The 144,179-nt window shown below is 36.2% G+C and overlaps 1 protein-coding gene across 2 annotated transcripts; it reads left to right on the forward strand.

The window, feature by feature from the left end:
- Positions 1 to 8,220: 8,220 nt before the first annotated feature.
- SNX7 (sorting nexin 7) lies at positions 8,221 to 109,834 on the forward strand. Of its 2 annotated transcripts, none has more exons than XM_059900353.1 (9): positions 8,221 to 8,445; positions 36,734 to 36,916; positions 50,038 to 50,148; positions 50,492 to 50,656; positions 52,725 to 52,923; positions 57,421 to 57,620; positions 60,411 to 60,497; positions 89,556 to 89,708; positions 109,456 to 109,834. In XM_059900353.1, the coding sequence occupies exons 1-9, from the start codon at positions 8,266 to 8,268 to the stop codon at positions 109,531 to 109,533; spliced, it is 1,356 nt and encodes a 451-aa protein (XP_059756336.1). In that variant the 5' UTR covers positions 8,221 to 8,265; the 3' UTR covers positions 109,534 to 109,834. The 2 variants fall into 2 exon arrangements, with proteins under 2 accessions (XP_059756336.1, XP_059756345.1); XM_059900362.1 differs by lacking the exon at positions 8,221 to 8,445 and adding an exon at positions 8,890 to 8,942.
- Positions 109,835 to 144,179: the final 34,345 nt, after the last annotated feature.

A 144,179-nucleotide genomic window follows, 5' to 3' on the forward strand; every position in this document is an offset into this window, starting at 1 on the left:
TCACAGACTTAGAGAACAAACTTATGGTTACCAGGGGGGAAGGGTGCAGGGGAGGTATAGATTGGGAGTTTGGGATTGACATGTACAAACTGCTATATCTAAAATACATAACCAACAAGGACCTACTGTATAGCACAGGGAACTCTGCTCAATACTCTGTAATAAACTAAATGGGAAAAGAATTTGAAAAAGAATAGATACTTGTATATGTATAACTGAATCACTTTGCTGTACACCTGAAACTAACACAACATTGTTAATCAACTACACTCCAATATAAAATAAAAATTTAAAAATAAATAAATTTAAAAAATAAATTAAAAAAATAAGAAACACAGTAGAATAACTGTGAGGTGAGGACCAAGTTGAGGTGAGTGATTATGAAGTTACTGAGAACAATTTGTCATGCTCAGTAATTCTGTCTTCCAACAGCAATCAGGTGTGAATACTGAGAAAATAAACAGTTGTAATTGTCCACATTGAGGGCATTAGAGGCACATGCAAAAGAAGAAAAAAGGGGCGAGAGGACTGATTACTAGAATGACTGAAATGAAGGACCAGGAAATCTAAGCTGAATGGTGCTGTATTAGAGAGAAGTAAAGAGAGCACTAACCTGATGGCTGAGTGAGACACAAGAATGGTCATGGAATAGTTGAAAGAATAAGCTAGAATAATAGAAGATTGTGCTCAGGAAGCACAATGTTTTAACTAGTGTTTTGGTGGCAGAGCAGCTTTTTAAAAAATTAATTCTTTAAGGGGAAAGTGGGGGAGTGAAAATTAGGAGTTTGGGATTAACAGATACACACTACTATATACAAAATAGATAACCAACAAGGACCTACTGTATAGCACAGGGAGCTACAGTCAATATCTTGTAATAACCTATAATGGAAAAGAATCTGAAAAAGAATATGTGTGTTTGTGTGTATATATATATATATATATATATATATATATATATATATATATACACACATACACACACATATATATACATACACACATATATATACATACACACATATATATGTATAACCAAATCACTTTGCTGTATACCTGAAACTAACACAACATTGTAAATCAAACATACTTCAATAAAATGTTTTGTTTTGAAAAAAATTAATTCCTTATAAAGCATGAAAACATGAATGCATTCTCCTTTAAATTTTAGAGAAAAGCCAAAATTCTTAGATGCACTTGAGTAAAAGCTAAAGTTGCTTTTGGCCACCCATATTCTCTCTCCCTCTCTGCAAAGGTAAACCATGATAATAGTTTGATGTCTATTTCATGTACAAACATATGTACCACAGAAAACACATTATTGGTTTGTGTACGTGTATATAGATATAGGTATACATTTGTTGTTTACCCATAGTCTGCTACTTTCTTTTTTCATTTGATACGTTATCTAACAATCATATTTGACTTTGTTGATACATGGAGCCGTTGTTCATTCCTTTAACTAGCACACATCATTTCATTTCATGAATATATCATACTTAATTTTGTCATTTCCTTTTTCAATGTATGGATTTGGGGGGACACAATTCAGCCCATATTAAGTATGAAAAATTTTTATTTGCTAATTACTTATGAATTGCTTTTTTCTAATTACTATCAAATTGAACTAAATATATCAAATTCTCTAAGAAACAAAATTTGAAAAATTTTAAAAACTGAGATCTTAGACAATTACATAGATAGAAATTGGAACTTGAGAATTTTATCTATATTTTTTATTATTGTGTTTGAGTGTTTTTTATATTCTTAAAATCCATTTATATAAATTTTTTTCTGACAGAAATGAGTGACTGAGTTGAAATGGCCAAGAAAACCTTCAGTGTTGAAGAAGATAAAGAACTTGGGAGTCATTATGAAGAACAGATTCAATCAGGATGACTATAGGATTTTGAATATAAGGAAAGACTGTGGACCTAAAGCCAAAAAGGTTATGTATTTAGGGGAGTGATAGAGAAGTAAGTAGATGGCATTACCAAGAATGGGAGGAGTATGCTACTATCCCAGTGCCATATGCATCAATGGCATTTGATATGCAAGTTCAACATTTTAACAGCTAACAATACTAAAAATAGTAACAATAGTAACAATACTAACAATACTAATAGTACAATACTAATACTAACAATACTAATAGTAACAATACAACAATACTAACAATAGTTCAACAGCTAACAAATACTCTCTAGATTCTTATGAAAGACGATATGCCAAGGTTTCTACCTTCAAAGAGTGATATAACCATTCAAAAGAGAGAGAAACGTTTTTATCTGAGACTTCTACATATTAAAGTCTTCTTATCTTTAAAAAAAAAAAAAGTTCTACTGTATAAGATCAAACATTTACATAACATGTTTGGAGCAATATTCAGTCTCATAATAATAACTGCAATTTTTTCAAAAGGATAAGGTCAAGGTTAAAATTGCTGTTTAATACTTATAAATATTCAACACTGTTGCCTCTGTTCTCAAAGTATATTAATAATTCACTACAAATTTTTCTCTTTTTCCTAAAGATATTAAATGTGGGAGTTTTAATGCACTTATTTATTTATCCCTCTTCTATATATTTATTTGGCATCATTGTTATTTATAGCCGGGGTATTTTAAAGAGTTAATTTTTTAAACAAGAACTGTTTAATTTCTGTAAACTGTATCTAACATAGATCATTTAAAATATTTCTCCAGGCCAAAGTGTTGATACTAAGTTCCAGTCCTAAGGAAATTGTGTGACAAGTTTCTTTTTGAAACAAAAATGCAATTTTAATTAAGAAAAATTAAAGAAATAAAAGTTTTCCCTGGGATCACACTGCATTACAAAAATCGTATCTTCCAAATTCTGCATCATAATGAAAAGGAGTAAAAGCTACTCTAGCTCTGAGCAATTTTCTAGATGTTTTGTTATTTATAGAAAGTGAGCATTAGAGACAACTTCCAGAATGGTTGTATGAGGAGCTCCATAGAACTGCTTCCTAGTGAAACGACTGAGCCCATGTATGGATTCCATCTCTGCTACCATAGTCACTTAGTTTATGGGCCCATTAAGCAAGGAATGTGATGGCTAGGAAGAAAGGATGACTGACAGCTCCAGAGTTGGTAATTTTATTTACCTGATCATTACGAACCTCCTCTGCAGTAATGGTCCTCTGGTAGGCATTTAGCATTCACTAATATCTCCACAGTCTGTGCCCATTCTGAAAAGTCCATCCACATACTTCTTCTTCCTTAAGCTCCCTTTTCATCAATTTTTGAATATGGTTCCTTTCAAATCCTTCACTATTCCAACCAAACCATTTGCAGCTACCCATAAATTAATATAGACCTATATTTTTGGACATTTCTCACTCCAGAGATAGTAGATGACTAAATGTCACACTTGAAGTTCTGATCACTAGGAGGATTTTCTTTTACCACTGTCCTCAGGTTTACCCTTGAGTGAGGGGGGCTATAGTGCTGCAGCTGTTACTTTCAAGCAATACTAACATATCATGAAGACCACTCGGTAAACCAGGCTCAGGAGTTTTCTTCCTCAGTCAACTGGTTCTAAGGACAGTTCCAGAATGCCATTTTTGCACGTTTTTTTTCCTGGGACCATTCCTGGTACCAATTCTGTATTGTTTGGTCAGGAGATAGGACCACATAGTCATTTGAATAGGGAAAGTTTAATATAAAGCTTTATTAACAGGGGCTTGGAGTAAGGAGGAATTGGCTAGTGAGAGTTAAAAAGAATTCTAAAGAATCCAGGAATAGCAGATATAAGATATGGTCACTACCCCTAGGGCTGAGATAAGTACCCAAGGAAAAGCCTTCCTTCTATGGCTGAGATGCAGATGCCATTGGAAAGAATACCACCTTGGCTTCCTGAATGTTGGAGAAGTCAATGAAGTAGCTCAGTAGTGGGACCTGCTGGAAATCTACCCTCTGGGAAGTGCTGAGCCTCAGAACTTGTTAGGTACCAGGAGAATCTACTGGACACTGTTGGAACCAGGAGCTTGAGAGGCCCCCCTCTCCAGGAGGTTAGTGCACTTCCATGAACAGCTCAGATTGGGTCAGCTCTGGGCTGGCTGTTCAGGACAAAGGTTAGGGGATGGCTGACCTCCAGTGTCCCTGGTGTGTGTCCATGTCCTGGACTGAGGAGAGGATATGGGGTGCAGCAACCTGGACAGGGGACAGGCCCACAATATCTGGGTCTCTAGACTATGCCTCCGTAGCTGCATGAGTTTGCTCAAACATCATAAAAAGTTGTGCCCTGCGGGAACCTTACACTAGAGAAACTATGCAAGGGCTGAACAAAGGAGAAAAAAAGAGCTTTCTGCAGGACACTAGTAAGAGAGCACACCTGAAACAGGAAAACAGGCCCTTCCTCCTCCAGTGTTCTTCCAGGCCTTCTACTGACAAGGCTTAACATCATGCTGGGTAGCAAAGGAGAAATATTTATAAGACCCAGCACAATTATTACACAGCAGGTAACAAGAGCCAATTTGAAGTGAAAAGGCAAAATAATCAACCATCAGCACAATGATTGTGTTTTTTCATTTTTGGATTTTTGGTTCTTTTTTTTTTTTTTTTGTAACATCTTGTTATTTTTATTCTTTTTATTAAATAATTTATATTTTTGGCATATTGTTTAAAGTTCTTTGAGGCTCTAATCCTTTTAATAGTTTTGTATAGTAATTCTGGCACATGGTAGACCATTTCCTTCAATGTTTTTCATTTGGATTGTGATCTAATCTGCAGTATAGCTTTATCCGTAGTGGCTCTGCCAGAAGTGGGTTGAAGAGATTTTGTATTTACTTGTGCCAGATATCCCAGGGATATATCGTTCAACCAGGGTCACTTGTAGTTTTTTGAATTGTGACTTCCTGAACCATGGTTAGGATTTTGAGGGGAGAGATCTCTCCCACTTTGAGCCTAGGCTGATCCAGAAGAGTTTTATTATTAACTGAATATTTTACAAATTTCCATTTCCATTATTCTTTCATGATAATTCAAACTCACACTTTTAGATTATTTAGGCCAATCCTACCATCCCACCCTGGGGGCCGGCAGAGTATCAGCTCAAATGTTTAGTGTCATTCTCTCACTTAAGCTTACTTTGTTTCTTGCCCCTGGAAGTCAATTAACTTCCTTGAAAGCTCATCCATGCATTTAAAAGATTCTAGTTATAGTTTGTCAGTATGTTTAGTGGCAGGATTGTAGAATTATCTATTCTGCTAAATTCTAAGAACCAAGAATACCCAAGTATCCTTATAAATCCTCTCTTCTATTTTTTTAAGGCAACATCTATAACACTTCCTTTCAGGGAGCCTTAAATTACTTACCCCTTATTACTTACCTTGGGTAAGTTATTAAACCTCAACTTGCCACAACTACTCCTGGTCCTCTTGCAGCCACATAATCTGGAGGATGTCATGATTTGTCCTTAATGGAAAAGATACACTTGGTTTGCTTTTCCTGCTCAACAAATTTCTGCCAACACGATCATCCATGAACTTACTGACTGGTTTATTTCCCATCAGATTTCGCACATAACATTTTTTTTTTCTTATCAATTAAATCACCTCCAGCAAAGGAAATAAAGCCATTGGGCAATGCCCATGGGGTGACTTGTCTTATCATGAGTCCCATTACCAGAAACAGCTGACTTTATGGATGGTTGACTGGCATATTAAACACTCAGTTATGGTCTCAGGAGATCCTATCTGGAAAGTGTGGGAGAGAGGGAGCTTTTTGACAAGATGTGTATGCTCAGAACCCAAAATTAATATATGATATTAATCAGAATAAGAGTCCAAAAACCAAGGGACAGGACTGGGTAGGGCTTCTCTTAATATTATACCTGTACTTGAAGTTTTGGACTACGACGATTGAGAGAATTTAGCACCCAAATAAGAACTCTTCCATTAAAGAAGCCAGTGATGATCCCATTTAATGGGAATCTGGGACTGTTATGTGGCAATTTAGTATTTTTTCATACGACTGAATAAGTAGGCATGGCAAGTTGGATGTCAAATTCAAAAATTTAGTCCATCGATTATAAAATATCAACAGAATTACAGCAGAACTACAGGAGGAATAGACATATTAGACTTGGAGCTGCACAAATAATGATTACGTTTGGATTTTCTTCCTTTGGGGAGCTGAGAACTATATTCCCAGGTGTTTGAGGCATAGCTGAACTATATTTAGCAGGAATGGAAAAAAAAAAAAAGTATGTGAACAAATGTGATTTTAATGTTGGGCGGCCAAAGGAATGAATAATAGTAAGGGTTTTTTTTCCTTTTTTTTTGGCTGACCGGTATCAATATGGCCTTTCTATTCTTAGAAATCTAATTTGCCTTCGAAATCTCTGTGGGACCTAGCCAGGTGGGTCAAGCAGATCTACCCTTCAGGGTTTTGAAACTAGAATAATTAAAACAGAGAAACAGGACTGTGGGTACTTTTGTGGTAGTGATAGCAAAGGCAGTTCTCAGAGGCAGCTGTGGTACTGATGTTGGTGTCAGCACCTGGAGTCCAGTGACATCACTGTCAATGGCAGTACGTGGAAGGGGTGTGGCATCTGGTGCTCAGTAATGGTGGCAGCAATGTCTGCGCTATTAGTTCTGTGGCATGGGTGTGGCTGTGATACAAGCTCTATAGTCTTGGTTTGTTCTGCCCATTTTCTGAGCCTGTCTCTACGCTTTCTGGCAATTCTGTGAGTCACAGTATCCTTAAGAATTTCCTGGTTCAGGCTGCAATTCGAAAAACTTGAATCTTCCTCACTAGGCAGAATGAGCTTAGAGAGAAAAAAATAGCCTTTTAATAACTTGTATTTTTTGTATACCCTAGCAGAGAGCCTTTTTAAGTGAGTACATCTACTACTGTGGTTTATTAATAAATAATGTGATCCCTAAGCTTAAAATGTTATAATTTACTAAGGAATGTAAGGCATTTACATGAAATAAATACAATCTATAGCATGAAATAAAATTAAATGCTAAATTGGGAACAGACTGTGTCAATCAGAAAGTCTTCCTGAAAGACATGGGATTATAGTTAATTCCTGAAGGACAGGCACGAGATGGCATTTTGGGTACAGGAACTATAAAGCATAGGAAGGAGCCTGGATATTCACCCCGCAGAGAGACCAGCTTGACTGAATAAGTGCGTTCAGGAACTGAAACCAGTATGAACGGTTAAGAGGGAACATATTATTAAGGCCTTGTTCTCTAATTGGAAAGAGAAATTCTCTTACATACGTCTTTTTTTCCCAAAGGTAATAGCTTTAAACATCAGGCTAAACATTTTGCCAGAAGAGGTTTTGGAAATTAAGTCTGAATTAGCCTCTTCTCTATGTGCAAAGTTCTTAGATGTTCTTTCCTGGCTGATGGGAGAAAAGAGCTGGGGCTGAGACGAGTAAGTAATAAAACCTGAAGATAGTTCCAAATATATCAATTTGCATTCAATTATCCATTATTTTTGGAATTTAGTTTTTTTTAAAAAATAATAAGCAGTGAACAACTAAATAATTAGTTTTGCATTGGCAGCGTAAGGACTGAAGATTATTTCTTGGTGTCAATGTCCAGTCCTGCTCGCTGTCCTCGACTCTTAGTAACATTCTTGCTCATTAACTTCAGGATGACCTCCAGGAATAAAGATACATTTGAAAGTGTCTGAAAATAGTTTTTAAATCCAACTTCCCTGGCTTGACAGTGAAATGACCACACAGTCCGGTCACTGGGTCAAAAATCAATTACAAAACAGAGGAGGTTTTGCATTGGCCTTAGTAAAAGACGGACTCGAAATCCACAACCAAGAAAAAAAGGCAACCATTAAAATACAGGAAATACAGTATTGGCTTTTTCTCTTGGCGAGATGGGTCGGCTGCTTTCCAGCCCCGCTGTGGATGCTCTGAAGTTCATGGTTCGCTCCGTCGCTTCTGCCCAGACCCCCGCCCCCGTGGAAGCGCTCGCAGGGTAGCCCCGCTGCCAGGTGCGCACGAGGACGCCCCCTTCCTACCTTCAGGGGACAGCGTCCCTGGCCCCACCCTAGCCAGAGTCCGAGAGTCCCACCCCTCCGCCTCCGGCAGGCCCCAAGCCAAGTGGGGATGAGCCCGGGCCCCGCGTTCGCCCTGGCAGTTCCGCGTCTGCGCAGCGGACGTGGGGCTGGAGCGGGGCTGGCCGGGGAGGCGCAGGATGCGCGGGAGCCAATGGGCACGCTCGGGGGAGCCGGGCTGGCTGCGGCGGCCGGCGGGGCGCGCACTCTCGGGATGGAGGGCGAGTGCCGGGCACCTCAGGCGCGCTCCTCGGGCCTCCCGGCTGGGGGCGCCGGCGGGGAGAGTCCGGGGGGCGACGCCCCCCTCTCCGGCAGCAGCGGCTCCTCCGCCCTCCTGCAGGCCGAGGTGCTGGATCTGGACGAAGACGAGGACGACCTGGAGGTGTTCAGTAAGGTGAGGGCGGCGCGGCGGCGCGTCCCGGGAAAGTTCCAAGTCAACTCCCGGAGATGGCCCCGCCGTGCGGCGGCCGCCCCAGCGCGCTCGCTCGGCCCCGCTGGAGATTCGGAGCCGGGGCAGGGTGGGTCTCCCCCAGCTGCCCGACCCCGCCTGGCGGCTCGCCGGCTCCGGGGCTGCGTCCCGGCGGGTCCAGAATAGCAGCCGCTCCCTCGTCTGCACTTTGACCTTATGTTTGGCAGGGCCGTGGCTTCGTGGAGTCCGCAAAGTTGTGCTATTTCCCCCTTTTCTCCTCTTCCCTTCTTGGACGCGGAAATTTCCAGTGACAGTGCCCGAACCCGGGAGGCAGTGGCCCAAAAGTGCCCCCGCCCCTGGCAGCTTCTTTTCAGGCGCAGCCAGCCCTGAACTCTGGAAGCGAAATTACCCGAGTCTAGAGAAATTATTCTTGATTTAGTGTTGTTGCTGGTTGTGGATTGGAGACTTGGGTGGCGCCGGAGGTGAGTCTCAAAGTCTAGTGGGAAGAGGCGTGAGGGAATCCCTCTTCAGGAGAAAACGGTTCGTGTGTCCAACGGGGAAGCTCCTGCGCTGCGGAGCTCAGGGTTTTTCAGATAGTCAGCTCCTGCTACCCAACCCACAGACAGCGCTTTCGTTTTTAAACGTTACCTGGGGAAATCGAGGACCAAAGGGCCCTCTGAACTTGTAGGATAGTTGGAGAGAAATTGACAAGTGTTACTGGCAGACTTGTGCGTGTAGGCTGGTGGTTGTAATTTTTTTTTTTTTTTTTTTTTGGAAAAGAAAAATACCATTCTTGCGGGGCCGTTCAATGCCACTGCATTTTCTCTCGTTGCTGTTGGCAGAAGACTTGAGTTGAGATGGGAACATTGTATTAATTACTAAGAAGGCTGTACAGTAGGTAAATGTTATCTCGAGCTGTTAAGTAAAGCCAACAAACTTCACCACTGCTTTATTCTGGGAAAGAAGTTGGAAAGTGAACAAGCATACTCTGACCCCAAAGAGGAATATGTAAAACTCCCCCTTTTTTTTCCTTCAGGATTAAATGAAATGGTAGGAACAGTTGTATTTGGGAGGTTCAGAGAGAGTATCAGTTTTGTACCCTTGATGAAGTCACTTGACCTTTCAATGTGTTTAAATTGTAAAACAATGGAATTATTTTATGTTCACTTGTAAAAAGTTTACACTTTTATGTTCCACACATATTTTATGTTCAGATCAAGGACAATTGGCCAGTTCTTGTTTATATTGCCTTCTAAGATACCATTAGGCTATGGTATTAGTGTATGGGACCCTGCACTGTGAATCTTCTGGCCGGGGGGTACGGGGAGAATGTAGGGAGTGGCAATTGCATATCAGAATCATCTGGGATGGTTTAAATTTGTCATGTGGTTTCTCTTTCCCCAGATTCTCAGTGTCCTAGCCTCTACTGAGAATCACTGTTTTAATGAGCCTCTGTAGTCAGAGGTGGATTTTAGGTGAAGTTAATGAAATTTAAGCTTGGGCTGTTTGTTGGCTTAGGCCTCTGTAAAATGTTGTAAGTTACTGGGAGTTGTACAGGTTCTAGGTGGAAAGGGAGTGACAGGTTGTAGCCAGAAGCATTTCTAAGTAGGCGTTTCTGGTGAATTGCCTAAAGCTATCTCAGAAGAAAGGAATCTAGAACTCTATGGCTCCAATCAGTTGTTGAGATTTCTTTTCCCATTCTAAATAAAAAAATTGTTTTTCCACCTAATTTTGTGTTTGTAATTTTGTGTCCTGTTTTAAAAGGATGTAAGCTGTAGCACCATACTTAACCTCTGCTTTATTAAGCAGGGCATATAATAATGTGCAATATTGTATCTTTACCTTAATCTGTATGGCTGGTTTCTATAGAAGAGGGTCTTAACTTTTTCTAAGTGTCCAACACATGTAGTTATACAGCACTAGCAAGCAGGGTGGATCCAAGTGTATGGGCCCTGCCTGCTTCTATTTCAGTAAGTTGAATTTTTCAACCATTAACCACAGGTAGACAAGCAAATTTAAGAAAGTTGTCTTCATTTGGCCTACTCTCTCTACTACTCCCTTTTTAGTCTGCTCCTCTGTAGAACCCTGCCACTGTCCAGCCTACCCTAAGATGGTATCAACCATTACTACCAAAGTGTACTAACTTTACCCTTTAGTACTTTGAGATTGACCATTTTCATATTCAGTTTATATTTACAATTGTAGTTTCTTATTTCCTTAGATTATTTATGAATATATATATACCGTGCCCCCGTCCAGAAGCTCTTTCTTTTTCTCTTTTCTTGATGGAAATATAGTTGATATACAATATTATATTAGTTTCAGGTGTATGGCATAGTGATTTGACATTTATATACATTATGAATTGATCACCATGATAAGTCTAGTAACCATCTGTCACCATTATAAAGTTACTGCAATATTATTGACTATATTCTCTACACTGTACATTACATACCTGTGACTTAGTTGTTTTATAACTGGAAGTTTGCACTTCTTAATCCCCCCAACCTATTTCCTCCTCCCTCCCCCAAACTACCAGTTTGTATCTTTGAGTTTTGCTTCTGTTTTGTTTTGTTTGTTCATTTGTTCTGTTTTTTTAGATTCTACATATAAATGAAATCATAAAGTATTTGTCTTTTTCTGTCTGACTTATTTCACTTAGCATAATATCCTTTGGGTCCATCCATGTTGTTGCAGGTGGCAAGATTTTATTCTTTTTTATGGCCGAGTAATACTCAATTGTGTACATATACACAACATCTCTTTGTCTATTCATCTATCAATGGACACTTAGGTTGCTTCCATATTTTGGCTGTTGTAAATAATGCTGCAGTGAACATAGGGTGCATACATCTTTTCAAATTAGTGTTTTCACTTCTTCAGATAAATACTCAGAAGAGGGATTGCTGGATCATATGGCAGTTCTATTCTTAATTTTTTGAGAAACTTTCATACTGTTTTCCATAGTGACTGCACCAATTTACATTCCCATCAGCAGTGCACAAGGGTTCCCTTTTCTCCACATTTTCACCAACACTTGTTTTTTGTTGTTCATTTGATAATAGCCATTTGGATAGGTTTGAGGTGATATCATATTATGGTTTTGATTTGCATTTCCCTAGTGATTAGTGATGTTGAGCATTCTTTTCATTTGTCTTCTGGCCATCTGTATGTCTTCCTTGGAAAATTGTCTATTCAGTTCTTCTACCCATTTTTTAATTGGATTGTTTGTTCTTTTTTGTTTTGTTTATTTTCTTTTCTGTGATTGTTAATTTTTTATTGAGTTGTATGAGTTCTTTATATATATTTTTTGATATTAACACCCTTATCAGATGTGTCACTTGCAAATAACTTGTCCCATTCAGTAGGTTGCCTTTTCATTTTGTTGATGGCTTTCTTTGCTGTGCAGAAGCTTCTTAGTTTGATGTAGTCCCATTTGTTTAGTTTTGCTTTTGTTGCCCTTGTCTGAGGAGACGGATCCCCCAAAATATTAATAAGACCGATGTCAAAGAGCAACTGCTTTTGTTTTCTTTTAGGAGTTTATGGTTTCAGGTCTTACATTTAAGTCTTTAATCCATTTTGAGTTTACTTCTTTTTTTGGTATAAGAAAGTGGTCCAGTTTCATTCTTTTGCATGTAGCTGTCCAGTTTTCCCATCACCATCTATTGAACAGACTCTCTTTTCCCCACTATATATTCTTGGCCCCCTTTTCATAAATTAATTGACCATATAAGCATGGATTTATTCCTGGGCTTTCTGTTCTTTTCCATTGATATATATGTCTGTTTTTGTGCCAGTACCATACTATTTTGATTACTGTAGCTTTGTAGCATAGTTTGAAACCATGGAGCATGATACCTCCAGCTTTCTTCTTCTTTCTTAAGATTGAATTGCCTATTCAAGGTCTTTTGTGGTTCCATACAAATTTTAGGATTATTTGTTCCAGTTCTGTGGAGAATGCCATTGGTATTTTGATAGGGCTTGCCCTGAACCTGTAGATTGCTTTGGATAGTATGGAAATTTTAACAATATTAATTCTTCCAACCCATGAGCATGGTATTGTCTTCAATTTCTTTAATCAGTGTCATATACTTTTCAAAGTATAGTTCTTTCATCTCTTTGGTTAAATTTATTCCTAGGTATTTTTTTTGTAGTAATTGTAAGTGGAATTATCTTCTTAATTTCTCTGATAGTTCATTATTAGTGTATAGAAACACAACAGATTTCTGTATGTTGATTTTTGTATCCTGCAACTTTAATGAGTTCATTTATTAGTTCTAATAGTTTTTTTGGGGGGGCATCTTTAGGGTTCTCTATATATAGTATCCTGTCATCTGCAAACAGTGATAGTTTTACTTCTTCCTTTTCAATTTGGATGACTTTTACCTCTTTTTGTCTGATTGCTATGGCTAAGACTCTCAATACTGTGTTGAATAAGGGCAACCTTGTGTTGTTCTTGATTTTAGAGGAAAAGCTTTCAGTTTTTCACCACTGTATATGTTAGCTATGGCTTTGTTATGGCCTTTATTATGTTGAGGTATGTTCCCTCTATGTTCTACCCACTTTGTTGAGAGTTTTTATCATAAATGGATGTTAAATTTTATCACATGCTTTTTCTGTATCTTTTGAGATGATCATATGATCTTTATCCTTCATTTTGTTAATGTGGTTTATCAGTATACATTTGCAGGTCAGAAGCTTTTTAAAGAGTAGGCTCTTTGGCTTATAATTATTCCTTTTTTTCTCACAGTACTTTACAAGTACCTGGTAAATACATGTTAAGTATTTTTGTGTAAGATTCTGTGCTAAGGATTCTTTGGAAAAAAGAAATGCAAGATTCAGTTGTTGTTATCACAGTCTTGGAGTCCGGTTGGAAGATGTGACAGAAACTCTAAATGACAGTATAAATCAAGAGAGATGTAAACAAAGTAAAACAAAGTATTGTTCTGAGTTTTCAGATAATCCAGTTAAGAGAAAATGATGCCAACTCTCAATAGAGCACAGGGAATGCAGAGGATATTGACTTAAAAGAACAAGAACAGATGTGGAAGGTAGGAGAACATAAGTGATAATTTGAAAAAAGGAAAAGAAAAAGGATAAAAAGTGTAACAATAGTGTAATAATTGTTTTAGAACTGGGCCAAAATGAGATGAGGCTTGCAAAAATTTACCTAGAGAAAAGGAGCAAACTTGTCTACATTTAAAAGAAAAAGTTCTTCCTTTTGGGGAAAAATAATATATTAAAATAAATTGCCTTTTTAAAAATTAAATACTGTAATGTGTAGAAGAAACAGCTGTTGAAACAGAGCGTAGGTAAACAGGTCATAGTGAAACACTGAGATACTTATTTGTTACTCAGTAAAGTATAGCTCTTATTATTGGTCTTTTAAATGGTATTCAGGACCATAAAGTGAGATCTATATCATTTAGGATAATCAGGGAATTTACAGATGTAATTATCCTCATCACCACTAGTCGACTTTGAGAAATCATGGTATGCAGGCTTGGTGCTCAAAAGCTAGAAATAGGTAAAAATTCTTTTCAAAAATAATGGGGAAGAAAGGAAGTTCTGGAAGGGATAGACAAGTAGGCTTAATTTCAAGCTCTGGTAAAGCTATCAAAGCAACAGAACTACTTAGTATATTTAGTATAAACACTTTGAAAAGAAGGAGGTGATCATTTTTAATAAGAATGGTGGAAAACTAAGATTGTTTTTATGGTAAATCAGAAATATAACAATGTATATGTTTATTTGAACAAGCTTTTGAAGGAATCACTTATATTTTTGTGGAAAAGGATATTTTTGAAAGAATAATGAGCTATGGTTGTGGAGACAACCAGCTCATATATATATCAATATGTAGATATATATATATATATATATATATATATATATGATCTCTATCAATCTGGCAATTCAGTGTAGTGATGGAGGGACAATTATACTATTCAACAATTCTCTCAAATACTTAGAAGAAGATATTGGAAGTCTGGTTATTAATTTTTCACATTTGTTGTCTGAACCATCTTTATTTAGTTCCTATTGTTTGCATCTATTATTCATGGCCATGATAAGAATCAGAATTCTCTTCCATGATTTAAATGAAGAGAGTTTAATGCAAGGACTATTTATTTATAGCATTTTGGGCAAGTTTCAGGAACAAAGACAGGATACTGAAGCACTTAGAGACTTGCAGTAGCAAAAAGCCTTTAGCACCCCTAGTTCTAAAGGGAAGAGAGATGGAAATAGTGTTGCTGGAACCCAGTGAGAGTTGGAGCTGTGGAGAAGGGGCCATTTCCACATGAGCTGTGTTTACACAGAGATGTAGCTAGAAATGTGCCACTGCCTGAAGTGTGGCGCCAAAGCAGGGAGGAAATGGGGGTATATTCCCTGAGCTCGTCTTCTCCTGTTCTTGGATCTCTGCTTCTGGCCCCCACTAAGCAAGCTGCTCAGGTGATGGCATCCATAGGGGTCAGTCTCATAAGGGACAGAGAATAGATGGATGAGAGCTGGAAGGGTGGGGGTGAAAAGAGAGAATAACCAGCATAATACATAATACTACAAAAGTGTGGAGAATAACTAGTTAAAGACAGCCACATCACCACCTCCCATCCTATATGCTCTTCTATAATGTGACCTGCCACCTTCCTATCAAGAGGTGGGATCTATGCCCCACTCATTGAATCTGGCTAGGATTGTGACTGCTTTGACCAGTAGGGTATGGTAGAAATGGTGCTGTGCAACTTCCAGTGCCAAATCATAAAAGGAAATTCAGGCTCTGATTTTTTTCAGTGGGACAGTGCGCTTTTTGCCATGTAAGACATGCAACCTAAGGCCTCCATATTGTGAGGAAGCCCAGGCTACATTGAGAGACTACACGTAAATATTCCAATCAGCAGCCTCAGCTGAAGTCTCAGGCACCACCAGCATTAAATGACTAACTTGTGAGTGAAGATGTCTAACATGATGTCAGCCCCCAGCATTGAGGCATCAGATCTCAGCTGAGGCCACACATATAATGGAGGAGAAACAACCCATTTCTGCTGTATCCTGTCAGAATTCTTGACCCAGTAAACCAATGTTCATAATAAAATATAAAAACAAATTGTCCTGGGATGGTTTGTTATACAACAGTGGAAACTGTACCAAAAGCTACTAGTCTGTATAACATAATCAGTCTTCCAGAGTTTTGATAAATTGGAATACTGGGTTTAAAAGCAGACTATGAAATTTAATTGGGATAAATGTAAAGTCTTGAGGGAAGCTCTACTCATTACTGTAAATTAAAATATAGCAAGACATAAGCTTAGTATTTAGGAGCAGAGACTCTGTAGCTACACTGCCTGTGTGTGAAATCCTGTCTCCACTGCTTACTAGCTTTATTTCCTTTGGCAAGTTACTTAACCTCTCAATGCCTCAGACTTTTCATCCATAAAATGAGGGCAAATAATAAATATGAGGATTAAATGACTTACTAAATGTAAAGAGCTTATAAATAGTGCCTGGCCCTTAGTAAACCCTCTTGAATGTTGATCAGTTATGCACAGCCCTTGTAGGATCCTGCTGTACAAAAAGAACGACAGTGATGGACATATTCCAGCTCTGTCTGTTTAATGTGGCAGCCACTGGCCACATGTGCCGTTTGCGCGCTTGAATTGTAAACTAGTACATCTGAGGAACTGAACATTTAATTGTATTTAATTTGAATTAATTTACATTTAAATTTAAGTAGCCACCTGTGGCTAGTAGCTACCAGTTTGAGGAGTACAATTCTAACCAAATTAATATTTTATTACTAGCTTGGATTATGATTACTCAAGAAATATCCTTGAATCAATGAGTGGTTTCCTACCTTGGTAATCTGTACAGAAATATATAAAACACACACACAGTATTTACATATGTACGCATGTGTGTAGTGTGGGCATATATGAATGTGTATGTATACACACACATATGTATGTGTGTGCATGTAGAGTGTGTAAGCATAGTGAATGTTTCTGTGTATGTATATATGTAGTGTATGTGTGTATGCATTCTCAGTTGTCTCACTTAAAACCTAGAATACAAGATTAAAGCAGGCAAGTCATGTGTTCCCCTTTCTCTGACCTTCATACTGATCCTACCTCAGTGGGTTTTACCATTTCGATGGTTAAAAAAAAGAGGAACCGATAAAGTAAAGGAAAATAGGGCTGATCCAGGATTCCTCCCACTAGAAGCTCCACTACCATCACAGCCCTCTTAGATGTTAAGTATTCTTATATTCCTCCCAGAGGAGGAAGAGTAGGTGAGTGAAGTAGAAAGAAGATGAAAAATCCTCAAGTTCTCCTGATGAATGAGCATATATGGTCAACAATAGAATTAAAACCAACAAGGAGGGACTTCCCTGGTGGCGCATTGGTTGGGAATCTGCCTGCCAGTGCAGGGGACGCGGGTTCGGGTTCGGGACCTGGCCCTGGAGGATCCCACATGCTGCGGAGCGGCTGAGCCCCTGCGCCACAACTGCTGAGCAACCCCCGGTCGCTACAACTAGAGAAAGCCCGCACACAACAACGAAGACCCAGTGCAGCCAAAAATAAATAAAAATAAATTTATAAAAAAACAAAAAACCAACAAGGAACTTGCAGGATAAGTTTGGAGAGACCTTGTATAAGACCATTTTATGTACAAACATTCCTAGTGATTTTCAGTGACTGAATGAGCAATATACCCAAATGACAAGGTACCTATTGAATCTGAACAAACAACATATTTTCAAGGTCATATGGAGTATTAATTGTACTATAATTTGAACTGTTCGTGCAACTTAAGTTCCATTCCACCCTCTGTATTTTAAAGGGGGAGTTGATAGTCTGTGTCAGAAAATGGCAAAGGGATATTATATCATCTATGGATACCAGTGCCCTGATCCTTGGAATGCTGTTTTGAGATAGAGCCTTAGATCTAGTCTGGGCTTAGCAGAAAGAGGGCTTGGATCCATCAGCACTGTCTTCCATTGGCACAAGGAGTGGGGAGGGCTGCAATAGTAACAGTCTTGCCATGCATTTGCTATCATGAAGGAGAATAAACTAAGGGATTCACTGATGATATGTCCTGGCAACTGTGAAGGAAGGCTGGGAAGAACAAAATGTAGTTTAGCTTGGAAAAGACTTGGGCTGATTCTTTTAACAACCTTTATGAAGAGTTGTTATGATCTAGGTGGATTAAATGTTTATAGTTTTGAAGGGCAAAAGTAGAACCACTAGGTTAAGAGTATGTGGAGATCAGTTTTAGGTCAATTTATGGAATAGTTTTCTAATTGAAGGTTCCAAAATGAAAGGGATTACTCAGCTAGGCCATAAATTTTGTCACTAAAAATGCTCTGGCACAAGCTGGATGACTAACTGTCCCAGAGGAGAAGAGGGTGTGACAGTTGCACTGTCCCTTCCCGCTATTAAGAGGGAAATGAAATTTTAGCATGCTAAACTTAACCACAGGAGCAATGGAAAGCCTTAATTAGGTGGTCCTACTCATCCCCTCACCTCATCCCTACAGTTTCATTCCCAAACTGAACTATGTTTCTCCATTCCCTAATTCTTATATTTCTCTTCCCACACCTGTTATCTTTTCCATCTGATTCTCTGCTAATGATGTGACGATTTCTTAGATATCTAGGATAAAATACTAGGTCTTACCTTCTGTTTATCCCTTTCACTCACTTTCCCTGCCCCCTGCATATCTGAAATGTCCCAGTTGTTTTTATCTTCTTGGTATCTCTAGAATTAGTACCTTCTTCTCGTTCCCACTGCTCCAACCCCAAACCCCAAATGTGTTTACATTTGAGAACCATTAAAATAGCCACACAAGGTCTTCTTTCTTGTGATGTTTTGCCTGTAGTCTGTCCTGTGTGCTCACAGAAAACTGATGTTTCCAGAGCACCCAGCTCTGAACATAAAGAACATACTGTCACATTGTGTCATTGAAGGATCTTGGTGATTAGGCTACACCGTGGCTCCTCTCACCTCTCTCTGGCGCGCGTGCCTTAGTACTCAAAGTATGTTCCATGAATCTATTGGATCACCTGGGAGCTTGTTAAAAATGCAGTTTCAGAATCCACTCCAGAACCAATGAATCAGAATCTGTATTTTAACAGGATTCCTCAATGATTTATTTGCACCTTACAATATACTGTTGGGTCAACAAAACAAAATCCTTTCTGTTATTTACGGCCCGTTGTAAAGCGACTTCTCCCCTAAGAGCTTCTTCATTCTCCAGCTAGAATTAATTTCTTCCCACTCTGTGCTCCCCATAATACTGTTTTGAATCTCAGAATACTTAATACAATTTGCCTTATAAAGAGGTATTTGTTTCTCGTCTCTAAAATCTTAATTGCTTGTTTATCTCCAATAAATTAAACTCCTTGAAGGTAGAAGAGTAGGAACTCTAAATGTTAATGGAATAGAAACATTAATGAATGATATGGCCTGTGCCTTTTTTCATATATATGGACACAGTTATTGCAGTAATTTTCCAATCATCTGTTTTCAGTAAATTCAGTTTGTATTGTATTGGTCTTTCCAATCAGGTTACTAGACCAAATAGAATTTAAAACAAATTTGTCTTGACAAATGGTGAGTAAATATTATTGATGGATGACACAGAGCTATGTTAAGCGTCAATTCTGGACAAAAGCTCCTATTTAGATTTCATTAGAAGAAATAAACACAAAGCATAAGAAAACCCAAGGGAATCATTTAGAAACCTTCTTACTTGGGAAAAATAAATCCTTTGAAGCCAATAGCACCTGTCTCAATCAGGGGGCTTGGTTACAAGCAATGGAAATCAACTCTGGCAGGAAAGGAGCGAAATAGTAGCTCACAAAGTAGATTTGAAGGCTGGAAATGCAGATGCAGAAAGGGGCAGGCACTAGCAGAAACTATACCCAGTGTTATGGTTGGAAACAAGATTGGATGTTGTATAGCCAAAAGAAGAAAAAATCCATGAGAACCTATAGGAAGAAGAACTATAGAGTTCTTTTGTGCAGATGGCAGTGTTTTATTTATTTGTTGGTCAGTGGCAATGGGGAAAATTATTACAAGTATTTAGGGAAAATAATGTTAAAAGACTTCAGATTTGAACTTAATAAAATATATTCTATTGGGTTTTGAAGGTGGAGTTTTATTTTCGCATTTTGGGGGTTCTGATAGGATGCTCTAGTATAACTCTGAGAGCCTGCTAGTTTTTCAAGTGGCTAGTGTGATCAAAAGGAAACACAGATTCAACAGTTATGCAGTTGTAGTGTTCAAATTTATTTTATTCATGTATTTTTTAATTGTATCCCACACTTTTCAAAGAGGATATTAGACTAAAAGTTAAAATAAACATTTTTACTCACTTTAAGAATATACTTTAAAGTTGTCTCAATAAACAAATGAAGAGTTATGTGCTTGAAAGTTTTGTCTATTTTAAACAGAATATTTGATTAACTCTGACACTTCATATATCCAATCACGCTGGATAATGCAGTGCTACTTATAGTATTAATAAAAAAGGATGTAGTTAGACAATCAAAATTATTAGCAAATACTGATATAAAAATCAGTAAAACACATCTGTGATAAAACAGAACAGAAGGTTAAATCATTAGTTTCTAAAATTGAAACTGAAATAATTTTTTTTGACCTTGAGAAATGCTTTGGTATAACATACCCCTTTTTAACTGTTTGTAACTAACTTTATTGAGGTGTAATTATATACCACAAAATTCACCCATTTTGGGTAGATGATTTTTTGTAAGTAAATTTACTGAGTTGTACAACCATCACTGTTAACCAGTTTTAGAACATTTTCATCTTCCACCCCAAATCCATCATGCCATTTCCAGTTAATATCCATTTTTACTCCCAGCCTTAGACAACTACTAATCTACTATTTTCTGTCTTTATAAATTTGCCTTTTTAGGACACTTCATATAAATGGAATCGCACTTTTTGTGTGTCTAGCTTCTTTCATTTAGCATAATATTTTATTTTTTTAAATCATTGTTTAAAAATTTTTGATATAAGAAATAAAAATTTCATTTTAAAATGAAAAACAGAGATTACTCATTTACAATGAAACATTAGGAATAGAAATTCTGTTTACAGTTAAAATGGAAACCTTATTATGTGTGACCAAAAACAAAAGGCAAACTCTTGGTTTGTGAGTTTTCAGAATTGGGGGGAAAAAATTCCTATTTTATTCTTTTGTATTAACTCTGAGAAGGTTATGTGTGTGTATCTGGGTGCATGCATACATAATACATATGTACATATATACTTATATGTATTTAACCTGGTTGAAAGTTGAATGGTATTTTTTTGTTAGGTTTCACTAGATAATGCGGTAGTACAAACAGCCTCAAGATCTTAGTGGCTTACCTGCAATAAAGACTTCTTTCTCAGGTATGTACCTGTCAACTGTGACTGAACTGAGAGTCTGGTCCAGGCTTTGAGTCTGCTTCTTGGGTTTTCTTCATTTTGGGATCAAGATTAAAGGCGTGATGCTAATTGGGACATGTCATTCCTGTGGCAGAGGGAAAAGAATATGAACACTGGTGGAAACAGGCAATGGCTTCCAAATCTTCTGCCCAGACACATGACACCATCCAAAGCAAGTCACTGGTCAAATTAACTGGGGTGGGAAACTTATTTTCCTTCCATAAGGAGGCACTGAAAGTTACCTGGTAACTGACCAGGAGGTGTATTCCTTTCATAGAAAGACAAGGGGTCATTGGGAACAATCATACCGGCTCCCACAGTGGTTTTGTGGCAAAATCATATGCAAATGGCATGTTGAACCTTTCTGAATAAGGAAAACTAATTTTTTTTTCTATACAGTGTTAAATACAAAAAAGAAAAATTTCCACCAGATAAGAAATTACCCAAGCATAATTGAGATAAATGGAAAGGCATTAGTCATGATTAATAACCTCTTATTGGTTAATGCTCGTGAATAGTCTGAGTAGGATCATACAGATCCTTAAAAACCTCTAGCTGTGCAGCAGATATCTTACTTCGGATTTCAGGTGCAACGTTCATTTATCGTGGAGTTCTCCCTTCCCTTTTTTCAAGACCTATAAGGTAAAAATGTGAATACTTAAAATTCTGCCACAGTAAACGTCAAAATGAGTTTCATTGGTTATATCTTCATCAAAGCCTGTGTTCTACCCATTTGCCTCCTTTCTGGTCTCCCAACATCCTAAGTCCTTTCCTGCCTTAGGCATTATTGGTTCCCCTGACTGGAATGCTCTTCCATCAGTGTTTTTCATGGCTGGCTCCTTCCCACATCATCTCCTTAAAGACACCTTCCCTGACAGCTCTCTCAAAAGCATTCCTCTCACTTCCTGCCTTAACCACTTACTCCAGCAATTCACTCCACTTTATCTGGAATTTACTCCCCTGTTTATCAACACTCATTTATATCTGGACTTACCTTGTTTTTCTATACTTTTATCTGTTTATCATCTGTTACCCTCCCCCCTAACTATTGCGTAAGCTTCATGAGAGAAGGCACCATGCCAGCCAGTCTTGGCCACTGTTGTATCCCAGCCTAGTGCTTGATACATAGTTGACATTCAATGAACTTTTGTTAAATGAAATAAAGGTGCTATACTAGGTGCTTTCTGTGTGTGTGCATGGGTGGTGGTGATGGTAGTGGTGGCTGAGTCTTGGCTCTTCCAATTAAGAAATAAGTGATTTGGGGAGAATTATTATTATCCCTATGGTACAAGCTTATTTATCTGTAAAATTCAGGTGATGATCATTGAGCTTTCTTTCATCAGATTGTTGAGAGGATTAAATGAAATAATGCAAGTGTATGGTGCTAAGGTGCAGTCCCTGGCACTTAGAAATGTTGGTGGCTGTTAACTGATCAGGGGGGTGGTTGCTTTGCCGAAGGTTGGAGCGGCTGTGGCAGTTTCTTAAAATAAGGCAACAAAATGAGGTTTTCTTCATCAGTTGACTCTTCCTTTCACAAATGATTTCTCTGTAGCGTGTAATGCTGTTTGATAGCATTTTACCCACAGTAGAACTTCTTTCAAAGTTGGAGTGAGTCCTTTCAAACCCTCCCGCTGGTTCATCAACTAAGTGTATCAGTTTATGTAATATTCTAAATCCTTTGTTGTCATTTCAACAATCTTCACAGCATTTTCACCAGGAGTAGATTCCATCTCAGGAAACCACTTCTTTGCTTCTCATCCATTCAAGTTTTATCATGAGATTGCAGCAATTCACTTCATCTTCACACTTCTAATTCCAGTTTTCTTGCTATTTCCACCACATTTGCATTTACTTCCTCCACTGAAGTCTTGAACCCCTCAAAGTCATCCATGAGGGTTGGAATCAGCTTCTTCCAAATTCCTGTGAATGTTGATATTTTCACCTCTTCCCATGAATCACAGATGTTCTTAGTGACATCTAGACTGGTGAAGTCCTTCCAGAAGATTTTCAATTTCCTTTGCCCGGATCCATCAGAGAAATCACTGTCTATGGCAGCCATAGCCTTGTGAAATGTCTTTCTTCAATAATAAGTCTTGAAAGTCCTTAATCCATGGGCTTCAGAATGGATGTTGTATTAGTAAGCATGAAAACATCAATCTCACTTTATATCTCCATCAGAGCTCTTGGGTGACCAGGTGCATTGTCAAAGAGCAGTAGTATTTAGAAAGGAATTTTTTTTTCTGAGCAGTAGGTCTCAACAGTGGGTTTAAAATATTCAGTAAACCATGTTGTAGACAGATGTGCTGTCATCCAGGCTTTGTGGTTCCATTTATAGAGCACAGGCAGAGTCAATTTAGCATAATTCTTAAGGGCCCTAAGATTTTCAGAATAGTGAATGAGCATTGACCTCAAAGTCACCAGCAGCATTAGCCACTAAGAAGAGCTTTTTTTTTTTTTTTTTTTTTTTTTTTAATTTATTTATTTATTTATTTTTTTTGTTGGTTTTTTTTTTTTTAATTTTAGAATTTTATTTATTTTTTTATACAGCAGGTTCTTTTTTTTTTTTTTTTTTTTTTTTTATTTTTTTATTTTTTTAAACATCTTTATTGAAGTATAATTGCCTTACAATAGTGTGTTAGCTTCTGCTTTATAACAAAGTGAATCAGTTATACATATACAATATGTTCCCATTTCTCTTCCCTCTTGCATCTCCCTCCCTCCCACCCTCCCCATCCCACCCCTCTAGGTGGTCACAAAGCACCGAGCTGATCTCCCTGTGCTATGCGGCTGCTTCCCACTAGCTATCTATTTTACATTTGGTAGTGTATATATGTCCATGACACTCTCTTACCCTGTCACATCTCCCCCCACCCCCTCCCCATATCCTCAAGTCCATTCTCTAGTAGGTCTGTGTCTTTATTCCCGTCTTGCCACTAGGTTCTTCATGGCCTTTTTTTTTTTTTTTTTTCCTTAGATTCCGTATATATGTGTTAGCATACTGTATTTGTTTTTCTCTTTCTGACTTACTTCACTCTGTATGACAGACTCTAACTCCATCCACCTCATTACAAATACCTCCATTTCATTTCTTTTTACGGCTGAGTAATATTCCATTGTATATATGTGCCACATCTTCTTTATCCATTCATCTGTCGATGGACATTTAGGTTGCTTCCATGACCTGGCTATTGTAAATAGAGCTGCAATGAACATTGTGGTACATGACACTTTTTGACCTATGGTTTTCTCAGGGTATATGCCCAGTAGTGGGATTGCTGGGTCGTATGGTAGTTCTATTTGTAGTTTTTTAAGGAACCTCCATACTGTTCTCCATAGTGGCTGTATCAATTTACATTCCCACCAACAGTGCAAGAGTGTTCCCTTTCCTCCACACCCTCTCCAGCATTTATTGTTTCTAGATTTTTTGATGATGGCCATTCTGACCGGTGTGAGATGATATCTCATTGTAGTTTTGATTTGCATTTCTCTAATGATTAATGATGTTGAGCATTCTTTCATGTGTCTGTAGGCCATCTGTATATCTTCTTTGGAGAAATGTCTATTTAGGTCTTCTGCCCATTTTTGGATTGGGTTGTTCGTTTTTTTGTTATTGAGCTGCATGAGCTGCTTGTAAATCTTGGAGATTAATCCTTTGTCAGTTGCTTCATTTGCAAATATTTTCTCCCATTCTAAGGGTTGTCTTTTGGTCTTGTTTATGGTTTCCTTTGCTGTGCAAAAGCTTTTAAGTTTCATTAGGTCCCATTTGTTTATTTGTGTTCTTATTTCCATTTCTCTGGGAGCTGGGTCAAAAAGAATCTTGCTGTGATGTATGTCATAGAGTGTTCTGCCTATGTTTTCCTCTAAGAGTTTGATAGTGTCTGGCCTTACACTTAGGTCTTTAATCCATTTGGAGTTTATTTTTGTGCATGGTGTCAGGGAGTGTTCTAATTTCATACTTTTACATGTACCTGTCCAATTTTCCCAGCACCACTTATTGAAGAGGCTGTCTTTTCTCCACTGTATATGCTTGCCTCCTTTATCAAAGATAAGGTGACCATATGTGTGTGGGTTTATCTCTGGGCTTTCTATCCTGTTCCATTGATCTATATTTCTGTTTTTGTGCCAGTACCAAACTGTCTTGATTACTGAAGCTTTGTAATATAGTCTGAAGTCAGGGAGCCTGATTCCCCCAGCTCCATTTTTCGTTCTCAAGATTGCTTTGGCTATTCGGGGTCTTTTGTGTTTCCATACAAATTGTGAAATTTTTTGTTCTAGTTCTGTGAAAAATGCCAGTGGTAGTTTGATAGGGATTGCATTGAATCTGTAGATTGCTTTGGGTAGTAGAGTCATTTTCACAATGTTGATTCTTCCAATCCAGGAACATGGTATATCTCTCCATCTATTTGTATCATCTTTAATTTCTTTCATCAGTGTCTTATAATTTTCTGCATACAGGTCTTTTGTCTCCTTAGGTAGGTTTATTCCTAGATATCTTATTCTTTTTGTTGCAATGGTAAACGGGAGTGTTTTCTTAATTTCACTTTCAGATTTTTCGTCATTAGTGTATAGAAATGCAAGAGATTTCTGTGCATTAATTTTGTATCCTGCTACTTTACCAAATTCATTGATTAGCTCTAGGAGTTTTCTGGTAGCCTCTTTAGGATTCTCTATGTATAGTATCATGTCATCTGCAAATAGTGACAGCTTTACTTCTTCTTTTCCGATTTGGATTCCTTTTATTTCTTTGTCTTCTCTGATTGCTGTGGCTAACACTTCCAAAACTATGTTGAATAATAGTGGTGAGAGTGGGCAACCTTGTCTTGTTCCTGATCTTAGTGGAAATGGTTTCAGTTTTTCACCATTGAGGACAATGTTGGCTGTGGGTTTGTCATATATGGCCTTTATTATGTTGAGGAAAGTTCCCTCTATGCCTACTTTCTGCAGGGCTTTTATCATAAATGGGTGTTGAATTTTGTCGAAAGCTTTCTCTGCATCTATTGAGATGATCATATGGTTTTTCTCCTTCAATTTGTTAATATGGTGTATCACATTGATTGATTTGCGTATATTGAAGAATCCTTGCATTCCTGGGATAAACCCCACTTGATCATGGTGTATGATCCTTTTAATGTGCTGTTGGATTCTGTTTGCTAGTATTTTGTTGAGGATTTTTGCATCTATGTTCATCAGTGATATTGGCCTGTAGTTTTCTTTCTTTGTGACATCTTTGTCTGGTTTTGGTATCAGGGTGATGGTGGCCTCGTAGAATGAGTTTGGGAGTGTTCCTCCCTCTGCAATATTTTGGAAGAGTTTGAGAAGGATAGGTGTTAGCTCTTCTCTAAATGTTTGATAGAATTCACCTGTGAAGCCATCTGGTCCTGGGCTTTTGTTTGTTGGAAGGTTTTTAATCACAGTTTCAATTTCAGTGCTTGTGATTGGTCTGTTCATATTTTCTATTTCTTCCTGGTTCAGTCTCGGCAGTTTGTGCATTTCTAAGAATCTGTCCATTTCTTCCAGGTTGTCCATTTTATTGGCATAGAGTTGCTTGTAGTAATCTCTCATGATCTTTTGTATTTCTGCAGTGTCAGTGGTTATTTCTCCTTTTTCATTTCTAATTCTATTGATCTGAGTCTTCTCCCTTTTTCTCTTGATGAGTCTGGCTAATGGTTTATCAATTTTGTTTATCTTCTCAAAGAACCAGCTTTTAGTTTCATTGATTTTTGCTATTGTTTCCTTCATTTCTTTTTCATTTATTTCTGACCTGATCTTTATAATTTCTTTCCTTCTGCTGGCTTTGGGGTTTTTTTGTTCTTCTTTCTCTAATTGCTTTAGGTGCAAGGTTAGGTTGTTTATTCGAGATGTTTCCTGTTTCTTGAGGTAAGCTTGTATTGCTATAAACTTCCCTCTTAGCACTGCTTTTGCTGCGTCCCATAGGTTTTGGGTCGTCGTATCTCCATTGTCATTTATTTCTAGGTATTTTTTGATTTCCCCTTTGATTTCTTCAGTAATCACTTCATTATTAAGTAATGTATTGTGTAGCCTCCATGTGTTTGTATTTTTTACAGATCTTTTCCTGTAATTGATATCTAGTCTCATAGCGTTGTGGTCGGAAAAGATACTTGATACGATTTCAATTTTCTTAAATTTACCAAGGTTTGATTTGTGACCCAAGATATGATCTATCCTGGAGAATGTTCCATGAGCACTTGAGAAAAATGTGTATTCTGTTGTTTTTGGGTGGAATGTCCTATAAATATCAATTAAGTCCATCTTGTTTAATGTATCATTTAAAGCTTGTGTTTCCTTATTTATTTTCATTTTGGATGATCTGTCCATTGCTATTTCATCTTCATTGAGAATCTGTTGTTTAGTGTAGCAACCGTCATTAATGATCTTAGCTGGAGCTTCTGGATAGTTTGCTGCGGCCTCTACATGAGCAGTTGCTGCTTCACCTTGTACTTTTATGTTATAGATATGGCTTTTTCCTTAAATCTCGTAAACCAGCCTCTGCTACCTTCAGACTTTTCTTCTACAGCTTCCTCACCTCTCTCAGACTTCATAGAATTGAAGAGAGTTAGAGCCTTGCTCTGCATTAGTTTTTGGCTTAAGGGAATGTTGTGACTGGTTTGATCTTCTATCCAGACCACTAACACTTTCTCCATATCAGCAATAAGGCTGTTTCACATTCCTATCATTTGTGTGTTCACTGGAGTAGCACTTTAAATTCCCTTCAAGAGCTTTTCGTTTGCATTCACAGCTTGGCTAACTGTTTGGCACACAAGACCTAGCTTTCAGCCTATCTTGACTTTTAGCATGCCTTCCTCATTAAGCTTAATCATTCCTAGCTTTTGATTTAAAGTGAGAGTCTTGAGATTCTTCCTTTCACTTGAACACTTAGTGGCCATGGTAGGGTTATTACTTGGCCTAATTTCAGTATTGTTGTATCTCAGGGAATAGCGAGGCGCAAGAAGAGGGAGAGAGATGGGGGAACAACCAGTGGGTGGAGCAGTCAGAGCACAAACATTTATCAAGTTCACCATCTTCTCTGGGCGTGGTTCGTGACGTCCCAAAACAATCACAGTGTAACATCAAAGATCACTGATCACAGATCACCATAACAAATATAGTAATAATGAAAAAGTTTGAAGTCATATTGCAGAAATTACCAAAATGTGACACAGAGACATGAAGTGAGTAAATGCTGTTGGAAAAATGGCACCTATAGACTTGTTCGATGCCAAGTTGCCACAAACCTTGTAAAAAACATGGTATCTGTGAAGTGCAATAAAGTGAAGCATGATAAAATGAGGTATGCCTGCATTCCCTGTGTGGCCCTCTCCCAGATTCTCTCTCTCTCCTGCTTAAAAGAAGATAATAATTTGAATTTTGTTTTTATCATTCATTTGGTTTTCATAAAAGAGATGGTCCTGAACTTAAAATGGTTTGACTTATGACATTTAGACTTTATGGTGCAAAAGTGATACACATTCAGTAGAAACCATACTTTGAATTGTGAATTTTGATCTGTTCTCGAGCAGTGGTAGATAAGCTTTCCTGGTGCTGGGCAGCAGCAGTGAGCCACAGCTCCCAGTCAGCCACGCGATCACGAGGGGAAGCAACCGATACGCTTGCCACCGTTCTGTACCCATACAACCATTTGTTTCTCACTTTCAGACAACATTCAATAAAGTACATGAGATATTCAACACTATATTGTAAAATTGGCTTTGTGTTAGATAATTTTGTCCAACTGTAGGCTAATGTAAGTGTTCTGATCACATTTAAGATAGTCTAGACTAAGCTATGATGTTTGGTAGGTTAGGTGTATTAAATAAATTTTTGACTTACGATAGTTTCAATTTACAATGGGTTTATTGGGATGTAAACCCATTGTTAAGTCAAGGGAGATCTGTGTATGTATCTTGAAGCACTATTTGTTAAGGATTTATGTGAATTTGGACCTTGTATGTTTTAGGACTTTAAAAAATGATGTTGTCCTTTGTGAATTCTTCTCTGATTTGATCTTTTTTCTTCTAATATTTAGTTTGTGATATTTATCAATGGCCTTACATGAAGTTGTAATTGATTTTCATTGCTGTGTTTTATATATATATATATATATATATATAAAGCCTTGTATGCATATACCACAATTTATCTATCCATTCTTATGGGCTGCCTTCAATGCTTTTGTACTTCCTTAGGTTTTGTCCACTACATGACTATATTTTAACCATAGAAATTGATTTATTCTTGCTTTAGATTTCTATTGAATTTTGTGGGAAACTGAAAATTGAATTCAGTGACAACTCCTAATACGTTTGACTTACTGGCAGTTATATGGTGGTCAAATGCTGGTTCCTCTACTTAATAGCAGTTAAGACTTTGAACAAGTGATTTAACCTATTTCCTCATTTGAAAACAAGAGGTAAAAGAGTACCTACTCAATAGTATTGCTAGCTGGTTTAAAAAAGGAAAAGAAATAGAACATACTCTATGGGGTTGTGGTAAGGTTTATATAATTCACATGAAGGTTTCAAGGAGACAATGTATACCCCACATTTATTCATCTCTTTTTATCCTCTGTGATCCAAGGTGAGCTACGACCTCTCTGATGTTACTGAATCTCAGAAAAGTAACGTGACTTGACCAGGTTCACACAGCTGTATATATATGTAAACTTGAATTAAGTTTAGCTCTGCCTAACTACAGAGACTTTTTCTTCTAATATACCAGGTTTTTTTTTTTTTTTTTTTCGGTCAGAGTGGAAAATTATGTCAAATAAAATTATGTGAAACATTTCTGTGGTCAGTATATAACTTCATAGTGCACAAAACCTGAACAAGTCCAAGTATATTCAAAGCAACACTGTTAGAAAATAGAAACAGAAAAATGAATAAATAGATTATGATATATGCATACAAGGGTATATATACTACATAGCACTGGAAATTATGTCAAACAAGATTACTGAGTGTTGTATGCCCCTTGATAGAACACGACATAGGCTGGCTTTTCCCCCAATCACATTTTCAACAGTGTTCCACAGAAGGCCTTTCTAATTTTTTATTATTATTATAAGCAGGCAGATTGGAAGGAGTTGTAAACCAAAACACAGCTGGTAAGTCTAAATTTAGGCCCATCAAGATGAGTGTCCCTCATAACAACATGGTTTCTCAAACTCCTTCCACTTTAAGTTGCTTTTTACCAGATGTCTCTTGGTGTACGTGTTTCTTGTACATCAGCAATTTTATTTGCATGGCCTTTTCATGCCAGTATTCTGATTTATCACACTTCTCACATTGATTTTTTCCCCTCTACTTGTAAAAAGAAAATAGCTGTTTGTGCACAGATGGTGGTTGCAATTTAGTATTATCAGAGTAATTCATGTTATATTCATGAGATGTTCCCGAGTAGCATCTTAGTGCTTCCTATGTTAAGGAAGGACACCTCTTAGAGAGGTCATATCTCACCTTTTAACCTGTTTCTTTTGGAGTTTATCTCCTGAGCACTCAAATATTGGCAAGTCATTGTTTGTTTTAAATTTCAGCTCTGTATTTTATTTATTTCAATAGTAGAACTTTGGAACCATCTAATAGCATTAAAAGTGGGAGGCAAAAAACATTTCTTAGAAATTACTGAAGTTGACTGTTAACCTGTCAAAAAATTTATGGAGCAAGGATGAAATATTTTAATTATAATTCCTTCCTTCCTTTCTCTCCTTGTTTCCTTCCTTAAATATTTATTGTGTACCACTCTATACACAGAAATGCTGTTCATTGCTAGGGCTACCGTAGCGAAGTACCACAGACTAGGTGTCTCAAACAGCCAGAAATTTATTTTCTCACAGTTCTGGAAGCTAGAATCTGAAATTAAGGTGTCAGCAAGATTGGTTCCTTCTGAGGGCAGTGAGGGAAGGATCTGTTCCCAGTCTCTCCACTTGGCTTGTAGATGGCTGTCTTCTCCCTATGTCTCATGTTTTCCCTCTGTGAACGTCTATGTCCAAATTTCCCCTTTTTTATACAGATGCCAGTATATTGCATCAGGACCCACTCCAGTGACCTCATTTGAACTTGGTTACCTCTGTAAAGACCCTGTCACCAAATAAGGTCGCATTCTGAGGTACTGGGGTTGGGACCTCAGCATATGACTTTTGGGAGGACATGGTTCAACCCACAACAGATGCTTATAATAAACCAAAAATAAGAACAAGGAAAACTTACCCTTAATTTGTAAGTGACTTTGTCAATAAATTTCAGTATTATGCTAGCACAGTGCTAATGTCCATTCATTTCAGGAGAGTCACTTAAATGGTTTCTCTTACAGTGAATGTGTTGGTTTGGAGTAAGGATAAAAGACAATGACTTCCTGCAACAATTTCGCTTACTTCTCTATTATACATATTCAAATCTCAGCCTGAAACCATCCCAAGATTTTTTGGTGCGTGCCTGTGTGAGTGTGTGTTTTCACTATGCTAGCTATAAGAGAGGTATTCAATGTTATTTAAGAAGTGGAGATTTACCATGCAAATAATTTCCCTTCTGCTTTAATCTCTTGAAGAAAAAAATATGAAAAGATGTATTTCCATTGTGTGAAATATCATAGGATAATGGATGTATATCCAAATGCTAAGAATGAATGAATGTAAAAATAAGGTTGAGGATGGGGAGAAAGACAGAGAGAACTAGCAGGAGAAAGAGGCATGCGTTATTGTGGAGGTAAGACTTTGTTTGGAAAGAACAAATTTTAACGATCCATTTCTCCTGAAAAGTATCAACCACAAAAAGTTAAATGAAGTTCTTTTTGGTCAGTTACTTCTTTGGATCTTCTCAAACACTTATTTTCTTTACTTATTCGTGTCCAAATGTAAATCTTTTAAGAATTGTCAGTATATTTTCTTTCCTTTTTTTGAAGCGAATATAAAACTCTTTGGATAGTCACTTTTATTGAGGTTTTAAGAATGTTTTTGAGTGATTCATAGTAATTTACATCCTTCTACTGAAATCTTGGATGTTGCTAAATTTCAGCCTGTAATTTTCTTCCTTTGCTAGATATTGAAGCATATTTTTATGACACCACACTACACTCATTGGAATTGTGAGCCTTTATAAATTCAGGCAGATCTTTTCCACTCTACAAAAGGATGCATTTTAAGCAGAAGAAATAGAATGCTAAATTATGTAGTAGGTAAAGGAAGTGGGTTGTGGTGGGTTAAGAGGGTGACTACAAAGAACGCCAAAGCACATGGCTGTATGCACTGTCAGTGAAATTTAAAGCACATTTGCCCATCAACTTAAAAAACTACTGTTTATATGAAACGATAATTGAGAGAGATTTTTGTACATGCTGATTGCACATTTATTTGAAACCTCTAAATTCTGTTTTTAATGGCTGCTTAGTATTCCATTGTGTTAGCATCCCATAATTTATTTTGACAATCCCATTTTCATGTGATTCCGGACATATTTTTAAATTTCCTATTTAACTATACAACTTTGAATTAAGAAAAAAAAAACAAATAATCAAATATGTAATCCAAGGTCTTCTGCCAAAATGGCCCTAGACAGCTCTTTTAACTTACTGGTTTTTTGGTTTTTTTTAAATTTATTTATTTATTTTATTTATTTATGGCTGTGTTGGGTCTTCGTTTCTGTGCGAGGGCTTTCTCTAGTTGCGGCAAGTGGGGGCCACTCTTCATCACGATGTGCGGGCCTCTCACCATCGCGGCCTCTCCTGTTGCGGAGCACAGGCTCCAGATGCGCAGGCTCAGTAGTTGTGGCTCACGGGCCCAGTTGCTCCGCGGCATGTGGGATCTTCCCAGACCAGGGCTCGAACCCGTGTCCCCTGCATTGGCAGGCAGATTCTCAACCACTGCGCCACCAGGGAAGCCCTGGTTTTTTTTTACAGTAGTTTTTTCAGTAGTTTTTACTGTTTTTTTTTTTTTTTACAGTAGTTCTTACTGTTTCTGAACACGTTAGATACAGTGTTGACTCTAAACAATTAAAAATCTTTTTTCAAAATGATACACGTTTATTTTAGAATATTTGGAAATACAGCAACTCAGATAGGAAAATATTAAACTCAACAGCAATCCCAACACCTGGAATAACTTCTGTTAACTGTTTGGTATAGCTTCTAAGTTCATGAGTGCACACATATCGTGAGTGCGCTATTTCTTACTTTTTCTCTCCTACCCTCTGGCCCCCCTCTGTCATACACACACATAAATACATGTACATGCATTAGAATCTAGTTGAATACAAATTTTATAAGCTAATATTTTCTCTTAATACCATACTGTGAATCTTTTTCCAAGTTACTGTATATTCTTCTAATATATTAATCACTTTATTGTATTCTAGTATATGGATAGACTTTATTGTATCCTATTGTAGGTATATACCATAATTTGTTTCACTAAACTTTTGTTGCAAGACATTTATTGTCTCCATGTTTTTGTGTGTCTGATCAACTCAACTGTAATTTGTCCTCTATTCCTTGGTCTAAATCATGCCTAATATACATATATTTTCTAGCATTTATATCTTGTTTTCTAAATACCAGTCTCCTCTAAAAGAAACCAGAGCTCCTTGAAGAAATGTCTGATTCCATAACTGGGGCAGGGAAAATATAACGTAAATCTGAAACATCTTGCTATGCCAGAAAATAAAGTGCTCAAGGAATAATGAAGACATATCAAAAACACACAGATGCCAGCTTTAAGGAGCTCCTACTAGGCAAATTTTGGACACTTAGAACGTCAAAATAAATTATATTAATGGATTATAACCCATTGAGTAAAATAGGACTCTGAGTCTATACTCATATAATTAATTGGCTTAAATAAATGCTCTTCATCCTCCTTAGTAGGAAACCTACTGATAATATGAAAATTGAAAAATTAAAAAAAAAAGAATATATATATTATTTTGAAATAAGGAAGGTAACAAGGAAAAAAAAATAGCTAATAGAGTCCTGAATTTGCTTCTGAGGAGCATGAACTGGTAATAGCAATAGTGGAGCACGTGATGCTGCTTTTTTATTTTTAATTTGTTTCATTTTATTTTAAGCCTTGTTGGATGATTTGACTTTTGAAAACTATAAATATACTTTTTATTTTGAAATAATTGCAAACTTGGAGAAGAGTTGCAAGAATACCACAAAGAATCTAGATTTCCCAGTTATTACCATTTCACAACATTTGTTTTCTCTGTGTGTGTGCAAGTTGAGTAAATTAGAGACATGTTTTATTACTCCTAATTAAATCTGTGTATATTTTTTGAAAACAAGGACACTGTCCTACATAATCACAGTATAAGTATGCAAATCAGGAAATTAACATTGACATAATACTATATTCTTTCTAATCCACAGACCCTTTCAAAATTTTCAGTTATCCCAATAATATCATTTAGAGAGAAAAAACAAAGGTTCTTCTCCTTTGGAACAGAATTCAGTGCAAGATCATATGTTGCTTTGGCTCTTCTGTCTCTTTGGTCTTCATCAGTCTGGAACAGTTCCTTATCTTCCTTTTCCATCATGGTATTGGCATTTTTGAAACTGTTTTATAGGCAATGTCTCCTCCCCTCAAACATATACATATGTTTTTCCCCCCATTATCTTAAATATAACTATATCACCCTTTTTAATTAAATTCAGTATTAAGAACAATTTATTTTTATTCACAGTCAAGCCATGTAATGAACTACATTTTTCATTCATGTACCTTTTGTTTTCTTTAGAGTTCATCATTCATTCATTCCTTTATTTTAGGCCCTCCCTTTCTCCCTCTCTTGTTTTCTCTGCCTCTTGGCTTTTTTGCACCAATTCATCTACCAAATCTAACATAGCATGCTTCCTTTCATTATGCTTAAATGTATCAGGTATTCTGTCAGCCTCCCTCCCTCCCCACTTCCCTCCTCCCTTCCTTCCTTTCTCCCTCCCTCCCTCCTTCCCTCATTCTCTTTCCCTTTTTCCTTTGCTCTTTCTCTTTCCTTCCTCCCTCTCTTCCTTTATTCTTTCCTTCTTCATCTCCTTGCCCCCCCGGAGTCTTTCTGCTCTAGTCTGTATAGGTTGTTCTCTAAGTCTGTTGCAAAGCTGTCAACCTGGAACATTCTTCCACTGTCATCCAAGGAATTTCCTTTAGTTCTCTGCTATGTTGAATCTCTTACTTTCAGATCATATTTCTTCTTTCTTGGTATATGCCCTTATTTTGGAAAAATGAAGCGTCTTCCAAAGAATGTGTAAGAATGGGTACATGGAAAGTCAGTTTTTGAAATCTTTCCTATCTGAAATGGCTTCATTCTACCTGTATACTTGAATGACAGTTTGGCTATGTATAATTCTAGGTAGGAAATATTTTCCTCTAAAAATTTTGAAGATAATATTTTATTATCATCTAGTTTCCAGTGTTACCACTGAGAAATCTGAAGCCATTCCTATTGTGTTTTACCTGTTTATAGTCTCTCTGGAAGCTTTTACGATTTTAAAATCCCTACTGTTATGAAATGGCACGGTGATAGATGCTTGTAGGGGTACTACCCACCCCACTACTGTCCTGTTCATTTTGAGGAGGCCTGCTAGGCCCTGTCAACCTGGAAATACTTCAATTCAGAGGACATTTCCCTTCTTCATTTTCTGGAATTCTGTTCATTCAGGTACTATCTACCTGGATCCTTAAATTTTTAAAAATACTTCTCTCTCCTTTTCCATCCCATGTTCTTTTGGTTCAGCTTAGTTCTCAAGTTAAATCTTTTGAACTTCCTGTTGAGTTTTTATCCTTCCATCATACTTCAACTTTCATGAGCCTCCTTTTTCATTGGTTTTCCTGTTGTTCTCTGAATTTTTTTGAAAAATAACACCTGTTTTATTCATGAATTTGATATCATTCTTATCACTAATGATTTCATCTATTTTTAAAGCATTATATTCTCTATTCTGTCTGCTTCCTGTATTCTCTTTGTTTGTTTATTTGTGAATCTTTCACATCAGAGGCTTTCCACATGTTGAGATGTTCAGTAGTTCCGGCACCAGGTACTGACAAGCTGAGTAGACATTCAACATCTTGCTGCCCACATTCTTGGGGCCAAATGAGGGGAAAGGGCTGGATATCTTTTCATCTAGTATGTAGGACTTTCCCTTGATAACTGTATTTTCATAGGGCCTCTCTCTCCCTCCATCCTGCCTGGTGCCCTTGAGTTCAGAGACACTCCAGAAAGCAAATTTCCAGGTTTTTTGCAAAATTGAGGAAGAAAAGTCACCTGAGTGCATGGGGTAGGTGAGGGAATCTGAGGTACTAACTCCTTTTTTGTTTTATGAGCTTTTTAACCAGTCCTCCGGTTTAACTCTTCCAGCATTCTATGTCCACAGGTTTCTGACACCTCTAACTCTTGAGTGTCTCTGTGATCCTGTGTCATAAATGTGCCTTCTTTTTCCTGGTCTACCATTCTCTCCTATGTTTACTTTAGCTCTTTCTGCACTGCTTTTCAGTTACCACTCAACCATCAGATTTCCAGTTTCCAAAAAAGTAGTTAACTTTGTTTGCTTTAGTATCTTCTTTTTACCTTGAGGGTTTATGGCTTTTTATGACTTTTTGTCTTGTTTTGTCTTTGTTTCTTTACTGTCATTTTTAAAGTGGGATTTTGAGATGAAGCAGAGATAAAAATACATGTTCCACATACCTTATTTAAGCAGGAGTCCAGTTATCCTTTTTGTTCTTGACATATTTGATTAGTATTTGTCATGCCTAAGAAAAAGAGGATTTTAACTTTTTTTTCCCTATAGATATTAATTTTTGATTGTTTTATTCCTAGGATGCCTCATTGATGGACATGAATTCCTTCAGCCCTATGATGCCAACATCTCCTTTATCAATGATAAACCAAGTCAAGTTTGAAGATGAGCCAGATTTGAAAGATCTTTTCATTACAGTTGATGAACCTGAAAGCCATGTTACTACAATTGAAACATTCATTACTTATAGGATTATTACTAAGGTAAGTATTCAGTGAACATTTTCTTGAATATAGTTGCTTCTTTGAACTTTTGGAACTGCTTCTTGTTCACTTTGACACTCAACTTAGAGAATCTTAACTGAATTGTTCACTTTGACACTCAACTTAGAGAATCTTAACTGAATTGACTTCTAGTTTTTCAGCCATTTTGAGTAAGACATTGCATCTTATCTATCCTTCACTTGTTCTGTATGAATTCAATTTAACCTGAGTACCAGTCACTTGTATTTTAGCAGTTGTGCTTCTTAAAATAGGAATATTTTAGGTTTCTAGTTTAAAAATTATAAAGAAATATATTTGGAAAAGAAGAGCCTCAGTTTGCTAATAAAGAAAACAACTAATTAAAAACATGATACAGTAATTTGTGTTCACATTTCTTCTGAAGATTCCAAAAAAATAATTTCATTTGTTTTCCAAATAAGAGCAAATGGCCACTTTATCTTATATCAATATATGAGATACTGTTAGTTGTTTAATGATGCAAGGACAGATCTAGAATCCGAGTCTCCTGACTCCTAGGACAAGGCTCTGCAAAAAGACAGTTTACTCTGAAAAAGTAAAAAAACCAAATAGTATAATCTTGTTTTAAAGTCCTTTGTGTAATAGCAGCCTTCAAGAATTCTATTTATAAGTTATAATATTTTGTTTATGAAGCCTCACTCTACATCTCTTGTAGTGCATCTCTTTTGTAGCTGCAAAGTTTTTGGACCCTGTGCATATAATCACTTCTTCCAGTGCAGCCTCCACACTGCTGCTATTTATGTGGCATAAAGATGTATATATCTGATCTCTTTACTCAAATTCTTAAGATCCTTCCTTGGCTCCTCACTTCCTACAGAACAAAGTGCAGACTCCTTTGTATGATATATAGACAACTTCTCAGTCTGGGGCCAGCATACCATATATGACTCACCTCTTACTCCCGACTTTTAATAGCCCTGCTCTCCACTTGCATAGAACTACCTCTTTTATCTGAATATTCTAGGCTATTTCTTGCTCTCATGACTTTGCATATGCTTTTTCTTCTGTGTGGTATGCCCTTCCCGCTTTCAGACAGAAGAGTTACTGTTTGTTTTTCAAGATACCATTCAAAATGATGCCCACCACCTCTGCCCCACAAGCTGAGTCCTCTTTCTTCTGTTTGCTCACAGTGTTCTAACTGAACTCTTAAAGAATATAAGATACCACAGTCAGTGTAGCAAAGAAATCAAAAGCCTATATTTAGTCCTTCTAAGCCTCAGGGTTTTTTTGTTTTTTAATTTATAAGACTGAAATGATAATAGAACCTGGTTCTGTAGAGTTGCTGTAAGAATTAAGTTAGGGTAACTAATCAATGTAAAACACTTAGCAAAGTGCCTAACATATAATAAGTATTCAGTAATTGTCACCTACCTGTGTGTAGGTCATTAGCTGTGTGTTTATTTGTATTTATTCCCAATGAGTCTGTGAGCTTCTCAAGGAAGGTAATTGTATCTTAAGTTATCCATAATTCTAAACAAAATCCTTGGGATATAGCAAGTTAGCAATTTAACCTTTTCGGTGAGTCAGTGAGTAAAGAAATTTATAGTATCATAGTCATATCAAGAGGCTGTAGAGCAAGAGAGCATGGAGTTGAATCTTGATCGCCCCCCTTCCTTGCTATTTAATTAACCTCTCTATGCTTAGTTTCCTCATTTGTAAATAAGATAACAGTACTAACCTCGTACGGTCTTTGTGAATATTTAGTGTGTTAATACAGACACACTGCTAAGAATAGAGCCAGATTTCTCCTGTTACTACTGTTATTGTTATAATCATTCATTTTCATTACCCTTTCTAGCAAAGATTTTGTGAAACTGAATTATTTTCCCCTCATTGGTTTCTTTCAGAAAGACACTTTATAAGCCACCCTATGGACTTCATTCTAATCATAGACATACAGTTCTTATGAGTTATCCATATTACATCATATTTTAAATGTACTGCTCTTGTAGTAGTAGTAGTAATAGTGATAGTGATAATATTATAGTGTGTTAAACTAACTTTTATTGTGGGACTAATTTGTGCCAGGCAATGTTCTAACCACTTTATATGTTTTAACTCATCTGAAGCTCACAACAATCCTGGATCTTATGATTTACCCTCATTTTGTGAATGAGCCCACTGAAACTCAAAACTTGCCAAAGGTTATAAAACACAGTCATTAGCTGAGCTAAGATTTAAATCTAGACAGTTTGCTTTACTTCCTTACTATATAGATTTTCATTATACTTTTGTGCATCTGTATATGATTATGGCAAACTATCTTTTGGCTTAACTTTTATAAACTAAGTCCCTTTATTCTACATCTGATTACTTTTACTCCATCCTAGTATATAGACTATACCTATGTATACTAAAATATGCATTGCAGAACAAATTTATAAACATTTAGTAGATGTATATTGTGTTATCAAACATAATATTTTCTTTGTTATTCACTTATTATCACTTATTCATTTACTCAAATATTCAATAAATTTCTGTTGAGTGCCACTTATGTCCCAAGCACCAGACTGGTATGTTGAGACTACACCAGCAATCAAGACAGACATACCCCCTGCCTTCCTGGAGTTTTCAGTATAGGGGGGTGATGGATCTTAAATAATTATATATTTAATTAATTAATTATAGTTATAAATACTGTGACAGAAAAATACAGAATTTTATGAGTGTGGGTACTCCATCAAATTAGGGGGTTCAAAGATGGCTACCCTGGGAAAGTTTTAGTTTTATAAAAATTTATGGACTTCCCTTGTGGTGCAGTGGTTAAGAATCTGCCTGTCAATACAGGGGACATGGGTTCGAGCCCTGGTCCAGGAAGATCCCACATGCTGCAGAGCAGCTAAGTCCGTGAGCCACAACTACTAAGCCTGTGCTCTAGAGCCCGCGGGCCACAACTGCGGAGCCCGTGTGCCATGAGTACTGAGGCCCGTGCACCTAGAGGCCATGCTCCACAAGAGAAGCCACGGCAATGAGAAACCTGCGCACTGCAGCAAACAGTAGCCCCCGCTCGCCGCAACTAGAGAAAGCCCGTGCGCAACAATGAAGATCCAATGCAGCCAAACATAAATAAATAAATAAATAAATATTTTTTAAAAAATTTACATTCATGGACACCAAGATTATAAGGATAAATGCAGGAGGAGCTTCAAGATGGCGGAGGAGTAAAACGTGCAGATCACCTTCCTCCCCACAAATACATCAGAAATACATCTACATGTGGAACAACTCCTACAGAACACCTACTGAACGCTGGCAGAAGACCTCAGACCTCCCAAAAGGCAAGAAACTCCCCACGTACCTGGGTAGGGCAAAAGTAAAAAGAAAAAACAGAGACAAAAGAATAGGGACAGGACCAGCACCAGTGGGAGGGAGCTGTGAAGGAGGAAAGCTTTCCACACACTAGGAAGGCCCTTCGTGGGCAGAGACGGGGGGTGGCAGAGGGGGGAAGCTTCGGAGCCACGGAGGACAGCGCAGCAGCAGGGAGGCAGAGGGCAAAGCGGAGAGATTCCCACACAGAGGATCGGTGCTAACCAGCACTCACTAGCCTCAGAGGCTTGTCTGCTCACCCGCCGGGACAGATGGGGGCTGGGAGCTGAGGCTTGGGCTTCTGAAGTCAGATCCCAGGGAGAGGACTGGGGTTGGCTGCGTGAACACAGCCTGAAGGGAGCTACTGCGCCACAACTAGCTGGGAGGGAGTCCGGGAAAAAGTCTGGAGCTGCTGAAGAGGCAAGAGACTTTTTCTTGCCTCTTTGTTTCCTGGTGCGCGAGGAGAGGGAATTAAGAGCACCGCCTAAACGAGCCCCAGAGACGGGCGCGAGCTGCGGCTATCAGCGCGGACCTCAGAGACAGGCAAGAGACGCTAAGGCTGCTGCTGCAGCCACCAAGAAGCCTGTGTGCAAGCACAGGTCACTATCCACAACTCCCCTCCCGGGAGCCTGTGCAGCCCGCCATTGCCAGGGTCCCATGACCCAGGGACAACTTCCCCGGGAGAACACATGGCACCTCAGGCTGTTGTAATGTCACACTGGCCTCTGCCACTGCAGGCTCGCCCCGCACTCCGTACCCCTCCCTCCCCCTGGCCTGAGTGAGCCAGGGCCCCCGAATCAGCTGCTCCTTTAACCCTGTCCTGTCTGAGCGGAGAACAGATGCCCTCAGGCGACCTACACACAGAGGCGGGGCCAAATCCAAAGCTGAACCCCAGGAGTTGTGCGAACAAAGAAGAGAAAGGGAAATCTCTCCCAGCAGCCTCAGGAGCAGTGGATTAAATCTCCACAATCAACTTGATGTACCCTGCATCTGTGGAATACCTGAATAGACAATGAATCATCCCAAATTGAGGAGGTGGACTTTGGGATCAATGATATATATATATTTTTTTACCTTCTTCTCTTTTTGTGAGTGTGTATGTACATGTTTTTGTATGTGATTTTGTCTGTATAGCTTTGCTTTTACCATTTGTCCTAGGATTCTGTCTGTCCGTTTTTTGTTTGTTTGTTTGTTTTAGTATAGCTTTTAGCGCCTGTTATCATTGGTAGGTTTTTTTTTTTTTTTTTGGTTTGGTTGCTCTCGTCTTTCTTTTTTTTATTAAAAAATTTTTTTTAATTATTCTTTATTTTAATAACTTTATTTTATTTTATTTTATTTCATTTTATCTTCTTTTTTCTTTCTTTCTTTTTTTTCTCCCTTTTATTCTGAGCCGTGTGGATGACAGGCTCTTGGTGCTCCAGCCAGGCATCAGGGCTGTGACTCTGAGGTGGGAGAGACAAGTTCAGGACGTTGGTCCACAAGAGACCTCCCAGCTCCACGTAATATCAAACGGTGAAAATCTCCCAGAGATCTCCATCTCAACATCAAGACCCAGCTCCACTCAACGACCAGCAGGCTACAGTGCTGGGCACCCAATGCCAAACAACTAGCAAGACAGGAACACAACCCCACCCATTAGCAGAGAGGCTGCCTAAAATCATAAGGCCACAGACACCCCAAAACACACCATCAGACGTGGACCTGCCCACCAGAAAGACAAGATCCAGCCTCATCCACCAGAATACAGGCACTAGTTCCCACCACCAGGAAGCCTACACAACCCACTGAACCAACCTTAGCCACTAGGGGCAGACACCAAAAACAACGGGAACTGCGAACCTGCAGCCTGTGAAAAGGAGACCCCAAACACAGTAAGTTAAGCAAAATGAGAAGACAGAGAAACACACAGCAGATGAAGGAGCAAGGCAAAAACGCAGCAGACCTAACAAATGAACCGGAAATAGGCAGTTTACCTGAAAAAGAATTCAGAATAATGATAGTAAAGATGATCCAAAATCTTGGAAATAGAATGGAGAAAATACAAGAAACGTTTAACAAGGACCTAGAAGAACTAAAGAGCAAACAAACAGTATGAACAACACAATAAATGAAATTAAAAATTCTCTAGAAGGGATCAATAGCAGAATAACTGAGGCAGAGGAAAGGATAAGTGACCTGGAAGATAAAATAGTGGAAATAACTACTGCAGAGCAGAATAAAGAAAAAAGAATGAAAAGAATTGAGGACAGTCTCAGAGACCTCTGGGACAACATTAAACACACCAACATTTGAATTATAGGGGTCCCAGAATAAGAAGAGAAAAAGAAGGGGACTGAGAAAATATTTGAAGAGATTATAGTTGAAAACTTCCCTAATATGGTAAAGGAAATAGTTAAGTCCAGGAAGCACAGAAAATCCCATAGAGGATAAATCCAAGGAGAAACACGCCAAGACACATATTAATCAAACTATCAAAATTTAAATACAAAGAAAAAATATTAAAAGCAGCAAGGGAAAAACAACAGATAACACACAAGGGAATCCCCTTAAGGTTAACAGCTGATCTTTCAGCAGAAACTCTGCAAGCCAGAAGGGAGAGGCAGGACATATTTAAAGTGATGAAAGGGAAAAACCTACAACCAAGATTACTCTACCCAGCAAGGATCTCATTCAGATTTGATGGAAAAATTAAAACCTTTACAGTGAAGCAAAAGTTAAGAGAGTTCAGCACCACCAAACCAGCTTTACAACAAATGCTAAAGAAACTTCTCTAGGCAGGAAACACAAGAGAAGGAAAAGACCTACAATAACAAACCCAAAACAATTAAGAAAATGCTAATAGGAACATACATATCAATAACTACCTTAGATGTCAATGGATTAAATTCTCCAACCAAAATGCATAGACTGGCTGAATGGATGCAAAAACAAGACCCATATATACGCTGTCTACAAGAGACCCACTTCAGGCCTAGGGACACATACAGACTGAAAGTGAGGGGATGAAAAAAGATATTCCATGCAAATGGAAATCAGAAGAAATCTGGAGTAGCAACTCTCATATCAGACAAAATAGACTTTAAAACAAAGACTATTACAAGAGACAAAGAAGGACACTACATAATGATCAAGGGATCAATCCAAGAAGAAATAACAGTTGTAAATATTTATGCACCCAACATAGGAGCACCTCAATACATAAGGCAAATACTAACAGCCATAAAAGGGGAAATTGACAGTAACACAATCATAGTAGGAGACTTTAACACCCCACTTTCACCAATGGACAGATCATCCAAAATGAAAATAAATAAGGAAACACAAGCTTTAAATGATACATTAAACAAGATGGACTTAATTGATATTTATAGGACATTCCATCCAAACACAACAGAATATTTCTTCTCGAGTGCTCATGGAACATTCTCCAGGATAGATCATATCTTGTATCACAAATAAAGCCTTGGTAAATTTAAGACAATTGAAATCATATCAAGTATCTTTTCTGACCACAATGCTATGAGACTAGATATCAATTACAGGAAAAAATCTGTAAAAAATACAAACACATGGAGGCTACACAATACACTACTTAATAACGAAGTGATCACTGAAGAAATCAAAGAGGAAATCAAAAGATACCTAGAAACAAATGACAATGAAAACACGATGACCCAAAACCTATGGGATGCAGCAAAAGCAGTTCTAAGAGGGATGTTTATAGCAATAATATCCTACCTTAAGAAACAAGAAACATCTCAAATAAATAACCTAACCTTACACCTAAAGCAATTAGAAAAGAAGAATAAAAAAACCCCAACGTTACCAGAAGGAAAGAAATCATAAAGATCAGATCAGAAATAAATGAAAAAGAAATGAAAGAATTGATAGCAAAGATCAATAAAACTAAAAACTGGTTCTTTGAGAAGATAAACAAAATTGATAAACCATTAGCCAGACTCATTAAGAAAAAAAAGGAGAAGACTCAAATCAATAGAATTAGAAATGAAAAAGGAGAAGTAACAACTGACACTGCAGAAATACAAAGGATCATGAGAGATTACTACAAGCAACTGTATGCCAGTAAAATGGACAACCTGGAAGAAATGGAAAAATTCTTAGAAATGCACAGCCTTCTGAGTCTGAACTAGGAAGAAATAGAAAATATGAACAGACCAATCACAAGCACTGAAATAGAAACTGTGATTTAAAACCTTCCAACAAACAAAAGCCCAGGACCAGATGGCTTCACAGGTGAATTCTATCAGACATTTAGAGAAGAGCTAACACCTATCCTTCTCAAACTCTTCCAAAATATAGCAGAGGTAGGAACACTCCCAAACTCATTCTACGAGGCCACCATCACCCTGATACCAAAACCAGACAAAGATGTCACAAAGAAAGAAAACTATAGGCTAATATCACTGATGAACGTAGATGCAAAAATCCTCAACAAAATACTAGCAAACAGAATCCAACAGCACATTAAAAGGATCCTACACCATGATCAAGTGGGGTTTATCCCAGGAATGCAAGGATTCTTCAGTATACGCAAATCAATCAATGTGATACACCATATTAACAAATTGAAGGAGAAAAACCATATGATCATCTCAATAGATGCAGAGAAAGCTTTTGACAAAATTCAACACCCATTTATGATAAAAACTCTCCAGAAAGTAGGCATAGAAGGAACTTACCTTAACATAATAAAGGCCATATATGACAAACCCACAGCCAACATCATCCTCAGTGGTGAAAACCTGAAACCATTTCCACTGTCAGGAACAAGACAAGGTTGCCCGCTCTCACCATTATTATTCAACATAGTTTTGGAAATCTTAGCCACAGCAATCGGAGAAGAAAAAGAAAGAAAAGGAATCCAAATTGGAAAAGAAGTAAAGCTGTCACTGTTTGCAGATGACATGGTACTATACATAGAGATTCCTAAAGATGCTACCAGAAAACTACTAGAGCTAATCAATGAATTTGGTAAAGTAGCAGGATACAAAATTAATGCACAGAAATCTCTTCCTTTCCTATACACTAATGATGAAAAATCTGAAAGTGAAATTACAAAAACACTCCCATTTACCATTACAATGAAAAGAATAAAATACCTAGGAATAAACCTACCTAAGGAGACAAAAGACCTATATGTAGAAAAGTAAAAGACACTGATGGAAGAAATTAAAGATGATACAAACAGATGGAGAGATATACCATGTTCTTGGATTGGAAGAATCAACATTGTGAAAATGACTGTACTACCCAAAGCAATCTACAGATTCAATGCAATCCCTATCAAACTACCACTGGCATTTTTCACAGAACTAGAACAAAAAATTTCGCAATTTGTATGGAAACACAAAAGACCCCAAATAGCCAAAGCAATCTTGAGAAAGAAAAACGGAGCTGGAGGAATCAGGCTCCCTGACTTCAGACTATACTACAAAGCTACAGTAATCAAGACATTATGGTACTGGCACAAAAACAGAAATATAGATCGATGGAACAGGATAGAAAGCCCAGAGATAAACCCATGCACGTATGGTCACCTTATCTTTGATAAAGGAGGCAAGAATATACAGTGGAGAAAAGACAGCCTCTTCAATAAGTGGTGCTGGGAAAACTGGACAGCTACATGTAAAAGAATGAAATTAGAACACTCCCTAACACCATACACAAAAATAAACTCAAAATGGATTAAAGACCTAAATGTAAGGCCAGACACTATAAAACTCTGAGAGGAAAACATAGGCAGAACACTCTATGACATAAATCACAGCAAGATCCTTTTTGACCCACCTCCTAGAGAAATGGAAATAAAAACAAATATAAACAAATGGAACCTAATGAAACTTAAAAGGTTTTCACAGCAAAGTAAACCATAAACAAGACGAAAAGACAGCCCTCAGAATGGAAGAAAATATTTGCAAATGAAGCATCTGACAAAGGATTAATCTCCAAAATTTACAAGCAACTCATGCAGCTCAATATCAGAAAAACAAACAACCCAATCCAAAAATGGGCAGAACAGCTAAATAGACATTTCTCCAAAGAAGATATACAGATTGCCAACAAACACATGAAAGAATGCTCAACATCATTAATCATTAGAGAAATGCAAATCAAAACTACAATGTGATATCATCTCACACCGGTCAGAATGGCCATCATCAAAAAATCTAGAAACAGGGCTTCCCTGGTGGTGCAGTGGTTGAGAATCTGCCTGCCAATGCAGGGGACACGGGTTTGAGCCCTGGTCTGGGAATATCCCACATGCCGCGGAGCAACTAGGCCCATGAGCCACAATTACTGAGCCTGCACATCTGGAGCCTGTGCTCTGCAACAAGAGAGGCCGCGATAGTGAGAGGCCCACGCACCGCAATGAAGCGTGGCACCCGATTGCCACAACTAGAGAGAAAGCCCTCGCACAGAAACGAAGACCCAACACAGCCATAAATAAAAAACAAAACAAAACAAAAAATAGAAACAATGAATGCTGGAGAGGGTGTGGAGAAAAGGGAACCCTCTTGCACTGTTGGTGGGAATGTAAATTGATACAGCCACTATGGAGAACAGTATGGAGATTCCTTCAAAAACTAAAAATAGAACTACCATACGACCCAGCAATCACACTACTGGGCACATACCCTGAGAAAACCATAATTCAAAAAGAGTCGTGTACCACAATGTTCATTGCAGCTCTATTTACAGTAGCCAGGACATGGAAGCAACCTAAGTGTCCATCGACAGATGAATGGATAAAGAAGAGGTGGCACATATATACAGTGGAATATTACTCAGCCATAAAAAGAAACGAATTTGAGTTATTTGTAGTGAGGTGGACGGACCTAGACTCTGTCATACAGAGTGAAGTAAGTCAGAAAGAGAAAAACAATTACCATATGCTAACACATATATATGGAATCTAAAAAACAAACAAAAAAAATGGTCATGAAGAACCTAGGGGCAAGACGTGAATAAAGACGCAGACCTACTAGAGAATGAACTTGAGGATATGGGGAGGGGGAAGGGTAAGCTGCCACAAAGTGAGAGAGTGGCGTGGACATATATACACTACGAAATGTAAAGTAGATAGCTAGTGGGAAGCAGCCGCATAGCACAGGGAGATCAGCTAGGTGCTTTGTGACCACCTAGAGGGGTGGGTTAGGGAGGGTGAGAGGGAGGGAGATGCAAGAGGGAAGAGATATGAGGATATATGATTCACTTTGTTATAAAGCAGAAACTAACACACCATTGTAAAGCAATTATACTCCAATAAAGATGTTAAAAATAATAAGAATAAAATAAAAAATAAAGATACACATTCATAAAAAGAAAAAAAAAGGATAAATGCACATGCTCATATACCTACATGTACACTGGCAATCTCCTACTTAGAAATACTTAAGGGTGACCTGATTGTAAATAATTATATCAGGAAGCCCACATTCCTGGCATCTGTTCCCCTTATGGGAAATTACCCTTTATTCTCCAGGTTAGAATATCTGAGGTGACTGATCTAAAGAAGTACTTTCTGTTTCAGAGATTAGAGATGTGCCTTGACTTAGGACATGTAGGAGTAAGAACTCAGAGGTTTAATAAGGGTCTGTCCTCTTACATCCTCATCATGAAGACAAACTCATAAATGCCTGCCTGTATGTAGTTGGGGGTTAAAGTATATTCTTGATTCTGAGATTCATTTTCCCTCAAAAACAGTTTTCTAAATCCTCCAATTTATAGTAACTGTTTGCCCTTGACCAAAGGTCAGTATTTGTTAAATAAATGCATTTTGAGGTATAGATCACATGAGTCCATTAGTCCTAAACTTCAAGTATGCAAGCTCTTATGGTCAGACATGAAACACCATTCACAATTTACTTTCCATGGGAAACTGTATTCTAGATTAGAAGATAGACATAAAGCTTCCAAACAGTAGGAATAACAGGGTTTGATGACAAATTTCCAACTTAGAAAGAACTTGTGTTCTAAAAAGTTATTTTGGAGCACAGATAATATATAACTCATAACCCTTTAGAAGTCCAATGAAGTCTTAGAGTAGGAAGAAAGAATGCATTATCCTTAAGGTTTGTACTTATCCTCTGTTTTCTTCTGTTATTGTAGTATGTTAGGGAACTCTTCTAAGTCAGTGGCAGAGTGATGAGGACAGAATCAACCAATTATTTGACTTGATTTTATATCTTTCTGTTGCTGGAATTTATACAGGTTTCTTTTGTGTTTACTTGAAGTTTTGGGAATTCTTGAAGACATGTAAAGCTCAATCTTACTTTAACTTCCCAGTGTTTGAGTGTTTTTATTGTTAGTTATGCCATTTTATTTTCTTGGAAATGGGTAGTGAACCTATACGTATGTGCCAGGTATGAGGAGGTGTCAGTAAGTGTTGTTTAATGAGTGACTCTAAACATGTTTTGTGTGCATATTTATGTATGCATGTTTATGTATTTGCATATATATATATATACATATACCAACTTGTATATATATTTGTTAAACTGTGTTTCTACTAGATTTAGTTTGCCTATTTTTACCATTTCCACAACTTGTACCATTTGGCATAATAGTTAGATTTTGTAGTGTTTTTTGAACATGTAGTTCCTTAGACTTCTGCATCTCATTTACCTCCACTTTTTCCCGCTAAAAAGGGAATGTTTTGCTAAGATATATTTTATGGTATTCTAAACATTCATTTTTAAAAGAATAAACTTTGTCAAGTATAGCTTTTGTGAGCCTTATTTTATGACAATTAAGATTGCATCTTATTTTGACTTGAACTGCTTAATTTTACAATTGTGTTCGTCTGTGTGGGTGATTGATATTTCTGGTGAATGTGAAATATGTAATGTGTTATTTATTCCATGTTTACTTCTCCAGGAAAATCTCAAACTTAATATTACTGTGTATAATTTTTTTAAAAAAATTATATAAATGACTTTTCATCTTATGATAGGTGAGGGCGCATTATCTAAGCTATTTTTGTATCTGGCTTGGGATTCAGGTAATAGAAGTGAGGTTGATATTTTACCCATGTTCTTCTTGTCATGTGTGTTGGAATAGATTTTTAGTTTGTTAAGAACAGATATTTTAATATATTTGCTTAGTTTTTAGGAGTTTAGGCATATAGCTCAGAATTCCTTGAGAAATGATAGGAAGATTTTCTTTTCACATTAAATTTCCATTAATGACATTTTTAAAAAGCGGTAAAATCACTCTGTATAATGTTACAATTTTCAAATACTAAAAGCAAATTTTAGCAAAGCAATTCATTTGAGCAAATTCCAGGAAAACATTTTTTTCTCAGTTATGTCAGGTTATTTTCCAAGTTGCAAAAATAGGACTTTCCTGAAATTCTGAATTCTGATCATCTTGAAAAATGAAATATATTTGAAACCTAAATTCAGAACACACTTTCTTGTTAGCAAGAAAGTCATGCCAAAGATAATAGTAGTTAAAATCTTGTGGAAGACAGATGGTTGCTCTAAGACAGATTTTTTCAGTTTGGATTTTAAATTTGAGCATGATGTTTGCTTTCTTTCTGGGAATACTGGAAAGTTTGCTTTGTTTCATCTGCTACATGAATTGATGTCTGCAAAAAAAAAAAAAAAAAAGACAGGCTGACAAACACTGAATAATTAGAATTTGTTAGTTTTTCGTAGAGACCCATTTATTTCAGAATGTCTAAAATAACATTAGGCAAATGTCTTCTGTCTTATATTGCATGTGCTGTTATTTTCTCCTACTTTCTTCAGACGTCTCGTGGGGAATTTGACTCCAGTGAATTTGAAGTTAGGAGACGTTATCAAGATTTCCTTTGGTTGAAAGAAAGACTTGAAGAAGCACACCCCACTCTGATTATTCCAGTAAGTTTACATTTTTTTTTTTCACAGAATAACTGCCATTTTGTCTTGTGAATCGTTAGAATGCCTAACACCCAATTTCAGACCTTTTAATTCAGTATAATTCATTTATCTTAGGAACATTTGTTTTTAAACTTTTCAGTCTATGTACAGATTTGTTTTTTTAAACTATTGTAATGTGTTAAGATTTTACAGTGTTTGGCTCTAGCGTTGTGAATTTTGAAAAATTATTTTTATAAGAAATGATCACACGTTCAAATAATCTTCCAAAAAGAAAAAGTGTAGAATTCCTTATAATCCTGTGCCACATAATGCTCAGATACCTTTTTAAATTTTTTTGCCCTAGCCGTTGCCAGAAAAGTTTATAGTGAAAGGAATGGTGGAACGCTTTAACGATGACTTCATTGAGACACGCAGGAAGGCATTGCATAAATTTTTGAACCGAATTGCTGATCATCCAACTCTAACATTTAATGAAGACTTTAAAGTTTTTCTTACTGCACAAGCTTGGGTAAAGGATTTTAATTTATACTCATATAATCCTTTAGTATCTATACGTGTAGTAGGTTGTATGCTTCCTCTTATTTACCTTTATAAATCAGGTAGCAGTGGCCTTGAATTAATATGTGTTTTTAAACATTGGAGAGAGATCCTTCAGATACAACCCTGTGTCAGGTCTACGTATAAACATTATGAAAATCTTGTACCTTTCTCACATATACATCCTCATATTTCTCTTGGTAGCTGATTTTTTATTTTTTTTAATGCCTGGGTACTCCTTGCATATATTACCAATACCGAAAATATATAAACATTTAAAAATTGACACTGTTTTGAGTAGTAATTGGTCAGGGCTTTTCAAGTTAGGATAAAAGATTTTATTAAATAGATGGATGGATGGATGGAGAGATAGGTAAATAATACAATTTCCTTACTTTCCCTTCAATTACCTAATTGAAGGGGGTCTAATTTCTAATACAGAAACCTTATATGTTCCTTTTCTTTTCTTCTATGAAGATATAACTCACCAAGAAAGATGATAGGTAGAACAATGGTCAGTATTAAATACTTACTGACCAGTGCTGAGTTTTCTATCTCTCGGTTGTTGCTAAAGTGATCGAAGCTAAAAAGTGATTCATCTCAATCTTGACGGTACTTGCTGTCTGGAAGCCCTATGTGACTTATGTGAGATGAATTTGTGGCCTGACTCCAGACCCTTAGAAGCTGTTAGAAACATTATCTGCAGTCAGCAGTTGCAGTAACAGCTTGCCAGTTGTGACTTGTGCCGTTTCTGATCATGTTTTTACTCTATCGAATGATGTGGTAGCACTCCTCGATAGACGTGTTGCCTGGTCAAGAATAGCATCTGTTATTATTTGCACACAAAATCATATTGACATGGAAATAAACAAGTTTATATATTATTTTGTGTAAGACCTTTAGGAAAGAAGATCTGGAGAAAGATAATATGTTATTTAATATTTGGGTAAATAATACATAATAATATTTTTATCTGTGGATTTGGTAGTCAGCATTGTTATAGATTTTTGTGTGTGTGTATGCTACTCTTCATCTTTTATTTGATCTCAAACCTATGTTTCAGTAAGTGCTACAACCATCCTCAGAATCCCTTGTCCTCCTTCTTGGTGTTCTTTTTTAGTATGCCATACTTCTGAAGGAATACTTTAGTGTATCCTTTTATAGCATTTCTACTTTGCAAGTCTGTAGCTGACCCTCCTAAGTTAACTAGAACTAGAAACAGCTAGTTATATATTTTATTAAAAATCTTTCTCCAAAGACAGTCAGCCAGTGGAGATAGTGTCACAGTTTATCCAGTTAAGTTAGTTGCAGAGCTATGGTCAGGGAGTATCTGTTTACCAATTATTCTAGTGACTTTAAGTAGACAAAGCAGGTTAGTGCTTAGCAGTGAAGCCCCTAAGGATTCCAGTCCTTATCCACTAATTCATTGCTCTTGGAACTTGAGCACACCTTCCTTTGCTTCTATTTTCTTCTGTACAGTGAGGATAATAATAGAACCTACTTCATAGTGTTATTGTGAGTTATGTATATAAGAATGCAAGTATAGTGCCTGCAACATTAAGCTCTTAATAAATGCTAGCTATTATTATAACTAAAAAATTAATGAAGTTTTCCAGTTTTTTTTCCAGGGAGTAGTTATACTTAGACCCTAAGAAATCTTTTTCTCAATCATTTTTCTATTAAATTCCTGTTATAAAATATGGATTTCATCTCATATCATCCTTCTTATCTTCTCCAGTAATCTCCTTAAGTGTGATTCCCTCTGTTAAACCTTGTTCTTTGAAAGATCCATGCTCTGAGGAAACATGTTTTACATGAGCACTTTGAAAAGGAATGTTATCAAGGAGACTGAGATTTAGAGAAAGAACTGTACCCTAAACTCATCTGCTTCAAATTAACATTGAAAAAAAAAAAAAAGACGTATATGAAACATTTTTATTATCTTTATTTTATTCTTCTAATTAGATTTCTTTTTTGTTGTTGGGGCTTGGAATATCATTGTCTGCTTCATCACGAATATTTTATTTTTTTGTTTGTAGGAACTCTCTTCTCACAAGAAGCAAGGGCCTGGATTACTCAGCAGGATGGGGCAGACGGTCAGAGCGGTTGCATTATCAATGAGAGGAGTTAAAAGCCGCCCCGAGGAGTTCATGGAAATGAATAACTTTATTGAAACATTTAGCCAGAAAATAAATTTGATAGATAAAATATCTCAGAGAATTTACAAGGAGGAAAGGGGTATGTAGAATCACTGAAATGTGATTTCGAAGTTGTTTGATTTCTGATGGATCTTTACATTTGCTGGTGTGGTAAGGCAACGTCAACTTAGCATTTCTTTTTGGTCATTCTTAGGATTTCTGTCTCTGCTTACCGTGTCTGTCTGTTATTGCATGCTGTTTACTTTATCTATTAGAGCCCTTAGCATATTAATCAGAGTTGTTTTAAAATACTGGTCTGATAATTCCAACATCTCTACCACATCTGTTTCTGATGCTTGCTCTCTCTTCAAATTGTGTTTTTTTGCCTTTTAGTAAGTTTTGTAACTTTTTTCTTGGTAGCCGGACATGATGTACTCATAAAAGTAAACAGGCCTTTAGTAATGTGGTGGTGAGGTGTTGGGGAGAGGAAGTGTTCTAGAGGCCTGTGATTAGGGCTCAGTCCTTTAGTGAGTCTGTGCCTCTGGACCGTGAGCTTCACAAAAGTTCAGTTTTTTTTCCTCCCCGCTCTTAGTTGGGTCAGGATGGCCAGAGTGGGCTCAAGTTGGGTCTTTCCCTTCCAGGTCAGTTAGGCTCTGACAATACCCCAGCAGGTTATGCTCTGGTTAACTAGTTTCCCATGAGGGCAGGCCTTGTTAAGAAGGCTATTTCAAAATGGTTCATTTTCCCACCCCCTGCAGGAAGCAGAAGTAGTTTTTATCTGATATTTACTGTGTAAGCTTTTGGGGGTAAATCTCACAGTATTGTGGGGTCCCCTGGTGACTGGGTTCCTCTGGAGTTTTTAACTCTTTGAATTGTCCACACTGAGCCTCCAGCAATGCATCATTGACAGTTTCAGTCTCCCTACCGCCCGGCACTGGTTGCAGAAGTGATTTCCCCTCTTGAGTCTCTGCTCCAGGAAGCCAAGATTCCTTGTGTCTTTCTTTCCAGTCTTGCAGGCAGTGGTTTGTCCTGTGTCCTCCCCTCTCTCACAGATCCAAAAAAAAGTTGGCTTTTCAATCTGCTTGGCATTTTTCTTGTTAAGACCAAGTGGCGACTTCCAAGCTCCTTACAGAGGAATCACACAACATTAAGTTAGAATTTCACCTTCAAAGTGTGGTTTCTTCCCAGATCTATTGTGAAAATTTCTGATTCGTAAATGATTTTGAATGTAGTCATGGCCGGTTTCCATTTGCTTTAATTAATCACTAGCTGTCTTGTTCCCATTTATAGATAATAGTGATAAAGAGCTTAATATTTTGGATATAGTTGGTCTCAAATGTTCAACATGGGCTATAGTTTTAATCAAAGAAGTGATGTTTCAGGAAATAGGGTTTTCACAGTTTCTAGTGATTTTTATATGGGGGGACAAGTACTCATTAGGCCTGTCCAAGCAATGTCAGAGATTTATAAATGGGAAAATAGGTCCTGTTTCCTATTTTCAAGTTAGAATTTATTCCATGATGGGACTTCCCTGGTAGTCTAGTGGCTAAGACTCCACGCTCCCAATGCAGGGGTCCTGGTTCAATCCCTGGTCAGGGAATCAGATCCCACATGCCACAACTCAAGATTCCGCAACTAAAGATCCCGCATGCCGCAACTAAGACCCAATGCAGCCAAACAAATAAATAAATAAATAAATATTTAAAAAAAAGAATTTATTCCATGATGATTTTTTCTAATTCCATGGTGAGTTTTTGCTAATTTTCTGATTGCATTTACCTACATTAAAAATAGATGACTAATTCAGAAAATATATTTCCTAATATAAATCGGTTTTAGAGATGAACTACTTAAAGTCCCTACATTGATGGTTTATTTCTTTATTGTCCATGTCCCGCATTAAACTGTAAGTTCCATCAGGACAAAAAGGGAAAAGGATTGATTTATTTCTGGTATCTAGATAGCACCTAACACATTGTAGATGCTCAATTAAAATCTGTTCAATGATTGAAAAAATAAATGAATAAACATAAGATTTGGTAGTAGGAAAATCTGCTTTATCAAGAATTGCTTGGTTATTAAAAGAGATATAGAAAAAATTGTTATATCTGAGTGTGTATTGCCCTTTCTCTAACTTCCTTTCCTATGTATTGACTTGGTGAGGTCATTGTGGTGACTAAATATAGTTTAATAATTTGTTTTATGCCTTCTTGGTCTGCCTTTGTATTTACCATTTGTCATTTTTTCTTTTAATGTCAAGAAGCCAGTTGTTTTAACTAGGTTCTGTGATTCCAAGTCTATTAAGTAGATTCTTGATGCATAATTAAGTGGCATAGCAATTCATAGAGGCCCCTGGAAACTCTTGACACTTAAGATTTCTGTAGACTATCAATATGCTTTATATTTGCCAGCACAAGGGACTAGTTTTAAAATATTTGATATACTCTAATATTTGTGAAATGCTCAAAATGAAAAGTGGGTTTTGTGGTAGACTTTATAAATTTGAGCTCTCATTTTCAAGGAGTGAATATATAGGGCTATATCGGGCATTTCATTCATATTTAAATCATAAAGAATTTGATGATCATAACGAGTCATTTCTCTTTTGATTTACTTTTATTCAGTTTTTTTCTGTGATTTTGATTTGTGTTCCCCAATTTATTAGGCAAATTTGTATTGACCACATGTTGTGCTACTGCTTTGTGCTAAAGATTGAAGGAGGGTTAAGATAGTACCTGTCCTTGAGCTCACAGTTTAGTTGGGGAAACAGATATATTAACGGACAAATTACAGTGCAGCCCATTAAGTGTTTGCATACAGATGTGATTTGAGTGCTGTATAAGCACAGTTTTAGAATTTCAGGGAAGCTCTATATATAAAAATAAATACTACACAGGGTTAATGACACACTTTGATATATACACAAATTGAGAAAAGAAATAAAGGAGAATATTTTCTAGAAATATTAGTTTAGTATGGCGATTATTTAAAATAAAAGATAGGCCTAGATCAGGAGGATGCAATTTGGAAGGGCTCTAGTGGTCATTAAACGGAATAGCTTCCTTAGGTGACAACTAATATTTCTGTTTTTTCAAATTTTTAAAGTCTTTTTTAGTTTACTTGATCATATAAACTTTTGAAATTGTAACAGTTTAGTAAAAAGTTTAATTTAGAGCAATATGACATATTTCAGCTAACCCCAGTGACTAGTAAGATGATTAAATATAGAGAATTTAATTGTATTTATATGGATATTAGACCAAAAACACTCACTACTCATGCATTCTCTACCATAAAAAGCCATCTGTCATTAAAAGTTGATAGTGTGAAAGCAAACATATAAAAATATTCAGATTTTAAAATGAAATCCAAATTTTTGGATAAATTTTTGGCTTATCAAGCATTGAATAGTCTTTTGTTATTCATTCTTTCATTGATATGAAAATATTTATTGAATACATTATGTATTAGGCTTTGAGATTAAAAAAATAATAAGACTGCCCAGTTGAGTCTTGGAGCATATGGCCTAGGAGTGTGTGAGTTATGCAAGCAGTTATAATAAAGTGGGGTAATAGAAGTATTAAATTATGATAGGCTTTAATAGAAGTATAAAATTATAATAGACTCATTGAGGACAAAGCATCTAAGAAGCCTTTGGAACAGAAACAGAAGAGATTTGTTTGTGTTAGGACTTAAAAGATTAGAAGTAGTTTGTCAGAGGGCAAGACTAAAAGATACATGCAGTGTTTAAGTTAGGAGAAATCATGAGATATTCATGAATGAGCAGTTATTTTGGCTTGAATTAAAATATCTTTGGGGGAGAATCTGAGGAGTTAGACCTGGAGAGGCAAGGTAGGGACTGATCATAAAGGACTTTCTAATTCAGCTAAGAAACTTCAATGTTCACATACTGTGACAAAAATTGAAAGAGGGAGAATTGTTAGAAGTCCCTTACAGTAGTGCAGGTTAGAGATGCTGATGACAGTGGAAGTGAGGAGAGGTGGGTGGATGGGTAGGCAGGTGGGTTGATGGGTGGGTGGGTAAATGGATGGATAGTTAGATAGATGATAGATAGATAGATAGATAGATGATAGATAGATAGATAGATAGATAGAGATTTAGAAATATTGGAATTGCTGACTGGCTCTGTGCAGGTATGAGTCTAGGGTCTAGGATGACCCCACATTTTTTGCTTAGATCTCTGGAAGCAATTACTATTAAGAGGATATGTAAACAGGATAAGAGGAAAAAGAAGACAAGTTTGGTTGAGGTCATGTTGCCTATGAGATATTCAGATATAGTTTGTTTGGTAGGCAGAAGTCTGTGATAGATACAGTGATTGTATAATTTATCTCCCAAGCCAGGGTACTTTTGAGAATGAAAAAGCATGTTATTATTGATGACACTTGGAAACTTTTCATTCGAGGACCAGTTAAGCAGTTAGGGATGACAGGTCAATTTAATGAAAAATGATATCCATATTCTTATGTTCATGTACAGAACATGTGCACAATGAGAAAATAAGGTCCTTTCTTATTGTCTGTAATACAGGGATTTTGAAAACTCCTGTAAATTGAAGAACTTATTATTTTTTTAGAATATTTTGATGAAATGAAAGAATATGGCCCAATTCATATTCTGTGGTCAGCATCAGAAGAAGATCTGGCTGATACTCTAAAAGGTGTTGCCAGCTGCATTGACAAATGCTGTAAGGCCACTGAAAAACGGATGTCTGGACTCTCAGAGGCCCTGCTTCCTGTCGTACATGAGTATGTGCTTTATAGTGAAATGTTAATGGTAAGAACACCTAATTTTACTTCTGCCTTAGTTCCTGACCTGATTATACGCTTTATAAAGGCAGTTTCTATTTCTTTTTGTTCACCACTATCTTCCCATCCTAGAGGGATGCTTTGCGTGTAGATGCTCATAAATATTTGTTCACTGCTTGAAAGAATTGATGAGTGGAAGAATATGTTAATAAAAGGCAGGAATTTTCAACAGTAGCAACAACAGTTTATAAGATAGATTTGAAGCATCCTCAGTCAAGATTTACATAGGGAGTATGATTACTTTTCCAGCCTTTTAAAATTTTACTTTAAAATTTTTCAGCACTTTAGAAATTTCTTTTCATGAAAGAGTTGCTTTCTTGCTTCTAGGTACATTTGATTTAGCAATATATTTAGTATCATTATGTAGAAAGTACTTGAGTAGGATCTTGATGTTTGTTCTGTCTTCTGAGTGCTTCTGAAAAGAAATCCTTCAAATTAACATGTTTCTTTCACTATTTGAAAAGGCTTTTATTCCTCTTATATCAGAATTTTGCATTTAACCTCCTCAGTTCAAGTTACGGTTTCCAGATATTTGGGATTTAGCAATGCTATCTGCAAAGCTAATGTTTTTCATCCAGTATTATTCTCTGCTCACAATACCTTGCGCAGTTGAACTGATACCCTCAGCTTTCCGGTGTTGTAGGGTGACAGTAGGGAAAGGAGTCAGCTTGCATTCAATTATAGTCCATTTTTTCTCCCATTTAGACTTGAATCCATGTCTGGTTTCTGTTTTCATGTACTCTTGATTTGGGAGGATTTAAAATTTTTTTTTACTTTGTCTTGTTAAGAAAAGCTCCCTTAGCCTTTCAGCATGATGTCTGCCTCTTTCATGTTTATCATGTTTAGGTTTTCCTTTCACAGAATCATTAAATATTTTGTAGGTATTTCAGATTTCTGCTGTTACTTGACTTTGTTGTGATCCTCCCATAAACACACCCTCCCTGCTTCCCAAAGTCCTCTAATGTTTCACTGCTGAGGTGCTTCCTCCTTGCCTCCATCAATTTCCTTGGCTACATTCCATTGGTTTACTTCATTATTGATCTCTCTCTTGTGTGGCTGTTCAAAGAGATCTGATTTTTATCATTAAAAATATTATATTCTTTTTCCCTTAATTAGATGTTTTGATCTTTATGTCAAGATGGAAATTATGCAATTTAAATCATATATTATTAAAGGTGTGGAAAAATTATAATAGCAACCGGAATTGAATTATTTTATAGGTCCTCATTTGATTGTATTATTTTGTAGGTTTCTAGGGTATAATCAATAGCACTTATATTGAAGTTGTGCTTCTGTTTTATATTGGAATATTTTCTTCAATGTGAGCTAAAATAATGAAAAATACATGCCTTGGCAAAATGATGAAATTTGTGCAGTTTTTACTAGTTGTCTTCAGAAGCCACCTCTTACTTAAAATATTTCTACCTATATGAAGCACAATATTTCATATTTATGGAAACATACCTAAAATTAATGGGACTAAATTATAGTATGTGTCATTTGAGTTACAGAAAGGAAGGGGTTCCTGACATTAATGGCCATTAAACATTGAAGTAAATATAAAAGAATTTGTGATAATTAGTTGAATTTTCTATTCATTTCTTTGAAAACAAAAGAAATGTTAATCTCTTCTGAACGTTTTAAGAGTGATTCCACCAGGCACAAAACCAGGGTGAGTCATTTTCAGGATGATTTTTATCCTTAATGCCTCTCAATACTCTCTCAAATACTATAGAGCCAGCTTACCTGGTTCCATTTAACTGATTTGTGATTAAGGTTCTTCCCTTCCTCTGAAAACACCCAAAAGACCTGTACCTCACTAAGGCCCTTCTCTTCTATGTCCTGCAACTCTGCTCTCCCTGGTTGAACTGTTTGCTTACCCAGAGTTAGTTTTATTTTTGCCTTGAACTGTTTAGTCCACTTGTGTTCATTTTTACAATCTCATTGTTTAATTAATACTATGGAAACCAGTGAAAGATGAGTACAAATAAAAAGAATCTTGGTGTCTACAAAGACTGTCTTGGAAGAAAAGTGAGTCACCAAGGGAAAGACATTGAAAAAGACTAGAAAACATTATAAAAGATGTAGATGAATTCTGCACTCAAATTCCTTCACCAGGGTGTTTTAACTAAACATGAAATCATGGTTATTCAAGAAAACAAGATGGAACTCCTCTCAGTCAGAGCAGAGGCCACGCTTTCTCCTCAGAGTCTTGGCTAATTGGTTAATACTTACATATTTTAAGCTAAAGTAAAATCTTAAGATGTGAATGCACACTTCAGTATTGATTCCCCACTGTAATTGACTTTGATTAACTATGCCTTTGGAGTCCAATAAGAGGGCTGATTGTAGATACTTTCAGATGTGTAGCCCATGTGCCCTCCCAACTGCAGCCAGTTTATACCATAGCACATATTTTCAGTGCTCCTATTGACCTTTTTTATTCCTTTGTTTTGTTCTTTGCTCTTTTTGAAGAACTGTACATGCCTAGAGTGCACCATCAAAACATATGTATTTTGTACATAAAGTACTTAAACCAGTAAGATGTACATTGGGAAAACTAATAAAAGATTATGAAAAAGTTTCTTTTAAATACTTGCTATCAGTTTAGCTTTCAGAGATTAAAAAAATTTTTTAAGTCATTACACCCCTAGATGACTGATGGCTTGGGGAAGAGATTCTCAAATGTATATTTTTGTTATACAAAGATTATTAAAACTAAGTACAACCTGTTTCATTCCTGTGTTTTAATATGAAGGGTGTCATGAAAAGAAGAGATCAAATACAGGCAGAACTGGATTCCAAAGTTGAAGCTTTGACCTCTAAAAAGGCAGATACTGATCTGGTAAGTTTTTAAATTTCTTGTTATAATCACGTAGAATTGATTGTCTAAAATTTGTATTAGCTCCATTACATGCTTGTTTTTAAGCATTCAATAAATGATACTAGAATTTCTTCCAAAAATCGAGTATACATTGAGTACCAGCTGAGTCTGTAAGCTTACGATGATTTTCTGCCTTTCTGTCTTATATTTTTTCTTACAATGAGTAAAGTATGAAGTTAATTTTTTTAAATTAGAGTGCTTGAATTCAGAAAGTATGGAAAAAAGTACCTAACATTGTTCCAGAAGGTTAGTAAGTACTCAGTAAATAAATATACTTTTTACTAGTTTTATAAGAAATTTGTACAAGGTAAGTTGGTGTTCCTATACATTTTTTTCTAGTTATTGGAAAAATCTTTACAAAGGAAGTATCTTTGTTTTCAGCTTTAATCCTTTTCTTAAAATACTTTTTTCATGGAAATTTTCAAACATAAAAAAAGATCTAATAATATAATGAACTCATTTACCCACCACTGGGCTTCATTAATTCCCAGCATTTTGCCCAGTTTTTTTCACCTGGCTATTTCTCACTTTTTTTTTTCTGAAGTATTCTAAAGCAATTTTCAGACATTATATTTTCACCCACAGTAGTTTAGCATTTACATTTTATTGTCTTTGCATGTTGACATGATATTATCAGATCAGAATTGTTATCATTTTAAAACTGAAGAAGAGGCTTGAAAGGTAGAGTAACTTGCCCAAATTTATATAGTTCTTGAAACAGAAGTAGGACTGGAGGTAATAGTATCACTTGGCTTCCTCAGACCATGCTGCCTCTCAGAGAGCAAGTATAAAAGTTGGAGAAATCACTCATTACTTTGTTAACTTTTATTACATTTTCTATGAAAGAGACTTTCCTAATTTTATTTTTAATTTAAGGGTTTAGAGTACACTTATGTCATGTGAATGGGGGAGTCCTTGAAACACCCCCTCTCCCGGCCCCCACCCTGTTAATCCATAGTATTATTGCTGCCCATCCCAACTTGGCTTGGGAGCTAACCTCCCTCCTCCCTTCTTTAATTTTCTCTCTAGCTTTAATAATTTTCTAACACAAAAGATGATATTCTTACTGGTTTTCTTTGTATTATCTTTCTTTCTCTTTCTCTCCCTGTCGCTAATCTAAACACCTTGAGGGTAGGAATTTTTTAATTGTTTCCTGAATGTTCTCAGCCCAGAGAACAGCACCTGGTACATGGTGGTCACTCAATAAATATTGTGAATGAATGAAACTTGCAGTGATTGCTTGGCTTCATAAAAACATATTGAACGTTTGAAGCAATAAGTCTCTACAAAATCAGACTTTGTGTAAAATGTTGAGATTTCACTAAAAAGTGATTGTGAATTATCCTCACCTTTCTTAACTATGCTTATTTTTCAAAGTCAAATTTATTCTGCTTGGAGTGTGAGTGGGGAGTGGTGGGCTGCTGTGGACAGAGTAGGAGAATGGAATCTGTGAGAGAGACTAACAGAAAATGTAGAACAAATGGAACTAGTGGTCGAGAGGGAGCTCTTGCTTTTACCTCAAAATGAGGAGAAAAAAGAGGAAATCCAAGATTAACCTTCTCAATACAGTAAGGGATAAATATATATATACATTTATATATATTATATTTATATATTATATATTTATATAATATATATACACACACATATATGTATGTATATATATTTTTTCAATTTAAAAAGTCAACTGGAATGAATAGAGATGGGTGAGCACATGTACAACAATTATAATTGTATCATTGGAACTGTAGCATATTTTTATTTGTTAAATAATTTCTAAAGATATTTAAATTTGTGGGATATTGAAATTTGTGATTAGATAAAATATTGCCCTTGACTAAATACTAGGAAAAGTACAGTATTTTAAAGTTTCAGGAGAATAGTAAAATGGCTTAAAAACCAAGCATCTGTTCAGAATGGCTTATATTCATATTTTAAATTGAAAGGAAGAGTAGTTGGGATTGTTCCAACCACAAAAACACAGGAAAAAATAGCTTAGGCCCAAATATGGCTAGGCTTTCCCAACTCAACTAAAAAACACATTTTTTCTTTTCATTTGACTTGCAAATATTTTGTCTTTTGCTCTGTAAAAATTTCCTTGATATCTCATTATAACCTGATGATCCATCTGTATTTTGGATTTCATTTTGTGTCTGTCTGTCTGTGTGTGTGTGTGTGTGTGTGTGTGTGTGTGTGTGTGTGAGAGACATGTCCACTATAAAGTATTTTTTACCTAGTTAGCTGCTATGTTGTAAGATTGGAGAAATTTGAAACTTTAATTATCTGCACTATATTCTGCAAGATAATTTTTATTAAGGTTTGAAACAGAGACAAGTATTTTTTTGTTACCCATCAAAAACAGATCCTAAAATGCATAGGAACTAATTTAATGATTTGTGAATGGTACCATTTACATTTTCAAGCAGTTTGTTTACAGACCTCACTTCCAAATACCTGTGTGTTACAATGATATCTTTGGGAGCAACCTTCCAGGGTTACTCTCAAAATGAACCTGCTCTGATTGGTTGCAGAACAACCGAAGGGAAGTTGCTTAGAAATATGCAGGATAGGGTCACCATGGAAACGTGCCCTTGTGAGGTCCTTCTAAGGAGCCCTCCTTTGCAGTCACCATGGAGACCCTGGCAGAGAACTGAATAGAGCAATCTAGGCTGGTTGTTTACCATGGCAACTCAAGCAGGGCACTTTGGAGACAACCCTGGGGCCATTTCTATGGAGACCTGCTGGGGCTGCCTTCAGAAGCTCCATCAAAGGCACCTTTGGGTGGGAAGTTATATGCAAACTGGGCAAAGCAACTCATAATGCAAAGGTCAGTGAAATGAAGCTCTACCAAGAAGGGCAAACACTAGTGTAGTTATAATTATTGGGTAGAAGTAGAGCACTGATGTAACATTCCGGAGGTCATGTTAGACATATCAGGTGATCTTTATCAGATGGGCTACGTGGCATGCAAATACAAGGCTCTTGTCTTTTACCGTGCCTGCGTGCCTGTAACTTTGTATATGCTGTAAATTGGCAATTATGACATTATTATTACTTTTTTCTTATCACACAAATATGCCCACAAAAATTATGTGTTTTCCTGCAAACTAAAATAATGTTTTATAGCGAATTCCTTGATTTATTATCTGGGTAGCTGTAAAGTGCCTGCTTCTTAGAGTTTGTGGTTTGTACTTCTTATCTCACAACAATAAAATCAGTTGCTTCGAAGTGACCTAAACTCAGTAAAGACTTGTAGAATACTCATTTGAAGGTCAGTTCAGCTGTTCATTTAGGGTTTTGTCATTTAGGCTTTGGAATTAGATAGACCTAGGATCAAATCTTAGCTTATCTGTTTATTAAGTCTTAAGACACATTTCCTAACATTTTTAAGCCTCATTTTATCATGTATATATAAAGGGGGACATTGTTAGTACCTTTCTAATAGGCTTATTTAAGGATCAAATGATAAATGCAAGTCAATTATTTGGATCATAGAAAGCACTCAGTGGTTGTTAGCTGCTGTTATTTTGATGGCTTCACAGAAGTAATACTTGAGATGAGTCCTGTAAAGTGAGTAAGGAATTGTTCCTTGAAGACTAGTGAGTGGATATTATGAAAAATAGTAAAGGCTCAAAAAAGTGTGCTAAACTGAGGAGCCCTGGTTGATGTGTAGAGAGCAGGGTGCAGGAGAACTGAGGGACGTGGCTCTAAAGGTGGGCCGCAGTCAGATGGGAAAGGAGCCTTATTTGTCAGGATGAGGAATATGGGCTTTTTCCTTTGGACTGTGTGGATTCAGCGAGAGCCTGAACTGAAGAGGTGGTAGTGGAGTTGCAGAGAAGAGAAATTTGAGAGAGACGTAGGTGGAAGATAGAATCTGAAGCACTTAAAGAATGAGGGTGGCCCTTGTTTCAAGTTCTTAGTGACCCCTGACATTTCTAGATTGTAAGGAAAGCAGATTGTGGCTTTACAAATTGAACTATAGCATATAAGAGGAAGAAGAAAATTGGAGATGTGTGACTTTATGTCGTGATGAGATGGCATTTAAGGTAGAAGTATTCAACGAAAACCTTTTAACAAATGTTTTTAGGTACCTAACATATAAAAGACGCTATTCTAAGCACTAGGGAGGCAGTGGTCAAGAAAGGCCCTCATGAGTCTTATATTCTAGTGATAGAGACAATAAGCAGCAACTGAAATTTATAGTGTATTGTCATATAGTGATAAGTGTGGAGAAGAGGTAGTGTTGGGGAGCAGTGCAATTTAAAATTAGGGGTTAGGAAAGGTCTTACCGAGAAGGTGATTATGTAAAACCCAAAAGAGGTGAGGTCTTGAGCCACATGAATACCCGGCAGAAGGAATTTCAGGCAGTGGGGACAGTAATTGCAAAGTGGAAGTATGCCTGCATGTTTCATGAAAAGCAAGGAGACCAGTGTTGCTGGAATGGAATGAGGAAGCAGAAGAGTTGTGGGAAATGAGGTCGGAGAGGTCGCCAGGGGTCAGATCATGTAGAGCCTTATAAGATTTGGTCTCAGCGAGATAGGAAGACAACAGTTGAACAGAGGAGTGACATGTTCAGAATTGTTCTAAATCGATGACTCTGCTTGGGAAGGACAAAAGATAATGTCTATGTGGAGTGTGTATGGACTGGGAGAAGGCCAGAGCTGGAGACTAGCTCTTCCAATCCCAGTGAGACATCATAGTTTGGACCAGGGCAGAAGTGGTGTGGAGTGGTCAGATTCTGAGGATATTTTGAAGACAGAGAGCTGTTTGCTATTTGGTAGACTATGAATTGTGAGTGAACAAGGATTATACCAAGGTTTTTGAACTGAGCAACTGGAAGTTAAGTGTTGGCATTGAGATGGCAAAGACTTTGGGAAGAACAGGTTTGGGAAGAACATGGAGAAGATGAAGAAATCAGATTTGAATGTGTAAAGTTGCTGTGCCTATCAGATACCCACGTGAGGTGTTGAGTAGGGAGTCACATATGAAAATGACTATAAAAATCCAGAGGTCAGGGGAGGGATCCAGCCGGAGATATATATGGGGGAGTTGTTAGCAGATAGGTTGTATTTAAAGCCATGACATTTGTTGAGGTCACTAAAGGATGATAAAAAGAGGTCCCAGGACTTAATAGGACTGAGCCTTGGCATATTCCAACAATAGAAATCAAAGAAGGGATGGCTAGTGGGGAGAAGGAAAGAGAATTTATATAGCTTCGGCTGGTGGTAAATAATTGGACCAATAAGATGAACTAAACTGATTTATTTAGGGTCATTCAACTTTTTTAACCACTTCTCCATTTATGAGGTATTTATAAAAACAGCTTGATACAGAATAATTAAGGTAACTATAGATAATAAAAGATTTTAAGAGAGATTGAGTGTTAGATGCTCTGATAAAGAAGAGATTCAATAAAGTAGATATTCAATCAAACTAAGGAAATTTCTGTCTGTGGAGATGAAGGTATAACAATAACTGAGATTTTGAGGAAAACTCAGATACTTGGAGGAACTTGTGGTTTTTGCAGTTTAGTTATAAGTTTTCAGAGTCAGAGCTTCTGTTTGAAAATGCTTATTCACTTCACTGTTTAACTGTAAGATAAATAAAGTTCATCTGTGGTGCTAAATAATGCTGCATATCCATTTTATTTGTATTTTTATTTTTGAATGGATGATTTATAGTTTGCCACTCAAAGCAGCATTCAAATATAAATGAATATGAATACATTTGACATTTAGCAATATGTGCATGGAATCTGAGAGTTGGATCTGGATATAATGCCATAGCTGTTTAACAGTATATTTATGTGAACAAAAATAAAAAATGCATTTTCATAAGATCATTATAGTCTGGATTTGCATATAGCCACATTCAGAAGATACAAACAGATACCAAATTTATTTAATCTGGTCCTTGCTCTGTGTGAGTTGCTATTTTCGAACCAGTTTTTTACTCCCATCCTCAAATTGTGGTTATTAATCTTCAAGTGTTCTTGATAGTGTACTAAATGATGTATAGAGCAAGAGTGCCTTCTCTTTAAGCTTTAAAGAAATGATAATATTGACATAGCTTTTTTTTTGTGGTGGCAGCAGAGGTTGGCTCTACCTTTTCTCAGATATTTGTTGTCTCACCTCTCCCCTGACTTTTTAACAAATTTATTCCTTTCTATGTGCCTCATTTTCTAGTATCTGTTTTTATTTCTCTCCTTCTTTTTTGCCTGTTTGCATCTATATGTGTTTCTCACACACACAGATACATACATGCACATATACACACACTCACACAGCAGTGAAGGACATGCTGCTATCCAGTGGAAGGAGAAAGGACTTTCTTCTTGTATGTTTCCTTTTATCAGTTTATCTTAGAAGGTATCAGCAGACTTTTCCTCACATCTCATTGGCCAGAGTCCTGAAAAGTCCATGATCAAGCCAGTTGCTTGGAGTGGGAATGTGACCATAAGAATTGACTTGGACCAGCTACAAACTGCCTTCTGATGCAAATACCTAAAAAAACTGGAGCTCTTTCATGTAGTAAGAAGGAGAGTGGGGAATGGATTTTGGGTAAACAGCTAATAAATATGTGCCTCACATACACAGTGTACCTGTGTATTGGAGTTGTAGATGCACCACTGGGTGGGGATCTGTGTGAATGAGTGACGCTTAATCAAGAAAGCCCTCAGCAGCCTCTCGTTCCAGAACAAAGATCCAGGCAGTGCCTAGAATTCCTCTCCCTCCCTACCGTCAGTTAGGCCTCTCATTCAGGGCATCATTCATTCAAGTGGTTGGAAAAAAATCCATGTGCTGCTATTTATATAAACTTGTAAAGGATAATAATTTTTGATTAAATAGCAAAAAATCATGTCTACCTTATGAATAAGTCTGTTGAGCCTGGGGTGTTTATTTTTATTTATTTTTTTTGAGGGGGAGGTCTTTATTTGGGATTTTACCAGGTTACTTTTTCCCTCTGTTATTTGTCTCATGGCATTGCAAGTAGAGCAGTATCTGAAAAGTATTTAATATAAGGTCTTAAACCCAATTGCAGAGTTGCGTGTAATTTCAACCACAGTATTTTGTGCCTTTGTAGTTTGGGACAAGTTACTTACATTCTCCTTGCTTTAATTTCCTCAACTATAATATTTGTGGGTAATATCTTCCTTAGAGTGTTGTTAAATCAGCCTATGAAAACTCTTAGTGTAGTACCTAACCAGTGTTAGATTGTAAATATTTTGTATTTGAAGTATATATTGGATGACTCATTTTTCTAGATTAAGGTTTGGAAAATGGTAACTGTAATCCTGCTTGTTAGACTTTCACATTGTTAAAAGAAAAAAAAAAGGCATCGATTATCTTGAGTTGACTAGTGACCACTCCCACTTGCCCCACCTGATCACTTTAGGCAATTGAATAGATAATTTAAAATGTATATGAATTTATACTGACTGTTAAAAAGTTATGTTTTGGACTCTAAACAATTATTTTAACTAAACAACACTTGGTATTGTACCATTGATTTATAATAAGGGACATTTTAAGGAAGAGAACCATAAATCCCCTTATGATAAGCATCAATAGCACAGACTACATTCTGGTTTTCCTTTATGAGGACCCCTGAGAAAAGTTTCATTTATGTCTCAGCACCAACAATGGGATTTAATTTCTCCTGAGCCGTTAGCTTGTTTCCACCGTGTACACATCTTGGGTTTTATACCTGTTCCTATCCCACTGTTTATACCACTCTTTACATTAGTTTCTAGACTGTTGAGAACCCCAATTCTGATCCACTTCTATCTGGCAAATGTCTTTTATGTGTCAAACTCACCCCTGGCTTTACCTTGTTATTCCCCTATTCTTATTTTCCTTTGTGCTAATGTCTTTATCCATTTAATACCTTTAAACTAGTTGTAGAGTATAAGTTTGGAAGCCATCTTAAATCTAATATGAAACAAGGAAGAAATTAATAAATAAGGACTAGAGGTAAAATATTCCAAATAATTTCAAACATCAACACATTTTTTTATAATGTATTTTTGACCCAAAAAATGTGTTTTTAGTTATTTCTTTTGGAATCCTCCAAGGCCAGCATATCTGATGTGAGCACAAACTTGAACACCAAATTACTCGTGTTAACTGTTACCCAGAAAATTAGTCAGGAGATGTTTGTGGGTGAGGTGAAAAAAATTGTACTACTTCCAAAATTTTTACCCATGAAATTTGCTTAGGGAAATTACTGCATATTAAGGCTTACTGATTTGAAAAAGGAACACATAAACTTACAGTCTTGATGAATAAGGCCTGTGTACGTTTGTGGTGGGTGAGGGTGGACGGGGCAGGGGGGAGACAATGAAATACTGAAGAGGAGAGGCAGTGTAACATCGGTGTAGGTGATTTTCTAAGGGAAGATTGTAAGCTCTGTGTCTTTCTCGAGGAACATTTTTCCCCACTGTCTTGACTGCAACAGAAAAAGTAACAGATGGATAAGTAAAAGGGGTAGTTTAAAATTCCAGTCATTTCTTCTCAGGATTTAAGAAATTCTACTTATAGTGTCCTTGTGGATTTGTGGTTTGGTTTGTGGAGTTCTGCCTACCATAGATATAATAGTTTAAACAGCTTTCCCGTATAGAAACTCAAAACAGATTCAATTTCCTTTTAATTTAGACTTTTCGTTAATAAGAAATGTGTCCTAAGGGTCTGTCTTACATATCTCTTTCACTGCCGGCCCTGCCTGGGCACTCAATAAATATATGATTATGCTTAGAGCAGGAACACGCTGGGAGTCTGAAGCCTGGAGAGGGCTTTGATTCACTTTTACTTAACCTGTGGCCTTAATCAGACATTAAGTATTCTTTATCCACGAACAGGCAGAAATAATGCTTACTTTGAAGAAACTTTTTTTGAAGATGAATTAATGTTTATAAATCTAGAGCTTGTGCCAGTAAAAATTTTGGTAAGTTAGAAGAAGAAAGTATAAAAGACTAATATATTAGAAAACATGTAATGGTATCATAAAACATTAAAGTATGAATCATTTTTAAATAGTATTTCTAAAAATAAAAAATTATATTTCTACAAAGAACAGAACCAGTAGTTTTTCTTCTAGTATAGTGCCATATCACCAAATTAACTGCATTTTGATTTATTATATTTCTGGGTTTTGGAGAGTAAACTTTTTCTCTCTACTAAAGCTTAGTCAATAGCGGAGCAGACTTAAGGGGAAATGCCCCAATCAAAGCTCCGTTCAACTTTCAAAGAGGTTCTAGACCCAACTAGTGCTTTCCTTTCTGAAGCATAGTTAGTATCTGTATAGTACCTGTTGTATGCCAGGCACTGTTTTAATAATTTACATATACTATCCAATGAATAATACAACACAGTAGGCATACTTTATTCCCACTTTTGTAGATGAGAAAACTGAGGCCTAGCTTGTCAGTCAGCCAAGAGTTATGAGTTCCCTCCCCGTCTAAGCACTTCATGGTGGGGACACTACAGTGACCAAGACTGACATAGCCCATCTCCCCAAGGAAATTATGGTCTAGTGTGTGTGTGTGGGGGGGTGATACTGAAAATAAAGGAAAAAATAATAAATGACTCTGATAATTTTAGATAGTGCTTAGTGCTATGAAGAAAATAAAACAGGGTAATGTGATGGAGAACACCAGGAGGGGAAGAGAAGGCCTTTCTGAGGAGGTGACATTGAGAGGAGAGCTGAGTGCTGATAAGGAGCAGTGATTCCAAAATCTGGCACAAGTGTTCTAAGAAGAATCCATGCAAAGCTCTGAAATGGGAATTAGCTTCCTGTGTTCCAGGAGCTTTAGTTATATCTGGTGTAGCTAGAGTATAGGGAATGAAGTACCCCTTCATTAGCAGCTGGGGCACGAGGACTGAGCAAGCAGATGAGAACATGTAGGCCATGGGTTCCATCCTAGTTACTATGGGGAGCTACTGAAGAGTTCAAGCAGGGAAGAATTCTGATTTGGTATATTATAGGCTTAAAAAAATTTTTTTTTAATCTTGAAGTGACAAAGCTATAGAAAAGTTGCAAGTACAGCTCAAAAATCTTTTTTTTTTTCCTTGAATCATTGGAAAGTAAACTGCAAACCTTATACTCATGACCCCTTAAAGGTGTATGTTTCCTATGAACAAGGACATTCTCCCATATAACCATAATACAACTATCAGTATCAATCAGTTATCATTGAAACAATACTATTATCTGACACACAGACCCCTGAATGATTTTGCCAGTGTTCTGTAATGTTCTTGACAATGGTTAGTTAGAGTTCTCCTTCAGTCTAGAATAGTTTTTCATCTTCCCTTGACTTTTATGACCATTACACTGAAGATTGCAGGCCAGGTATTGTGTAGAATACCTCCAATATTAACTAGTTTGATACTTCCTTATGATTAGATTTAAACTGTCAATCTTTGACAGGAATATTACTCAAGTGATGCTGCAATCTACCTGTTAGGTAGCACATGATTTTTATTTGTCCCATTAGCGATAGACTCTTTGATCTCACTCGATTGAGGTGATGTCTGCCAAGCTTCTCCACTGTAAAATCACTCCTTTCCCTTTGTAATTAAAAAGCATTTTGTGGGGAGCTACTTTGAGACTGTATAATTATATCATTCCTTACCTTACTTTAAACTTTAAATTGATTTGTGTGTGTGTGTGTGTGTGTGTGTGTGCGCTTTTCTATTTTATAGTCAGTTCGTTTTAGTCCATTACTATCACTATGTATTTTGATATATAAATTGCCTCCAATTTGGCTAGTAGGACCATCTTCAAGCTGTCTTTTTTTCCCTCCTTTTAACGTGTTCCCATCATTCTTTACTTCTTTCTGGTACAACAAGACTTTCTAGGCTCTTCTTATACTTTTCTTGCTCCAGCCCTGGAATCAGCCATTTTCCTAACAAGCCCTGGTTAGTTTTAGTGGAAAAAATTATGTTTAGAATATAGTATCTTGGCATTAGATATGTTCATTGCTATTTAGGTATCATTATTCCAAGATCTGAGTGGACATAGATAGGAAACATATCTATGGATATATAGATAGGAATATAATGTATAACCACACATTTTTGTATCTATATTGATTTGTCTGTTTATATATATTAAAAATAACAATTTCATACCAACGCCTCCAACTTAAATCCAATATCATCAGGGTTCTTTCTAGTTTTCTTTCTTTCAATATTTGTGGTTCTCTTTCTGACAATGAGAAACAGGCTCCCATTATCCTTTACATATCTATTTATTTGATTGATTCCCTGTTTGCAAACAATCTTGCATAGCTCATGTCATCTTCTTTCCTAAGTGGAGGTACTCCTCACCCCACTCAAGTTTCCACACCCTGTGCTGGACCACACCCATGCAAGAGCACCCTCTTTACCACTCTAGGAGTCTGTTTTCCATGCTAGTCTCAGCTCCCCCCATGCTGCCCACACGCAATACACACCCTTCTCACCCTGCTTGTGCTGTTACTTCCCATTCTGGACCACTCTTTGCAGGGAAGACCTCATCATCTTGCTAATGCCTTCATATCCTGCTCTGGGCCACCATGACTTTGCCTTCCTTCCTCCACCAGAATGGACACCAGCCTTGCTCTGCATTACCAAATATGCTTTAGGACTGAATTGTTCAAGAAGAGAAAGGGAAAAGGAAGAACGGACAGTTGCTTTCAAGTGCTCACTCTGTTTCCTGCATGGGAAACAAAAAGACTGTTGAGTCCAGTGCAGTAAGGTGGTAGTAGTGGAGATTTTGATAAGAAAGGTTAAGTGATTTGTCCACAGTTATACAGTTAGTTAAATAGTAGAACCAGAACTCTAACCTGGCATTATACTCCCAGGTCTCTTATACTTTTTTTTTTTCCTGATAGGTGGGTTTGAAGTCTAGAAGGGTGTGAGACTTCGAAGATAGATAACAATTATATTCTACTAAGATCAAAACAAAAAAGGAATTTTTAGAATTCAGTGCTTTTTTTTTTCAATCGCTTCCAAAAATATATATATTTAGAATTCACTGGAATTTGGGAATTGCAACTTGGAAACACTTTAGAACATGTAGAGTTGTGATCTGGGAAAGTTGAAATTCTTTTTGCCTTCTTTCAAGGAATTACTATATAGAATTTTATTTTAACCAGATCAGTATGTTATGCTAAAACTAACTGGTGATGATGATAATAATAACAGCTAACATTCTTTAAGAACTTACCATGTGCCAGGCAGAGTACTAAATGCTCTACATGTATTGTCTCATTTAAGTGTCACACAATACAGTGAGGTAGGTACTATAATTTTCTTCATTTTACGAATGTGAAAACTTAGGTACAGAGAAATAAAAGTTACTGGCTCAATATTGCACATGTAGAGGTTTTCGAAGCAGGACTCCAGAAATTGTGCCAGTAACTTAAAAACTGTATTCTAGGGTAACATCTGAAAAGATACATATCAACATGCTTCATATGACTGATACCGATCAGTTAGAGTTGGCATGCATGATAAAATCTTTTTGCCATTCCTGCCACAGAACATTATTGGTGATTTGAAATATTCTGTGACAGTGAACTGGCAGTTTTAATAGTATGAATTTTAGAGTAAATTGACCTGCCTTGCTTATCTCTCAGTAAAAAAGAAAATGTGAAATGAATTAAGGAGGCATGATGTATGTCAGTAGTTCTCAGTAGCTGTGTGGCTGGGGAAGAGGGGAAGAATTTTTTGAAAATGCACCTGGCGATCCAAAACCTGGTGATCACCAGGTGCATTTTCAAAATAAACTACAAACTTGCAGAGGTTCTGTGCTTCCCAGGAGGCAGGTTCTGTTGCTGCTGGCACCCTCTGATATAGAAGCTTTTAATCTAAAATGAATAAGAGAAAGGACAAAGAAATGCATTCAGAACAAATATTTAATGCATTAAAAGATCTATCACAGACCCTCACAGCAGGAAAATGCTGGACACATTCTGCATTAACGAGGATATGAAACGCGCATGCACATATGCCAGATGTGGTCATCACTGTCACATGTAGAAATGCAAATGTAAGGACACCCTGACACAAGTTTCCCAAAGAAGATTCCACACCAAAAAACAAGGTTTTTGTCCAGCGTCAAATTTTTAGTTATGATATTTAGATTAACTTACTCATGCACATTTAAGATCACACACATATATGAATGTGTGATTCTTTAATATACACATTAAATAACATATTAATGTAGAAATATCACCTTTTGCACTCCCACATGCATCTTCAGCACTTCTTTTGAGTCATCTGATTCTCTTTTCATTGGAAGAGGTTATATACTCATACAGTTCAGCAACCAGGAAAAAGGAGCTCAGAGTCTCTGTGTCTGTGCCTCATTTTTAGTCCCTATATGATATGTCCCTTCAAATGTTATCTCCAACCACCAGTGCTCATGTATAGAACATTAGGAATGTCAACATTTCATTTGTCCCCAAAAATATATTTCTTGATCTCTAACGTAAGCAATTAACATGTTGGTTAAAAAAAAAAACCAACCAAAATGATTTATTTAAATATGTAATTTATTCACATGATTCAAAATTCATAAATTTTAAAACACACATTTAATGAAAAGTCTCCTTCCTATCCCCATATCCTATCTTCCCAATTCCCACCACCCACTTTACAAGTACGTACTGTTGTTAGTTACTTTTGTAGCCTTCCAGGTTTCTTTATGGATGTACCACAAATTCAAATATACATTCTGATTTTACTTTTTTATGAATGTAGTAATATGCTATAAAGTTTTCTATAGTTTGCTTTATTAATATAATAACATATCTTGGCTATCCTTCCAGTTATTGGTCTTTTACAGCTACATGGTCTTCTGATGTATGGATGTACCAGAATTTATTTAATCTGACTTCAACTGGTGAACAGTTATTTCTAACCTTTTGCTACTATAAACAATGCTTCAGTGGATAACCTTGTATATGTATTATTTTGTGAATGTACCAGTAGATCTGTAGAATAAATAACTAGAACTGAAATTGCTGAACCAGAGACTATTCAGTTTTGATAGCTCATTATTAATTGTTCAACCTTGGACAAGTTACCAACTTCTCGTCAACTTTGTTTCACAGTTTGTAGAATAGAAGAAATACAGTACCTAGCTCATAGGGCTAAATGTGTAACGCACATAAGTGCTTAGAATAGTGCCTGGTACAAAGGAAAAGCTAAAAGAATTAGCTGATGTTATTGTTGATGTTATTAGAACTACCACCAAATTACTTTACGCTGGGAGAGCTATTTACAGCCTCACCAACATGTTTGATTGCTTGTTTACTCCTGTACCCTCCACCCCAGCCTTGTCAGTGTTATCAAACTGTAGAATAGTTGCCATCTGTTAAGTGAAGATAGTATCCCTTCGTAGTTTTAATTTGTATTTTTCTTATGATGAACAAGGTTATGCATTTTTTAAGTAAAATTTGTCTTTCTTTTTTTATAATTGTCTGTTTTTTGCTCATTAGATTTTACCTATTCTTGATCTTTCCTGATTTTTAAGAAATTCTTGTTAGAGAAATGAGTCCTTTTTGTCATTTGTACTGTATTTTAATTTTCTTTATAGTGATTCTTCCTGTACAGAAAAGTTTAGTTTTTATAAAGTCAGATTTATCTATCTTTTTCTAAAGGATTTTACTTTTAAGTACAAGTTAAGATGACAAAAGAATTGTATCACACTTCTTTTATTAACTTTTGGGGTTTTCTTTTTCACATTTGAATCTTTGAGCCATTTGGAATTAATTCTATTTATAAATGTGAGGTGTGGATTCAACTATATATTTTTTCAGGTAACTATCCTGCTGTGCCAAAGCTATCTATTGAGTAGTCATGTTTTCCCCATACTTTGCAACACTACCTTTGAAGTATACTCAGTTTTTGTTGTCACATGCAACTGTTTTAAGGCTTTCTATATGTTCCCTTGATTGGCCTGTTAATTAAGCACCAGAACTGTACTGTTTCAGTAATGGATGTTTTAAAATATGTTTTAAATGTGGTGGAACTTGTCTACCCCCACTTGTCCTTCTTATTTGTCGATTTGCAGTGCTTTTAAAAGTAAACTTTAAAATACTTATTTGTAATGATAATAAACACTTGAATTATGAAGTTATTTCCTAAAAATAATTAGTGTGCTGTCTCCCTTAAAAAAAAATACTAAACTAAACTAATTCTATTAGTAAACTACTATATATATCCAAAAGTACCAAAAATTGAATTTGTTTCAAGCTAATATTCTAAAATACCGTCATGTCTTTAGAATGAAGTAATTGAGAAAATATTCATTAATATTAGAGGATTTCTGGGAAACCATGTAAAAGCAGGTTTACTAAAGGATTTTTTTTGGGGGGGAGCCCCTAAAATTTATATACTTGAGTACATATGCTATTCCAGTTATATTGATCACAGCTCTCTAGAACTTTGCTATGCAGTATTGTACCCACTAACCACATGGGGATATTTACATTTAAATATGAATTAATTTAAATTAAATACAAGTAAAACTTCAGTTCTTCAGTTGGACTAGCACATTTCAAAGGCACATGTGGCTATTGCTACTATTTTGGGCACTCCAAAGTTGAACATTTCTCTCATTCCAGAAAGTTCTATTGGCTAGCTCTGTTTTAGAATATGCTGCAACTTTAAGAGCTGTATTTTTTATGTATGGTAGTTTGGTTGATTGAGTCAAAGAGGAAAGACCATATCTAATGAAGGTTTTAGCTTTGGTAGGGATTCAGATAGAAAAGAGATGAATGTCTGAAAAAAACATCAAGAGAAATCACTTGATTAAAAGTCTAATGTACACAGTACTTCAGCAAAGATAACATTTCAGTCACCAGACTTTTTGATAACGTACTCTATCACCTAAATATTTTTGAGCACACCTCCCAGTATGTGTACATTTTAAATTTACAAATTATCTACTTGTACTACTTTACTCATATATTTTATCTGTATTATAAACTATGCATGTAAAACATTACATGAGGGTTAAATATAAGGTGATCAAAGGGTACAAACTTTCAGTTATTAAATAAGTGACGGGATTGTAATGTCTAGGGTGGTGACTGTAGTTCATAACACTGTATTGTATACTTGAGACTTGCTAAGAGAGTAGATCTGAAAAGTTTGATAGTTCTCATCACAAGAAAAAAAAATTTGTAACTATGTGTGGTGATGGCTGTTAACTAGACATATTGTGGTGATCACTTCTCCATATATACATATATCAAATAACTTTGTTGTACACTTGAAACTAGTATAATGTTTTATGTCAATTAAAAAGAGTTAAATATAAATGGGAGTTCCTTCATGCAGCCTGTGAGCTGTCTTATATATGTCTTGAGGTTCATGGGCCGCATTATGGAATTGTGTAATATGGTGGGGTTGGATCACAAATTAGAGAACCTGGATTCTGGAAAAAAGTTACAAAAAAGTAACTTAAACCTCAATAAGCATTCCTTTTTCTTGTTAGTAAAACAATATTTACGTTATAGGGGTATAGTGAGAATTAAATGAGATAATACGTGAGGTATTGTTTGGTTAAATAGTGAATAAAAATATTTAATGGCAGAAAATTGTATGGCCTGTGAAGGTCTGTAAAATAAATGTTTAGATTTGGCTTTGAAATAATTTTTATAACTTTATTAAAACCTAATGATAGTATAGCATATAGCTTTTCTAGGCTTGGATTATGTTCTTCAGAAACAAATATAGGAAATTACATCAAAAGAGTTAAAAGACCTTGATTAAAAATTTTTTTTTCTTAGGAGCCACATCATTCCTTTTTAAAAGGTTTATATTAATTGGACTCATGGAAGCACCTGGAAAAAATGAATCCTCTTCTGTCCTACATATTTTTACTGTGCCTCTGTTGTACAGAGGATGCAAAAGAGATCACTACATTTCCTAAAATGGGGCTGTTTAAATAATTGGCTTTCTGTTGCTTCCAGTGTCACAGGAAATTATGATTATTCCTTATTCAAAGGACGTTAATGGTGTTGGAGGTACTGACTTGAAAGGTGATGCATCAGCTATATTTGTGGGTGTTTTATGACTTAATTTGTCATTTTAAGAAAATACATTGTGCTTTACTGAACAAGCTACATTTGGATAACAAAATTGGCAGTGAATTTCAGGAAGAGAGGTTTCTACTTTTTAAGAAAAGTGTGTATTGTAAAGTATATAAAAAAGGCACTCACATGTAGTAATCACATGGATGCCTGAGCAGCATTGTATAATCAAGCATCTAATTTTTCAGACACATCTTACCCCTCTCACAAATCAGAAAATAATATAATTTTATTGTTAAGAGCCCTCTTCTCTCTCCCCTGCAATTTAATTAATACTTGTTAAGAAGAAGTAGCTGTCAGATTAGAACTGAATTTTTGAATTTTCTATTGTCTTATGATGGAGTGGCAATCTAAATCTTTTTATTTAGGTATATTATTTTCAAGAACTTTCAAAATGATAATTTCTCAGCTTTTCTGATTATGAGGAGAAAGTTTTAGCACTTGAATAAATAGATTGAATGGTTAATTATTTCCATAAAAGGCAATAATAGAGAGGCCATTTTAAAAAGAAAACAATGAAGATATTTTTAAGTAAGAATAGCTGTTATCCTCAAATTGTATTGTTTTGCTCAAAAATTTTGGTGATATATACCTTTAGGTTTAGGTACAGGCAGCTTGTAAGTTTCTGTGGTATTTCAAAGTGTGGTAAAACAATCCTTGGAAAGGCAATAGTAAAACAAGCCTAGATTCATTACTAATATTTTACTTTTCTGAAATCATTCATTTATTCTACAAATATTTATCACATTTCTACATAGTAAGTACTGAGGATATAATGACCAAAAGGTAGACACATGGCCCATGTTAGAACTTATATTCTAACAGGAAAGTACATACACTTACAAAAAATAATTGTTCTAATGAATGTTAAGGAGGTGAACAGTGGACTGAGATGGAGAGAGTAGTGAAAAAGTACCTACTTTGAACATAAATGCTGTTCTGAAAAGGACTAACTGAGGAACTGGTACTTAAACTGAAATTAAAAGAAAGAGAACTAGCTAGAAGATTTAAAATGGAATAATTTTTAGAAACCTCACCATTTATTTGTCTTCTTTGATATCTCTCAATAAGTTTTAAAATGTTTTTTTCCAAAACGGTCTTCTATATCTTTTCATAAATTTATTCCTAAGTACCTTATGTTTTGTTTGTATTTATCATAAATTATATATTTAAAATTTTTTATTTTATAACTTTTTTTGGGCCAGAGTATAGAAATGTAATTCACTTTTGCATATTTATCTTATATCCAGCAATCTTCTAAATTATTTTTAGTTTTAATAATTTCTTTGTACACTCTTTGGGATTTTCTATGTAGAAAACCTTATGGGTATATATTGATAGTTTTGTCTCATTTATTCAATCTTTATACCTTGTATTTATTCTTTCATTTCTTATTGAGCTGGCTAAAAAATGCATTGTAAAGTTATTAGTGATGGGTCATCCTTGTATTATCCTTGACGCTAAAGTAAATGCTTTCAGGATTTTTTCCATTAGTATTGATGTTTGCTAAACATTTTAAAGTATATATATTTTAATCAAGTTAAGGCAGTTTTTATTTACTCCTGTGTGATGAGAAGTTGATTCATAAGTGGGTGTTGAAATTTATTGTGTGGTTTCCTGTACCGACTCATGTAAGTGTATGATTTTTCTTCGTCATTCACTTAATGTGGTGATTTACACTAAGAGATTTTCTCATTTTAGCCATCCTTGGATCCCTGGGATAAATTCAACTTGGCCCTTGCTGGATTTGGCTACCTCAACTTTTAGGACGTTTGTGTTTATATTTCTGAATAAGAATGATTTGTCATCGTGTTGTATATTTCAAACATAAACAATTTTTTTTTTTTTTGGTCAATTATACCTCGATAAAGCTGGGGGCAGGGGGAGAATGATTTGTAATTACCATTGCTTGTACCAGAAATGTCAGTTTTTGTATCCAGGTCATGCTATCCTTATAAATTCTACATGCTAGACTAATTTGTGTGAGATTGCTATCATTCATTAGGAAAATAACTCTTCCAATAATGTGTTAGGAGCAGACCCTTGTAAGTTGTTCCGATGTTAGGAGCTCAGTCATGATATCGGAGAGACTCTAAATTTTAATCGTGCTGCCCACATGAACTTACTGCTGTACTTGTAAATAGAGACAGTCATAGGGTGAGGAAAAGGGGTGCTTACTTGCCACTAGTTCTAGATTATAATGTCAGGGATAAGCGATGAAGGATGGGATGATTAAATAGTCAGAGACAGTGGTTCTTTCTTAGAGAGGTAAGTGAAATTTTCCCTAGACTGCTGTTTAGCAGTGATAGATCAAAGTGGTTGAAAAAAGTTTGACTTTCCTTCTATCATCCTGGCAGCTATTCCTGGAGAAATAGACTATGGGGAAGCTGTTTTCTCAATCTGTAATTTTTATAAATGATACTTTGATAAAACCTGGTAATCATGGCAATTAACTCACCTAGAATTATCATGCCAAAGTGTATTAATTCTTTATTAAATATGTAGTTCAGCAGTCAAGCAGATTTCCTTCTAACACATTGTAATGCAGTGTGTAGTTCAAACATTTTTATGAAGAGTTTACTTTCTTTGGTATAAGAAAGTTGGAATGTATACCTCAGTAGTCTGAGAGACCCATTCGTGGCCAGTGCAAGATCAAAATTTCATTAAGGTCTCCTGTTTTAAAGTTTCATATGAATATCACTACTCCATAATATATTTATGTTTATGTTAATTTAAAAATATTTTTCTCTGATCTCCATAAAATATCTATGATAAGATTATGCCACATTTATTTATGACATTGGCAATCCTCTATGTTATCACTGAGTATTGATGTGGATATAGAAATCCCAATTTAAGAAACGCACATTAAGTCATTCTATACTGGTCTCATCATGAAACTGTATCAGAATTAGGAGGACATTTTGATTTAAGTAAAGATGTACCTCTGTGACATCAGTATGCCAAAAATTGAGTGAGAAAAGAAGGAAAATATTTCACATAGGGGCACTGTGTCTAGCGTGGTACTCTTGGCACATAGTAGGTGCTCAACATATAGTTCTTGAATGAACTAATATGTTTTCTAAAAACTAATCTGGTAAATAAGAAAAACTAAAGGCGTAAGAGAATGTTTGGAAGTATAGGGGTCTTCTTAAGTTGCTGGACAGGTTTTTTTTAGTTACTAGGAAGTATATTTTAAGGAACTTTCAGAATCAGTGGGGGAAGATCCATCTGCATTGTTTGTCTTAGGATTTTATCATTCCATAATTTAGCAAGATACTAATATTTCTTGTATTAGAGTGGAATAATTTATTGACATAATGTGGTAACCTAGTTCCTCAAAATGGAGGTAATTTCTGGACTTCTTGGCCTTGCTCATCTGATTTGGAGGAGGGCCTGATGGAATGGCCTTACATAGACCTTTTGGCATGGCCACATTGTCCATTCAGCCACCAATACTCTCAGGCACATTGGAGCATTTGGGGAGCTTTCTGAGCTATTAAGGTCTCTTTGTTTCCCCTATGGCTGTTCCTTTTATATGCACGTCCTCAGTAAGTATTCCCTAACATAGTAGAAGTGAGTGAGCTGGCAGATTCAGTCAGGACATTTCTGAGACCCTAACAATTGTTCTTTCATAATCACTTTGGAGTGCCACTCTAACCCTAACATATATTAAATGCTTAAGTCCCAGGCACTTTGCTAACATGTTATTCAAAAACAATCCTATGAAGTAGGTACTTTCTTTTCCCTCATTTTACAGATGAGGAAACTGCAACCTATCACGGAACTGAATTTAGTTAGCTAAGGTCACACGGTCAGGATTCTCACCCGTGGACTTCAGAGCACAGGCTCTAGATCACTGACCTACCTATAAATGTGTGTGATTATGAAATTTTTAAAATTCAGGGAAAAAAGAGAGGAGGAGCCAAATACAACTTATTAATACCATAAGGCAACTGAGAAAGATGCAGTAAGGATATTTATTAGATATAAAGATACATTTCCTTTTTTAGGGAAATTTTTGAATCTAGATGTTCTGGATTTCTTAAAATTTAGTTTGGGAGGTACTTCCTTTTTTTATGAAAAAAGAACAAGCTCATTGATAGACTCTAAGGTAGTTGGTAAGGTTACATAAAGGGAATGCCCAATGCAGTGTGGATCTGAAACCCCTACTAGGTTGTAAGCTCCCAGCAACAGGGACCTTCCCTCTCGTATTCACCTCTGTGCTCTTGGTCATGTTCCTGGGCCAATGCCTGGGACATAGTAAGCACTTAAAGATTTGTTGAATGAATGTTTACTTTTATTCTCAATTTATTCTTTCATCTTCTTGAAGGTAATAAGGAACTGTATTTTGGAGGAGAATAGAGGTTTAAGGAGCACAAATAAATAAAATTAAAGTGGGGGGCAGGAAATATTTTTTTAAAAAAATCAACTTAGATTGAGTTTGCCAAATAATTCTGGAGAAGAAAAGCATAATTGAGAGCTGGTGGAAGGATGTTGAAAGTGCACTGTTACATGGACCCACATTCATCATGTGCAAAGTCTACTTTGTAAGACTTGGACCAGCTAGACTGGGGGGAAGAAAACTACCTCTAAGAGTTATAGAGAAAGTTAAATGAGATGCCACATGTGACATGCAGCTCAGGACCTGATCATAGTAGGGACTCAGCATTGTTAAATGAGCAGGCAGATGTTAAGAATGTGCAACATACATGCACAGACACAGCTCCTTTTCCTAACTCTATCCCTCACCATAGCTTCAAGACACTTCTTGTAAATTCCTCTTTTTCTTACTATCAGACCATTCTTGATAACGTTAGAGACAAAGAAAACAAAGATAATCAGAAGGCTATCCAGCAAGAATGTGAAGGACATCAGGGCTGTTTGTCATCTCCTCCTAAGTAGTAAAGGTGATTTCACTCATCTGACTGGATAGGTAGTTACCCATATCTTGTGCTATCCCTCCAACAGTTAATTGCTCTCTTTCATGGTCCTTGCCAAATCTAAAGCTATTCTAAAGTAATTCCTAAATACCTGCACTTCTCTGCCAGAAAGTCCAGATAAGCTCTCAGAGTCCATTTGCAGAAGGACATAGTATAGCCAAGCAAATCCAGTGGAATAATTCTTGTCTCTATTAGTAAATGTAAAAGTTCTTGATTCTTTATTGAAAATATATTGAGAGAAATAGCATCAAAAGATCAACCTTAAATCTTAAGAGCAAAAGGCCTACCTGATCATCTTTAAGCACACTTTAATCTCTAAGAAGAAAGACCCAATTATTTTTTAATGTTTAGTATTAGATCAAATATACGTACTCTAGATACATTGTATTTACCTCTTACATAGTTTGTGAGTATACAGGTAATCCCATTTTTGTCTCCAAACTTTATTTATTATAAAATATTTTTAGAGATGTATATTTGTGGAGTATGTTCTTTTCAAAAATATTTTTCATATTTTATTCGCTACCCTATTTTATTTGCTACCCTAACTTTGTGATTATACAGTTCACATCTGTAATATTTTATTTATAAATGAATAGATGTTTCTGATATAATTTCCAGGACAACATTTTGTCACAAAGGAAAAAACTTGTCTTTTATTATGGGATTCTAAAATGTTCTATCACATATATCTTTTTTATTGTTAATAAAATACAAATTTTCTGTGAGAAAAAATTTTATATTTTAGTTAATCATTTGCTTAAAGAAAGGTAGCAAATAAACTGTATTTGCATGGATTTATCTAACTTTTCTATAAAAATCCATCTCTTTCTGATGGTTGTACTTATGGGAAGATATGTTCTTACAAATTTAAATGTATAAAAGTCATAGAAAATTAAAATCTATAAAAGGCCTGTTTTAATAAAAATTATTAAAATGTTATAGGGTTTTTGGATTGGTTTTGCTTTCTAAAGTCAGCTTTGAGGGAATAAGGAGGAAAACCTCCAAGGTGATTAAATGGGTTTGAGGGATTCAGTGCACCTGTGGTTGTCTTAGCAGACATGTGCTTCAAAAATTGAGTAACTGTTAAAAATAGTGTAATGGTGTATAATCGTAGAAATGGTCCACAGGGCTATTCCATTAGAATGTAGGCTTTATTTCGTAGCAGTAACGAATGATCTGTGTGGATTCATCCAAATTATTTTACCCACCTTCCCACATGACCTGTGACAAACATTCATAACATGATATAACCAGGGTTCAGAGCTACAACTGACGTGGATGGAGCCAGTATGTCAGTTCTTGGCCCTTTAGCCATCAGGCCATTCTCTAGATAAACTTGAACTGAATCAAAGAAACAAAACAAGCTCAATCTAACAAGGAAAGGAAAGGGCACCCTTCAGCTGAATCTAGGATACATCCAAGTTGATGGGATATGACATGAACCTCATGCATCTTTTATTCTTTGATCTGACACCCACCTCCTAGACTGTACTTTTAATGGATGAGAAATAATGAAGCATAGTAATTAAATATTACTTTAACATTTAATATGTTGTTGTTAGTGGTGGACTGTTTTTAGCATGATCATATTTTTCTTTTTTTCTCATTGTTATTTCCTTTATTTTTTTTCTCCGTGACCCTGTTCCTTCTCAGGGATGAGTACTTTTTTTTTTTCACTTTGTAAGAATTATAGTAAGAATTTTTAGTGAAACATGTCCCAAGGTTGACCTCCAAAAGTTGTTTGATGTATACCTCACCCTGCAAGACTATTACTGTTGCCTTTAGGCCTTCATTTCCTATCTCCCCCTACCCAACCTGTTCTTCCAGTGAATGCTATCCAGTTAAAAATATCAGATAATCTTATCTTTTCTTCCAGTGCCCACCCACACTTAGTCAGTTGCCAGCCCCTACTGATTCTGTGTCTCAGGATCTCCTCCTCTCAGTACCCCCTGTATCAGAAATCTCATTGTTACTGTTGCCTTCCTGGTCCTCTTCCCTGAACGCCCTCAGTGATTCCACTTGATTTTTATTGAAAATCCAAACACCCCCCAGGGAAATCCCTTTAGTACCTGGCAGCTGCTTCTCTTTCCTCTTTTTCTATTCCCCTACTCACACTCTAGGTACCAACCTTGACAAACCACCTGCAATTTTTAGAAACTTCAAAGTAAACATGCTTCTAGGACTGTACACCTTATTTGCTTCACATGAACTGCATTTCACATTTTCTGTATCCAGTTTTTTCTTTTTTTTATTTCTCCCCTTAGGCATGAGTCCTTGAGGGCAAGGTCTGTTTTTTCACCCTTCATCTTAGTTTCTAACAGAGACTAGATGGATGCTGAGTGAATGCTGCAGGATGAGTGAGTGGGAATGAACCAAATCCTCAGCATTTTTATTGCTGTCTCCATAGTCCCAGTGCAGGTTAATTGGTTTCCTTTCTTCCCCGCCTCCTCCCTTTCTCTTTTAAGCATCCTTGCATATCTCTGACTCAGGAATCTATCTGAAGTATACTTCAGCCCTGGTCAAAAACTTTCCGTAGCTTACCTTTTCCTACAGAATCCATTTCATGCTCAATACCATTTACACCCTCTAGTGGTCAATCTTCAATCAGCCTGTCCAGCTGCCTTTCCCATGTTTCTCCTTGCCCACCTCCAGCCTCCAAACCTATCTCTTATCCATTCTTTTGTCACACTCTATAGCATAACATCCCTGTGGTTTTATTTATGCCATACGCTCATCCAGGTGTTTTCTTCCCAACTCACTGCCTAGCAAATTAACACTTGGAATGTCCCCTACCCAAGTTGGAATTAATCCTCCATGCTGTATCTTTCTATATACTACTTTAATTTTTTTCCTCCGTTATGATATATATCACATTCTGCTTTGTATTATAGCCTTTGGTTTTTGTTTTATTTTTGCATATCTGCATTCTAATAGATAACAAGCTCCTTAAGGTAAGAGCTGAATCAGTTTAACCTTGAAAGCCACACGCAAGCTAGCTTGGGGCTATTCACTCACTATGGAAAGAGCATGTATTTTCACTTGAATCTCCATGATGCCACAAAAAGCTGTGTGATCTCTTTTATTTCTTTCTCCCAGTTTCCCAGCTTATAAAAGGAAGATAATATTACCAAATTTGCAATATTATTATGCAGGTTAAATGAAATAGTGTATGTAAAGTATATAGCTTAATACAGTGGCCCATGGCAGAAATACAATAAGTGGTCATTATTATTGCTGCTGTTCCTGGTGCTATAGTAGGTACTCGCTATTGAAGAAGGATATTTTTTTGTTTGCCTGAGCTCTTAGTATTAATGGTTTTCATTTAATTGTGTGACTCACTTCTAGCTGAATATAACTGAAGCTAGAGATTACCCATTAGCCTTGCGGTTAAATCTAAATCTTTATTTTTCACTATATTACAATCTTTTATTACTTATTCTGATATTACAACATTTTCCTGGCAAAAAGGATTGCTTCCTTCTTCAGTTTTTCCACCAACAGAGGGCCAAGTCGTTTCCAGTATTTGTGAAATGAATGATTCAAGATTTAATCCTTTTAAACTCAGTCTTTTGTATGCTGTTTTCCGGTAGAAACTATAATTCCCTACTTTTAGAGTAATTGAAACCTGCTCTGTGGTTAGAGGGGTGCTGAAGCACTAGAGGGGCTTCTTTGGCCCGCCAGGTGCCTAACACGTTACTCTCCCACTTCGGTGAAATTTTGTTCAGTGTTTATGTTCAGAGCCTGGACTGCACCATCTAAATGCACAGCTCCTTGTACCAAAGAACTTGCTAAAAGTGCAGTCAACTAAGGGAAGGGAAATCTAATAATATGCCTTTGTAAATTGGTAGGAAAGATATAGTCCAGATCATTCCTAATTTGAATTAAGTGTTTTGTGCTTATTATCAATTACAGTTTCTTCAAGTCAAAATTAGGGGAAGATGATTCAGTGTGAGGAAATACCTAATGTCTCTCTTTTCCTTTTTAACTAAAATAATGATGGAATCATCAAAGAAATAAAAAGTGGTCAGTATATACATATATGTGTGTGTGTGTGTATATATATATATATATATATATATATATATATATATATATATAGCCTCCAAACAAATGACAAGAATTGATCATGTATATTTAGAACATATGTATCCTCTTCTACACGGGTGAGAATAAATCAAGAAATAGCACTAGAAATTAAGACCTAGACCCTGGCAAAGGAATGGTATATTTCCAGAGACCAAAATACTGGAAGAGGAGAGGGAATCAGTTTCCATTTCACCAACTGATGATAATGGTGGTGATACTGGTGGTAATGGTGGTGGTAATGATGATAGTAATAGATATCGTTTAGTAGAAAAATTGTCAGGCACTGTGCACATCAGTGAATGTGTTCATTATCTCAGGCAATTTTTAATAAAAATCCCTTCGAGATAGGTACTGTCATTTTTATATTCATTTTACAGATGAAGAAACTAGGGCTTCAAAAAGTACTCTTACCCAGTGTCACGCAGCTTGTGAAAGACAGACGTGGGGTCTGCGATCAGTCTAACCTATCATTAGCCGTCTTCATCCCAGTGCCATGCTGATCAGGCTACAGAGCTTCTTTCTGTAGGTGGGCGTGAAGTCAGAGAACAGGGCAGGACTTCTTTAGGAATGCAGTAGCTCTGGGCCAGAGCAGAGGCACCAACCAGCCTGACTACCACTAACAAGGGCTTTTAGGAGAGGGAGTTGCAGATTGAAAAGGGGAAGACTTTGTTTCAATCCCTTACGGCAGTGACACCATTTTAAGCTCCATCAGGAGGGGAAGGAAGATAAAATATATGATTTAGATACTGTGTTTCCTGAAGCCACTTTCAGTAAAGAACTTTGCCAGTAATCCCACTCCACTCCAGTGCATGGCAGTTTCAGACTGCAAAACCTAAGCAGAGGAGAAAAACAGTGCAGTTACAGTTGGTGTAGGTACCTCTTGATCCTAGATATAAAAAAAAGACACTTTTCTAATCATCTCCATCTGGCTGTGAAAATGGCAAGATTCCATCCAACAACCCAGAGGAGTGAGGTTTTGTAACCAGCCCCTGAGCTTTCTCCGGATCCTGTTTGAGTTTGGCCTGTCAGTAAAATTTTACCTTAGCTTATTCCCCAACATCCACAGCCCACCATGAGAAATCCAATTAACATCCTTTTAGACAAATTCTCTGTGATTAAGCAAAATAATTACCCCAAAGAGTCATACATACCCATAAAGTAATAAATGGCCTCACTGAGATCGTTTACAAACAAAATAAGAAAGTGAAAAAAGAAAGCACATCTTCCCGCCACACACAAAACATGAAAACCAACCTTACTACTGAAATAGATCTCCCATAGGTAATAAAAGATTTATATAATTCCAAGTGTCTATTCTTAGGGAAACAAAAGCAAATATGGCTGCAATGAAATAAAGTCAGCAGTGAAATTTCGCAGCAAAATATTGACAAATGAATAAAAAAGAATATTTCAAACAAGCATTGGAAGTAAAATAACATTTTTTTGATTCTAAGACATACATTTTCACATTTTAGCATGTCTGTAATGGGGACCTTCTTAAATGATAGCCTCCTTCAAATACTCGGAGCCAAGGAATAGTGGTGACGCATAATGCCCCTTTTAAAACATGGGAGAGGTGGTGTCATTTCTGCTTGACTTTCCCTGGCTTTGGGTCTCACTCAATAAAACCTAAGATCCTTACCATGGACTCCATGGCTCAGTAAGATCTGGTCACCCACTGCTTCTCTGACCTCATCTCCTAAGAGCGTCCCTCTTTTTTAACTCTGCCACCTGCTACAGCCATGCTGGTCTCCTTACTCTTCTTGGACCATCCAGGCATGCTTCCACCTGTAGGCCATTGTCCTGTTTCTTCCTCTGCCAGGAATGCTTTTCTTACTAAGAACCCCATGGTTCACTCTCACATCAACTTCAGATATTTATTCAAATGACAGTTTCTTATTTAGGCTTTCCCCAGCCATCTTATCTAAAATTGCATCATTCTTACACTCCCTATCTACCTTTCTGCTTCATTTTTCTTTTTGACACTTATTATCAAATCATAGTTCATATTTCATTTATCTTGCTTATGGTTTGTCTCTCCCCAGTTGAATATCAGCTCTGGTAAAAACAGGGATTTTTGTCTATTGTCTTCACTGTTGAATCTCCAAGTCCTAGAATAATGCCTGGTATGGAGAAGGAATTTAATAAATAAATGTATGCTGACTATATGAATAAATATGTGTGTATAAAATATGCATAAATATAAAAAAATTTATATAAATATAAATGTGCTAAATATAAAGCAATAAATGGATGGGTTCCATTCCCAAAGGTTGGTGGGTAAGTTGGGGAGGAGGTGTGACTGTCACACTCAGCCTGTCTAATGGAGCGTGGGCTAGGTGTCAGGTGTCTTGTGATATAAACCTGCCTCTGTTACCAGCTGAGTGGAATGTGGCAAGTTAATCCCCTGGGCCTCCAGGTTGGACTACATAATCTATACGTATGTTATAACATGTCAGTTAATTGAGCATTCTGCTAAAAACAGCTGAAAAATGAGGAGTAGGAAGGGGAAGCTGAAGATGTGAAACCATATCTTTTAACATAAGTATTTTCACCACAAACAGTGGTAATGAGAGAGTTATTGCATAAGAATTTTGAAATAACTTGTAGTCCAATTTCCTTTGCTTTATAAATAGTGGACCTGAAGCCCAAGATTAGAGAGATTTAGGTAAAGTCAAGTGCTAATTGGTGGCAGACGTTAGAACTCTACTTGACATCTCTGAATCCAGTGTTCTCTTTACTTTAACTAGTTAGTATACAGGGTAAATACTGGTGACTTTTCAAAAAAAGTATTCTTCTTAAACTGTTTTTTATAATATTCAGCTTAGATTTTAAGAATTCACTTAGTGGCGGGAATACATAGATCAATTGATCTCTCTTTGTGATCTAATTCAGCTTACGGAAGAGATTGGAAAACTGGAAGATAAAGTGGAGTGCGCTAATAATGCCTTGAAAGCAGATTGGGAAAGATGGAAACAGAACATGCAAAATGATATCAAGTCAGCATTTACAGATATGGCTGAGGAGAATATCCACTATTATGAACAGGTAATTAGTGATATGTGGTATTGCTTCATTTTTAAAAAGTTATCCTCTCTCTTACTTTCTATGTCTTGTGTTGAAAGAGTCTGTTCAGGAACCAAGTGTCACATTCAGAAGCCTCTTTGGTGGCTCAGTGCCAGTGGAGTTGCCAGTCAATATAGTAACGCTAAACCCACCCACTGACACAAATGTGTTTAGGTGGAGGAAGGGTGATAAGTTTTCCTTCCTACACAGCATACCCAAGTACCTAATTTGAGCTGAGCTTGATGTGAGAAAGAATTATGCTACCATTTTGTTGTGTCTGTTTTCCCCTCAGTTTCTTGTTTTGGAAGGATTTGAATTCTTCAAAAGCACTTGATCATGCTTCCTAATGATTCTCCTATCTTATTTCCTTTTCCTCTCTTTTTCTTGTATTAAAAAGGGTTTGCAAAATGAGGAAAGGACCAAAGGTTTGAATGAGCAGAAAATTAGTTCAGGGCTTATACGTTATGTCCCTGCCATCCCTACCATGCCTTCTGTAGCTATTCAAAAAATCAAAAAAGGAGCATTAGTTCAGTTTAGTTTATAGTTCAGTTGTTTTTTTTGTTTGTTTTTTAGTTCAGGAAAGAGCCTAATCAACATTTTGCTTTTCAAATGATTACCTTTTTTGAACAACTAATAATTCTGCAAAGTAGTTATTATTTTAAATGAATTTTATGCTATCACTTTCTTCATCTAGCATATTCTGAGAGTTTTATAGTTTTAATTCGTACATTGAGATATTTGACCCATTTTGAGTTAATTTTTTTTTTTATATAGTATGAGGTAGGGGTACAACTTCATTCTTTTTATTTTCTTTCCTTTTTTTTTAATATTTACTTATTTATTTTGGCTGCGCTGGGTCTTGGTTGCGGCATGCGGACTCTCAGTTGCAGCATACATGCGGAATCTAGTTCCCCGACCAGGGGTCGATCACTGGCCCCCTGCACTGAGAGTGCGGAGTCTTACTCACTGGACCACCAGGGAAGTTCCCATTCATCTAGCGTATTCTGAACATACTTTTCCTGGAAGGTATATTTTAAACATACATCTTTAACCTTATCTCTGACTGAATTAATGACTATATAAAATTGATACATTAAGAGAATTATTTTATACTTTGTGGTCTATAGTGCTTGCTAGTTTAAAGGTACTTTAAACTAAAATATTTTATATTTTGCAAGATTATCTAACTGATACTGATATTTTCATTCAACAAGAATTACTTGAGCCCCTACTACCACCAGACACTGTTCTGGGCCCTGGGGAGACCACAGTATGCAAGACAAACACGGTCCCTTTCTCATTAGTTACAGTCAATGAGAGAAACAGTCAATTAAAACAAAATGTTATAATAATAAAGTATAATAAGTTCCAAGATAGAAAGACATTGCAGGGAAAGAGGAAGGTTCCTCAGAGGATGTGTTCAAGCTGAGACCTTAATGAATGATGAATGAGAGGTAGCCAGATAAAGATGTGAGTAAGAGAGTTCCAGGCAGAGAAAAGACGAGAAGTGAGAGAGTACATGTTCAAACTACTGAGGTTCTTTTTGAAGGATGGTGGCGTGGAGGTAGTGTTGAGTTGAGAAAGGAGGCTTGTAGAGGAGGAAAAACTTTCCTCAGCCCTCTTAGGATCCCTGGCTGGGTCTGAAAATGAAACTGACAAAGATAAATTAACAGGAGAAAAGTATATATGTTGATTTAATGTAAGTTCTTTGTGGTACAGGAGCTTCATGAGCAAATCTAGACCAGAAGAAACAGATCTGAGTATTTCTATGCTAGGTTTGATAAAGAGTGGGCTTTCGTGTAGAAATAGGGTAGGTTAAGGAGTATGAGTTAAGGGAAATAAACTGGAGGGAATTTAGCAAGTCCTTTTTGTTAGGAGTCTTCTCGGTGTTCCTTTGTCTTTGGAGTAAAGATGCTTCTTTTTTCCTCTGGGCATAAGGAGGCCACCTCTTGTATGAGGGTTTTATGACCTGCTTCGTGAGATAAGGGTTGGAAGAAGGTCAAAGTGACCTTTCTGCTTCTGCCATATTCTCAAACTCATTCATCTTAATATGCCAACATGTCATATTTTGCATTAGTATGTCCTGAACGCTCTTAGGCTGAAGAGGGCCTTATAAGCTTTGTCTTTTATTTTTCATTCTAAGGGAAATGGGGAATACCATTGAAGACTTTTCAGCAGGAAAGAGACAATATCTATTGCACTTGCCTTTTAGAAAGATCACACTGGCTATATGGGTCAGAGTGGAACAAAACTAAACATGTTGAGCCTAGTTAGAAAACGTAGCAACGAAGACAGAGATGTGAACTGACATAGAGGTTTCATGGCAGTGGGCTAGAGATTAGTGGACAGATTCAAGTGATTTTCTTTTTAGCAGGTGGGATTGGAAAGATCATTTTCTACCTCTCCTATTTTTTTATTCTACTAACAACCTTAAGTAAATTCAAGTCTCTAAAAGGAATTTCCCATAAATCTCAGATTTTGCAATGATTTAAAATATTTCTGTTGGATAAAGCACATTTATCAACATAGGCTTTTTTTTTACCACTTAACTCTTTAAATCCACAGGAATAACTTTCTCTCTCCTTTACAGTGGAACCGGTCCACACTGACCTTATAGGAGTGTTATGACAATTAATTGAAATAATTTTTAAGAAAATGCCTTGAAAATTAGGATATACAGTATACTATAAGTGATTGTGATTATAAAACATAAGTATATTAGGTTATAAAAGTCATGTGACAAATGCACCTCCTATGTTTTCCTTTCAATGATAAAATCTGCAAAACTTTTCTAAGTTTGTTTTTTAATTTTTTTAAGAGAAAATGTTCACGGCAATTCCATTGAACTCCAAGTGAAATGTTTGAGTTTTGACTATACCTGTCACATAAATACATATTTTTGTCATGCTCATAGGTTGCACGCAGTTTATACAAAATACAGTTTTATTAGAAATAGTTAAATTAGCATCACTGTGCCATATTGCCATATTGCAAATTTTGTTCTTCACAGCAGTTTATATCAGTATATTTTTCACCCTTTCCTCCAAATGAATTATATTTCTACATGTTGCTAAAATTATATCAAGTGTACTGCATCTTAGATGTATATATTTGGAGGAATCGCTGGTTTTCTTTATTATAACTTCACAAGACCCCCTACAGCTCCAGTTATTTATTGGCTTTTTTCCTAAGTGAATAACTCTTAACTGATTTGTCACATCAGTCCAAGCATAATCAGGAAATTGGGGCCCTTATATAATCAAGGCTTCCTAACTAACACACAAACTGTGTGGCCTGAAACAGCAACAGTCTGCTGTTATCTGTTAACTTCAGAATATCTCAGATATACAAGGAAGTGAAATGTTGCAGAATCTTTCCAGTCCCTTTTTAATTTAATCATATTATTATGGAAATACTTCTGTTTTCATCAACAGTTGTAAAAATAAATCACCAAAGGGGTTTGTTCCTAGTGTGATAGAAGAAATGGGGTATAAACATTTGCCTTTGGACTTTTATGAAGTAAAATGGTCACAGTTTGTTTACAACTTAAAATTTAAATATTAAAATGACAGAGGAAAATCAGTTTGTAAGTATGAGGTATAGGTCTGTATCAGAAACCAATTATTGTCATATTGAAGTGTTATACTTAGATGTGTGAATTTACTTGGAGACAGTTGACACCAAATATAAAACAGGTATCTCCAAATAAACTCTGAGTAGGTGAAATGAAGCTATTCCCAATTTTGTTCTATATGACCAATAACTAAGAATAAATTTGAGTCTTTTTATAAAAACAAGAATAATGAAACAATAAAACAAAAATCCAATTGAACATAGGTGAATAATTTCAAAGTATCTTGGTATCCAAATAACCAAAGAAAATTATTTCTTGCTAAAATGTGAAGGGATGCTGAAACCATAAAATATGACATGCTGGATAAAGTACGTGGACATTTTCTAATTGTTCTTTAGTAGGTACAAAAGAGTGTAAGTTTCTATTGTTGTTGATGATACTGATGCTGATGATTATGATGATGGTGAAGGGATTTGAAAGGAAGTAATCCTTGGTAGGTATTATAAACTAAAAGAATATACCCTTTGAAAGTTTAATTTTAATATCATAATCATGAAAAGATCACATAATGTTAGTTTTTGCCAAGTAAAACTGTTTGTAGTTAAGTGAATATAATACTTGAAGTAATAAAATTTGTTTTTTTGCACAGTTTATTTTAGAATTATTAGTTAATGTATGGAAGTCGTTGTTTCAGAGCCTCATTTTCTGGTTTTAAAATTAATACATGCACATGAAAAGCAAAAAAACAACAAGATCTAAGTACACAAATGTATAAAGAGGAAATAAAGAATGCCCATAATCTTATCTCCTAGAGAAGGCTACACTTAAATGCAATTATAGAAAAATAATTTGCTATATGCAGATAAAAATATTTTAAAATTTCTGATGGTTCTTTTCGAATGTGTCAACATTAAAACATATGGTTACTTAGTTGTGTCATGATGATTACAGTGGATATGTATTATTTTGAGTTCTGTATTTTTTATTTGTTTAAACACTTTTCTATGTAACGACATAATCTTCTAGTACATCATGTTAATATACCTTTATTAGTGAAGAGAACTAATAATTAAGCATTTATGTAAATTTTTTGCTCTCATAAATAATACCATTAAAAATAATTATGAACACTAGACTTAAAATATTTTTTGATAAGAATTTCAAGAAATAACCAGGTTAGAGGTCGCTTCATTTCAAATGCTATCAGTCTTATTTAAGAATGTCAATTGCCTCATGTAGAATCATTCATTTAAGATTCAATTAACATCAAAACCTTATGCTAAGCAACATTCAAATTCAAAATTAAATCTTGTCCTTAGGGAAGAATAATAAGTATATGCATTTTTCACTTGATTGATACAGCTTTCCAATGTATTACTTTTTTTAGTGGAAGAATGTTTAAATTAGTTTTTTTTTACGTGAATGGTAATGAACTGACTTAGTAGAAGGGTTCTCTCATTACTGAATAATAAAAATATATGTATCTACATGGACATCTAGGAAGCAGAAAAGCAATTATAGTATAGGACATTTTCTCTAAGATAAATGAAGAAAAAAAAATCATTACAAGCGTTCACCATCAAGCCAAATCAATAGTACAACTAATGCTTTCCTAAATTCCAAGTCCAGCTATATATGGACCATTTAAAAAGTAGAGAAACTTTAAAAAATAGGTATCATAGCAGTTCTTCTACAAAGTAAGTAATAGATAAGCATTGAATGTCCTAGAAGTTCTTCAAGTATAGTTGTTCTTATTTAGAAATGTATTCCTTATTACGTTGGGGAATGGTAAAAGAAACTCTAGCAAAAGAGTTGCTTTTTTTAAATTAAGTGGTGCACTACATACTTTGGAACATTGTTAAAATTTTTGTGAATATTTAAAACACCCTGGTCCAAGTAAAGATACCTCCCAAGCATTGTGACTTTAAGAGGTTAATCTATATTGGTAATGATTATAAAACTGCCAGCTAAGCAAGATTCTGATGAGTGGCATTTAGATTTCTGTCTGAAATTTCGTTCTTTTTTAAAAAATTGGGACTCAGATAAATTATGGACTTTCTGTTCATCTACATGAATTAAAAGGAACAGTTAGAGGGAATAGCTTCTCTAGATCTAATTCCATCCACCAAAGAGTAACTGTAATGTAACATGACAGAAACGTGGGGAGAAAGTACCATTTTCAAAATCTGGGAGGTCAAAGGAAAGCAAAGGAAGGAAACCCTGGCCATTCTCAGTCATATTGCCTAGAATTTAGTGAAGTGATTTGAAAAAAATACAGAAAAGTATAATTTCAACATCACAGACTCAAAAAGAGAATATGACATAAGAGAAATGAACAATTCTAAAAAGTAATAAAAGGAGTGAAGCAGTTAAAGAATCAGATGTGATTACATCTGTGGACCATGGACTATGAAAGACAAAGATGTAAAGAGATACAGTCAGAGATGAATACAGAGAAACAGTGTCAGGGAGGGCACATTTCAGGAAGAAGTGAGGTTTTGGAAAAAAATGGAATGACTTCCAAATAGTACCAAAGTCAAATGGAAGTGGGTGTGAGGAGCCTCTTTTGGAAGCAAGAAAATTAGGAATTAATAAACTCTAATAAAATTAGTAAAGTGAATGTCTAATGGAAACCATGTTATGGAAACTGAGAAAACAGAACTACTTCATTTCTATTTCACTCCTGTTTTCTCCATCAAGGAGAATGAAAATATAAGTTGCAAGATTTAGGCAAATACAAATAAAAGGTAACTAAAATTCAGTATATTTGAAGAGATAATAAAACATTAGCTATCCATTGCCACAAAAAGAGAAGGCTGTCATGTTCTTTTTACAATGACCCTTGCAAAGCCTTTCCTTTATCAGCCCAAAAGCAGTGCTTACAAAGCCCTAGATGAAGCCTTTTATTCTAAACTGATTTACGTAGAGAAAGATCGACCGACTTCTGCTCACCCAGGAGAAATGCGGGCTACCTTTCTTTCCTAGGTGAATACTCAGATTAGCTCCAGAGAAGGTTTTGGGAAATACTGAAACAATGACACCTGTTTCCAAAATAGTTAACCTCTGTAATTTCTACGAACCATACAGAATCACCTCCTACTGCTCAACTCTTTGTAACAGCCTTTCTTGTAAAGAGAAGGATGGAAGTGATTAAGGATTTAACCAGCTGTAGTTGCTTAGTATCATTTTGGTCCTAAGGAATGACCTGTAGTTTTCCTTTTAAATGTTGGGAGAGAGGCATAAAAGTTGGTCTATGTTGAACCATTTAAATTATATTTTTATATTGACAGTCTCTTAGGATGACACAGAGTAAACAGATACTTTCTTTAAGGTTAATGTGTCTCAATTCCCTTTCCAAATCATAAGAATAAAGAATTTAGCTAGAGCTGGAATAATTCAAAGTTATCTAGGACAGAGATTTTTGAATCCATATCAGGGTACTTTTCTTTTTACAGTCATGCCTCGTAACATTTACTAAAGCTGGTACCTGACCTAATCCCTAGGACCCAGGAAGACAGATCTGATGGTGCTAAAACAGCCCTTCAGAAAATAACAGTCTATCTTTGGAACTATTTGAAGAATGTTTCAGAACTACATTATATACCCTAGGGGATTCAGTAGGTTTCCATTAATGGGTAGGATAGATTTCCTGGAAAGTAAACACAACACCAGCTTGAGAGGCTAAGATGCTTAGATATTTACTCAACCTGACCATTTTTATGCCAGCTAAATTTTCCAATTCATTACGTTCTTGTGTCCACATTACTTACTTTTTTACTCAATGGGAGGCACTCATTAGAAGTCTGAATGTCTGGATTAGCAAATTCAGGCTGCATTACACTACTCTTCAATGCACCATCCAATTCATTTAGGGATGGTCATCTTCATCAAAAGAAAAACACCAAGTTTTCATCTTCTTAATGCTGTTAAATGACAATCCATTGAATACCTAGGAGTTTTTCCCTGTGTATTTTGAGTAAAGAGACCAACACTATTGATTATTTAATGATTAATCTTGTCCTCTTTACCATTTATCCTATGGAGATCATTTTTTTGGTGAGCAATCAATTCCTATTTCAAATAGAATCTAAAGGTACACAGTAATAATGATTAGAACAAGGGAAACAGAGATGGAATAACCTTGTGTCATCCTAAGGCTAAAACTTTTTATTCTCACTGTCTGATAAGAAGCTTCACCATCGATTATGGAAACAAAATCATCAATAAAACACTTGCTTGGATTGCTCATGGGAGGCTATTATGGTCCCCTATTATTGGTTGATTGGTTGCGGGGGAGGCATCTATGGAGAATAGCTATCACAGAGGCTGCAGAGCTGCCTTCTCAGTTTGATAGATTGTACCAGGAATCCTGGATGAGTGAAGAGGTGAGAATTATAAATTGAGCTGAGGGAACTCTACATTAAAGACATTTTATAAATTTTTTAAATCAACTATTACAAGTGGCAGAGGAAGTCCCAGGGCATAGTTCTTTGGGTCTCTAACTGTTGTATATTTAAGGACATACTTGATCACACAATCATTTGCTTCCATTGATTTTACTTTGGCTGTCATTGGGTATGACAGCTTCATAGCCAAGTGCCTTCCTTTTAGGTCATACTGTTTCAATTTATGGAGAAGTTTGGCAATACATCTTAGCACATTTAAGTTTCTAAGAAACTCCCTAGGAAAAACATCTGTTCACCTTTGTTTAAGATCTCAGATTTATTTGTTCACCGAAGTCATTTATGGAATTAATGTCTGAAATAGTCTCTAGAAAATACTTAGGAAACTGATAAAAATGTTCATTAGAGCTTTTATTGTAAAACCATCTGAAGAAGTTTAGGTAAATATGAGCTCTTGACAGTAAATTTCAGTTCCACTTGGCTTAAAAAACTTCTGTTGTAGCCAACTACCTTTTAAACTTACACCTCAATAATTTGATACAGCTTTTCAGTGATACAAATGAATGCTCCTCTGTCATAGCAGATAAGGTTAATTGTTATCCTCTACATTGATGATAAGGTCCTGCTTTCATATTCCAAGTAGTAAATCTACTTCTAACTAGTTCTACCACCACCCCCCGCAAGGAATCCTTATACTCAAGCCAAAATTACTTTGCAATAAGATTATCTTCAGCATGTAGAATGATAGTATACTTTGCAGAGGTTAAGTCATTTAATTTACTAGGTCTTTATCTTGGTGACCACATTGAAATTTGCTTTTTTTAAAACTTAAGTTTCATAAGAGTCATATTGAGGTCTTTTTATATTAGAAGATACTTTTGACTTAAAAAAAATTAGAACAAAATAATCATCTCCATTCTTTAGTAGCTATTCAAAATACTGAATTCAGACCTGATGATGCATTTTGATAGTAATATTGGCAAACTAAGATGTAATCAGAATAAGGTTATCATGGTGATAGTGGTCTAAGAAATGCATCTTCATTGAAGGAATTGGAAAAGAAGAAAGGTATTTGGAGGGCAGTCGTGGAAGGAGTACAGGTTTTATTGTTGCTTCAGAAAACATATCTAGCACCAACTTTTGGAAATTGTATAATTTGAATTCACAGAAGGCATTATTTCCTATGTATTAAAATTCTCTAAATTACATTAAATTGCATTGCAAAGAAGTTCTCTGCCACTGGGAGTTTTTAAGCAATTGTTGAATAATGTACATGAGCAATTCTGTCTATACTAGAATTTCTCAATGCATTTTATAGGAAATTAGTTTTTGTAATGTTAATGGGTGTTAATCATGAAAGAAAAGATAGATTCTGTAGTCAGATAAGTTTGAATTAAAGTTAAACAGGCGTTTTTACTAAAGTTCTCAGAGTCTTTTATGTGCTTATATGGTTTATGAATCTGAAGACATAATTTCTTTGACTAGATCAGCATTTCTTCTTATAGGATTAGCCTGTCATGGAGCACAATTTAGGAAATTTGGGGTAATTATGTTGATCTCTAAAGTGATGCTACTTAAAGTATGGACTAATGCCCAATTCATAAATTGTTAATTACAGATTTATAACGTGATAGATTCAGAAACTAAAAGTAATCAGTTGAAATCTTCTATAGCAAGTAGACATTGTCATGGCATCCAAGTAGGTGATTATTAGACTTTTGTTGAATAAGGTATAGGCCAATTAGAGTATTATCCAGCTTTTGTGGTGATTTCTTGTGGCATGAAGTACAAACTAGTCAGCTCAGTAGGATCACTTAATGGTCCTCAGCAGATTGAAAGAAAAAGACTTATTCATCATCGCAGATAGTCTGAGAAGCGCTGCTCTAAAGTTCCTTCTGTTTTCTAAGAGTCTGTTCATCTCTTACACTTAACATAGGTAGTGTCTTTTCTCATTTAAACATTTATAATCTGATTAATATTCAAGTATTATAATGTATATAAAGCACAGTTAGTTATAGAATTCAGTTTAAATGCACCAAGGTCTGACTTTTATTTACTTCTAAGGAAATCTTAAAAATCGAGTGTTTATCATTTTTAGAATTCTAAAGTATTATGTAATTAACTATTTTGTTGTTTTATTAAGTGATGATTTCTATTCTGAATTGCATATTCCAAAGCCATAGCTATAGCTCATGTTTCCACATAACTGTGTACATCTTTTATTATAGTTTATGTAATTTTAAAGCTTTTGTTGTTTTGCAGGTTTCTGCTTTCTTAAAAACTTCTATTAAAAACATTTTCACCAGTCTCTCATATTCTGTGAGATAGTTATTTCTCAATTATCTGTACAAGCGAAGTTGAGCTTAGATGTAAAAGGGACAGTTATACCATAGCATAGACAGTCTGTGCCTCTTCCCACCCTTTGGATTAGATAACTTCTTCTGTAGTTAAGTTTATCAAATACTTGAATAGGTGATTACATATGATAATGAAATAATTTCTAAAATTATCTAGATTCTGAATCAAGAATTTTCTTCTTATTGTTCTTCATAAATGACAGACTATATACTATGGACCAATATATAGTTCCTGTAAAGAAAAGGAAGAAATGATTTAAAACACACATGCACACACTGCATGATATAACATCTTGAAAAAAGAAGGTGGGTTTACTAATGAAAAAAATTAAAGTTGGATATCAGAGTGCCTGCCACTAATTGTAAAATCTTCATCATATCTTCTCTATACCCAGTTTTCTAATCTGTCAAAAAGTGGTACTGATGGTCCTCCTCTTCCTCCACCCCCTATCCACACACATCCCTCACAGGTCCTTAGAAGAATAAAATTAGAAAACATGTGTGAAATGCTTTAAAATAATGTAGTTAAACATCATAGCTGTGCCTTGATAATTTTCCAGTAATCCGAAAGTAAATGTGCTCTTCTTTTTAGTTTGTTGTCTTTCCATGTATGATAAACAAACACAGATAAGCTTGGTGTTTGAAGTGTCTGGGGTACTAAACTGGACAAACTTCATGTAATTGGTTTGTTATTGCTAAAAAACAATGGTGATATGGTATAGAAAAGTATGAGTTGAAAAGATATGAAAATTTGGCTCTCGTATTAATTCTTTCTATAAAGATTTCCAATGTATTAGATCTTTTGGAGCCCCAGTTTTTCCACATGTAAAAATGACAGGAATGGAGTTATTCGTATCTAAGGCTTTTTCTATCTTTAGCAGATCTTGAGTTAGAGATCTACAGACTAATACTACAAAATTATTTTTTAAATGGACCACAAGATGGCGTTTGTAGCTAATGAGTTTTTTGCGTTAACTCTGTTGCAGTCATTGAAGTATTTGCAGTATTTGCAAATCCAAACTTATTACTTATGTTCTTGAGAGATATGTAAAAGTAATTTTAGAAAAAAATATACAAATCTTGTTATTTTGAAGTTATTGACATTTCTCAAATTATAAGTTGGCAGGTTATTCTGAATTTAGACTTTTTCAAAAATGAAATTTAATGAATAATTTTGAGCCATTGCAAAATAATAGAAGTTGCTTTCCATTTGTAACATAATCTCTAATTTCTTTCTGGATTGATTACGTTTCAGAAAAATGTTTAAATATGCAGCTCCTGAAAGTTTTCATTACTGTTTGGATCTTAGGTTTAGATGATAAAAAAAAACAACTACTAAAATGTTACACACTCTGTTGCCCTCATTTTAGGCGTGGCCTACAATTTTTATAATGTAATTTATTTTGCAGTGATATTGGCCTAGTATGGAGATGTTTACATATTTGAGCTTCAGTGTTTCCTCAAGTGTAGGTGATGTCGTCTGTGTCCAAGATCATTTGAGACAGCATTAAAGTACGTAAAGGACACTCAGTCATATTTCTCAGTTTTAGTTTATTAAGAGAGATGCAATTATTATGGCACTGTCTAAAAGATACTTTTAGATTAGTAGGAAAACTAGAAGCACAACAACTTTGACTTAATATGGAAATTTCTGGTTTAAAAAGGGGTACATGGTAAGGTTTGGCTTTTATTACATTTTACAATAATAGATATCATTGTTATTGTTTTAGGCAAATATATGGTTATTTTACTTTATTAGCAGAGATATATAGATGATATTTTATTAATTTGACTTATATGGTAATTTGGATGAGACTAGGTTTTCTATTAGCTGTTCCATGAACGGGGTGGTAGCATTACCTATGGAGATATCAAACTTTATGTTGGCATTACCACCTGGTGGCTAAGAGCTTTGGACAGGCATAACTTGTGACTTTAAGCTCAGAGACCTTGAAGACTTTTCATTATTTCAGTGGAGCTCAGCATCCTTATCTATAAAGTGCTAAAAATAATAGTATATACATCAGTTTTATTTGGTATTAAAATATATATGTACACATATGTATGTATGTATATAATGGAATAAAGAAAGATGAAAGGAAAGTCTTAGAAGCAAAATTTAATATTCCCAGTAAGTCACTAAAAGTAAATCATTTTGAAGCTTTTATACTCATAAATACCTTTCCAGGAATCTCAACTAGTTTATCCCTTAAGCCACTACTTATTTTACTTGAGCCCGAAATAGCCAATATAGAAAATATGTTTGAAAGCTGCAGGATAGATAAGTAAATAAATAAGTAAAATATATGTTAAGTGCTTAATGCAGTGCCTAGCACATAATAAGGTTTTGATAAATGTAAACTATTAGTAGTAACAATAGCAGTAGTACTAATTGAAAATATTTCTCATGTATTTCTGAATCTTACCTTTGGAAATTATTTATAGTGACAATTACCTTATAAATATCAAATACAGAGGGGAGAGGTAAAATGTTATATTTGATGCCTTTCCACACTGTGTCAAGCCAAATAGAGCAAGGCATATTTACAAACTGTATGTGATCTCATTTGCCAACACTTTCTTTTCATTTTTTAAATTTTTATTTAAGTATAGTTGATTTACAATGTTGTGTTAGTTTCAGGTGTACAGCAAAGTGATTCAGTTATACATACGTATATATCTTTTTTTTTCAGATTATTTTCCATTATAGGCTGTTACAAAATATTGAGTATAGTTCCCTGTGCTATGCAGTAGGTCCTTGGTGGTTATCTATTTTATATATGGTAATGTGTCTATGTTATTCCCAAACTCCTAATTTATCCAACCTCCCCACCGCTTTCCCCTTTGGTAACCATAAGTTGGTCTTCTATGTCTGTGGGTCTACTTCTGTTTTGTATATAAGTTTATTTGTATCTTTTTTTTTTAAAGATTCCATATATAAGCAATATCATATGATATTTGTCTTTCTCTGTCTGGCTTATTTTACTTAGTATGATAGTCTCTAGGTCCATCCATGTTGCTGCACATGGCATTATTTCATTCTTTTTTATGGCTGAGTAATATTCCATTGTGTATATATACCACATCTTCTTTATCTGTTCGTCTGTCAGTGGACATTTAGGTTGCTTCCATGTCTTAGCTCTTGTAAATAGTGCTGCAGTGAACATTAGGGTGCATGTATCTTTTTGAATTATGGCTTTCTCCAAATATATGCCCAGGAGTGGGATTGCAGGATCATATGGTAGCTCTATTTTTAGTTTTTTAAGGAACCTCCATACTGTTCTTCATAGTGGCTATACCAATTTACATTCCCACCAACAGGGTAGGAGGGTTCCCTTTTCTCCACACCCTCTCCAGCATTTATTATTTGTAGACTTTTTGATGACGGCCATTCTGACCGGTGTGAGGTGATACCTCACTGTAGTTTTGATTTGCGTTTCTCTAATTATAATTAGTGATAATGAGCATCTTTTCATGTGCCTTTTGGCCATCTGTATGTCTTCTTTAGGGAAATGTCTATTTAGATCTCCGGTCTGCCCCTTTTTTGATTGGGTTGTTTGTTTTTTTGATACTGAGCTGTATGAGCTGTTTGTATATTTTGGAGATTATTCCCTTGTCGGTTGCATCATTTGCAAATATTTTCTCCCATTCTGTAGGTTGTCTTTTCGTTTTGTTTATGGTTTCCTTTGCTGTGCAAAAGCTTTTAAGTTAATAATTAGGTTGCATTTGTTTATTTTTGTGTTGGCCACTTTAGGTTCTAGGATGAAAGTTAATGGACACACATGGTCCAACCCCCCTATTCTATGAATGGGCGAATAGGCCCAGAGAAATGAAAAGATTTGCCTGAAGTCAGACTGTGGAACAGAACCTCCTCATATCCCACCATCTTGAGAAAATATTGATTCTTAAATGTGGAAGTTTTCATTGGAAGCTATATCTACAGAAACACCATTTTTGTTATCATTCATTCTTTAGAAAACTTGATCACACCTGCTTGTGGGATCACTACCTACTTATGAGAACTAAAGAGACATTTACCTTTTCTAATGGCAAAATGTCATCACTACTTTACTGGGGTAGCAAGAGATTTACTTTCAAGAAGAGTTTTGGAATTAAAACTTATTTTCTAAATATTCTGTCCATGTATTTGAGAAATTTTTAAGAATGTGTTTTGGGACAAAAGGGCTTTTGTTTACCTGTCAGCCCTGTTTGCCCTAGTTCTGGCTCACTTTTCTAACTGTACAGCCTCTTTCCCAGTCCTGCCCTTCATAGAGAAGCTACAGTTTTTGGTCTTTGTCTACAAACTGGAGCCACCTGGAAAAAAGTGTGCACTGCATTCTCAGTTAATGAGGATTCGTGATCAACTTGCTTTCTGGTCACCCAACATCCTGCCAATAAATATGTTCAACATATTTATGGACTTAACTTTTACTGCAGTGGAAGCGTGGGGCACTAGAAAAGAGTGCTGGACTCAGTGGATCACAGTTCCCTTAACTATAAGATGCAATTAGTTGAGTTTGTCAAAGTATTGTTGTATCAAATAAAATAATGTGTATGGAAAATTATGACACATTATTCAACTAAAAGTGGAATTGTTGCTGATTTTCTTATGACAATATGAAAATCTAAAACTAGAATGAGCTGATGGGTATGATTAAAGGTCAGGCCACCCGTGACACTGGGTATTTTTGATGGTTACTCTAATTTTGATATTAGTTTGCTTTACTAATTATAATGATTTAAAAGTGGGGAAAAAGTCAATTCCTTGATAGAAAACAGTGAGAAGCCAAATAACAGAAACACATTTTTTTCAAATAATTGTTTTAACATCTTTTTCTTCTTCCTTTTTTAAATAAATTTATTTATTTTATTTATTTATTTTTGGCTGCGTTGGGTCTTCATTGCTGCACGCGGGCTTTCTCTAGTTGCAGTGAGCAAGGGCTACTCTTCGTTGCGGTGTGTGGGCTTCTCATTGGGTAGCTTCTCTTGTTGCAGAGCACGGGCTCTAGGCACACGGGCTTCAGTAGTTGTGGCAAGTGGGCTCAGTAGTTGTGGCTCGCAGGCTCTAGAGCACAGGCTCAGTAGTTGTGGCACCCGGACTCAGTTGCTCCATGGCACGAAGGATCTTCCCAGACCAAGGATTGAACCCATGTCACCTGCATTGGCAGGCGGATTCTTAACCACTGCACCACCAAGGAAGTCTGCAGAAATACATTTTTTAAAAATATAATTTACAATTATAAGGAAGTTTCACACTAGATTTTGAGATTTCTTTTTGTTGTCGTTTTGATGATTCTTTATATCCTCCAATTATCACAGTCCTGGACGCAGTGAATACTGAACTAAACTATTTATGTGGTATAAACAATCCATTTCTTGAGTTTTTATTTAGTTTTTCATACTCAAAAATCCAAGAAAAGCAAGAAAGAGTAAAAAGATTTAAGGAGTTGTAGAGATTATCATTCATTATTTTAAAATAGATTTATGTACATTAACTGGGTAAATGAGCAACATATCAGGTAATAGGTTAATATTAAACATTGGCAGGAGGAGGCAGTTAACATATTTAGTTAGTAAGAAAATCTGCTATCAAAATTCCAAAAGAGGATTGGTAGTTTCAGGAGCTACACAGTTCAGAGCATGTCCTCAGTTTTGTAGCAGAAATCTGATGGTCAGCAACCTGAGTGGGGATCAGGCTTTCATAGCAAAACTTAACATTAACAAATTTAGAGGTCAATAGAAGCCAGGATGTCAATTGATTAATATTCAGATTGAAAAATGCAGTGTTTATGATGAGCAGCATATTTGCATCAGTAGTAAAGTACATTTCTTCTCTATGGTCTCTGCATTTACTGAGCACTTACTATATGCCTGGCATGTATTAACTCAGTCATCTTCAAAGGGTATACATACTCCTGGAAATACATAAAAATTTCCAAGAGGTATGTAAGGAATCAATTTCTACACACTCAACCTGCATATATACTCCTTCCTAAAAGTTGATTCCCCTGGGACTTCCCTGGTGGCACAGTGGTTAAGAATCTGCCTGCCAGTGCAGGGGACACGGGTTCAAGCCCTGGTCCGGGAAGATCCCACATGCCGCAGAGCAACTAAGCCCGTGCGCTACAGCCACTGAGCCTGCACGCCACAACTACTGAAGCCCATGCACCTAGAGCCCATGCTTCGCAACAAGAGAAGCCACCGCAATGAGAAGCCCGCGCACCTCAACGAAGAGTAGCCCCCGCTCGCCGCAACCAGAGAAAGCCCGCGCGCAGCAACAAAGACCCAATGCAACCAAAATAAATAAGTAAATTTATTAAAAAAAAAAAAAGTTGATCCCCCTGCAATTATGCATTTTTTTTACTCACCTGCCCTCCAAAATGGTCCTTCTTCCACTATGTAAAAGAAAGGTGTCTCATCTTGATGGGCCAGTGACTTATTAAATGTATCCTGGTGGTTATTCAAGAGATTGGTTATTTTCCATTTGCTGATGAATGGCTATACCTCTTATCAGGTTTGTAATATCACAGACGTACTTAACCATTTGATCCTCAGCTTTCTCATCTATAAAATAAGATTCATAGTAGTCATTGTGAGGTTTAAAGAAGGTGATATGTGATAAAACAACCATTATAATGCCTGACCAAGTATTCATGTAGATATTCAGCCGTTGTCATGATACTTCTCTTGATTTTCTGTGCTAGTGTTCTGTAATCTGTATTTCAGAATACATAAATTGTTTTTCTACCTTTCGTATGGTGGATGGTAAGGAGATAGTTAAGTAGCTAATTTGTTTCTTTTACCGTGTCTCACTGTCATTTTTAGGATTTGCTTTAGAAATGAAAATGTTACTTCACAACACTAATCAGCATGGAGGGCTGATCTTCCTTAGACATTAAACTAGGAGAGTTGAAGAATATGACAATGATAGAAGTTTCATCACATTAGGATTAATACCATCTTTGGTGCAATTTGGATTCCTTATTTGACAGGAATTCTAAATAGAGCAGACTGCTCAGATTTTTATTTTGAATTTTACCTTGAATATGTTCAAAGATTCTTTAAATGATAGTTTGGCAGAGTTATCAAAAAGATATGATATCTCCTGAAAGCAGTAATTGCTTTGGGCTGCCCTGCAGGGTTACCAGATAGTAGATAACGTATGGATTTGCAGAAGAGGCCAGAAATCAGGTTCACAAGGGAAACAGGGCTCTTTCCAAAGGTGAACCATGGTTCTCTATCAGCCCTTCAATCCCAGTTCATAGTTTTCACTGTTTTGTAAATGTTGTGGATAGATTTTTAAACATTATCTGTATTTAGGTATTTTTGTATTTCCTTCTTTTTTATACTCAAAAGTTGGTGAAGGAGATTTTGAGTATCTATAAAGCTGAATTAAAAATTTTTTTCTTGGCATTGAAAAGAAATAAAATACTAATAACTGCTAATATTTAATGCATTTCTCCATATGATGTTAATTGTAGGTATTTTGTAGATGTTCTTCCTCAAGTTGTGGAAATTCCCATCTGTTCCTAATTTGTTGAGAATTTTTTTTTTCAAGTAAGAAATGGACGTTGTAATTTGACAAATGTCTTTCCATGTCTATTGAGATGATAATAAATTACTTTTAAAACAGTCAGTTACATTGATTGACAGTTAAACATTAATCCAATCTTACACTCCTGGGATAAACTCCATTTGGTCATGAAATGTAATTCTTTCTACAGATTGCTGGATTTGATTGGCTAAAATTTTGTTTATAATTTTTGCATCTATGTTTATGAGGGATAGTGGTCTGTAGTTTTGTTCTTTTGTAATGTCTTTGGTAAGTTGGAAAGCATTCCTTTCTCTTCAGTTCTCTGGAAGAGTTTGTGTAGAATTAATATGATTCTTCCTTAAGTTTTTGGTAGAATTCACTGGTGAAGCCATTTGGGCCTGAAGTGTTCTTTGTGGAAAGATATTTAACAACAAATACAAATTCATTTGAATTATCTATTTTTTCTAGAGTGAGTTTTGGTAGTTTGTATCTTTTCATTGGTTTCATTTAAGTTCTCAAATGTATAGGTATAAAGTTTTCAATAATATTTTCTTTTTTTCCTTCAGTAGAATTTAAAGGGATGCCACCTCTCTCATTCCTAACAGTTGGTAATTTGTGTCATCTTTCTTCTTTTATGAACAGTCTGGCTAAAAGTTTATCAATTTTATTCATCTTCTCAAAGATTCAATGTTTGGTTTCATTGTTTTTCTCTTTCATTGATTCACACTTCTGTCTTTTCTGGGTTTTTTCTTCTGCTGCTTACTTTGGTTATAATTTGTTCTTTTTTAGTTTTTAAGATGGAAACTGAAGTCATTTAAGACCCTTTCTTCTTTTCTAATGAAGGTGTTTAGTGGTATAGATTTCTCTTTATGTACTACTTCAGTGGCATTCCAAAATTTTTTACACATTGTATTTTCATTTTCATTCAGTTTAAAATAAAATACTTTCTAGATTACTTTTTGATTTCTTCTTTGACACAGGGCTTATTTATAAGTGTCCTGTTTAGATCTCAAATATTTGGGGATTTTTCAGATATCTTTCAGTTGCTGATTTCTAAGTTAATTTCATTATGTTCAGAGAACAAACCTCATATGACTTGATTCTTTTTAAATTTATTGAGATGTCTTGTATAACCTGGAATATGGTGTGTTTTGGTAAATGTTTTATATGCACATGGAAAAAAATACGTATTCTCTTTTGTTCTGTAGATATCAATTAGGTCACCTTGATTCGTTTCCTGGACACATTAATGACTATCTCACCACCTAGTCCCAGCAGACCATCATAATATAATCATTGCTAATTTTTTGAATACTTACTTTGAGCCAGGCATTCTGCATAGAGATTTATACAGGTTTTGTAAATTTAATTTTCACGATTGCTTTAGTGGTAAGTATTGCCATTAACCTAATTTATAGCTGAAGAAACTATAATAGAGATTAATCAACTTGCACAAACTCACACTTGATATAGTAGGATTCAAATCTGATTAAGCCATGCTTGTATCACTATTCCTCTGTCTCGATGCTTAATGCCTGCCCCCTCAGATCCAAATGGTCCATCTTTCCCTCTACAATTTATTATAGATCTGTTTTCTATCCTGACAATGGGGGAATAGTCGATTATTTCAGCAAACTAATCCATGCTAATTTTTTAACCTTTTATGTTTTCCTCTTATTTAGCAACAGTTTCCCTCATTAAGAATTAAAATATGTAGAAAATGACAGGGATCCTGGCAAGCCTATGGGAGAGAGGAGTAGGGCAGATTGCTATAGGAACAGATATGTAAGGATTTATTAATCCTTCTAACAGTAAAAGTGAACTACTGTTGACCTCCTCATGGTGTGTTTCCATCATTTAGTGCCTTGCTACATGGGAATCCTTCCTTACATCACAGACAGATCTCCACTTGGAAGAAGCCTCTGAAGATAAATCGTAATCGCATTGAAGACTTCTCTGTGATCTTTGGGAGATAACCAAGGTTAACCAAAGTTATTCTTTCTGGGTGGGCTGGGTCCTTTCTAAAGTGGACGAAAAGTGTTTCACACTATCTGGAAAACCAACAACTTAAAACTCAGGTGTTCCAGAGCATTCATATGAATTTGGATATATATATACATATATATACATATAAATATTTAGCTTAGTTTTAACTATGTTCTTAAATTTGTATGCCAATAATTATACATTAAAAATTTTTTTCTTAAATATTTGTCTGTGGAACATGTCATTTTAAATATATTGTAAAGACTCAGTTTTAATAAAAAGTTTAATATGAAATGACTTGTGTGTGTTCTTTTTCTACTAGTAGCTCAAGCCTCTGAAGCAGATTCTAATATGAATCCAGTGTATGTTAACAAGTGTAGTATGTATTCACCTTTATTTCATCATAATTTTCTCTGAAATGCTATTTACTTTGATATTAGGAATTCAAAGTAAATATGCAAAAAATGATTAAATATTATTAAACATTAATGATAACTTCAAAAGTTGGTTTATTAAAAGTTAAGTAACTGTTTAAAGATTACCAAGATAAATTTAAATTATTTTTTGAGTTACTATTTAGAATTCCTTATACAGTCATTTTCCCACTAGTAAATTTATTCTTTTCTTTTTGGTATTTTTTTTTACATACTCTTCACAATTCACATCTAGCTTTATTTTTTAATGTACACAGTGTTTATCAAATTTGTTCTCCCATTTATTTGTTAAGGGTCTACTCTTTATAAGGCACAATTGCAGGTGCTTATGATGATAATGATAAAGACACATTACACTCATTTCCTTCTCCAGGCTTACATTCTAGTAATATCATACAGAGTAATTTTATATTCATTTTATGGCTATATTTAAGAATTGAATATATTGGTTATCCTAATATTTGGCAATTTTTGGACATATATTTCTCAAGACTTTGAGTAAAGTGTGAGGTATTTAGTCATGCCTGTTACCTTACATGTATGACTTTAAGTACCATTTGGTTATTAGCACTTAAATAAGTGTCTCACACACACAAACTAGACATTTAAATTATCTTAACTAAAACAAGAGATACACAGACACCTATATAAATATAAAACTAAACATTTTTCTTAAATACTGGCATGTACAGTTTTTAAACCATTTGTAATAAAGAATCTGGCTTCATTTTTTGATGTTTGACTGCTGACAGCTTTTAAGCCTCACCTCCCTTTTCCTCTCCTGCCCCGGGTCTGGACAAGCTGCTAAGGCCAAAAGAGCGCTCCCTCTTTCGGCACTCACAGGAAGTTCAAACCATACAGCCTCCTCCCAGCATGCTGGGACTCACCCTCTAACCATCATAAAAACCCCAAGCCAGTCTCCTTTCCCAGGTCTCAAGACATTTTCAAACAGCCTGAGAGGCCAGCCCTGCTCTCCCCAGGAAGCCTCATTATATGAGTGATAAACCTTTTCATACCCTGTTGGTGTATTCATGGCATCACCGGTCTTGACATAACAAAACAGATTTTGGGTGAGAGTCCTTCCTATCAGGATGGCCCCAACCGTATTGTGTTGCAAGCCATTTAACCACTCCAAACTTCATTTCCCCATCCGGAGATAATAATCTTGAACTCAAATGGAGATAATAAGTAGAGATAATAATCTCCAACTCACAGGTTGTTAAATGATACAGAAACTTAGAACACCTGCCAGAGGGAAGTGGTGGTGGGAGTAGAGGAATTAGGTGAAGGTGGTCAAAAGGTACAAACTTCCAGTTATAAGATAAATAAGGCCTGGGGATGTAATGTGCAACATGATGACGATAGTTAATACTGTTGTGTGTTTGAAGTCGACGAGAATAGATCTTAAAAGTTCTTGTCAAGGCTTTGGTTGTATCTGTGAGGTGTTGGATGTTAACTAATCTTATTATAGTAATCATTTTGCGATACATAAACCAGATCGTTATGTTGTACACCTTAAACGTTTAAATGTTATATATCAATTATATCTCAACAAAACTTTAGCTTTGTATGCCTTTCCTCCCTTCTCTCCCCCTTCCTATCCACGACTGCTACCCCACATATACACCACACGCACACACAGGCTACACATGTTAACTAATACGTATCCTTTCTTACATTGCTCTGTGCTCATAGTATCCTATACAGACTTACACACACACATACACACTCCCTCACACACAGTTGTTAGCTTTGTTTTATAAAAATGAGGTCATATTATACATACTATTTGGCCTTTTGTTTCCTCACTTCACAATATCTTGTGGAAATCCTTCAAAGTCAAGAATTGCTCTTACACATTTTTTAAATGGCTGCACAGTACTTCATAGTCTGAATCTGTAGTGATTTGTGCAGCATTTTCTTGTTTATAGTTACTTACTTTGCTTCTGGTTTTTCATCATCTCATCTCATAAAGAAACCCCTTACCTTTTGGTTAACACTCCATATCCATAACCCCTTCCCCCATGTCCCCAGGCCTAAGGAACCACTAATCGGCTTTCTGTCTCTATAGATTTGCCTATTCTAGATAGTAGTTCATGTTAATGGAATCATATAATATGTGATTTTTTGTGACTGGCTTCTATCACTTAACATAATGTTTTCAAGGTTCATTCCTGTTGTAGCATTTGTCAGTACTTTATTCTTTTTTATGGCCAAAAATATTGTGTGTGTGTGTGTATGTGTGTATGTGTCCATTTATCTTTATTCTTTCACTGATAGACACTTGGGTTGTTTTCAGCTTTGGCTATTATAAATAATGCTGCTATAAAAATTGGTATGTAAATTTTTGTGTGAACATATGTTTTAATTTCTCTTGGGCCTAGGAGTGGTATTGCTGTGTCATATCACAACTGTATTTGACCATTTAAGGAGCTGCCAGACTGTTTTCCAAAGTGGCTGCACCATTTTACATTCCTACCAGCAGTGTATGAGAGTTCTAATTTCTTCACATCCTCACCAGCACTTATTATTTTTTAAATTAAATTTTATTTTATTGTAGTCATCCTAATGGGTGAAGTGGTGTCTTGTTTTGATTTGCATTTCCTGTTGCATCTTTTGTTGTGGGTGTGTTGGCCATTTATATATATCCTTTGGAGAAATGTCTGTTCAGATCCTTTGCCCATTTTTAATAGTTGAGTTGTAAAAGTTATATGTTCTACATACAAATCCCTTATCAGATTATGATTTGCAAATATTTCTTTTTACTTTCTTGTAATGCACTTGGAAGCATGGAAGTTTTAAATTTTGGTGAAGTTTAGTGTATTTTTTCTTTTGTTGCTTATCATTTTTGGTATCATATCTAAGAAGCCATTGCCAAATCAGAGGTTATGCAGATCCATGTTTTCTTCTAAAGAGAGTTTTAACTTTTAGATGTAGGCCTTTGATGCCAATTTCAGTCAATTACTGCATATGATGTGTGGAAAGGGCCCAATTTCATTCTTTTACATGAGGATATATGGTTGTCTTAGTACTATTTGCTGAAGAGACTATGTCTTATAATTTTCACTGCTGGGGAACAGGTCCTCGGAGCTCCTTATATTGTCATCCTGGGAGTGGAACTCCTGGTGTAGCTTTCTTGAACTGGTTGTTGTGATGTGTGCTGAGGTGGTGGTTGTTAGTGATACGGAAATATGATTACTGGATACCTTAGCATAAAAAAAGATTTAACAACAACAAAGTAACACGTTTGACTTTTACTTAAAGGAAAGATCTACCCTAAAGTTTATAGGTACTTTTCATTCCACATGTGCCTTCTTTCAATAACTGCTTCCCAAAAAAACAGATTTCCTGCTGTTCAGTTACCTTCCCCCCAGGTACATAGCCTTCACAAAAAGACAAGGATTTCAAGTGGGACAGGCCAGTAGCTGTTACATGGAATTGGTGATTGATAGACTTGGCACATTTTGAAAATGGTTCAAGTCCATCTTGTACAATTGCTTCTAACCAGGTAATACTGTTTCTTTCTTTCTAAGGATTCCACTCCCTCCTTCATTCCAGTTACCTGGAGGGGAATTTGAAATCTTTTTACCTCAACTGGCTATTCAAAGGGGAAACATTAATGATGAATTTCTCTGTTGTTTTGACCTAAAGTCCTAGGAAGAAAGAAACTTATTTCCTGTGTTGTACTTGGATGAAAGTCATCATCATAGAGGTTGACTCGTGAATTTTAGAGTCAATGGGTTCAGGTTTAAGATATTTGAGGGGGATGTTACTTAACGTGTCTGGTTCACAGTTTGTACTTTCCCTTCTCTCTTTTTATTATTGGCAGTTGATTGACTAGAAAACAGTATGTGCTCCTTTTTTAGAGAACCACACACAGACACACACTTTAAATAGGAAATTATCACTGGACATGTGTATAATCTCAAGAAGATGCAAATAAAAGTGTTTTCCCCATTTCTTATGCCTGATCCCAAGACTACTACCTTGAAGATAATTTTATATTACTCTGGAACTCTTAGGATTCTACTCATGCTGTTGACCATCTATTTCATAATCAATTTATTTGTCTGCTTTAAACAGGTTTATAAGTTCTTATATTTTTTTTTTCAAAACTCACAGTTAAATCTATGCCTTGATCAAACCCTATTATTGATTGATTATTTTTATTGCCTTTGGCCCAGTTTTCCCATCTCTTTTTCTGATATTGTTTCAGAATTCTTATTCCACCTGACAAAAGAAGGAAACTACTTTAGAAAAATGGGAATTGATAGACTTATATAACCAAAAAGGAAAAGGGTACATTTGGGCATACCTGGTTCTGAACAGGTTTATTTCTCCTTCTGTCTTTATCTCCTACTTTGCTCGAATAGGTTGACCTCACTTCCACCTAGTCCTGCTTTTACATGAGGCTCATTCTGTGGTTCTCAGATGGGGGCCATTTAATAGAGTCTGGAAATATTTTTTGAAACCACATTAGGGGTAAAGGTACCACTGGCATCTAGTTGATAAAGGTCAGGGATGCTGCTAAATATCTTACAATAAACAGGACAGCCCCCCACGACAAAGGACTGTCTGACCCAAAATGCAAGGTTGCTGAAGTTGGGAAATCATGGGCTAGATTAATGTCTCCTAGTAACTCCTGGCTCACGAGTCCCCAGCTCTGCTGCTAGGAAGGAAAAAGCTCTTCCCTTCCAGCTTCAATTCAGTTGAAAAACCCCAGGAAAGTGGTTTGGGATACAGCCAACTCCTCCCTCTTCCCCACATCCCTGCCCCAGGCCAATCTTTGCAGCTGGGAGCCAGGGTGCTATTATCAGTATATTCTAGGTCAGGTTCTCACTTTTATACAAATTACAGCAGGCAGGGAGGTTACAGCCAAAGGAAGATGGCAGCTTTCATTCAGACCCCATGTTAGATGTTCATCCTCCAAAAAAAGAGGGCTGCTTTATGCAAAAGAAAGAAGAGGTTGGGGGAAGACAGAGTAATTATGTCCACACTATAATTTTAAAATGAGCATACATTTTTATTCATTTAGATTGTATAAGTTCTATACACTTATATAGTTAACAATATTCTGTTCTTATGCCTAGAATTCTTCAACAAGAAAGGACTAACGTAAAAATAGCTCTTCAAGGAACATGGATTGGAGATTACAAGTATAAATAAACCATTAGTCCAGCACATATAATTACATAGGAAGTCAATCATAATTTTACTGGCTAAGAAATAGCACAAGACTGTGAAATTAGGGTTGATAGTGCACACATCTGTATTGAAAATACAACCTTTACATTAGATTTGATTGAGCCCAGTGTATAAAATATATTCCTATATTGAAATACTACATTGAGATTCCATCAAAGCACACTGATGTGAAGGATATATTGAATGACAGAGCTGTGATCCTTTCTTTTACGAATATGTTTAACCAACTATATGATCTCTGGAACGTGAATGGAGTAATGAGGGACTGCTGCACCCAGTTCCATTAAAGATCAAGTTCAATATTCTCACTGTTTCATGAAGATTTGAAAGTTAAGAATAATGAACTTAGTCTATGATGTGGAGATTTCCAGGTCTCTTAAGCCAGGTTAGCATGTGAAAAATGGCACCTTAATTTAAATTGAAGTACTCATGCCCGTAATTTTTTTTGACATTTCAATAAAAATTTATTGAAATTTCAATGATATTTTAAAGAAAGGGGGCAAAAATACAGAAAACCAAAGAACTCATCAACAATTATAACACAAAGTATACCTTCATGAATTTTTGTCTTTAAACCAGCTCTCAGCACCTGACTTTTGAGCTGTGAATATATATATCTATAGGCACCAATTCAATACACCATCAACATTGAAGGCAGTAAGTAGTCAATTCCACTTCGTTTTGAAGAAATCAGAGGCTAGCAAATACAAATACAAAAGAAAAATTAGAAAGTCCAACCACAGCCTCTGCACTCACCACCATCCGCCCCCAAGCAATCTCAGAACCACTCTTAGGAATTTCAGGTGGGGCTGCTTCCCAGCCCCACCTCCCCAGGTTTTGGTAAAATAGGCAATAGCACTTTTCCCCACTTTTGGACGTTAAAAAAGAAAAAAAATTTTCTTTGCAGACAACTCTTTTGAAAAGTGTGTTGATGTCGGTGCAGAAAGTGTGTTTTCTACTTTTAAAAGTGATCCTGTGACTTTGAAATAAAACTGACTATAGGAAAACAAAACCACAAAACCTGACAGCTGCAATCCTATTTACACAGAGCGATGTACAATGTCAATAAATTAAAGTTTAATTTTCCGAGCATTCATATTCCACCTATTTACAAGAGTTATCAAATAATTACATAAATACTTTGTCTAATAGTCTCACTTCTTTATTATTATTTTTTTAAACCTTGTTATTGCATATACAGGAAAGAGGAAGAACTGCCAGAGGGACAGCATGAATCCTGCTACAGAGCTTAGATAAAATAAATTCATTTTTGGTGTTTCCCCACCCCTTCCCTTTAAATCATCCCCCTTGGGGTTGTCGAGAATCGAGGAAAAGGGTAAGGGGTAATGTCCTTTTCTCTCTAAAAGCAAGCATTCAAAAGTAAAACCCACAAACACATTACTGTGGAACATGCAAGAAGAGACCTATAGCTCTTAAAACATCAAAAGAATATTTAAAAGACACAGATTTCCTTAATAGAGACTAAACAAGGATAGCAGGGACTTCCCTCCCCAAACAATGCTACCCAGTAATTTATTTAGAACTGATACACAGGTCACTAGAAAGTTTTTAATCTTCACAAACAGAATCATATTAATGCATCCATTTGTCCCCGGTATTTTCTTTTCAATTTTGTGTTTCCACTTGACACAGTGAAGGAAAAACTATATATATAAATCTGCACTGGGGGAGAAGCTTTTCAACCGCTCCCTCCTGGGGCCTGGCTACCTTGATCTTCCCACAGCTCCCAGACCAGCCTTGAAGGAGGTGCTCTGGACGCCAGCATGCCCTTAATTGATCTTGTAGTTAGTCTGTTGCTGGACTCCTCTACCATGTTATATATGCTGACTCACTTTAGCAGTGCACCTCTTAATTCTGACACCTGTGACAGAGAATGTTCATTTGAAAGGCAGCTACTTTTTTCACAACCTCTCAAGTGAAACTTTCACATACAAACAGTACTGAAAAAGCATTCACAGTTAAAGCAGTAGAATTAGGCCCATTTGTTCCCTTCTCCACAGGTATTTTACAAAGGATTTAATTTGCTGTTTTATTTTATGTTGCTTTGTTTTTAAATAGGATTAGTCCTTTTTTTCTTCTGAAAATGAAAGGAACGAATCATGAAATTCATACAACTGCAGAATGACTAGAGCCACCTGGTAAGCATGGTATGACTTCCAAATTTTCTGTCCACGGCACCATATTGCACCAGATCTCTGAGGTTTAAGCTCTTGACAAATTGTTTTATTTCTGTCATTTCACAGATCTACTTAGGTTGAACATCTAGAATCAGGGCATCTGACAACCAGTTCTTAATAGTATCTCAGTCAGCCTTTGTCATGTGAGAAAAGAAAAGTTCAAAGGGGCATAATGACTCTTAGTTGGTTGCCCTCTCCATTTCATCACTCCTTGTGTACTCTCAACTGCAGAAAAGCAGGTCTTTGTCACAGCAGCCCTGGATTTCAGTGGACACCCCCCTCAATATTTCACTCCCTTGCATACTCTCTCCCTTTAGCCTCCAAATCTCGATTTTCTGACTCATCTCATCTTGGCAGTTTTATTTGGTCCACATTAAAATGAGAAAATGAAGGATAATTACTGTAGTCTTTATATTGCCAAACTTAATTCTCTTTATGAATTGTTTTGAAATTGTGTCCTATTTAAAGTCATTTTTAAAGTCATGAATATGCTTCCTTTATGAGGTAATGATAATTGCAATGTCTATACTTATTAAAATAAAATGTAATTGTATTTTATGTGTCAACTTGACTGGGCCACAGGGTGGCCAGATAGATATTTGGTCAAACATTATTCTGGGTGTTTTCATGAGGGTGTTTTCGGATGAGATTAGCGTTTAAATCCATACACTGAGTAAAGCAGATTGCCCTTCCTAATGTGAGTGACCTCATGCAATCAGCTGAATGCCTGGCTAGAACAAAAAGTGGAAACTCCTGCTGCCTCATTGCCTTTGAACTAGGACACTGGCTTTTTTCTGGCTTTGGACTTGAACTGAAACCTTAGCTCTTCCTTGGTCTATAGCTTTCCCAGATTTTGGGACTGGTGAAGTTGAGCCTGCTGGTCTTCGAACTGGAACTATACCATCAGTTCTCCTGGGTCTCCAGGTTGCTGACTGAAGATCTTGGGACTTGTCAGCCTCCATAATTGTGTGAGCCAATTCCTTATAATAATTGTATATTTATTATATATAATATATATGATATAATATAAATTTTATGATACCTTTATTATATATAATAAATTATACACATACACATCCTATTGGTTATGTTTCTCTGGAGAGCCCTGACTAATACGCCATCATTTCATCTCCCCGTATTTCTTTTGAAATTGCACTGGTTGGTGAAAACCAGAAGTCCAGAATCTGTGCCCTGATCCACCCTTCTTTACCTGTTCTATAAAAAGACTAATAATAGTACTTTACTAATATAGTGTTGCATAAAATAATTTATGTAAAGGTCTGTACATATTAAGTGCACACGTTAAACATAAAAGGTAGAAACCGGATCTTAGGAGTTTTCCCAGAGAGACCTACCTTACAGCATAGGCTTCTTTCCTAAACGGAAGAATCAATTTGATCGCTACATAATGTGAAATAGAAACATGCAACTATTAGGTACTGATCAACTCATAGATAATATAATGATCAAGAAAAGTTTCCTAATTTCTAGCTTTTTACACATCAGATGTAGGGGTATAGCAAAGTGAACCATGAACAGCCTAACTTCAGAGAGAAATAGAAGCTGTCTGGAAACAAATTTTTTTCTGGCAACCCAATTCTGACGTCTAGCTTATAAATGTAGAAATAATGTTCTTTTGTGTTTAATAATGGCTTTGGATAAACTCTTAGAGTTGTTAGAGGTAGAATTAAGTACTGAGCATACTGTAAAAAAGAAAAAAAAAGAAGAAGCAGCAGCATTTTAGCATTTAAAATTCTGAGCTTGTTAGTTAAGTATTCTAGGCCCCAGTTTCCCATCCGTGGAAAGGGGGAATTAACGTGCCAGATCTACATTGCTGGGAAGTACTAGAATAAATTATACACAGCTGACTTTGACTACTTACTTAAAAAAATACTAAATTCTACATCAGCTTTCCTTTGTTACTTGCCCAAATACTTGAAACTTTCAGTCCATCCATGAATTCAGGAGGTCCTGAGATAAAGCATGCTAATGGTCATAGTTACTACGGTGTATTAAGAAAGGTTCAGAATATGATGTATGTGTGTGAATATAGATAGATATGGATACACAGTTAAGGTCGTACTTATGTACACGGATGTGTGTGTGTGTGAATGTGTATAGTAATTAGTGGAAAGACATATGAATTAAAAATCATTGGAGGGCTTCCCTGGTGGCGCAGTGGTTGAGAGTCTGCCTGCCAATGCAGGGGACACGGGTTCGCGCCCTGGTCTGGGAAGATCCCACATGCCGCGGAGCGACTGGGCCCGTGAGCCACAACTACTGAGCCTGCGCGTCTGGAGCCTGTGCTCAGCAACAGGAGAGGCCGCGATAGTGAGAGGCCCGCGCACCGCGATGAGGAGTGGCTCCCACTTGCCGCAACTGGAGAAGGCCCTCGCGCGGAAACGAAGACCCAGCACAGCCATAAATAAATAAATAAATAAAATATTTAAAAAAAAAAAAAATCATTGGAGCAGAAGCCAACTGCATGCATACTATTGCTTATCTTCCTCCCTTCTTTTCATGTATTACAGTTTCCCCAGGTTTGAAAATGTATTTATGTTCATGTTCAAAAGGTTCTTGAGCAGTGAGATCCTTTAAAATAGGACAGGTATTTGTGTGTGTTTACCACCACTTTGGCTAGTGCAGTTCTTTAAGGCTATAATTACATATGTTCAAAACAGAAAAAGTGAACTTCCGCAGTTCCTGTTTATATTTCTCTTAATGTAAGTCATGGAGATCGAAGACACTGTTTGTATTTTTTATTCTAAACATGACAGTTAGGGTAATCTTTCGGTAAGATCAGAAGAACAATGCTTTCTCATTTTAAGGCAAATCATCCCAGAACATGCAATTAAAGAGCTAATCAGAGCTGGTTAAATTAGGCAATTGTTAATTATGCAAAAACAATTTTCTCTTCCTACTTGAAGTATTATGATTACCGATTTTAAGGTTAAATTATTATTGCTTCTAAGTGGTTTATTTAAGCAATGAGATTCTCAAATCTTTTGAAACACTTTGCATTCAAATATCCATCATCCGTGCATCCAGTCATAACAGTAATTCATTAATTCCACAAATATTCTACTGTTCATAGGTGCCAGATACCATCATCTGTGCTGTTGTAAATGGTAATGCTAAATAAAATAAACATAACCTGCCTTCAGTAAGCTAAAAGTCTAATGAGGAGGTAGACATCATACATAAATAAAAATTAAATCTCCATTTAATGCATGTGTTAGGCTCTAGGGCTGCCATAATAAAGTATCAAAAACTAGGTGGCTTAAAACAATAGAAATTGATAGTCTTTCAGTTCTGGAGGGTGGAAGTCTGAAATCAAGGTGTCACCAGGGCCGTCCTCTCCCTGATGGCTCTAGGGGAGAATCCTTCCTTGCCTCTTCTAGCTTCTGCTGTTTGCTGGCCATCCTTGGTGTTCCTGGGATTGTAGATGTGCCACTGCAGTCACTGGGCTATCTTCTTTCTGTGTGTCTTCATATAGTTTTCCCTCATCAGTGTCTCTGAGTCCAAATTTCCTCTTTTCACAAGTACACTAGTCATAATGGATTAGGGCCCACCCTAATGACCTCATTTTAATTTGATTACCTCTATAATGACCCTATTTTAAAATAAGAGCACAGTCTGAGGTACTGGGGGTTAGGACTTCAACATATCTTCCTTGGTGGGGGACAAAATTCAACTCATAACAATGCACAATTACAAACAGCGACAAGTGCTATGATGTAGTCTAACCACCAACAGAGAGAATAACATGGAGCCTCTCTATTTTAAGTTGAGTAAACAGGGAAGGACTACTGAGGACCCAGAAAATAAGAATTAGCCAAATAGGCAAAGGGGAGTAGATGCAGCTGAGTGAAGCAGCACATGCAAAGGTCCTGAGGTGGGAAAAAGCTTGATGCACAAAAAGAAGTGAAAGACAGCCAGGGTGTCTGGAGTGCAGTGAATGAGAGAAAAGGGGTCTCAAGATAAGTAGTTTAACTTTATCCGAATTTTTTATTTTTTAGGAACTGTGAGCCATTACCAGAAAAGACTGAGGTTAGATAGCATGGACTTATTAAGGATGTAATCAGTATGGTTTTATGACTTCCTTGATAGTAAGTGAAAAAGGTGAGGGCACTGGAGGATATTTGCAAGCTAGGAACAGCAGAAGAACAGGGAGAAGGAAAAGGCTGGAGTATAAAGAACAACATCAGTGGAATTGTTAACAACTTGAAGAAAAGCCTGCAAATGGTCATAACCAGTGTTGATATTCAGGATGATTTGAACTAATCCAGCCATACTGGCCATTATAATATTTGATTACTTTGATAACAATTGGTAAATAGCCCCTGCCATAGGCTTCCAATCACCTTGCTGGCCTCTCTCCTGGAATCTTTCCTAGACTGCCCCCAAATTTCAGAAATGAAAGTGTTAGCTCAGGAGATAGTTGGGGCCTGGATGTTACCTGCATTCACTCTGTTGCTTGCTGTTCTCCATTCTGATTGGTCTACCTGTAACGTACTGGGCATATCCTAGTAAGAAAGGTTCATATATGATAAATATAGAGAGATACATATTTATGTGCATATATAGAGAGGTTGCATAATATGTGTTTGTACACAACTATATATTTGTGAAAAATACCTAGGAGAATAAGCTTAAAAGTTACTTATTTTATATGCCTGCTGGAGCCATAATCTCTGAAATCTTAGCCATCCACTGAAACTCAAGGGGTTGGCTGATTTGGAAGTTGTAGAGGCTAGAGACAGGTGTAGCTGGGGAAATGAACTCTGCAGCAGAAAATCCAGCAGACAGTCACTAAGTTGGCTTTGATTCAGGCTGGTATCCACATCCAAATTGGTCTCATTCTATAGAAAAAGATTAGAAGTGGGAGGCTTCAGACAGAGGCAGTGCCCAAAGGCTAGAAAAATAACTGCATGCCATTTTCAGGAGAGCAGCCCAAGGAACTGGGGATGAGAAACAGGATCCACTCCACGTGGGAGGGAACTGGCCCACATTGGATTCAGGACAGGTTCCTATGTAAGTAGAGGAATGGGAGGCTAATATTGACAAAGGAAGTAGGACACATTGATGATAATACATAGGAAAATTAACCCTAAGAGGTTTAAACAGAGAGGAAATATATCCTCCCTTAATTAGGAGGTCCAGAAGAAGGGGAGGGCTTTAGGATCAACTTACTTATTCAGATCACCCCACCTCTGCCCCCCTGCAGTTCCCTTGTTCGTGAGCACTTTGCTTGCTGGCCTTTCCTCTGCTTGCTTTCTTCACCGAGTAAAAATGATGATTTTTGGTTTCATATCCACATACAGAGTATCCAGAGGATAATAGGAGCTGTCTTCCAGTGGTTATCTATTTTTAAGAACAGGAAAACTCTTTCCCAGCCTACCCAACAAACTTCTCCTTGTGTATCATTTCTCCAGATTGGAATGTATGCCCATCTTGAACCAATCCCTGTGTCTGTTTAGTTATGCAACAATTGGCCTTGGTCTGAATTCTTGAATTCATCCCAAACGGGGTATGAGATTACTCTTAACTCTGATAGGCCCAATCCCAGATTTATTACGCAAATTTATTTTTCATTTATTTGGGAGTGGACAATTTGATTAGGTCCTCTCTCAATTTTTTTTTGAAAGCAAAGAATCTGAAAAGGATTTGATGCCCTAGTATTAGAGTTGGTCAGATAGGGACACAGACACCAAGACAACATTAGAAATGTCAAAGATTTATATAGGATATACCTACAAGAGATAAAGGAGCGAGGAACAGAGAAAGGCTTCAGACTACAATGCAGATCTAAACCTAAGAGGTGGAAGGAAAGGAAACTGGGTTTGAAGGGCCTCAGGATACAGCACAGCCCTGAAAATGTCTTAGGCCAGAAGGCAGCCCCAGAGCAAAGATGACTGTTGGGAGAGTCTGGTGTTGGCAGAAATGGCCCAGCTCTAGTCACTCTGCCAGGCTCAGTCACTGGCTGTGAGTAGCCTAGGGTAAGCATGACCTCCTTGTGAACATCACGGTGGAACTGGAGATGTGGCAGCTGGAGACATCTGCTACCTACACTGCTCACAGCAGGTCCGCTCTTGGAAGGAGATCTACACGGCACACTTAGCTGCTGTTTACGTGACTATCACACAGAGTCTTTTGTCACTTTTCAGTTTCTGGAACATATGAAAAATAGATTTTACCCAAACTTATTCAGTGACAATTACTAATTCTCTTACTCTTTCACTTAGAGGCACTCAGTTAAACAGAAAGGTTTGGGAAAATTTAGCTATTGCTAATTTTAATAAAACTTGGCCTTTACAATAAATTTTGATAAAGTGCTTTAATCTAATGTATCTTAAGTATGTCTTTGTCAGAACTTTGGAGTTACAGACTTAGATCATTCAGTTTATGGTAAATGTCTACCATATGACCTAATTAGCAAAGCCAGCCCTCATTGTCAAATCAGACTTTCTGTAAGAAATCCTGTCTTTATTTTTCAATTCAAATAAACATATAAATTTGTATTTTTTTTTTAAAGGAATTCCTTTTTATTTTTATTTTTTATTTATTTATTTTTGGCTGCGTTGGGTCTTCGCTTCTGTGCGAGGGCCCTCTCCAGTTGCGGCAAGCGGGGGCCACTCCTCATCGCGGTGCGCGGGCCTCCCACTATCGCGGCCTCTCCTGTTGCGGAGCACAAGCTTCAGACGCGCAGGCTCAGTAGTTGTGGCTCACGGGCCCAGTGGCTCACGGGCCCAGTCGCTCCGAGGCACGTGGGATCTTCCCAGACCAGGGCCCGAACCCGTGTCCCCTGCATTGGCAGGCAGACTCTCAACCACTGCGCCACCAGGGAAGCCCTAAATTTGTATTTTTATCGTAATCATCTCCTTCTGAATTCTAAGATAGTTGCATGAGAGATAAGTGATAAATGGAAGGATAAGTGGACAGATAGATAAATAGATCAGTCTTGCTACCAGTGTGTCATTTGGATAAAATAAAGCATCACAACCTTCAGCATTTCTTATAATAAAATCTTTGCTTTACTCTCATGAGACACAGTCTCTGGAGCCATGCTTTCTTTCATAATCATCCAGAGATGGATAAGATGAGGTAATTAAATAAACATTAAGTAATCCTGCCTCACCCAAAATGCTGAACATCTCAGCATTGACAAGAATACAGCATTTTTAATTACACACACACATCGTATATATATATATATAGTCTCTTTGTTCAGTGACTGGTGGATTTGTACCCCTGGGAAGTTAGCCACAGTAAAATTCAGTTTACTCTTTAAACTGAAATAAACTGTATAAACTGTGTAAGAGATATGCCTCTCCTTTGTAAAGTGGGAGAAGGTCTATTGTAAAAGGAAGATGAGAAAGAAAATTAGGCATGACTTCTAGAAAACAGAGACATTCTGAAGGAGTTTTAGAAGAGTATGTTTAGAAGTTAAGTATCTAGAAATTGGGACTTCCTTGGAGGTCCAAAGGTTAAGACTCTGCATTCCCACTGCAGGGGGTGTGAGTTCGGTCCCTGGTCGGGGAACTAGGATCCCACATGCCGCGTCACTTGGCCAAAAAAAAAAAATACTTAGGCTAAAACGGCAAGTAATTAAAAAGACGTTAGCAAAAAAGTATCTAGAAATTGATTACCAAAAAGGTCACCCATGCCAGTTCACCTTTGGGAAATTTTCTTCTGTAGCCACAGGCTAGTTTGAAGACTGCCGGCCTATATGACCTTCCGTGCTTTTCTCCCTACCCACTGAAAATTCCAATCCCATGGACTTGCTTGGCATTCTCCAAATACTGGTACACGTTAACGCCTCTGCAATTTTGCTCGTTTTTCTTTCTACTGATGAGTTCTTCCCTTCTGTCTTTCAAACTCATACGCATCCTTTAAGACTGACCTTAACGTTATTCAATCTTTGATGAATTTTCCTATCATCTCCAAGAGTCACTCTTCCCTCCATCCTCCCATGGCACATTATAGCTAGGTTTATTTATTTATTCATTTAAATTTTTTCAGCTTTATTAAGATATAATTTACACATAATATTTGTAAGATATTTAAAGTATACATGATGATTTGATATATGTGTACCTTTGAAAGGATTCCCTCCGTCACGTTAATTAACACATTCATCATCTCACATGTTTACCTTTTTTTTTTTTTTTTTTTACTGAGAACATGTAAGTTCTACTCTCTTAGCAAATTTCAGTTATACCATATAATGTTATCACTATAGTCACCACACTTTACATTATATCTTCAAACCTTATTCATCTTATAACTGAAAGTTTGTACCATTTCATTAACCTCTCTCTATTTCCCCCACCCTTCAGGCTCAGCAACTACTTTCTACTCTCTGTTTCTATGAGCTCAGCTATTTTAGATTCCACGTATAAGTGATACCATGCAGTATTTGTCTTTCTTTATCTGGCTTTCTTCACTTAGCACACTGCCATCAAGATTCATCCTTGTTTTCACAAATGGCAGGATTTCCTTTTTTTTTTTAAGGCTGAGTAATATTCTATTGTATATCCATTCAGCCGTCAATGAACACTTAGTTTGTTTCCATATATTGGCTATTGTGAGTAATGCTGCAATGAACACAGGGGTACACATATCTCTTCCAGATAGTGATTTTGCTTTCTATGGATACATACCCAGAAGTGGAATTGCTGGATCATATGGCAGTTATATTTTTAATTTTTTGAGGAACTTCCATACTGTTTTCCATAGTGGCGGCACCAGTTTATGTTCCCACCAACAGTACAGACATTTACTTTTCTCCTTCGCAGCAGTAGTTATCGTTTGTCTTTTTGATTTGACATCCTAACAGGTGTGAAGTGATATCTCATTGTAATTTTGATTTGCATTTCCCTGATGATTAGTGAGATTGAGCATCTTTTCATATACCTGTTGGCCATCTGTATATCTTCTTTGGAAACATTTCTATTCAGGTCCTTTGCCCATTTTTTAATCAGATTGTTTGGATTTTGGCTGTTGAGTTGTATGAGTTTCTATTTTGGGATATTAACAATTTATCAGATATGTGGCTTGCAAATATTTTCTCTTATTCTGTAGGTTGTCATTTTGTGTTTTCTTTTGCTGTGCAGAAGCTTTTTAGTTTGATGTAATCCCGTTTGATTATTTTTGCTTTTGTTGTCTTTGCTTTTGATGTCAGATCCAAAAAATCATTGCCAAGACCAATGGCAAGGAACTTATGCCTCATGTTTTCTTCTAGGAGTTTTACTGTCTCGGGTCTTATGTTCAATTCTTTAATCTATTTTCAGTTGATTTTTGTGTATGGTATAAGATAGGGGTCCAGTGTCATTCTTTTCCATGTGGCTCTCCAGTTTTCCCAACACCGTATATTGGAGAGACTATTTGACTTCAAATTAATTGACCACATATGCATGAGTTTAAATGTTTATTTCTTGTCATGTCCCACTGTTCCTGAAATCTACTTGTCTATGTCATCCTGAGAATACAGTCACAGTAATAATAATTATTCTCTAACTCTCTGCCTCATAGTCTCAGCCTCAAACTGTGCTAGTTTAAAGTGATTAGAGAAAATAAGGTGATTCTGTGCATAACAAACTGAAGTTACATTTGAATTGGAGGCTGCGAGATTAATTAAGAATTCGTTGCTATAGTACAGATTAGCAATTACTCAGATCTTAACTAAAGTAGTGGCAGTAGAAGTTGAAAGGAGTTGCTAAAATGTTAGGGAAGAAAATACAGAATTTTGTTTTGAAAGCAAAGGAAGGACAGAGTTTCAGGATAAATAAAAAACAAAATAAAGTGAATTGCTTCAGAGGCAACATATAGGAAATGGACCTACTGAACTTGGCAATTAGGAAATTAATACTAACAAACAGGTCTGCTTATAACTCAATGGCCGGAATCTACCACAATTCAGTGGTTGGTCAAGTACCATACTTGGCTGCAAGGAAGACTGGAGAATTTAATATTTATTTGTATATGCAGCTTCCATAGAATAAAATCAAAGTTCCATTACTAAGAAAAAGAGAAGGCTAGATATGGGGTGGAAAACTAGCTGTATCTGCAATAAGTCAGAACCCTGGGTGAACAGTATAGAAATTCCATTTCCCATCACCACAAGTCTGCTGCAGTGGATAACAGATGGAAGACTGAGGGTTCTGAGATGTCTTCAAGCTTGATCCCAGACTTAGTAACCTTGCCCAGAGCCGCTCTTGAAGGCCATATCGTTTCTTTCCCCATTATTTGTTTCCTCTAAATTATCATTGCAGTCAATTTTGCTTTCTGAAATTATTATAAAATATAAATATTTCTTAGAGTAACATCATAGTAACTCACCTTTTCCCCTTTCCTTCTTCCTCTTTTTCCCTTTATTATCATTCTTTCTTACACTCATTATTTTTTTGAAGTTTCATGCTCATGTATTTCTATCATATTGGAATACATTCTGACCTAAGGAATTCAGATTCTAACATTTGAAGGAAGGGAGAATTGTGCTATAATCAATATGTTTTTGGAGAGAAACCTTTTTTGTTTAATTATTTTATCACAAAGCCCTAAAGAGCACAAGATGGCTTGATGGCATAATTTGCATCCTCCAGTAAACTTTAAAGAGCTAAAATGGAAAACGCAAGCCAAAGAACTATAATTACCCACTTCTAAACTTTAAGGTTGAAAATATATAATAGCTTCATTTCTTTTTTTTTTTTTTTTTCCTGGTGGTCTTATACTGATCCTTTCTCTGTAAAAGGTGAGATTAGTTGAATGTTCCATTAATAATGTGATGAAAATCATTGAGAATTCCATTTAGGAAGTCAATATTTTTCTCCTCTTAAGGCAAGGCTGCAAATACTTGAAGATTTGGGGGTAATTCCTTTTAAAGAAAAAAGATCCCAAAATTCTTCTATAACAAGTAAACATTATAATCTTTTTAGTCTAAGAAGCATGAAGTATAATACAGTCATGATATAGGACCCTAAAAGCTGTAAGTTACAATTGGGATAATTTAACTTAGTCTCTGAGTTTATGAAGAAATTGTGAAGCAGGGTCTCAGTCAGGACCAGCCTCACAGGAGGCTGTATATGCTCTGAATTAGTATCCAATACAGGGTGCTATTTCACTCATAGCCAGGATTCACAGGTCCAAAAATCAAGTGACAGAAATGGGAATGGCACCCCTCACTATTACTCCTAGTGAAACACAAGCAAAATTTTTGCCTTCTGGTCTCATGACTTTATGCTCTACTGGCTTAGAGGGATTAGTTCCAAAGGGAGGAATATTTCCATCAGGAGACACAACGATTCCATTGAACTGCAAGTTTAGATTGTTGCCTGACCACTTTGGGCTCCTCATGCCTTTGAATCAATAGGCAAAGAAGGGAGTTACTGTGCTGGCTGATCCTGACTACGAAGGGGAAAGTGGACTGCTATTCCACAATGGAGGTAAGTAAGAGTACGTCTGGAATTAGGGCATCTTAATATTGCCATGCCCTGTGACTAAGGTCAATGGAAAACTATGCCAACCCAATTCAGTGAGGGATTCCAATGGCCTTGACCCTTTAAGAATGAAGGTTTTGGTCACCCACCAGGTAAAGAACCACAACCAGCTAAGGTGCTTGCTGAAGGCAAAGGGAATACAGAGTGGGTAATGGAAGAAGGTAGTTGTAAATACCAACTACAACCACAGCCATGTAACCAGTTACCAAAATGAGGACTGTCATTGTCATGAGTAATACTTCCTTATTTTGTTATCAATATTTTGTGTGTGTGTGTTTAAAGCAAATATTGTTGTTTTCTTCACTCTTTTAACCCTTATCATGTCACATCAGATGTACTGAATTTATATCATAGTATTTAAGTATTGTTAGCTTTACATTATGTTTGTTACAAGATATCAAGGAGAAGAGTAAACATTATCCAATGACTTTGCATCTTCTGGGGAAAAGATAAATGTGCTTTTCGTTGTACATGGGATAGTTGTATCATGATAGGTAAAAGTAGGACCTAGTTATTGTCTTTATTGGGAGATTAAATGTGGTTTAAGGAGATGCATGAGGGTGTCAAGATGATAAGGAGTGGACTTGTGATGGTTAATTTTGAGTCAACTTGGTTGAACCACAGAAACACAAAAGATTATGAGAGAATATTATGACCAGCTATACAACAAATTGGACAACCTAGAAGAAATAGACAAATCTTAGAATCACACAACTTTTCAAGACTGGAGAAATAGAAAATCTAAATTAAACACTAGTACAGAGGTTGAAACAGTAATCAAAAAGCTCCCCCAAACCAAAAATTCAGGACCAGATGGCTTTACCATTGAATTCTACCAAACATTCAAAGAAGACTTAATACCTATACTTCTCAAGCCATTCCAAAAGATTGAAGAGGAAGGAATACTTCCTAACTCATTTTATGAGGCCAACGTCACCCTCATGCCAAAACCAGACAAGGACAACACACACACACACACAAATTACAGGCCAATGTCTCTGATGAACACAGATGCAAAAATCCTCAACAAAATATTAGCAAACCAAATTCAGCAATACATCAAAAGTATCATACACCATGATCAAGGAGGATTTATTCCAAGGATGCAAGGATGGTTCAATGTCTACAATTCAATCAACATGAAACACTACATTAAAAAAATAAATGATAAAAAACATACCATAATCTCAAAAGATACAGAAAAAAACATTTGACAAGATTCATTACCCATTTATGATAAAAACTTTCAATAAAGAGAGAATAGAAGGAACATACCTCCACATAATAAAGGCCATGTATGAAAACCAACAGCTAACATCACACTCAATGGTGAAAAATTGAAAGCTATTTCTTTAAGATCAGGAACAAGACAAGGATGCCCACTCTTGCTGCTCCTATTCAGCATAGTATTGGAAGTCCTAGTCAGAGCAATTAGGCAAGAAAAATAAATAAAAGGCATCCATACTGAAAAAGAAAATGAAAAACTGTCACTGTTTGCAGATAAGATTTTATAAATAGAGAACCCTAAAGTCTCCACCAAAAAAACTATTAGAAATAAAAAACAAATACAGTAAAGTTGTAGGATATAAAATCAATATACAAAAATCTGTAGCATTTTTATATGCTAACAATGAGCTATCAGAGAAATTAAGAAAACAATCCCATTTACAACTGCAACAAAAAGAATAAAATATCTAGAATTAAATATAACCAAGGAGGTGAAAGACCTGTACACTGAAAATTATGAGACATTGTTGAAAGAAATTGAAGAAGACACAAATAAATGGAAAGATATTCTGTGCTCATGGATTGGAAGAATTAACATTGTCAGATGTCCATATTACCTAAAACAGTCTAATGATTCAATGAAATCCTTATCAAAATACCAAGGACATTTTTCACAGAAATAGAACCAAAAATCCTAAAATGTATATGGAACCACAGGAGATACTGAATAGCCAAAGCAACTTTGAGAAAAAAGAACAAAGCCGCAGGTATCACATTTCCTACTTCAAACTACATCACAAAGCCATAGTAATCAAAGCAGCACAGGATTGACAGAAAAACAGATACATACATCAGTGGAACTGAATTGACAGCCCAGAAGTAAACCCACCCTTATATGGACAATTAATTTATAATAAAGGAGCAAAGACCATACAATGGAGAAAGGATATTCTCTTCAATAAATGGTGCTGGAAAAACTGGACAGCTGCATGCAAAAAAATGAAACTGGGCCACTCACTATCTCACACCATACACAAAAATTCACTCCAAATGGGTTAAAGACCAGAAACCATAAAATTCTTAGAAGAAAACATTGGCAGTACACTCTGACATTGGTCTTAGCAATAGCTTTCTAGAAATGTCTCCTCAGGCAAGGGAAACAAAAGCAAAAATAAACAAATGGGATTACATCAAAATAAAATCTTCTTCCCAGCAAAGGAAACCACCAATAAAATGAAAAGACAACCTACTGAATGGCAGAAGATATTTGCAAATAATATATCTGATAAGGGATTAATATCCAAAATAGCTAAAGAACTCATATAACCCCATAATAAAACCACAAACAACCCAATTAGAAAATGGGCAGAGGAGCTGGATAGATATTTTTTCCAAAGAAGACATACAGATGGCTAACAGGCACATGAAAAGATGTTCAATGTTACTAATTATTAGAGAAATACAAATCAAAACTAAAATAAGATATCACCTCACACCTCTCAGAATGGCTATTATCAAAACTCTTGTGCACTGTTGGTGGGAATGTAAATTGGTCCAGCCACTATGGAAGACAGTATGGAGATGCCTCCCCAAATTAACAACAGAACTACCATATGACCCTGCTATCCCACTTCTGGGTATTTATCCAAAGAATACGAAAACACTAATCCAAAAAGATATCTGCACCCCCATGTTCATTGAGGCAGTATTTATAATAGCCAAGATATAAAAACAACCTAAGTGCCCATTATGGGATGAAAGGATATATATATATATACATGGCCATAAAAAAAGATGAAATCTTGCCATTTGTCACAACATGGATGGACCTTGAGGGTATTATACTATGTGAAATAAGTCAGATGGAGAAAAACAATTACCGTACGATTTCACTCATATGTGGAATACAAAAACGAATAAACAAACAAACAAAACAAAATAAATGAATAAACCAAACCAAATAAAAACAAACAAGTAGATACAGAGAACAGAGTAGTGGCAGAGAGTAACCACTAGTAAATGGGTAAAGGAATTCAACTGTATGGTGACAGATGGAAACTAAATTTTGGGTGGTAAGCATGTTGTAGGGTATACAGAAGTAGAAATATAATGTTGCATACATAATATATATAATATAGTTTATATAATGTTATAAGTCAATATTACCTCAATAAAAATTAATTAATTAAAAAATAAAATATACATTATTGTACATGTTCCACAGTTTCTGATATGTACTGTTTATTTAATAATAAATAGGTATCTTTTGAGTATCTTTATGCCAGCCATTTTCCTCAGTGCTGAAGTTAATGGTGAAAAAGAGACAACATCTCTACTCCCAAGCATTCACCAGCTTATACATTTCTACAAAGTATGGACACAGAAGTGTTAACACTAAAATACCACTCAGAGGAAAACAGGCATTAGATTGTTAAAATCTGAGAAATCTAAAGAAAAATGCTATACTTGGTCTTGCATTGTTGGTTTGTGTTTACATTGCATTCAAAAAGATTTACTCTAATAGTTATTTTACAGCTTAGTATTAGATACTACCACAATATCTAGTCCAGAGCAAATATGACTATATAGCCCCAAGAATCAAATGTATGTTATATAACTTTCAGTGTCTGCCTTTTAAGATACTGTAAATGGTCTTTTCCTTGATGGGTATTAACTGTACAGTCATGGAAATATTATTAACAATCAGAGAAAGAAACTTTATCACAGATTTGGCAGAGTTAATTTATTCCTTTTAGCTTTCAGAAATCTTTCATAAAAATAGATAGCACAGAGTCTAATGTATAATCTTGTTGTGAGTGGGTGGTTATACATTGAGATATCTGACACCCAGTTGTTAGAAGATCAGAAAAATGCAGAGCCCAACTGAAAAGCTAATTGTGTTTTGTGTCACATGTGGCATCACAGCAAAAGAGAGGCACACCGTGGGGGAAGAACACACTTTCTGAAGGCTGAGAGCCATTCATTTTGCAGCATGTCCAAACACATCTTATAGACAAGAATAAATTTGTTCCATCTTCCTTACCTTCATTCAGGAATTTAATAATTCATTCATCAAAATATCTTTAGAACATATAGCTGATTCATTTTATTGTACAGTAGAAACTAACACAATATTGTAAAGCAATTATACTCCAATAAAGATGTTAAAAAAAAGATTAAAAAAAGATCTTTAAAAATACATGAAGGAAAATAATTTATTTATATAATATTCCAACATAACATTTCTCTGGTTTCAGTACAGGAAGCAAAGATACTTGACATTGATTGATTCAATGATTATCAGACTTTTCTCTCTTACCACCTCACTTTTCCTGATCCAGCTGTTACACTGAGTCTTCAAGAGCCGTTATCAATGAGACATATGGCTCTCAGTCCTTTGAATCCAGCTTGCTTGAAAAAACAAACAAGCAAACAAAATGGTGTACAGAAGGGTGAAGAGGTGGAAAAAGCCACCTCACTAACTTCAGATACTTATGGGTCGCTGCCATCACCAACATACAGGCTATGTAGCTCCATTGCTGTTATTTTTCAAGCCCATAATTCTTTGAGAAGCCTGTGGCCCCATATAAATTTGACACAGAACTTGGATAACAATATGGTATTGATTCTGAAATGATGTTTTTTAAATACTTTATATTTGATGCATGAAAACCTGGTTGCCTCAACAAATTTGTTAGCTGTACAAATATCCTTTTTTTTTTTTTTTTCCAATTGTGAATCAGTAAAATGAAAGGCTATCAGATCACAGGTTCGGTAAAGAAAAGAAATATTGAGGTGGGGTAATCCTATTTGATTATATAGTAACAATGGATAATATTTTTTAACAGATACTATGTCAAGTAATTTACACACAGAAAAGTCTTTACTTGATATTTATGAGACCAAACCAATTATTACTTTAAAAATAGCTTGAACGATCTCACACAACAATCCATGTGATTCACACCAAAGTCTGTGCTCTTAACCCCTCCCCTAAACTGCCTTCCCTATCTGAGAACTCCAGGTCTTTGTTTTTGATAAGCACAAGTTACTCTGTGTTTCCCTGAAGCACTGGCTCTACACTGGTGGGGAGCCGTGGAATTCTCCCAGCAAAATCCCTTGGAAAAGGAAGAGAGTGTCATGCAGAGGGAAGAAGAGACACTGCTGCCAGCCACAGCCAGTATCTTTCCCCTTTAGAAAGCCTGCTGAGTGGCAGAGAGGAGGAAATATCAGTGTCAACCAGTCTGGTGATCTACCAGGTAAGACTGAGAACTAAGAGTAGACCTGCTTGGATAGGCTTTTATCTTGTCTCTGTGCGGAGTGACTTCACTTCCTAGAATATCTGTACAATTAGGAAATGTATTAGCTGACTGTTAAACTATTTTCTAACTCAAATTATGTGAGCCTAAGAAACATGGCATTTAGATCATAGTTTCCTCTTACTTTTACCCCAGCCCCTGTCTTAGAACATGTTACTTCCTTTCTAATGCTCACTTCAGCCAGTATTGTTTCTTTCTTAACAAAAACATGCAGAGTTAGGAGAGAAAGTGGAATAGTGACGGTGCAGTTGTCAATGCCACTTTAAACTACAAGATTTAAAAGAAACTGTGCTGTTCTTCCAAGTTAGTTTGTCAAAGTCTCAAACCACAAAATAACATTCTGAGCAAAAACCTCAATTCTAGCTATTAGGAAGAAGTTTGAAGCAGGCTTATTGGTACTGTAGTGCTTACTGACATTTCAATGACAAGGAGTGCCAAGATATACTTTGTAAATCCAGAACAAACATACTAATCCATTCATTGAATGTCATACGGAATTTCTACTCCAGCTCTGCAATGGTCTTTTGGTAAATATTAGACCAGTTTCTTACAAGTGTATGTTTAACTTAGTTAATATGAGTGCTCTGTTTATGATGCCAAGAGGGGGTTATTCTAAGTTCTAGGTGTGATTTCCTCACTTGGTACCATGATGCAAAATGCATGCTATATCATTCTCAATGGAGAAAAACTGAAAGCATTTCCTCTAAGATCAGGAACAAGACAAGGTTGCCCACTCTCACCACTATTATTCAACATAGTTTTGGAAGTCCTAGCCATGGCAATCAGAGAAGAAAAAGAAATAAAAGGAATCCAACTTGGAAAACAATAAGTAAAACTGTCACTGTTTGCAGATGACATGATGCTATACATAGAAAATCCTAAAAATGCCACCAGAAAACTACTAGAGCTAATCAATGAATTTGGTAAAGTATCACGATACAAAACGAATGCACAGAAATCTCTTGCTCTCTTATACACTAACAATGAAAAATTTGAAAGAGAAATTAAGGAAACACTCCCATTTACGATTGCAATGAAAAGAATAAAATACCTAGGAATAAACCTACCTAAGGAGGCAAAAGAACTGTATGCAGAAAACTATAATACACTGATGAAAGAAATCAAAGATGATACAAACAGATGGAAAGATAGACCATGGTCTTAGATTGGAAGAATCAACACTGTGAAAATGACTATCCTACCGAAAGCAATCTGCAGACTCAGGGCAATCCCTATCAAGCTACCAATGGCATTTTTCACAGAACTAGAACAAAAAATTTTACAATTTGTATGGAAACACAAAAGACCCCAAATAGCCAAAGCAATCTTGAGAAAGAAAAATGGAGCTGGAAGAATCAAGCTCCTAGACTTCAGACTATACTACAAAGCTACAGTAATCAAGACAGTATGGTACTGGCACAAAAACAGAAATATAGATCAATGGAACAGGATTGAAAGCCCAGAGATAAACCCACGCACCTATGGTCACCTTATCTTTGATAAAGGAGGCAAGAATATACAATTGAGAAAAGACAGCCTCTTCAATAAGTGGTGCTGGGGAAACTGGACAGCCACATGTACAAGAATGAAATTAGAGCACTTCCTAATACCATACACAAAAATAAACTCAAAATGGATTAAAGACCTAAATGTAAGACCAGACACTATAAAACTCTCAGAGGAAAACAAAGGCAGAACACTCTATGACATAAACCACAGCAAGATCTTTTTGGACACACCTCCTAGAGAAATGGAAATAAAACCAAAAATAAACAAATGGGGCCTAATGAAACTTAAAAGCTTTGGCACAGCAAAGGAAACCATAAACAACATGAAAAGACAACACTCAGAATGGGAGAAAATACTTGCAAACGAAGCAACTGACAAAGGATTAATCTCCAAAATATACAAGCAGCTCATGCAGCTCAATATCAAAAAAACAAACAGCCCAATCCAAAAATGGGCAGAAGATCTAAATAGACATTTCCCCAAAGAAGACATACAGATGGCAAGAGGCACATGAAAAGTTGCTCAACATCACTAATTATTAGAGAAATGCAAATCAAAACTACAAAATTACCTCACACCAGTCAGCATGGCCATCATCAAAAAATCTACAAACAACAAATGCTGGAGAAGGTGTGGAGAAAAGGGAACCCTCTTGCATCGTTGGTGGGAATGTAAATTGATACAGCCACTATGGAGAACAATATGGAGGCTCCTTAAAAAACTAAAAATAGAACTACCATATGACCCAGCAATCCCACTACTGGGCATATACCCTGAGGAAACCATAATTCAAAAAGATACATGTACCACAATGTTCACTGCAGCTCTATTTACAAGAGCCAGGACATGGAAGCAACCTAAATGTCCATCGACAGATGAATGGATAAAGAAGATGTGGCACATATATACAATGGAATATTAGTCGGCCATAAAAAGGAAAGAAATTGAGTTATTTGTAATGAGGTGGGTGGACCTAGAGTCTATCATACAGAGTGAAGTAAGTCAAAAAGAGAAAAACAAATACTGTATTCTAATGCACATATACGGAATCTAAAAAAACAGTACTGATGAACCTAGTGCCAGGACAGGAATAAAGACTCAGACATAGAGAATGGACTTGAAAACACAATGGGGGAAGGGCAAGGTGGGAAAAGGTGAGAGTGTAGCATTGACATATATACACTACCAAATGTAAAATGGATACCTAGTGGGAAGCTACTATATAGCACAGGGAGATCAGCTTGATGCTTTGTGATGACCTAGAAGGGTAATATAGGGAAGGTGGGAGGGAGGCTCAAGAGGGAGGGGATATGGGGATACATGTATACATATAGCTGATTCACTTTGTTGTACAACAGAAACTAACACAACAATATCTCCAATAAAGATATTTTTAAAATGCATGTTATAGACTATTTGCAATCATGACTATATTTCTTCAGATAACAAAAACAGCTTAGCTCTAAGGAGATTTAATACTGTTGTATCTTCAAAATCCTTTGATAAAAACATCACAGGAAAAGAAAGGATTCACAAATTTTTTTTTTAGTGCTCTCCAAGCCCCACAGCACCCAATATGAGACTATTCCCAGATTGTCTAATGGCTCCATATACAACCAGTTCAACTTTTGGTTGACTTGGTGAGTCAGTTCAGTGAAACAACCTGTCAGTTTCATATTATATAATGGTATAACCAATTTAACTGAATTGCCAGGGAGTTTGAAACAGCAAGCAATCAACTCAGGCAAAGCAGTTAAAGTGATTTTTACCTGTAGGTATAGTCTAAGCGTTTAATATGAAGTTCTATAAGTTAGTATGTTTTATCTACACAAAAATTATGTTTTCTTTATTATAAAATATTCCTATTGTTTTGGCCTGTTCCTTCTTCTTTTTTTATTATTTAAAAATTGTTTACATGTATTTATTGAGTGTCTATAAAAAGTAAAATCTGTGCAGGGAAGAATAAAACCCAGAATGGTCTGAAATTCATAGAAAAGGTTAAAGGAAAAAATGCCTTTTCTCTATTAGCTATCTCTATTTCAGAGAAGTAGACCAGAAAGGGCAATGCTGGGAAAAGGTTGAAGTTATTGGGAGTGGGGCTGTGGGACTCCTTGACCCCCATGACATGCTTGAAAAGAACAGAGAAACTATCACATGTGAAAATATAGTAAGATAAAATCTGAACGTTTATAATGAAGACCATTTGCCAGACCTGGGTGAACTCCATTCAAGAGAATGACAGAACCTCCTCAAAGTCATGAAGATCAGAGTTGCCTCAAGCCTAGTAAATAGCAGTTGTCAAATTTTCAAAATGGTAGAAATAATATATTTTAATATATATAGAAGAGTACATTTTATTTTGATCTTTTTCAAACTAAGAATGGATTGGTATTGATTAGATGACATGTAAGCACATAGAAAAGATGGGCACTGATAAGCAGAATGAGTTCACCAAGAGCAAGTTAAGCCATATTAATAACTTAGCAGATCAGCGGAATGCCCAGAGAGCTGAGTCAAGGATAAAATTTAGGCTCATGTGCTCTGTGTTCGTCATGGCATAACTCTTTTTTTTTTCTTAACATCTTTATTGGAGTATAATTGTATAATTGCTTTACAACGTTGTGTTAGTTTCTGCTGTATAACAAAGTGAATCAGCTATATGTATACATATATCCCTATATCCTCTCCCTCTTTAGCCTCCCTCCCACCCTCCCTATGCCACCCAGGTGGTCACAAATCACAGAGCTGACCTCCCTGTGCTATGCAGCTGCTCCCCACTAGCTATCTATTTTATATTTGGTAGTGTATATATGTCCATGCCACTCTCTCACTTCGTCCCAGCTTGCCATTCCCCCTCCCCATGTCTTCAAGTCCATTCTCTACATCTGAGTCTTTATTCCTGTCCTGCCCCTAAGTTCATCAGAACCTCCGTTTTTTTTTTTTAGATTCCATATATATGTGTTAGAATATGGTGTTTTCCTCTTTCTGACTTACTTCACTTTGTAAGGCAGACTCTAGTTCCATCCATCTCTACAAATAACTCAATTTCATTTCTTTTTATGGCTGAGTGATATTCCGTTGTATATATGTGCCACATCTTCTTTATCCATTCATCTGTTGATGGACACTTAGGTTGCTTCCATGTCCTGGCAATTGTAAATAGTGCTGCAATGAACATTGTGGTACATGTATCTTTTTGAATTATGGTTGTCTCAGGGTATATGTCCAGTAGTGGGATTGCTGGGTCATATGGCAGTTCTATTTTTAGTTTTTTAAGGAACCTCCATATTGTTCTCCATAGCGGCTGTATCAATTTACATTCCCACCAACAGTGCAGGAGGGTTCCCTTTTCTCCACACCCTCTCCAGAATTTATTGTCCCTAGATTTTTTAATGATGGCCATGCTGACCGGTGTGAGGTGATACCTCATTGTGGTTTTGATTTGCATTTCTCTAATGATTAGTGATGTTGAGCATCTTTTCATGTGCTTGTGAGCAATCTGTATGTCTACTTTGGAGAAATGTCTATTTAGGTCTTCCACCATTTTTGGATTGGGTAGCTTGTTTTTTTTTTTGATATTGAGCTGCATGAGCTGCTTGTATATTTTGGAGATTAATCCTTTGTCAGTTGCTTCATTTGTAAATATTTCCTCCCATTCTGAGGGTTGTCTTTTCATCTTGTTTATGGTTTCCTTTACTGTGCCAAAGCTTTTAAGTTTCATTAGGTCCCATTTGTTTATTTTTGTTTTTATTTCCATTTCTCTAGGAGGTGAGTCAAAAAGGAACTTGCTGTGATTTATGTCATAGAGTGTTCTGCCTATGTGTTCCTCTAAGAGTTTTATAGTGTCTGGTCTTACATTTAGGTCTTTAATCCATTTTGAGTTTATTTTTGTGTATGGTGTTAGGAAGTGTTCTAGTTTCATTCTTTTACATGTAGCTGTCCAGTTTTCCCAGCACCACTTATCGAAGAGGCTGTCTTCTCTCTATTGTATATTCTTGCCTTCTTTGTCAAAGATAAGGTGACCAAGGTGCATGGGTTTATCTCTGGGCTTTCAATCCTGTTCCATTGATCTATATTTCTGTTTTTGTGCCAGTACCATACTGTCTTGATTACAGTAGCTTTGTAGTACGGTCTGAAGTCAGGGAGCCTGATTCCTCCAGCTCTGTTTTTCTCTCTCAAGGTTGCGTTGGCTATTCGGGGTCTTTGTGTTTCCATACAAATTGTGAAATTTTTTGTTCTAGTTCTGTGAAAAATGCCAGTGGTAGTTTGATAGGGATTGTATTGAATCTGTACATTGCTTTGGGTAGTATAGTCATTTTCACAATGTTGATTCTTCCAATCCAAGAACATGGTATATCTCTCCATCTGTTTGTATCATCTTTAATTTCTTTCCTCAGTGTCTTATACTTTTCTACATATAGGTCTTTTATCTCCTTAGGCAGGTTTATTCCTAGGTATTTTATTCTTTTTTGCTGCAGTGGTAAATGGGAGTGTTTTCTTAATTTCACTTTCAGATTTTTCATCATTAGTGTATAGGAATGCAAGAGATTTCTGTGCATTAATTTTGTATCCTGCTACTTTACCAAATTCATTGATTAGCTCTAGTAGTTTTCTGGTAGCGTCTTTAGGAATCTCTATGTTTAAGTATCATGTCATCTGCAAACAGTGACAGCTTTACTTCTTCTTTTCTGATTTGGATTCCTTTTATTTCTTTTTCTTCTCTGATTGCTGTGGCTAAGACTTCCAAAACTATGTTGAATAATAGAGGTGAGAGTGGGCAACCTTGTCTTCTTCCTGATCTTAGAGGAAATGGTTTCAGTTTTTCACCATTGAGAATGATGTTGGCTGTGGGTTTGTCATATATGGCCTTTATTATATTGAGGTAGTTTCCCTTTATGCCCCCTTTCTGGAGAGTTTTTTCATAAATGGGTGTTGAATTTTGTCAAAAGCTTTTTCTGCATCTATTGAGATGATCAGATGGTTTTTATCCTTCAGTTTGTTAATGTGGTGAATCACATTGATTGATTTGCGTATATTGAAGAATCCCTGCATTACTGGGATAAACCCCACTTGATCATGGTGTATGATCCTTCAAATGTGCTGTTGGATTCTGTTTGCTAGTATTTTGTTGAGGGTTTTTGCATCTATGTTCATCAATGATATTGGCCTATAGTTTCCTTTTTTCGTGACATCTTTGTCTGGTTTTGGTGTCAGGGTGATGATGGCCTCGTAGAATGAGTTTGGGAGTGTTCCTCCCTCTGCTATATTTGGGAAGACATTGAGGAGGATAGGTGTTAGCTCTTCTCTAAATGTCTGAGAGAATTCACCTGTGAAGCCATCTGGTCCTGAGCTTTTGTTTGTTGGAAGATTTTTGATCACAGTTTCAATTTCATTGCTTGTGATTGGTCTGTTCATATTTTCTATTTCTTCCTGGTTAAGTCTTGGAAGGTTGTACTTTTCTAAGAATTTGTCCATTTCTTCCAGGTTGTCCATTTTATTGGCTTGTAGTAGTCTCTCATGATCCTATGTATTTCTGCAGTGTCAGTTGTTTCTTCTTCTTTTTCATTTCTAATTCTGTTGATTTGAGTCTTCTCCCTTTTTTTCTTGATGAGTCTGGCTAGTGGTTTATCAATTTCGTTTATCTTCTCAAAGAACCAGCTTTTAGTTTTATTGATATTTGCTACTGTTTCCTTCATTTCTTTTTCCTTTATTTCAGATCTGATCTTTATGATTTCTTTCCTTCTGCTAACTTTGGGGTTTTTTTGTTCTTCTTTCTCTAATTGCTTTAGGTGTAAGGTTAGGTTGTTTATTTGAGCTGTTTCTTGTTTCTTGAGGTAGGACTGTATTGCTCTAAACTTCCCTCTTAGAACTGCTTTTGCTGCCTCCCATAGGTTTTGGGTCGTCGTGTTTTCATTGTCATTTGTTTCTAGGTATTTTTTGATTTCCTCTTTGACTTCTTCAGCGTTCTCTTGGTTATTTAGTAGCATATTGTTTAGCCTCCATGTGTTTGTATTTTTTACAATCTTTTTCCTGTAATTGATATCTAGTCTCATAACGTTGTGGTCAGAAAAGACACTTTATACGATTTCAATTTTCTTAAATTTACCAAGGCTTGATTTGTGGCCCAAGTTATGATCTATGCTGGAGAAGGTTCCATGAGCACTTGAGAAGAAAGTGTATTCTGTTGTTTTTGGATGGAATATCCTATAAATATCAATTAAATCTATCTGGTCTATTGTGTAATTTAAACCTTGTGTTTCCTTATTTATTTTCATTTTGGGTGATCTGTCCATTGGTGAAAGTGGGGTGTTAAAGTCCCATACTATGATTTTGTTAATTGTCGATTTCCCCTTTTATGGCTGTTAATATTTGCCTTATGTATTGAGGTGCTCCTATGTTGGGTGCATAAATATTTACAATTGTTATGTCTTCTTCTTGGATTGATCCCTTGATCATTATGTAGTGCCCTTCTTTGTCTCTTGTAATAGTCTTTGTCTTAAAGTCTATTTTGTCTGATATGAGAATTGCTACTCCAGCTTTCTTTTGATTTCCATTTGCATGGAATATCTTTCTCCATCCCCTCACTTTCAGTCTGCATGTGTCCCTAGGTCTGAAATGGGTCTCTTGTAGATGGCATATATACGAGTCTAGTTTTTGTATCCATTCAGACAGTCTCTGTCTTTTGGTTGGAGCATTTAATCCATTTACGTTCGAGGTAATTATCGATATGTATGTTCCTATTAGCATTTTCTTAATTGTTTTGGGTTTGTTATTGTAGGTCTTTTCCTTCTCTTGTGTTTGCTGCCAAGAGAAGTTCCTTTAGCATTTGTTGTAAAGCTGGTTTGGTGGTGCTGAATTCTCTTAGCTTTTGCTTGCCTGTAAAGGTCTTAATTTCTCCATCAAATCTGAATGAGATCCTTGCCGGGTAGAGTAATCTTGGTTGTAGGTTTTTCCTTTTCACCACTTTAAATATGTCCTGCCGCTCCCTTCTGGCTTGCAGAGTTTATGCTGAAAGATCAGCTGTTAACCTTGTGGGGTTTCCCTTGTATGTTATTTGTTGCTTTTCCCTTGCTGCTTTTAATATTTTTCCTTTGAACTTACCTTTTGATAGTTTGATTAGTATGTGTCTAGGCATGTTTCTCCTTGGATTTATCCTGTATAGGACTCTCAGCACTTCCTGGACTTGATTATTTCCTTTCCCATGTTAAGGAAGTTTTCAACTATAATCTCTTCTAATATTTTCTCAGACCCTGTCTTTTTCTCTTCTTCTGCTGGGACCCCCATAATTCGAATGTTGGTGCATTTAATGTTGTCCCACAGGTTTCTGAGACTGTCCTCAATTCTTTCATTCTTTTTTCTTTATTCTGCTCTGTGGTAATTATTTCCACTATTTTATCTTCCAGGTCACTTATCCATTCTCCTGCCTCAGTTATCCTGCTATTGATTCCTTCTAGAGTAATTTTTAATTTCATTTATTGTGTTGTTCATCATTGTTTGTTTGGTCTTTAGTTCTTCTAGGTCCCTGTTAAAGATTTCTTGTATATTCCTCATTCTACTTCCGAGATTGTGGATCACCTTTACTATCATTACTCTGAATTCTTTTTCAGGTAGCCTGCCTATTTCCTTTTCATTTGTTTGGTCTGGTGGGTTTTTACCTTGCTCCTTCATCTGCTGCATATTTCTCTGTCTTCCCATTTTCCTTAACTTACTGTGTTTGGGGTCTCCTTTCACAGGCTGCACGTTCGTATTTCCCATTATTTCTGGTGTCTGCTCCCAGTGGGTAAGCTTGATTCATTGGCTTGTGTAAACTCCCTGGTGTCGGGGACTGGTGCCTGTGTTCTGGTGGGTTGGTCTGTATCTTGTCCTTCTGGTGGGAGGGCTGCATCTGGTGGTGTGTTTTGGAATGTCTGTGAACTTAGTATGACTTTTAGCTGCCTCTCTGCTAATGGGTGGGTTTGTTTTCCTGTCTTGCTAGTTGTTTGTCATGGAGTGTCCAGCACTGGAGCTTGCTGGCCGTTGGGTGGAGCTGGGTCTTAGTGTTTAGACGAAGATCTCCGGGAGAGCTTTCGCTGATTGATATTACATGGGGCTGGGAGGTCTCTGGTGGTCCAATGTCCTGGACTTGGTCCTCCCACCTCAGAGGCTCAGGCCCAACACCTGGCTGGAGCAACAGGACCTTGCCAGCCACAGGGCTCAGAAGAAAAGGAAG

The sequence above is a fragment of the Balaenoptera ricei genome, chromosome 1, assembly GCF_028023285.1.
Source record: "Balaenoptera ricei isolate mBalRic1 chromosome 1, mBalRic1.hap2, whole genome shotgun sequence".
Lineage (NCBI taxonomy): Eukaryota > Metazoa > Chordata > Mammalia > Artiodactyla > Balaenopteridae > Balaenoptera > Balaenoptera ricei.

Bases quoted from the DNA above. Each gene is read 5' to 3' on its own strand.
- SNX7 (XM_059900353.1), top strand. From the start codon at position 8,266: ATGGAGGGCGAGTGCCGGGCACCTCAGGCGCGCTCCTCGGGCCTCCCG. The intron at 50,149-50,491 runs GTAAGTTTACAT...TTTTTGCCCTAG, and splicing joins ACCCCACTCTGATTATTCCA to CCGTTGCCAGAAAAGTTTAT. The intron at 57,621-60,410 runs GTAAGAACACCT...TTTAATATGAAG, and splicing joins TTTATAGTGAAATGTTAATG to GGTGTCATGAAAAGAAGAGA.